General features: G+C 43.5%; 1 protein-coding gene across 1 annotated transcript; it reads right to left on the bottom strand.

Moving 5' to 3' along the window:
• Positions 1 to 64,923: 64,923 nt before the first annotated feature.
• Positions 64,924 to 143,242, bottom strand: LOC122946796 (leucine-rich repeat and fibronectin type III domain-containing protein 1-like protein). Its single transcript, XM_044306626.1, is given in 7 exon segments — positions 64,924 to 65,240; positions 67,667 to 67,737; positions 69,019 to 69,515; positions 104,758 to 105,074; positions 105,076 to 106,150; positions 142,144 to 142,475; positions 143,014 to 143,242. Coding segments are annotated over 5 exon segments (1,959 nt in total). The 5' UTR covers positions 142,155 to 142,475; positions 143,014 to 143,242; the 3' UTR covers positions 64,924 to 65,240; positions 67,667 to 67,678.
• Positions 143,243 to 144,179: the final 937 nt, after the last annotated feature.

The following is a 144,179-nucleotide window of genomic DNA, read 5'->3' as shown; positions in this document are numbered from 1 at the left end:
CTCACCTTTGTGATATGGAACCACTTTTAAAAGGTGGCATTAGCGAGATGGTTCTCTTTCCCTCTTTCCCTGGGAGACACCTCTTTGCATGATATTTCTCCATGGAGCATTGGCTCTCTGCATCTTCAAACGCAGAGAGCCACTACCCACCTAAGATGCATCCACTCAGCCAGCCAGAATCCTGCTCCGTACTGATGACGGGCAAGAACCCCGAAACAGCTGTGGATGGATATTTTACAGTGGAAATTCTTACAATGATGCTACCTAGGGCTAGGCAGTCATAGTAGGGTGCACCCTTTCTTGCCTTGGAGCACAACCTTATGTTGGGGCTCCTGCTTGATGGTAGTTGGGGTGTCCTTTTTGGAGATGTTGGTGCTGTGGCCGGTGAATAGTGCTGGAGTCAGTAACCGGCCAGTTGTGGAAAATAAATAAGTCTCTCTTTACTAAAGTGCAGAATGGGAGTTGTGGTATTTGCAATGGGATCAAACACAGTTCCAAACAATTCACAGTGCAAATCTTCCCCAATAGCAATGTTAGGATATGAGCAAAGATGGGGAATGTAGTACTCCTTTCCTCTATCTCTTCAAAGTCTCTCTCTCTCTCTCTGCAGAATCTAAGGCTGGCAATAAGGTTCTTGCAAACTTGTCTGTAATTCCCAGCTGACGGGTACCGAATTAATATATGGCTGACCAGGACTGCGTCTAAGTGTGAAGGGTGCATTAGAAATGTCCCTCTCACTGCATTAGTCTGCAGAAGTCTCTATCAGCCTTAAACAGTTAACACCTTACTGACTGACTCCAATGCTCTAGTGCAGTGGTGGGCAAACTTTTTTGTCAACTGAGCCAAATATCGCCAAAACCACGATTGAAATTTCTTTTGAGAGCCACATTTTTAAAACCTAAAATATATAGGAAGGAAGCGCATGCTGAGGTGAATGGGTCCATGATGCGGGCTGCACACGGCCGTGTGCAGCCCGCATCATGGACCCATTCACTTTAATGGGTCCAGGATCCGGGATATGAGTGCTACAGAGTGCTTCCGTGGTGCTTCTGGCTGTGCCTCCGCACCGCAAAAAAGTAGTGCATGAGCTGTTCAGCTTCTGTGGATGATGCACTGTTATGGGGGATCTGTGGATGGCGCTGTTATGTGGGGGATCTGTGGATGACGCTGTTATGTGGGGGATCTGTGGATGACGCTGTTATGTGAAGGATCTGTGGATGACGCTGTTATGTGGGGGATCTGTGGATGACGCTGTTATGTGAAGGATCTGTGGATGACGCTGTTATGTGGGGGATCTGTGGATGACGCTGTTATGTGGGGGATCTGTGGATGACGCTGTTATGTGAAGGATCTGTGGATGACGCTGTTATGTGAAGGATCTGTGGATGACGCTGTTATGTGAAGGATCTGTGGATGACGCTGTTATGTGAAGGATCTGTGGATGGCGCTGTTATGTGGGGGATCTGTGGAGGACGCTGTTATGGGGGATCTGTGCAGGACACTGTTGGGGGATCTGTGGAGGACACTGTTATGGGGGATCTGTGGAGGACACTGTTATGGGGGATCTGTGGAGGACACTGTTATGGGGGATCTGTGGAGGACACTGTTATGGGGGATCTGTGGAGGACACTGTTATGGGGGATCTGTGGATGGCACTGTTATAGGCAGGGGATGTGTGCTATGACACATAGGGCCATAAGGGGGGCCAGCATAAGACACACATATAGCATCTTATGCTGGTCCCCCTCATGGCCCTATGTGTCCCCTCATGTGTCCTAAACTGCGCACATAACTGGCTTTGTGTGTAAAGTATTTTGCTACTGTCTGAACTCTGAAACAAGATCTCTCCTATGGATAAAATGGCCAGCCTCTGTACTCACGTTCACTATGAATGCACTGCAGCGAGCGGGCCGGTGTTCTGCCACTTTTCTATATCCGGACAAAAGTCTATACCCGGAAGTGATGTAGCTGCACCGGAAGCCGCTCGCTGCAGTGCATTCATAGTGACAGTGAGTACAGAGGCTGGCCATATTATCAATAGGAGAGAGCTTGTTTCAGAGTTCAGACAGTAGTAAAAAAACTTCACACACAAAGCCAGTTATGTGCCCCTTTATATATAATTTTCGGGGTCCACAAAATCGCATTTATCGATTATTCGTCATTCGATTATTCGCAATTCGATTATTGCGCACCAAAGAGCCGCATAGAAGTGTCTAAAGAGCCACTTGTGGCTTGCGACCCGCACTTTGCCGACCACTGCTCTAGTGCGTTCTCTTTCTCAAGAATTCTACAGTAGAGATGGCTTTCTTGATGGAAATATTTCAGAGATGATGATTCCCAGGGTCTTAGGCCTAGTCTTATGAGAAGTTAGCACATGTAGCTCCGTTCCCTCCTGAGATTACACTAGAATGAGCTAGGCGCAGACCTAAGTCCATCTCCTAGCTTCCTACAAGGCAAAATCAGGATTGTTAACCCTGACTGATACATACAAGACTATACAGACACAACACAACACATCAAAACATTATATGGAATCAAATTAAACATTAAACATCAATAAACAACTTTACAAGTACCCTATTCTAGGGTAGTGCATCACAAAAAGCAGCCATGTTGCTATCTAGAGAGACCCCCTACACACATTACACTACACATTAGTTGGATGTTGTGCAAGAAATCCCACTTTTCTAATATGTATGAGTAGATATAAAGACCCTATATGCAAGGGGCGTACATAAGGGTTTCTTTGGCAGGGATTGGTGCAGAGAAGGGAATCTTTCCTCCAAGCCTAGCTGCCGCATCATATTTATTCCATACAAAACATAGATAGTGGAAAGAGGTTGGTCTAGATTGGCCATATATTGCCGTCTGGGCCACTTGTTGCCTGGGCCGAGGGTGCCTGTTACAGAACTGCTATCCTTGTCACCATAACACCGATTTCAATCTAAAGCACCACAAGGAGGAGAACACTGGATACAGATGTGTGCACCTCGCACTGAGCTTTAATAATTCATATGCAGTAAGCTGCCCCTAGTGGTCACTGCATGCAGCCAAAACTATATAATTTATCAAGCTAGATAAAACAGGCTTCCTATACAGATGGAATAAACACAGTGTATATGGAATCTTTTACTGTATAAAACCCCTTACAAAAAATATAGACACGTTCTCCATAGTAACCATTCAGATTATTTATTCATTATTCTAGCGTAATAGACTAGAGATGAGTGAACTTCTTGAAATGTGTTTTGTGTTCAATTCATCATTTTTTTTTTTACACATTTTTGCTCTTTCTCCTTCACTCCCCTTCTTCTAAGCTTTATATCACAATGACAGCAATAAAAAATAATGTCAGAGTGACACTGATCTTTATAGCTATGAGGAAACCCATTAATGACAAAGTTAACAATCAGCCTGCTTAAAAACACACTGCATTTGTCATGCTTTTTTGTGACTGAAAAAACAGTGGCTTGTTGGAACCAAGCATCCAAAAATGATGTATTAACGGTGGCAGATCCCTACCGTAGTTTATATACACACATTAATGTCATGAGAAACAGTGGCTCGTTCTGCTCAAGCATCCAAATATTATGGGGCAGAATGGTTAATGGGGGGCAGAATGCTTGCCCTTATTTATACACACACAAGTGTTTATTGTCAGAAGAAACAGTGGCTTGTTCTGAAGTTGAATAAGCCTGGAAATATTCTCAGTCTTATTTGTGAGCAGCAGCATTACAGTATGGATGTGGAAAGAGTAAGTTGTGTACGGGTAATAGTGGCAATAATAGTAGTACCAACAGTAGCAGCACATCATGGAACAGACAAGACAGTAGATGTGTATGTGGGTGTGTTGGGGTGGTAGTAGTGGTGGCTTTATAGGGGTAATAGTAGTGGAAATAGGGGTAATGGAAGTGGCAGTGGATTAACATTGGGAAGTGGCAGCTGCAGTGGTGGCTGCAGAAGCCATACAGTATGGAACATGATATGGTAGTACTCACAGACAGGGGTGTGAATTGATTAGTCCATACCCGGCCGGCAGTCACGGACTCACACTCACGGCACACCCACTCGAACCCTGAGGGAGGCGGCCCACCGGGCAAATGCCCGGTCTGCCCTATGGCCAGTCCGGCCCTGGGTAGTAGGCAGACAAGTGGCATTATGGGGCTGGAGATAAATAGTCAACATCAGCGATGGCAGATCTATTAATCTATCTCAAATGGAGGTTTCTGAAAATCCTCAAAGGTCTGTGCCTTGTTTATTTTAACAAAAGAGATTTTGGACACTAATGGAGGACAACTTTGTCCATTTTGGTGTCACAATGCCTCCTGAGGTGCTAAAAATGTTCTCTTTGTACTGAAACTGGAGGCTGAACAAGACAGTGCAGAGAGGGCATACAGTTCCGGTTACTGTTCCAATCTGCCCAGAAGTCCATGGGGTCAGGGGACAAAGTATGCACCAGAGAAAGGCCAAGTAGGATTGAAACTGGTTGTTAAGGTAGTAGGTCTCCATTTGCTGATTTGCCTCAGCCTGACACGGCACATGAAAAAACTGCTTCATCATGTTCACGAGACTGAAATGGCTGCTGCAACTTCTGTGGTAGTGGAGATGGTGCGAAGTGGGTGAATCAGCTTGGGGCAGAGAGGGGCCTCTTGGTCAGAAATGTGGGTGTCAGACGTTTGCTAACTGAAACCTGCAGCAAACTGTGGTGTTGTGTCACGGTGTACTCCCTCAGGCTGTCGCTCCCTGGAGTTTGGTTTCAGTGAAAGTGTAGTTTGAAGAATCTGTCCAGAAATAAAAGTATAACAGTCTCTGTTTACTTACTGCAAAATGTAACCTGTGGCACATACAGCTTTGGCTGGTTGGGTGGTAATAGGTTGGCACTACCAAGCACTTGTGGATATACCGTAGGTGTTTACTGTAGTATAGGCTTAAGGTTAGTCTGGCCTAGTGATGGGTTAGGTAGGTGGTGGTGTCTGAGCTGCTGTACCTTACCTTGTAGAAGTGTCTGTAAAGCTTTATTTCGCTGTTCACTCTGCTGTCTTGTCTCTCAAGTATTTTCCTGAGACAGTATTAAGTAGTTCTCACAGGAGAAGAATACCTGGTTCCTTAGTTTGCCTCTGGAGTTTTGGTCTCACAGGGGAATAAGATATGGTACCTGGGAGTGGGAGCTCTGACATGTGCTTCCATACTCCCCCACTTGGCAGGAAGTAGGACTAGCCCACTATTCATTACCATTCACTGCACAGTGGTATATACAATGGCAATAATGCATTTTTTGGCCATAAAATGTGTTTGCTGTGACTATATGGCATATCGAAGTAATACAACAGGTTCGCTAAAACAGTTTTTGCAGCTAAATTTGTTCACTAACACATGTATAGTAATATAGTGGCCATGGTAGCTAGATTTATGGCTTGTGTCTCTTCAACTGTTTTTGTCAGACACAGCCACAAAACATCCTATCACATCCCTAGGTGAGCACAAAATGTATTCACTTCCGTCTGAGCAGAAGGACCTGGGTAAATAATGCCATGTAATTGGCTGATCGGACTGTCTGTCCGCCTCTAAGCCAATCAGGGCAAGCCATTCCCCTTCTCCCTCCCAGGGTCATGTGATCATCCACCTTCACCCTTCTTGTTTTGTTTTTTTATATTAAAATGGCTCTGGGCGCCATTTTTACACTTTATGTCTGAAGCAAAACTTCCAATTCGTTTGGTTGACAAATTTGTGCGAAATTTGCAACTATTTTGTTTCTCTCTTCTCTATCATACACTTTTCTATCCATTCTTTTTTAGGTTTATGTGTTTCCTTTGGAAATGTTTTTCATGCAAACACAGTCCATATTTTTATTGCATATTTGAGTTTCAAATGTTGAAAAATTCCGAAGATTCGTGCCTGCAGTCTCCGTGTTAACATGACCAGGGCATTTCACATGTGGTCAGCTGGGCGTGAAGGACCTTACAAGAAGCCACTTGGAATATGACTTCTTCCCGGTTATTCATGTGGAAATGCTATTGTGGAAATGCTCTCTGTGTAGGAGAAGTGACAGATTCTAAAATATATTAAAGATTTATATAAAAATATCTCTAGGGACTGTTCACGATATTAGAAACATGCGCCAAAAGGAACTTTTTATAGTGGAGATTGAAAGACAGTGAAAAGTGCAGTCATGGGGGTTTGTGATTCGGCCTAAATACCCCTCACTATTACATTTTAATACGTACAATACTATGGTCATCCATCTGGGAAGTGACCTTTTGGGGACCTCCAGAAGCTACTGAGATATCTTGAGAGTGCTATTTCCAAATGCTAATATTTCCACCCAAGTATGAGTGGGCCCTGGCGTGTGCCTGGATGGTCATTCTTATATTTACAGCGGTTGTCTGGTTTAGGAAACCTGTTTTCGATTTACCAAAGGGTGGTCTTCATCCGATAGCAAGGGTGCATAGTGGCTACAAAGAGTTTCCTTGGCATAGATTACACATTCAAACTATTCATGTTAACAGGAACAGCGTAATGCTTCATTTCTCCTGTGGGGGACGCTGCAGGGGAATTGAGTACCTAGTGCTAAGTTCCACCATACATAACAGTGGATTTCTGCAGGGGGATACCCTGTGACCAGCTTGTAAATTGTCTAGAGTGGTGTATCAGACCCTGCAACAGCTATGGGGCCCAAAGAAACAGCTGAACTGCTTCCTCTTCACCCAACATAGATTTACTGCATTTTCCATCTGCCGCCACTAGGAGGAGCTGAGTGCAAAGAAATTATTTACAGCTTCCATTGAAGTCATTGAATTTAGTGGTAACTATAAATTCCTATGCGCTGAGCTCCACCTAGTTAATGTTTTTGTTTACAGTTTTTTTAATGAAACATTTCTTGAACTTAATAAAAATTGTAAATTCATTAGGAATCTGCGGTAGTGTTGAGCGAAGCGAGCTTTGGATGCTTAATCCAAAGTCGCTTCGTTTTAAAACTTCGGAATAATACTGTACGGAGATTCATCTCTGTATAGTATTAGAATGTATGGGCTCAGATGAGCCGAAGTTAGTTATTAACAATATGAGTTTTTGCTCGAAGCGACTTCAGATTAAGCATCTGAAGATCGCCTCGCTCAAATCTAATCTGGGGAGTTGTACTTTGCATTCAGAGTTGCCTAGGAGTGTTTGAAGTGTCTGTACTGGGAAACCAGGTGGGGCCAACATTACGATTAGCTATGGGGTCCTATGATATTTATGTACACCCCTGGCGACCCTTCTAAATCAAAGGCGGCAACTGTAGATAATGGAGGCAGTTCTGATTACCTGAATTTATAGCGATGCTCAAGTCAGTGCATTTAAATCCAATTTAGCCTCTATTTCTGAAAAGTTTCAGCTAGGATTAGAACTCACAACATTAGAGTCAAGGACTTTAGCCACTCAGCTATAAAGCTGAGTGATAAACTGTGCCAGAAAAATCTCATAGTAGTTTGTAATGTAGTAAGTATTCCTATACAGCAGAAGTATAATTTCATATTTCAGTGCAGGTTAACATGTAGCTGTATAGCTTAGTGGTTAAGGTTCTTGGCTCTAATGTAGAAGGTTGTGAGTTCAAATCCCAGCAGAAACTTTTCAGAAATAGAGGCTAAATGTAATTTTATATATATGTTTTTAGCCATAATATATTTACAGATATTTTTATATATTTAGAATATATAATATATTATAATATATGTAAATATATTATGGCTAAAAACATCAGTAGTAGTTTCCCACATGTAGAGCACCCGAGCATCGCAAAGTGTTCTTTGGTGCTCGATCAAAACAAATCCCTATGATGCTACTAGTTTGGGTCATTAGGCCAGGATTTATGGCTGCCATACAGACACTAAAATTCGACCAAAATACATTAGTGGCCAAATGTCCTTGCAGGGACTGTTCCTAATTTGCAGAGACAGTTCTGGCAAATTCTGGTTTTCCCAGTCTTTAAATGAGTGGGGCTTGCCATAGCCTCACCAATAAATGGGTGTTACTGGCCTGGTATCGTTTGGCACATTGATCAATTACAGTGTTGGTAAATATGCATTATGGATATTGGATTGAGTCCTACAGTAAGTCTCACAACTCCACAAGTACCGCATGTAGGTAATAAAAATGATAGGCATAATATTAAAAGAGTAGGTGTGGGGATCAAATGGGCAAATATTTTGTCTGTAGGTGGCTTAGACAATCGATCACTGGCGCCAAAAATCTATTAGAAATGGTTCCTAATGAATGGACACAGAGGTGACCAACACATGTGCGTTCTGCACTCCACTGAGGTGACAGCTTCACTATTACACTACTGGGTCCACTACTATGTGTTTTTTGCTCATGTCAGATAAAATCGAATATGTTCCTTTGAGGTGACATACAAAAAGTACACATCCCAAAGGCGCAATTAGGGATTTAAAGGGGTTTTCTGGTTTGTATCAACATCCTTTAAAATAACCATTAATGAAAATATTATTTGAAGTGCAATAAAGTAGGGAGTTGATGGCTTTGCATAGCAGCAACAGCGGCAAATGTCCACAAACGTCCAGACTTCAAAGCACCTTTGGTTCGGTTTGGTTCAGGGCAATACAATGTTATTTTGGGTTCTCTTAAAATCAGCATCTGATTGGGGGTGTTCCAACCTCCTAGCACCCCAGCTGATCAGCTGTTTGAAATAGCCAAGTACTGTCCATTGTGCATTGGCTGTTCACTTGAATGGGTCTGAGCTATGGCTTGGCCATGTAATCGATGAATGTGACATTGCTGCCCTAAAAAGAGGCCACAACTCTCATCGGCCTATTCAAACAGCTGATCGACGAGGGTGCTGGGAGTTGGACCACCACTGATCTTTTATTGATATCCTGAGAATAGGCCATCAACATTAGTGATGAGCGGCAGGGGCAATATTCGTCATAAATTAGAGAATTCGCCATTATTTTCTTGATTGCGGAAATCGACAATGTACAGTAATATGCGCATATTGCGCGCGCAATACAGGCGTGGGTCACTTTTGCTACATTTTTCAAGCTGCTAGAAGTTTCCTGAGACTGGAGAAAATGGTTGGCATAGCAGAATATTGCAATAGCTTTATATGCAGATAGAGTGCTTCAATATATTCGCGATTGCGCAAATCGGCAATTAATGATGCGCATATTTTGGCGCAATACGTGCAACTTCACATTTTAGAAGGTCTGACTACATATTACTGATTGGTGCACTAAGTATTGTTGTGAACTTGTGACATCACATCACTATGTCTGTAGCATGTATGTATAGACAGCTGAACCTATCACACTGCCTAACACCCTGCACTGGAACCTACCAGCTATACTATATCAGGATACCTAACACCCTGCACTGGAACCTACCAGCTACACTGTATCAGGATACATAACACCTTGCACTGGAACCTACCAGCTACACTATATCAGGATATAACCTACACTGACTATCTCCCCCTAACTATCTGTATTATATATATATATATATATGAGCTAACTAACTAACTATCTAATGCAGGCATCCTCAAACTGCGGCCCTCCAGCTGTTGTAAAACTACAACTCCCACAATGCCCTGCTGTAGGATGTTACCTGTAGGCTGTTCGGGCATGCTGGGAGTTGTAGTTTTGCAACAGCTGGAGGGCCGCAGTTTGAGGATGCCTGATCTAATGTAATTAAACAGTAAAGCACAGAGCACAGCAATGTCACTGCTCTCTCTCTCAGAACTGCAAAAAATTCTGAAAATGGTGCTTATATAGTAAGGGGTAGGCAACTTTCCTATTGGTTGCTAGGGATGTTGCTAAGCTCAGACAAAGACATTGCAGCCTTCTCATTGGCCCACAAGCAAGAAGCAGGGAGGGATCATGGGTTCAGATGAAAAAAAATCTAGAATGTTCGCAAATACGAATATATAGCACTGTATTCTAAATCTTCGTGAATTCTTGAAGTGACAATATTCGCAATTAAAATTCGTGATTTGAATATTCGCGCCCAACACTAATCAACATTAAACCCCTGGAAAAAACCCTTTAAACAAGTGCTACTTCTCGAATATTATAGCTGTGAAAAATAAAAAGATAATATGCAACAGAAATGGTCTTTAGGGACCCACCAATTTTCTCATTTGTTTGTCCATGAGGCCCACTAACTCCACCATGGTCGCAGTTCCCGAATTATCATACGAATGGCACAATTCTTCCGTAGCTTTAGAAAGCAATAACTTATTGCAATCTCATCAGTGTTTTATTTACAAGGACAAGGAGGCAAATGTCCATTGTTCTAACGCTTCTGATGTTTAGCGTCTGCTCCTGAAGTTGTACTGTCCTGCAGACTACGTTGCTGCTTCATCATTAAGTGATCTTCACCGACTTCTAATGGAACGTACTGCATTAATTCTGACTTACCGTTGTCATAAGATGGCAGTATCACAGCTGTTTCATAATCCTGTCCTTCCCTCTATCAACTGGCACAGCTTAGTCACTGTGGGCCTTGATCAAAGCCAACGTCCCCACGAGAAGAGAAAATCTAAATAAGCTGCTTGATTCCCACCAAAATAATTTAACAGGGAGCAGCAAAAAAACAAACAACAAAAGACTCAAATCTATTCATTTTTAAAGCAAAGCCGCCCAGAGCTATGAATAATTGAGCGACAGAAAAACTGTGTTTTACAGGTCATAGAGCCGAGAGCGCTGGAGGAACCTACAGATTAAACACTGCTCACTCACTATAGAGCAGCCATTCGGAGAAGACCAGACATGGTAGATCAATCAAGCATTGGAGACCAGTCTCATATACCAATAACTCATTGGAAATCAGTCACTCACCAGAGATCAGACCCATAGCAGAAGATGGTGCGGTGGAGATCAGCGACACCCTGGAGATCACTCTTCTCAAGCTCAAAATCAGTCATGAGTGATCACCATGATTAGAGTACGACCACACAGCGTGACCATGTCGTGTTTGCAATCCGGTTGTGCTGCAGTTAAGTGCAGCTGGCACTGTTTAGTTGGTCTGCATTGTTAATGGCCACATGGTATTAAAGGTGCAGAATGGCCATTACCAATGCAGATCGACCAAACAGTGCAGTCTCATCACTTTATGGCCGAGCATTACACGACCACAGCACGGCCGCGCCATGTGGGGATAGCCATACTGTTCTTCATTGTGCAACAGTTGGGCCTCTTTCACACAAGCAAGTTTTCCATCCGGGTGCAATGCGTGGAGTGAACGCAGAATCCTGAGCCCTTTACTTCATCTCTGCGTTCAGGAAAAAAATCGCAGTATGTTCTATTTTCTGCATTCCAGATGCAGTCCGGATGCAATGCGGTTTTCACTGATGGTCGCTAGGAGATGTAAATTGTTATTCATTTATTATTTTTCACGCCCGTGAAAAACGCATCAAAACTGATTGCACTTGTGCGGGAAAAACTGAAACATTAAATGCAATTGCGACAAAACTGACTGAATTTGCATGCAAAACCATCAGTGTTTTCCTAAACCAATCAGTATCGCTCATGCGAAGGATTCCTTAGGGTAGCCACACATTAGATCATTGTTGGTCAAAAGTGCATTCAGGCAACAGTCACACTATATGGAGAAAAGTATCAGGAAACTGCTTTTAAACTTTGCATTCGGTGTGTCACATTCAGTCCCATTGCCACAGGTGTATAAAATCCAGCCCCTTGTCATGCAGTTGCCTTTACAGATATTTGTAAAATAAAGGCTTGTTCTAAAGAGCTCATTGGATTCCAGCGTGGTCCTGTAGTAGGAAGCCATTGGAGTCGCAAGTCAGTTCATAAAATTTCTTCCCTCTTAGGGTACTGTCACACTTGCGTTTTTCTTTTCCGGCATAGAGTTCCGTCACAGGGGCTCTATACCGGAAAATAACTGATCAGCTTCATCCCCATGCATTCTGAATGGAGAGCAATCCGTTCAGGATGCATCAGGATGTCTTTAGTTCAGTCGTTTTGACTGATCAGGCAAAAGATAAAACCGTAGCATGCTACGGTTTTATCTCCGGCGAAAAAAACTGAAGACTTGCCGGAATGCCGGATCTGGCATTTTTCCCCATAGGAGTGTATTAGTGCCGGATCGGTCCTTCCGTTCTGCGCATGCGCAAACCGGTAAAAATTTAAAAAAAGATACAAGACGGATTGTCTGTCTGCATGACAAGTGGAGAGACGAATCCGTTCTTGCAATGCATTTGTGAGACGGATCCGCATCCGGATGTGTCGCACAAATGATTTCAGTCACATCCAAATCGGCGGATCCGGCAGGGCAGTTCCGACGACGGAACTGCCCGCCGGATCACACTGCCGCAAGTCTGAAAATAGCCTTAGACTAGTTTCACATCTGCAGCAGAGGCGGCAGCAGGCTGTTCTGGTAGGAAACAGTCTGCCAGAGTTCTCTGGATCCAACATTGCCAAATACTGCAGCCTGTCTGCTAGACCCATCATGGGGTCTGGCAGAGATCTGGCCGCTACCAGACAAATATGCCAAGAATAGGCCGGACAGAAACTGCTGCATACTGCGGTTTATATCCGACTGATTCCCACCATTCTCTCCCGGAACTGGCAGCCGTTTCACCGTGCTGATGTGAGACTAGCTTTAAATATTCCACATCACCTGTGAGTGGTATTGTTGCAAAGTGGAAAGAACCACAGAAATTCAACCCACGAAGTGGAGACCAAGGTTACAGAGTGGGGTCACTGAGTGCTGAGGAACATAAAAGTCACCAACACTCTGCTGACTCCAAACCTCCTCTGATAATATCAGCAAAAAAAACTCTGCTTCAACATGAGTGTCATGGCATGGGTTTTCATGGTCAAGCAGCCGTATGCAAGCCTTGCATTGCTAAGCATAATGTCAAGTGTCTTCTGTCTTCTGTTCCAGCATGACAGTGGCCCAATGCACGAAGCAAGCTTCATAAAGGCATAGTTGGGGGGCCTGGTGTAGAAGAACTTGACTGTCCACACAGAGCCCTGACTTCAATCCCATCTAAAACTTTTTAGATGAACTAGAATAAAGATCGCAAGCCGGGTCCTCTCATCCACCATCAGTCTCTGACCTCAAAAGTGGTCTTCTGGGTGAATGGGCAAAAGTTTGCACAGAAACACCCCCACAATCTTGTAAATAGCCTTCCCAGGCATTCCTTTCAGTCTCATAGAGGGGTCTCCCAAGTAAAGGGACCCTCCTCCTATAATATGTATCCATATGGGCAGGTGTAGTTGTCATAAGCAGGAGTGTACCTATAAGAGAGTGGGGTGGCAGTTGAACCAGTCCCTCTCCACCACAGACATTAGTATTATAAATGGCACTTAGTCGGTGGGTGGATACATTATGCATATTATTAGAGACAGATGAATTCCCCTCAAAGTCAGCAACCAGGCCACAGGGAGTTTGAGTGAGTGGCCAGATAGGTCTAGTAGTGCCATTGTACTCGTGGTTCTGAAGCTCCCCGAGGCAACGTGCAGTGATTGGAAGGACACACAGTTTTTTTCTTCAGGGCAAGCACTGTTTTCTGGGGTCCTCCTGTCTGATGACAGTTGAGGTGCCCTTGATGTTGAAGGTTTTACGGTGCAACGCAGAGTCATGACACCAAACCTTGCAGTGTAGAAGTGGTGCAGGAAGCAATGATGAGGCAGTGGTGCAGCAGAACAGCTCTTTGCAAACAGATCAGGACAGTTCTTATCTTGCTACTGACAAGCAATTGTTCACAAAATGCACCTTCTACAGATGTTACATGTCTCACAGCTTCACAGGTCGTTAATGGACCAAAGTGTCTCTTTAAAATAGTCTTCCTTACTCTGCACTTCGTATGCATAAGCATCCAGACAGGGCGGTTCTCCCTGATGGCAGGCTCCATTCTTTGAACAGGTTGCTGCACTTATATTGAACTTCCACCAACAACTACCATGAGAAGTGGAGATTCTCACAGTGGGCCAAACTGGGGTTTGGTATGCTCAAACACCGGAGAGAACTCCTGAACATGGATGCTGTAGAGTCAATAAGTCTTTAGTATACAGTGCTGCTCATATATATTCATACCCCTGGCAAATTCTGACTTAAAGTTACTTTTATTCAACCAGCAAGTAATTTTTTGACGGGAAATGACATAGGTGTCTCCCAAAAGATAATAAGACGATGCACAAGAGGCATTATTGTGGAAAAAAACATTTCTCAGCTTTTATTTACATTTGAGAAAAAAGTGTCCAGTCCAAAATTATTCATACCCTTCTCAATAATCAATAGAAAAGCCTTTATTGGCTATTACAGCAATCAAACGCTTCCTATGTCTCCAGCTTTTTGCATGTCTCCACAGGTATTTTTGCCCATTCATCTTTACCATCAGCTCCAAATCTTTCAGGTCGGAGGGTCTTCTTGCCATCACCCTGATCTTTAGCTCCCTCCACAGATTCTCAATTGGATTCAAGTCTGGACTCTGGCTGGGCCACTCCAAAGCGTTAATGTTGTTGTCTGCTAACCATTTCTTCACCACTTTTGCTGTGTGTTTTGGGTCATTGTCATGCTGAAATGTCCACTGGTGCCTAAGGCCCAGTTTCTCTGCAGACTGCCTGATGTTGTCGGTGAGAATCCTCATGTATTGCTCTTTTTTTAATGGTGCCATTTACTGTGATTAGGTTCCCTGGTCCATTGGCTGAAAAACACCCCCAAAGCATTAGGTTCCCACCACCATGTTTGACAGTGGGGATGGTGTTCTTTGGGTTGAAGGCTTCACCTTTTTTACGCTAAATGAAGGAAACATAATTGTGACCAAACAATTCAATTTTTGTTTCATCTGACCATAACACAGAAGACCAGAAGTCTTCTTCTTTGTCCAGATGAGCTTTTGCAAAGGCCAAGCGAGCTTTTGTTTGCCTTATCTGGAGAAGTGGAACCCAGTCCAGTGCGCAGTGTCCGTTGGATTGTCTGCCTTGAGACATTGCCACCAGCAGAGCCCAGATTCACCAGGATGGCCTTGGTGGTGATCCTTGGATTCTTTGTCACCTCTCTAACTATCCTTCTGGCAGCACAGGTGTCACTTTTGGCTTCTGACCACGTCCTCTGAGATTTTCCACAGTGCGGAAAATCTTGTATTTTTTGCTCAAAAGTAAATAAAAACTGAGAATTTTTTTTTCCCCCCCACAATAATGCCTCATGTACATCGTCTTATTATCTTTTGGGAGACACCTATGTCATTTCCAATAAAAAAAATTACTTGCTGGTTGAATAAAAGTAACTTTAAGTCAAAATTTGCCAAGGGTATGAATAATTATGGGCAGCACTGTATATATAAACACACATATATAATGGTCTAATGATTCATCATACTCATTATAGTTTAGAATCACCGGTTGTAGGAATATCAGTGCCTCCTGGTCTGGAAAATAGATTAAAAATTCATATAAACTAACTAGAGGCTAAAGGCAGCAGCTTAGTGAAGATATTTTACTTTATTACTGAAGATAACAGTAAATCCCTGCCACTCAAGGGAATGGACTACTTGGCCAAGATAGTGTCCCAGCACTTTCATATACAGTATACTGGAGAGGCTGGCGGACGAAAACAACTGCCAACGCAAGACAGGAGCTTATGTAGGATGGAAGTCTGTCCTCATTTAACCTGACAGCTTTCTCTAGGATCAGTATATTGATGACCTATCCTTAGGACAAGCCTTCGATATCAGACCAATGAGGGTCCGTATCTTGGCACAATCAACTGTGTGAAGGGGTTGCATCACTCATGTAAGCACTGTATCCTCTTCTTTGTTTACCATCGTAAGTATAGTGGTGACAGCATGCAGGAAGACAGACAGAGGTCAACATTGAAAAAGCCACATAAAGCACCCTTCAGACAGCTGATCGTCAGTGTGCCGAGATTTTATCTGTCCTGACGACAGAACATCTATACGCAGATCCCAGAAAACCCTATTAATTATAAAGAGCAGTCTATTAATTCATACATTTCAATCAGGTGCAATGAAGCCTATGGCATCGAGAAGGAAAAGGTCATTTATGAAGCTAAGAGGCTGAGACATGTATGCCATTTGCTGTTGTCACACTCGTTCTGCGCGGTCTCTCAGGTACACACTTGTTAGCACATTAACACGGTGTTGTCTCTGGGCACAAACATCTCTCCTTTCTATTACAGAAGCAGCTGAGTTGACCAGAGGTCACTAGAAATCGAAATTGCATGCCACAATATGTTTGGTGCTTTATTGTGTGTTCCCAAAATATTTGTCTCCAAGACTGAAAACCTCACCACCAGGCAAGCATGGGCAAATGATAGGGCTTTGGGGCACATAATAAGCAGAGTAATCTCTGCAAAATCCACTGTATATGTTCTCGTCAACCTGACCTGCTCCTAGTACTTGTACCATGTGGAAGAGAAGCCAATGTTCATGTTACTGACCTCGCCTGGTTCCAGCTATGTGTCCCATTGCTTGGATACTAGATGTTCCTTCCTCTGATGCTCTGTTTCCAGTCTTGCACTGTAGTAATGCTGGATAGGGCCATGGCCCTCCTGCCCTGGCCACGCAGTGGCGTTAAGTTACATGTAACTCATGCCCATTGGTCACTTCAGGCCTGCTTGCCTGTTTAAAGTTGGATCATCCTGTCACACAGTATATTTTCTTCAGATAATCACATTCCTTATTCTAGTGTAGGGGAAATTTCACACAAACCTGGGCAAATACTACTGAATCCCTTTTGTACAAGTGCCCACATAAACATGGAGCCAACCCTATCACCCTCCTGGAGCCAACCCCGTCTCCTCATATACCTCATTGAGACTAGTTCTTCTCTGTCTTCTCAGTACTTGTTGCTGATTCATCAGACATACCTACTTCACAAGGTGAATTCTATGGATGTCTACTGTGAGTACAGCAACCTGTTCAGAAAAGGAGCTGAGCTTTTGACTGCCATTAGGGTGAAAAGCCCTGTGAGTTTCATTGCATTGATTTACAAGAAGTATTACACCCAATGCCTGGATGCTTAAGTCAGAGTCAGCTAGAGAAGCGTTGAATAAGAAAGACTACTTTAAAGAGACACTTTGGTCTACCAACTACTCGAGCATCCGTGAGACCTGTAGTATCTGGGGAAAGTGCATTCTGGGTACCATCTGCCAGTCCATTGCATGCTAAAGAATTTTCCTGACCTGTTTGCATTTGAATTCTTCAGTAAAGAACTGGTCTGCTGCACATCTGCCTCAATATTGCTCCATGCAGTGCTACAAAACTGAAAAGTGTTGGTGTCACAATCCAGGACCCTGCCTTGCACCTCAAAACCTGCAATACCAAGAGCACACCAACCATCATCAGGCAGGAGAACCCCAGAACCAGAGTGTGCCTCAAAGGGAAGAAAGGTATGCCCTTCCATATTTCTGGACATCGGCTCAGGGAGCGTCAGGACCATTTGAGTACTACTACTCCCATCCACACTTATGCATTCCCCTGGGACTTGGTCACTAGACGATGATCGACTGAATGGTTCGTGCAACCACCCTTAATGTTATGGTGTTGTGACAGGGTTGGACTGGACTGCCCACCAGTAGAAATCTGATCTAAGCCATACAGGTTTATGTTGCTTTGAGTCATAAACTCTCCTGGACCCCAAGGACCCTTATGTACTGTATCGGGACTCCAATATTATATCACCCACCACTATCTGGTTGTTTATTAACAAGACCCTACTCATCAGTGCTATCGGCCTTCAGTTTTTCCTTTGCAGTAAAATATGATCTGGCTTACAATTCTCCTGAAAGGAAGAACCAGGATACATTTCAGCCATCCCATGGGTTTTCAAAGAATGTTCCTTCCTGCTTTTTATCCCCCTCATTTGATCCATAAAAGAAAATCAGTCTTGATACCAAAGCTATTGGGATTTCTGGATTACATAGTGGTGGCCAATTATAGCACTCTCTATCTGTAATGCTATATCTGGAGCAAATGTACAGTACGTATCATGAAGGTTGCAATTCTACTCTCGAGAATGGACAGATGTTTAACTCAACGGTGTTCAAGTCTCTTAGACATTAAGATCCTGGTAAGTCAGTATTTTATACATCAAAACATCAGGCTAGTCTTTCTTAAAGTAATGTTCTTAGATAAAAGACTGAATCCTTGGATGTAATTTCATCTCTAAAAAAGCCAAGAGGTCTCATGAGGTAGAAATATTCTCTGTAGTTAAACAGTCTTTGAGGTTGCACTGTGTTAGTCATACTGCTCTTGTGTTCCTATTCAATTACATGCGGTTTACCCCTCTAAGAACCAGGATAAGTGTATCCTTTATGGTACACATACAGATCCCTTATAAAATAAAATAAAAATGAAATGGTGATGAAACCATTTACCGTATATTTTGCCCTACAAGACATACCTGCCCATAAGACGCACCTAGAGGAGGGAAATCAGACCTCAGATCCAACCCCCAATGTTAATCAGACCTCAGCTCAGAGCCCCAATCAGACTCCCAATGTTAATCAGACCTCAGATCAGGCCCACAAGGTTAATTAGACCTCAGCTCAAACCCTTAATGTTAACGAGACCTCAGTTCAGACCCCCCCCAAAAAAACTCAGATCAGGTCCCCAGTGTTTTTCAGACCCCTAAACAGACCTCAGATCAGACCCCCAATCAGAGATCAGACCTCCAATGGTAATAATAACCCACAATCAAACCTCAGATAAGACCCCCAATGTTATTCAGACCTCAGATAAAAAAAAAAAACAACTCAATTCTCCTGTTCCGAGATCCAGCGCTCTTCCTGCCGTGCTGTGACCTGACATGGCACATTGTGAGGTCACAAAGCATGCCTACGTCTTCATGCTCCGAAGCGGAACTGACCATCTCTCATAATGGGTATGGACATTTTTTATATCATTATGTATTAGCTGGTGGCTAGGCATTTTATGGCCTTGCTTGGATTATGCTATTATAACTCCTTGCGAGACTTTGAATTATGTTATTCCAGCATATGATTATACTGTCTTTATGTTCCTGCCCATGTAAATTTAGCTGTTATGGCTGTTGCTCTCATACCCTAATGTGTATTTTTATTATTATTTAGTGATTTGAATTTGGGCATGCTTGCACCGGCACAGGCTAATTATACTACATATTCACCCGTAGGATACCAGCACCGTACATGTACGGCTCTGGTATCAGGGTCACAAATCCCAGTGCTGTAGGAGCTGTGCCCACCCGATCAGCTGCAGGGGTCCGGCAGTGACTGATAGCCGGACCCCTGCTGTATGCCCCAGCATCTGCTGCGGTCAGAACTGACTGCGGCACATGTGTTATCCTGCCGGGTGTGGGGTGGCCATCAGGTACCCGCGCTACTGTGACGGGGAACCGATAGCAGAGAAGGCAGCCCGATCGTGGCTGCCTTCTGTGTGAGTCTGTGAGATCCAGCCCCCTGGATCTCACAGGCAGGAAGGCTGTAAGTGTATTACAGTGTGTGTTACACTTACAGCCAATGCATCACCATACAGAAGTACTGTTCAAAGGCTGGAGGCCCACGGTCTGTAGCTCAGTAGTCCGGGTGGCTCCAACAGAGATTAAAACTGTAGGGGGACGAATGATCGCAGTAGTCATCACTCATCCCCCATACATCAACGATCATTTCAGCATGCAAATGCAGCTAACAAGTGGGCAATGATCAAAATAAAATTTCTCATTCTCGATCACTGCCTCGTTCAAAGCCCCCTAACTCAACTGTCCCTATTGGGAACACATAGGTGTTTGGCTGACAGCTATGTAACATGTATTACCACCACAGACTTCAAATTCTTAACAGATCTCATTACATTTGAGCTGGATCTGCCAATGGTCTGCAGATAAATATATCTGCTTGGAAAGCTTAAAGGGGTTGGCCCCACAGGATAGGTAATAGATGTGCCGTATTATTACTGGGGGTCCAAGCACCAATCACAAAAATGGGGATCCCTGAGTTCCCTTAGTGACTGGAGTGGTGGTGACTACCTATCCATTTATTATCATGGCAGTCCCATATACTGAACACATACTTTACACCTCACATTCGGGGTCTCCTATGGTAATGAAGCATACTGGCAAATAGGTAATATGGCTGATGCCATCCTTCCTTTCTTAGAGGGTCTGTCGGATTAGAGCGAAGGTCTGCATGAACCCCTCTATCTGTCTCCTACCTTCTCAAGTCTTTCCAAAGTAAATCCTAGTGAAGTAATTAGTTTCTTCATAACCCTGCAAATACCTCACATTTCATTCCATGCTCCCTGGAAGCCGTGTAAGAGATTACAATGGATTTAACCCCCTCGGGGACACTGCGGGTTTTATGTAGCAGGACAGCATGAGGCTGTGTAGGTGTGAAATGACAATTGGCCATTTATTAATGAGGCACAGGGGACTCCAGTAGAGACATGTTTGCAGTAATCCTTTCCGCCTCTGCACTGCCTGTGTCTTATTCAGGTCTCTCTCAATCTGGCGTGTATGCGGAGCTCAGGACAGCGTTTTGCAGATGGCACCTGATCCAACACTGATATTTTAATGCCGGATAATACAGTGCCCTTTGCATACGTAATAGCTGCGCGAGAACAAGCAATATCCAGAAGCTTCCAATTGTGTCTAAAGACGTATTATGGAGCCCTCGCTCAGGGATAGCAGAGTAAAGAAACAGCAGTAAACGTGAAATTCAAGAGGCTTTCCGTGTGTCACCCCATTTTTGCATAGAAAGTACCTCTAACGCACTGCAGTACACATACACATCATCAAAAGGATAATTGTTGTAATGGTATATTGCTAAGGGAAATGTTCTGACTTATTGAATTTGTATACCTAATAGCACTGTATGGACAGTTTAAGGATTAATACCTTGGCTAATCGTATTAGGTTGCCAGGAGATGGACCTGGGTCCCCCTTCCCGGTTAGTCAATGGGAAGAGAGAGCCTAGTTCTGCCTGAGAAAGAGTGAGCTCAGAGAACCTTCATCTCTGAGACGTCTACAGCCAAGGAAGCTGCTTTTTCATCAAAAGTGCTTCAGAGAGAAGAAGTTAGAAGGACCAGAATCTACAAGGCTGTGCATTGGAGTCAGTCAGCAAGGTATTGTGCAGGTTTATGGCAGAGAGGCCTTACTGCTGTTAGATGAAACTTTCCACATTTGGTGATGGTTTGGCCAGCTGTATCTTAAATCTGCACCCCTGAGTCTGGAAATTTGCAGAAATATTTACAAGGAACTTCACTGCATGCCTAATGTTTTGCAGAGAGAAAGATGGTGGAGAGACAGAGAGAAGGAGTACTACAACCTCCATCAACGCTTCTATTGGGGAAGGACTTGTTGTCAAATATTGATACCAACTGGCCTTGTTACTGACTCCACTATTCACCGGCAAAGGTACCTGCCCTTCTGCCTTGCACTCTGATCAACATCTAACACCATGGGCACCCCAACTATCACCAGTCAGGAGCCCCAACTCCAGGGAATCCCCGAGTGAAATAAGGTTGTGCCAACCTGTCTCTGCACGGCCCCAAGGAAGCGCCAGAAGGAAAGATTGCCCTTTTGATCTATGAGTATCAAAACCACCCTCCGTGCCATAACTATCACTTCCATTCTCCTCTTGCTTCTCCTGTGCCACTGCGTCCGAACCGATCACAACCCCTCACTCTCTGAAGTCCTTACATTCTCCATTTGACATCACAGTCTCCTTTCACCAAATCTTGTGCAGACACAAACTATCACCCGCACCACACTTTCACATACTATGGGCATTGGTTTCACAGTAGGTACTGTACATGCCCCACTGACCTGCGAGGAGGTGCAGGAGCACCAGAAGAAGAGGACCGCCATAAAAAAGCAGGACTGGAGCACATTATATATTGTAATGTGCAGGTGTGAACTGCTACAAGATGAGCATGGAATACTGGAAGAGGAGCCAAATGTATGGCATGCCCCGCTTATTAGGTGCATCTCACCCCAGCTCATATCTTACAAAGACTGGCATATGAAACTAGCGGGGGGTCTCTAGGCATAGCACAAAAATGTGCATTATCCTTCCCACGAGAGAGGGCTCATTAGATATAGATAGATTCCCATTCAGTTCAATACTTGCTGTATAGCTCCCCCTACTGGCAGCTACATGCAGCCAGAATTTCATCATGTAACCCTATTGCCTTGTATAGAGAAAGAGGCATTGTAAGCATCATGTCTGAATGAGCGCTAGTCAGTCTGAACACATTTTATGCCATTTTTACAGTAATATCTGATAAGGTATATTACATCTGTCAGCACTCCATAGGGTTTAGGGCCCTGGGATTTGCTATGGGACCCTATGCTTTCCATGTATACCCACAGAACATGGTATATGGCATGGTATATAGAGGTGTAGCTTTAATACAGCTTTACATCTGAGGTGATAATTCGATGTCCTCCTTGTGTCAGCCTGCCCTAGGATTGTCCTCTCTGTTAACATATATATAGAAATGGCTTTGCTCAGAAATGAATACAGATGTCATCTACTACTAACATCACTGTTCTTAGCCTCCAGCTTTTTTTCCTCTACACATGGAGAGATATTTCACCTTCTTAAACTAAATATCCTATTTTTATGGATCAGAACAAATTGTAATATCCCTATTCAAGGTCATATGTTGCCTGATTATGGACCTACAATCCTCATCATACAAGCTAGTGACCACATTCATCATATAACTGTAAATTAATCAGTGATGTACATACCTACTATATAGTGCGATATAGATCAATCCTCTGCTAGGGGGTCTAATATGATAAGGGGCAGCCCAACACTAAACAGCTCCTGCTCTGGTGCACAGTGTCTTCCTGCAGCCACCACTAGGAGGAGCTCCTCTGCAGACAGATGTAAACAGCTCCCAATGAGTTCAGTGGGTATCATATACACCAAGATCCAGAGAAGGATAAAGAATGAACAGCAGGTAGCACTATACCGATAGAGTTCATTGAATAATCTCAGTAGCTATAATACATGTTTAATTACATGTGCAATGAGCAGGACCGTGGTACGGTTAGGCGGACGCCAAAATATGCAGTGGGTCCGGATATGGATATAGAAGTCTATAGTTTTTGTTTGTGACGCCAATTGCAGAGTGCGCAGGGTACAGTCTCAGGGCCCTTTAAGGTGTTGCAACTCACGTACCAGGTTAGGAATGCCAGAGTGGTGTAATGTCTCTGTATAGTAGTAGGTATAGTGTCAACAGTGTCTCCTACCTTGGTACTCCTGGACTCCTGGCTCACTTGCAATAAATGAGTGTGTTGCTAGTAGGAGTAATTGAGGAACTTGGTAGCAATGAATGAGATCCAGACTTGGGATATAATTCAAACTTGTCTTTACTGAATGCAGCATTAATCCACACGAGATACAGCAATAGTCTTTGGTCCCAGCAGGTATTGGCAATGTATGGCAGGGATCAATATCTCTTCTGCTCCTATCATGTGCCTGGAGAATATGGCAGGAATCTATATCTTCTGCTCTGTCTATCTTCTGCTGTGTATGGGACTGACTAGCTGAGTATGCGGTGTATGGGACTGACTCCTGGTCTCTGGATGGTACTCACAGTTATGCTCACAGGGAATGGTTCGTCCTGGAGTTCTGGAGGTGGCTGCTTGCTTGTCAACCAGCTGAGGCTGAAGGCTCAGACTGTGGATGAAGATCTTTGGTCTCAACTGAGACAAGATCCTGGTTTGGGATCCCTAGAACTGGGAGCTCCTAACATGCGCAGCCTTCCCCTAGCAGGGGTGGCTGGCCCACTGACACTAACTTCCTTTCCTCCCCATGAGGCAGGATGTGGGAACATTCCACACCTCCTCAAAGAGGGGGGAGCTAAACTGGAATGTACTATTCCAGCCTAGATATGCTAAACTGAACTAAAGCCCTGCTAAACACATTGCTGCCACCTGCTGGTGTACATGGAAATTACAGCAAATACATGTAACAGGCTTAGAAAATGCACATTTGTGAGGAAGTGATGTTAAATTACACAGGATGACAACGCAGATACACTTAACAGGTTGTAGCGGGGTGAAAGAGTTTAGTAACATAACTCTGGGATGTTACACATGCAATTACAAAAGTGTTCAGACCCAGGTGCTGGTTTGAAAACTATAGAATATTTAAGTTTATGAAGGAATCAGGGTTGCATAGGGGTCGGTAGATGCCCTATTTATTTATTTTATGTGCTTATATAGTGCTGCTATATTCCGCAACGCTTTACAGACATTAGCATCAAGCTGTTCCCAACGCGGCTCACAATCTAAGGTCCCTATCAAAACATCTTTGGAGTGTGGGAGGAAACTCACGCAAACACAGGGAGAACATAAAAACTCCATGCAGATGGTGCTAACCACTGAGCCACCATGCTGCCCATGGGAGAAAATGTTTATGTGGATCCTTTCCCTGATGACGATGTCATTTCATGCTACTTCATCTGACCTGACTTTCCCCCATAGGGTACTTTCACACTAGCGTTATTCTTTTCCGGTATTGAGTTCCGTCCTAGGGGCTCAATACCGGAAAAAAACTGATCAGTTTTATCCTAATGCATTCTGAATGGAGAGCGGATCCGTCTACAAATGCTATCGGTTTTCACACGGATTTCCACATTCGGCAGGCAGTTCCGGCGACGGAACTGCCTTCTGGATCTTCACAACGCAAGTCTGAAAGTACCCATACACATACAAGCTCAGCTTGGCTGAACATGCACATGTTCTGAACAGGGAGTAAGAGAGTGGGGTGGTACGGTGGTACGGTGGTACGGTGGTTAGCACTTGTGTCTTGCAGCACTGAGGTCCTAGGTTTGAATCTGACCAAGGATGGCATCTGCATGGAGTTTGTATGTTCCCCTAGTGTTTGCTTGGGTTTGCTCCCACACTTTACTCCCTGCCCAAGACCTCAAGTGGCAGCTTATCTCCCCGAAGAAATTGTTAGGAAATCCTCCTTGGTAATGGAGGGGTGGAAATTCTCATATTCATAGGTAGCTTTCAGAAGCAAAATACACATCTCTGCTGGTGCTTCTTGATCTTGGTGTTACTTCTAAACTGAACAGTCTAAAAATATTTCTGGAGCCTGGTAGAATGGTATGGATTCTTAATAATCAATACTTCCCTACAGCGAGCCACAGACTCGTGTTCTGTTCTTCACATTCGTAAACTTTGAACAGTAAAACTTTGATATTTGGTTACTACCAGGTATAATCAAGTGGATTATTTTGAGCTCAGCAAGAGTCAGGTATCAGCAGTGTATGTACCATGGAGGCAGACCATCCGTCCACTATAGGGCCCAGGGGGGCCCGATGCTGAACTGCCACTCTTCTGTTCCTGACATAGACTGTGTGCATCAGGGAAAGCTCAGTGCAATGAGTTTATTTACGACGTCCATTGAAAGCAGTGCCAACTGTGCAAATTTCTATGCACTGAGCTCCCCCTAGTGGTGGCTGCAGGCAGAGAGTTTTATAATATACTGAGCAAGGGGAAGCAGGAGACTTGTCAATGTATTTATGAAAGTTGTCTGAGAAATGTTATAAACATGCTGAGCTCCTTATTACCTGTTCCATTTTTGCATCATGGAAGGCAGATAAAGACAAAGTGAGTGAGGCGGCGGCCAATTAAAAAAAAAATATATATTTTTATTTTTATTTTATTACAATTTTTTTCCGCCTTTCAAAAATATTGTAAATTCATCAGAAATCTAGGGAGTCATGCTTTACGTGCCACATTGCCCGGCGAGTCTTTTACGCACTTGAACTTGTAAAGCGAATAGGGGGTGTAGTTTGGGTGAAGATAGTAACAAAATAGTGACTTCAGCAGTTTCAAACCTCTGATCTTGTTGGTTCAGGAACAGGAAGGAGAATTATTATGTATCTATATGTGTAACTTATCGCAGCACTGCAAAATAACCATCCAACAGACGAATGAATACGGCTCTTTAGTGCCACCTATAGAAAGTAAAAAAGCTTCCGCCAAATACAAGGACATAGCTGCAATAGGCCCCTGTTCAAGATAGTACACGTCGGCGTAAAGTGGCCCTGTACTTTCAGTAAACTTTTGAAATGTCAAAGGAAAATATCATAAGTTTATATGTGTGGGGGCATCGCTCCCTGGGTTTGTTGCAGTGAAAAAGGTGATGATGAAAGGAACCAGGCAGAGACTGTAGAACAAAGAACTTTCTTTACTGAGTGCAAAAACATATAGCAGCACATTCATTAGAAGCTCGTACAAAGTGCAATTCTCTCTTCCCAGATAAGTGGTTATTGTGGCTGGCAATGTGGCAGAAAATAACACTCAGAAGTTTAGTAGCTGATGCTGTCTCTCTCTCGATTCCCTTCCCTGTGGCTTTACCCTGGCACCAGTGACTATAGGTGTCCACTGTATGATGCAGGCTTCCAGCTGTGCCTGTCCTGAACTGCGGTAATGGTGTCTTGACATGTTTCCCACCATCTTGCAGTGGAGTCTTGATCTCTTGATCATTCTGCTGACTCAAATAATTAGTAGTTTAACAATCTTCCTTGACCTAGGACCACGCAGTCATTCTGGGGCAAAGATGTCCACCTAGATGAACTGCCTCCATGGTCCTGGCCTGGAAGAGCGGGAGATGGATTGCATGCTCCCTCATTCCTCAGTTTTCTTTCTACTTTCCAAACTAATTAGCCTCCCCCTCCCTTGGCAGAAAGTAGGACCAGCCCACTCCTACGAAGAGGGGAGGAATGGAATAGTATGTTCCATTCCTGTTACCAAACACTGCCAACCATACCCCATCTGCTGGTATTGCATGAAAGGTGACATAACATGAATATTAGAAATATTACATTAAAAATCAATTGTAATACCCCCCAGTCCTGGGGTACTAGATATAGAGAAGTCTAAAAAAAATGCCTGAGGAAAAGCCACACACAGAGCATACTGCCCATAAAAAAGTCAAGATACTGTCTTAAAATATCACTGAAGATAAATGCAATGTTTGAAGGGCGTTTCTTAATTTATGTAACATATGTAACATCTGGTTTTGATGATTTTTGCTCCAAGAAAAAAAAAGAACACCACCCCAAAACTCTGTGTTTTTGAAAAGTGCAGCGGTATAGGGGGCTTAAAGAAAAATAGCATATACCAAAATACCGGTATAAGTTTTTCAACATATGCCACCCTATATGGCTATGCAGCGAGATATGTTAGGGAATACTCCCAATTCCCAACCTATCCCTCCACAGTATAACCCTAGCGTGATGTGAACAGAGCCTTATAGATAAATACATCGCTACTTCTTATGACAGAACCATTGCAATGTCTTATGGTAGAGAAGTTCATAGTCTTACTGGTAAAAATCCAATTTCCATTTTTGCCCTTCTCAGCCGTCATCCCTCTAGACACAGAAGTGTTCAGTCAATACTAATGATTTTCAGAGGCAGGCCTAAGTATTTGCAGTATCCAGCAATACTGCACTTTGGCTTCTCCTAACAGAAGTGTTTGTATCTTGTCTCCAATGGATTGTGGCAGAAGAAAATTCTGCCTCCTGATTCAGCACTTACAGTAGTTTGTACTTGCAAATTTGTTAATTTTACGGTCTTACGGTTTCTATAAGGAACGTGCACTCACACCAAAGGGGTTATGCACATGGCCATATTATGGCTGCGTTCAAGCACCAAGCTGTGCACCTACATAATACGTCTAGGAGGCCGAACTGTACCTCCATATGCCTCTGATCTGATTCAGAGACATTGTGGATGGTCTCATGAAAAAATATCAAAATGTATAAATCTGTATACAACTGTTTATACTACAGTATACAGTCGTGGCCAAAAGTTTTGAGAATTACATAAATATTGGAAATTGGAAAAGTTGCTGCTTAAGTTTTTATAATAGCAATTTGCATATACTCTAGAATGTTATGAAGAGTGATCAGATGAATTGCATAGTCCGAAAATTAACTTAATCCCAAAAAAAACCTTTCCACTGCATTTCATTGCTGTCATTAAAGGACCTGCTGAGATTATTTCAGTAATCGTCTTGTTAACTCAGGTGAGAATGTTGACGAGCACAAGGCTGGAGATCATTATGTCAGGCTGATTGGGTTAAAATGGCAGACTTGACCTGTTAAAAGGAGGGTGATGCTTGAAATCATTGTTCTTCCATTGTTAACCATGGTGACCTGCAAAGAAACGCGTGCAGCCATCATTGCGTTGCATAAAAATGGCTTCACAGGCAAGGATATTGTGGCTACTAAGATTGCACCTCAATCAACAATTTATAGGATCATCAAGAACTTCAAGGAAAGAGGTTCAATTCTTGTTAAGAAGGCTTCAGGGCGTCCAAGAAAGTCCAGCAAGCGCCAGGATTGTCTCCTAAAGAGGATTCAGCTGCGGGATCGGAGTGCCACCAGTGCAGAGCTTGCTCAGGAATGGCAGCAGGCAGGTGTGAGCGCATCTGCACGCACAGTGAGGCGAAGACTTTTGGAAGATGGCCTGGTGTCAAGAAGGGCAGCAAAGAAGCCACTTCTCTCCAAAAAAAACCCCATCAGGGACAGATTGATCTTCTGCAGAAAATATGGTGAATGGACTGCTGAGGACTGGGGCAAAGTCATATTCTCCGAAGCAGCTTGTCCGGAGAAGAAAAGGTGAGCTCTACCATCAGTCCTGAGTAAATCATCCTGAGACCATTCATGTGTGGGGTTGCTTCTCATCCAAGGGAGTGGGCTCAATCACAATGTTGCCCAAAAACACAGCCATGAATAAAGAATGGTACCAAAACACCCTCCAACAGCCACTTCTTCCAACAATCCAACAACAGTTTGGTGAAGAACAATGCATTTTCCAGCACGATGGAGCACCGTGCCATAAGGCAAAAATGATAACTAAGTGGCTCGGGGACCAAAACGTTGACATTTTGGGTCCATGGCCTGGAAACTCCCCAGATCTTAGTCCCATTGAGAACTTGTGGTCAATCCTCAAGAGGCGGGTGGACAAACAAAAACCCACTAATTCTGACAAACTCCAAGAAGTGATTATGAAAGAATGGGTTGCTATCAGTCAGGAATTGGCCCAGAAGTTGATTGAGAGCATGCCCAGTCGAATTGCAGAGGTCCTGAAAAAGAAGGGCCAACACTGCAAATACTGACTCTTTGCATAAATGTCATGTAATTGTCGATAAAAGCCTCTGAAACGTATGAAGTGCGTGTAATTATATTTCACTACATCAAAGAAACAACTGAAACAAAGATCTAAAAGCAGTTTAGCAGCAAACTTTGTGAAAACTAATATTTGTGTCATTCTCAAAACTTTTGGCCATGACTGTACGTTAGCAAATAATACTTCCACACAATGCCTAATCAATACTGAAATCGGGTGCTCAATGAATACCACTATACAATGCCTTATAATGCAGTAAAATAATACAGTACTACCATGTGGTGCCCACATAACACCATGATATACAGTATTTCTCTCACAATCGTGTCATTCAGTATGCAAATAAAACTGCTATTGTGTGCAATTAATACTGCTAGAGAATTGAATCGAAGCAAAGTGGAATCTCCTCGTGCTTAATGGTAACAAATCAATTTTCCGTAAAGTGGCAGTAAAAAGAAATTCATACTCACCTCATCGATTGGCGCACAAAGAGTCTGCCGTGCCCATCTTGATTGAAGATCCCGCATGACGTCATCACGCACCACGCGAGATTTCACGCTGCATCCTCAATCAAGATGGCCACATCTGACTCTTGGCAAGCAAATGGATAAAGTGAGTATTTTTTTTTTTTAGCAGATAACCCCTGACAGCCCTCAATGGTTGCGGCATCTGAGGGTTGGTTCAATGACGGGGGGCAGCACCATCGCCATTGTGTCCGCTACTCGCAAAGAAATGCGCTTTGTGACAAAGTAATTCGTAATTGTTCTCTGGTTGTCCTGAGTCCAAGATGAAGTCTCTGGTAGTCTAGGGCAGGGAAGGTCTGTATGTTCCACTCTAGAGGCCCAGTCCATGGGGGCACCCCAGGAAATTGGGGCTGATGCCCAGTTTTAAATTTTGTTAACCAGTTCTGAGAGGTAATATGGAAATCATGTCATGTTGCAGACAGAATGTAAGGAGGAGCCATAAATGAAACCCCTGAAGTCAATGGTAGTTTCAGGGCTGTAATGGTTTACATGTTTTACTTAAGGTTGTTCCTGGAGGCCCTCTAGGATGTGTGGATCCTGGACTATTGCCTAGTTTGGTACCCCTAAAACTAGCTCTGAGAGGTATATAGAAAGAAATCATTCCAAGTTGCATTCCATTACAGAGGCACTCCATGTCCCATCCCCGTGCTCGGTGTACATCGCTAATGGTACAAGTTTCCATAGAGGAAATCCTTGTCTTTGGTTGTCTAGGACAATGAAGGAGCCAATGGTAGCTTCAAGGCTGTGATGGTTTACATGCTTCAATCAAGGTTGCTCCCGGAGGTCCAGTCCTTGGAGACCCCCTAGGATATATGGATCCTGTACTATTGCCTAATTTGCTAGCCCTAAAACCAGCAGAGAGGTTTATTGAAATCATTCTAGGTAGCAGTCTAGTACAAAGCGATTTGGACTCTGTTTCCACCACCAAGTCTCGGTGTACATAGCTTTCCCTATGTGCATGAACCATAAGGTTGATATGGATGAAATCAAAGTTAAACTTCAGTCCTCTAGATCACTGCCATTTTGCTATATCATAAGATTGCACCCCTCCATATAAGACGTTGTAAATAAGGTCTTCTTCTAGGGCCTCCAATGGAGTCTGATTCCTCTGTAGAGAGTTCCTGGGCAGAGCACATGATGGATATTCCATACTGGGTCCATTAGCTTGACTGATCTATCATTAGTCACTTTGAGGAGCGACTGTTCATTTCATTATCAGCTCCACTGGAGGAGAATATGTTAGCAGATGTCTCTTTAGACCCAGAGTGTTGTATTTCATTATGTTAAAAGGTCGCCTCCTGTATCTGTGCTGATATACAGTCCCTGGAGGGATCCGGACGCAGCACTCCTCTTTGGGAGTTATCAGTCCGCTGGGAGGTTTTAATGCATTTTAACTGCTCATTTTAACCCACTTTATCTTCAGAACCGTCCTCGGCTCTGCAATTACTCCATATCTCAGCACACGTGAGCCGTTAATAACACGGACGCACACACAACTACCATTCCAATAGCAGGTGCGCACACCCTGTACTTTAGATGACCTGTCAAGCTGCGGCTTTGATTGTGATTACAACAGTAGTGAGGCTCTGTGTTCCTATAATTACACCATGTAGTAAAAGCTTTATATATAAAATAAATGTCCAAAAATTGGATGGATGCTGAAAAATTAAAGGTTAGCGGCTGAAGAATACAAGCACAGTTTCAATATTAGGCTCTGTTCACATCGTGCTATTGGCCTCTGCTAGGTGTATGCTCTGGGGAAAGCACCCAATAATGTGATGGTTTGGTCACCTATGGGGGTATAATATATGTTGTTGTACTGGATAGCAGTGTATGGGATGGTATAGTCTACTCCGCTATCCCATACCTTTTTTGCGGTATACTGATAGATACCAGCCAGACAAAAGCCAAATGGAGACTCTTTTGGCATTGTGTTACTCACCTGTCCCAATCCAGCACAGTGCACTGCCCTGCTCCGCTCCTCACTTTAGAGCCTCTGCCTCCTCTGCGCTTTGGGTTTCCATGGCATCCCGATTCATCCAGCATTGTCACACTGGCGGGCGGTGGTTTGGCCTCCCCACTTTTCATCGTTTGCTCGATTGTGAAGACTTTGCAACAATCTGCTACAATGGACTCGCTACTGCAAGTATGTTTCAACATTGCTTCATCATTGCACAGCACTACTGCAGCTCTTCTACTCCAAGTGTGTTTCAACTCTGCTTCATCACTTCACACCCACAACTCAGCATTTTACAGCACTATTATAGCTTAGCTACTCCAATTGTTTCAACCCTGCTTCATCACTGCACATTCACAGCTCAGCTTTGTACAGTGTTACTATAGCTCTGCTACTCCAATGGTGTTTTAACCGTGGAAGTCCACAGCTAAGCACTGGACTGTACGTATACAGCCCTGCTACTCCAAATGTGTTTCACCACTGTTTCATCTCTGCATGTCCACAGCTCAGCTTTGTTCAGCACTACTACATCTTTGCTACTCCAAGTCTGTTTAACTCTGCTTCATTGCTGCACAGCTATAGCTCCAGATCAGTAGCATCTCCAGATCAACTACCTCTCCACTGGCAGCTCAGGGAGCTTGTCTGTTCTCGGAGGGAGTGTCCTTTCTCTGGGGGTGTATCCTATTTGCTGCAGATCTCTCCCTGTAACTGTCCTAGCTACTAACAGAACTCAGGGATGGTGGCCGTCGAAGGTTGGGACTGAGCATGCATGTCCACCTGAGTGAGGTGGACAGAGAAATAAGAAAAAGAACAAACAGCAGGTGGCGCTATACAGATACATTTTATTGAATAACTCAGTGGCTGTACTACATTTTTAATAACATACAATTACAAAAGTATTCAGATCTAAGTGCTGGTTTGAAAAAAACGTAGAATTGTCTTCTAGCTTAGGGGTACGGGGGCGATAGGGCTATGTACCTCAAGACTACAACCTCTGAGTTGTACATAGCTATAATCAGCATCCATTGCAGTCTGTGGGGCCATACTGGTCTCCATATGCATCCAGTTTCATACAGATTTGCAGTGAAATTGCAGCACATTCCAACATATTACCATAGCGCCATTGCCACCATAACAGTCATGTCTTCGGAGAATGGAGTCATAGGACATGCTACACATGCAAATTGCAATGCAATGGAAATTTCTCTGTGGAGCCATCCCGGACTGACACCATGGCTTGAATTCTCACAAATCAGTTTGCTCCTACGGTTCCTCATTTATTGCATTTTACGGTTCAAGCCCGCCCAGGGACAAGTCCTCATCCTGAAGCTCATTATTCTATGGATCTCAGCTTGATTGATGCCTAAAAATCAAGACAGCCCTTGGATGGGTACTTCCAGATCAATGAGCTAGAGACGTAGATCTAATCCTGTACTACTTTATTACACCTTCTTCTATCATTTGTTTGCCATGTGTTGACTTAGTCCCTGAGCGTTTTAATTAGCTGCATTACTATAATTGAATCTGCCATATTCCAAGTGCTATTGAGTGACCCTTCATTTACATGGCTTCTAGGATGGAAGATCGTTGTCCTTGAAAATACACTTGTCTGACATCTTTAATCATAAAAGAAAGGAGGGGACTGTGTGCAATGGAAAATAGACTCTCGTCACCCCATCCACTTCTCCATTTTCCTGAGCATGGCCATCTTGGAGGTGAGCCGGAGATTAATGAGGCTGCTAGGAGGGAGGTGATTCGGAAATGGCAGAGAATGATGAAGTGCGGCACAGAGCTGATTGAAAACACAATTCCACATCAAAAAGTCTTATACTCCATATAGATGTGGACTAATAAAGGGTAAGGTATGTGAAAATGTCCCTTCCCAACCACATAGTCTCTATAGAATTTCTTCCCTATACAAATTACATTTCATTTAAAGCCACTGTCCGGACAGGAGCCCAAAAATGATATGTAAGTCAGGACCTACAGGGGATCATTTCCTGCTATTTATTTCCTAAGAGCTTTCTGCGTGGCTGCTCTTTAGTTCAGCTCTATAAAGGAAGAGATGTGATCCATGACTACAGTTGAGCTACAGTGCCCACAGGAAGCCTGAGGTAGTCTAAGACACGCCTCCTGTGTTTTCATTGGTTCAAGCTGCTGCCTCCTCAGATTGGCTACTGAGTATAAACACAGACCCGCCGGCTCACCATGAAGCCATTGCCAGGGAGAAAGAGATGGTTATACAATAATATATTAAGGAAAATGAGCCTTAGTGAGGAGGAGGCTGGAGGGTCACTTTAAAGACTATGAATACCTTTGACAACTTTTTTATGATTGCGCTTTACTCATTTTGAACTAAAAATAATTTTTCCACTTGGTCTTTTATAAAAAAATGTTTTTGAGATACAGTACAGACCAAAAGTTTGGACACACCTTCTCATTCAAAGAGTTTTCTTTATTTTCGTGACTATGAAAATTCTAGATTCACACTGAAGGCATTAAAACTATGAATTAACACATGTGGAATTATATACATAACAAAAAGTGTGAAACAACTGAAAATATTCTAGGTTCTTCAAAGTAGCCACCTTTTGCTTTGATTACTGCTTTACACGCTCTTGGCATTCTCTTGATGAGCTTCAAGAGGTAGTCACCTGAAATGGTTTTCACTTCACAGGTGTGCCCTGTCAGGTTTAATAAGTGGGATTTCTTGCCTTATAAATGGGGTTGGGACCATCAGTTGCGTTGTGGAGAAGTCAGGTGGATACACAGCTGATAGTCCTACTGAATAGACTGTTAGAATTTGTATTATGGCAAGAAAAAAGCAGCTAAGTAAAGAAAAACTAGTGGCTATCAATACTTTAAGAAATGAAGGTCAGTCAGTGCGAAAAATTGGGAAAACTTTGAAAGTGTCCCCAAGTGCAGTCACAAAAACCATCAAGCGCTACAAAGAAACTGGCTCACATGCGGACCGCTCCAGGAAAGGAAGACCAAGAGTCACCTCTGCTGCGGAGGATAAGTTCATCCGAGTCACCAGCCTCAGAAATCGCAGGTTAACAGCAGCTCAGATTAGAGACCCGGTCAATGCCACACAGAGTTCTAGCAGCAGACACATCTCTAGAACAACTGTTAAGAGGAGACTGTGTGAATCAGGCCTTCATGGTAGAATATCTGCTAGGAAACCACTGCTAAGGACAGGCAACAAGCAGAAGAGACTTGTTTGGGCTAAAGAACACAAGGAATGGACATTAGACCAGGGGAAATCTGTGCTTTGGTCTGATGAGTCCAAATTTGAGATCTTTGGTTCCAACCACCGTGTCTTTGTGCGACGCAGAAAAGGTGAACGGATGGACTCTACATGCCTGGTTCCCACCGTGAAGCATAGGAGGAGGTGTGATGGTGTGGGGGTGCTTTGCTGGTGACACTGTTGGGGATTTATTCAAAATTGAAGGCATACTGAACCAGCATGGCTACCACAGCATCTTGCAGCGGCATGCTATTCCATCTGGTTTGCGTTTAGTTGGACCATCATTTATTTTTCAACAGGACAATGACCCAAAACACACCTCCAGGCTGTGTAAGGGCTATTTGACCATGAAGGAGAGTGATGCGGTGCTGCGCCAGATGACCTGGCCTCCACAGTCACCGGACCTGAACCCAATCTAGATGGTTTGGGGTGAGCTGGACCGCAGAGTGAAGGCAAAAGGGCCAACAAGTGCTAAGCATCTCTGGGAACTCCTTCAAGACTGTTGGAAGACCATTTCAGGTGACTACCTCTTGAAGCTCATCAAGAGAATGCCAAGAGTGTGCAAAGCAGTAATCAAAGCAAAAGGTGTCTACTTTGAAGAACCTAGAATATGACATATTTTAAGTTGTTTCACACTTTTTTGTTATGTATATAATTCCACATGTGTTAATTCATAGTTTTGATGCCTTCAGTGTGAATCTACAATTTTCATAGTCATGAAAATAAAGAAAACTCTTTGAATGAGAAGGTGTGTCCAAACTTTTGGTCTGTACTGTACAAGGGTTTAAAAATCTGTCTATTCGCGTCTGAGTTCCGTCATCTGACTGCCCATGAGAAACCTTATCTCTGACCTCCTGACCTCATAAACACTCATTATAGCTAAACTCCTATCAAACTCATAAGAATATGGCTTAAATGAGAGTTTATGAAGTCAGGAGATCAGAGATAAGGCTTCACATGAGGAGTCAGTTGAGGGGACTGAGAAAAGATACTCTGCAAACAGAATGAATTTTTAAACCCTGTATCTCTAAAATGAGTAAACATTTTTAATAAAGACCAACTGAAAGAAATGAGTAAAATGCAATCATAAAAAATTGTCTCAATAGTGTCCAAAGCCTTTAAAGACTAGTCTAATGCAACTCCTTTGATACTGTACATATTGTGTCACTAATATTACATGTGTACATATATTACATGACTTATGCAGAGGTCCAGAAGCTGAGATTCTTTGAGATTGTGTGCCATAAGAACTCATAGTCACTAATGACTTTCTTTCTAAGATGAATGCAAAGTAATTCTCTGAAGGATCATGCATTTCATAATTAGCTATTGGTTGAGTTTCAAAGACCTTTGGATGCCTATACACCATTCAATTTTGCAACCAATCTTTGGGGTATAGTAAGAAACAGAGGTGAGGAAGAATACAGAAGTCACCATCAGGGACCACCACTAGCAAACTGTTAATCTGCTACTTACAGTATTTTCCTTCACCACTCCTGTTATTAGATCTAAGACTACCTCTAGGTGTTCACCAGAGACCCCCTTCAAGGCAGGTTGGATTTGGATGCTACCGTAGGTACCCAAGTTACATCTGTGGAGTCAGGCGGCAGAAGTCAGGTGCTAGCTCACGGTGGTACACCTATCAGCTGCCAAGGAGTAGCAGGAGAGAAGTACAAATCAGAATCTGAGCCAGGAAAGTCAGTGAAAGCCAAGTAGACAGTGGGTAAATCCAGAGATAAGCCAAAGTCAGTTCACAAGAGAGACAATTGAAGCCAAATCAGTAGACAAGGTGTTGACCCAGAGACAAGCCAAAGTTAGTTCACCAGGAGGTCTAAGCAGGAGTTGAATTTAGCACAAATTAAGTACCAGGAGCCAGGACATATATGAATCGCATGCACTGACTAGCAGCAAATTCCAGTCTTAACTCCCCTACCTAGCTCCATGATTGCACACCGAGCCAGGAACCTGACTGACTTGGCATTCAGGCTTACTGGTGGGTCAACCAGTCGTAGCTTGCCTGGTTGGCATGGTAACCCTCCTAAAACAGCCATGTACTGTATCGTGGGTGTGTAAGTTCCTGACAGGCATATAGAGTTTAAGTGAACATGACAGAAGCTATAGTTGACATATGTAACGCCCCAGAGTGGCACTACCACCTTTTGTGCCCCTCTACTATCTCCTACGGTTGATTCTGTGTCATCATGTGTATTTATTACCAGGTCCTGTATAATGTGCATATTCTTTTCCCTGTAATGTTATGTTAAAATGTAATGTGCCTGGTCTACCAGCAGATGGCGGCAATCTTGGCAGAGCTAGTTTCCCTAGAATGGGACCTTATTTCCATTCTAGCCCTCTCTAGAGAGGGAGAAGTTTTAGTTAGTGAAGAGCAGTTGAGTCTACCCCCTGTAAGGGAAAGGGTGTGCAGTAGGCCCTTGTCCCTCCTGGACGGGCCTTGCCAAAGCCAGTAGAGCACCATCAGCTCTGCTGGAACACAATAGAAAAGTAAAGAGCTTTCGAAGCCAGGAGGAAAGATTCCCTAAATAAAGATAAAAGACAAAGAGAAAGATAAAAGATCCAGATCAAGATAAAGACAGTCAGACTACAGAAAGTAAAGTTTATCACTCAGAAAGAAAAGGTTACTATTTAATCCAATCAGCACAGCAGAGCTAGGGAAAGTGACAGATTTAGCAGACCCGAATGTGTTTGCCTGCCAGAATTTAAGCCAAAGTGTGCTGGCGACCAAGATAAAGTTGGAAGATTGTTTCTCTGGTGAAAGTTTATACAAGTAAGGCCTCATGCACACGACAGTTTTTTTTCACGGCCCGCAAAAACGGGGTCCGTGGGTCCGTGATCCGTGACCGTTTTTTCGTCCGTGGGTCTTCCTTGATTTTTGGAGGATCCACGGACATGAAAAAAAAGTCGTTTTGGCGTCCGCCTGGCCGTGCGGAGCCAAACGGATCCGTCCTGAATTACAATGCAAGTCAATAGGGACGGATCCGTTTGAAGTTGACACAATATGGTGCCATTTCAAACGGATCCGTCCCCATTGACTTTCAATGTAAAGTCTGGAGTTCTTTTATACCATCGGATTGGAGTTTTCTCCAATCCGATGGTATATTTTAACTTGAAGCGTCCCCATCACCATGGGAACGCCTCTATGTTAGAATATACTGTCGGATATGAGCTACATCGTGAAAATCAGATCCGACAGTATATTCTAACACAGAGGCGTTCCCATGGTGATGGGGACGCTTCAGGTTAGAATATACTGAAAAACTGTGTACATGACTGCCCCCTGCTGCCTGGCAGGTGCTGCCAGGCAGCAGGGGGCAGACCCCCCCCCCCTGTTTTTAACTCATTGGTGGCCAGTGCGGCCGCCCCCCCTCCCTCCCCTGTAGTTAACTCATTGGTGGCCAGTGCGGCCGCCCCCCCCCCCCCTCCCTCCCCTGTGCGGCCGCCCCCCCCTCCCTCCCCTGTAGTAAACTCGTTGGTGTCCAGTGGGCCCCCCTCCCTCCCCTGTAGTTAACTCGTTGGTGGCCAGTGGGCCCCCCCTCCGTCCGCTATAGATAACTCATTGGTGTCCAGTGGGCCCCCCCTCCGTCCGCTATAGATAACTCATTGGTGTCCAGTGGGCCCCCCCTCCCTCCGCTGTAGATAACTCGTTGGTGGCCAGTGGGCCCTCTCCCCTCCCTCCCCCTCCTAATTAAAATCGCCCCCCTATCATTGGTGGCAGTGGTGAGTACCGATCGGAGTCCCAGTGTAATCGCTGGGGCTCCGATCGGTAACCATGGCAACCGGGACGCTACTGAGTTAAAAACAGGGGGGGGGGGGTCTGCCCCCTGCTGCCTGGCAGCACCTGCCAGGCAGCAGGGGGCAGTCATGTACACAGTTTTTCAGTATATTCTAACCTGAAGCGTCCCCATCACCATGGGAACGCCTCTGTGTTAGAATATACTGTCGGATCTGAGTTTTCGCGAAGTGAAAACTCAGCTCTGAAAAAGCTTTTATGCAGACGGATCTTCGGATCCGTCTGTATGAAAGCAACCTACGGATCACGGACACGGATGCCAATCTTGTGTGCATCCGTGTTCTTTCACGGACCCATTGACTTGAATGGGTCCGTGAACCGTTGTCCGTCAAAAAAATAGGACAGGTCATATTTTTTTGACAGACAGGATACACGGATCACGGCCTCGGCTGCAAAACGGTGCATTTTCCGATTTTTCCACGGACCCATTGAAAGTCAATGGGTCCGCGAAAAAAAACGGAAAACGGCACAACGGCCACGGATGCACACAACGGTCGTGTGCATGAGGCCTAAAGCTACTGTTCAACGTTAATACAAGTATGGACTCAATTAATTTCATTATCCCCTCCATCAAACCATCCCTTGCTCTGCAGCGGATGACCACACCTGGGGTTCCAGAATATCCAGGTAGGAGCACCGTGACAAGTGCACAGCCACAACACCTAAAGGGACATTATAAGCAACCCTTACACCACTCTGGCATTCCTACACCTGGTACCATTAATGCCACCTACTTAGGGGGATTCCATCCCTCGTTGCTGAAATGCAACTAGCGTCATGACAAAAACTCTAAAAACAACTTAAAGGGACCCCTAGTATGCGCGAGCCATCTCCCCACCCGCCGCACATACAGACGTGGACAAAATTGTTGGTACCCTTTGGTCAATGAAAGAAAAAGTCACAATGGTCACAGAAATAACTTTAATCTGACAAAAGTAATAATAAATTAAAATTCTATAAATGTTAACCAATGAAAGTCAGACATTGTTTTTCAACCATGCTTCAACAGAATTATGTAAAAAAATAAACTCATGAAACAGGCATGGACAAAAATGATGGTACCCCTAGAAAACACAGAACATAATGTGACCAAAGGGACATGTTAATTCAAGGTGTGTCCACTAATTAGCATCACAGGTGTCTACAACCTTGTAATCAGCCATTGGGCCTATATATTTGGCTCCAGGTAATCACTGTGTTGTTTGGTGATATGGTGTGTACCACACTCGACATGGACCAGAGGAAGCAAAGGAAAGAGCTGTCTCAAGAGATCAGAAAGAAAATTATAGACAAGCATGTTAAAGGTAAAGGCTATAAGACCATCTCCAAGCAACTAGATGTTCCTGTGAGTACAGTTGCACATATTATTCATAAGTTTAAGATCCATGGGACTGTAGCCAACCTCCCTGGACGTGGCCGCAGGAGGAAAATTGATGACAAATCTAAGAGACGGATAATCCGAATGGTAACAAAAGAGCCTAGAAAGACTTCTAAAGAGATTCAAGGTGAACTTCATGCTCAAGGAACATCAGTGTCAGATCGCACCATCCGTCGTTGTTTGAGCCAAAGTGGACTACATGGGAGACGACCAAGGAGGACACCATTGTTGAAAACGAATCATAAAAAAGCAAGACTGGAATATGCCAAACTACATGTTGACAAGCCACAAAGCTTCTGGGAGAATGTCCTGTGGACAGATGAGACAAAAATCGAAGTTTTTGCCAAGGCACATCAGCTGTATGTTCACAGACGAAAAAATGAAGCATATCAAGAAAAGAACACTGTCCCTACTGTGAAACATGGAGGAGGCTCTGTTATGTTCTGGGGCTGCTTTGCTGCGTCTGGCACAGGGTGTCTTGAATCTGTGCAGGGTACAATGAAATCTCAAGACTATCAAGGAATTCTAGAGAGAAATGTACTAGCCAGTGTCAGAAAGCTTGGTCTCAGTCGCAGGTCATGGGTCTTGCAACAGGACAATGACCCAAAACACACCGCTAAAAACACCCAAGAATGGCTAAGAGGAAAAAATTGGACTATTCTAAAGTGGCCTTCTATGAGCCCTGACCTCAATCCTATTGAGCATCTTTGGAAGGAGCTGAAACATGCAGTCTGGAAAAGGCACCCTTCAAACCGGACACAACTGGAGCAGTTTGCTCATGAGGAGTGGGCCAAAATACCTGCTGAGAGGTGCAGATGTCTCATTGACAGTTACAGGAAGCGTTTGATTGCAGTGATTGCCTCAAAAGGTTGCGCAACAAAATATTAAGTTAGGGGTACCATCATTTTTGTCCATGCCTGTTTCATGAGTTTATTTTTTTACATAATTCTGTTGAAGCATGGTTGAAAAACAATGTCTGACTTTCATTGGTTAACATTTATAGAATTTTAATTTATTATTACTTTTGTCAGATTAAAGTTATTTCTGTGACCATTGTGACTTTTTCTTTCATTGACCAAAGGGTACCAACAATTTTGTCCACGTCTGTATAATCCTCAACAGGACATATTGATTGTTAACTTCAGTCTGTCTCCGATGGAGATTGTAGCAAAATGATAGTTCTTTCATAGGGAATATTAAAAGAAGGTTATACAAAAATACAAATCAAAAAAAGAAATTGAAATGAACCGCCCAAAAAGAGCCAGCTCTATACCACTACAAAATACCTACAAAAGGACACCAGAGTCTTCAATAGCTCAAATATAATTTTTTTATTTATTTATTCAATGATTAAATGTGATATAACATGATTCTCAGAGATATAGAAACCACAAAAAAAAGAAAGAGAAAAGGGGCGGTTTCCCTTAGGGATGTTATGGCAGTATAATAGTAATTTATATTAATATAATAACAACAATATGATGGATATATAAAGCAAATGCTTTATATACATATTTTAAAAAAAATACGGATCAAAAGAAAAATTATGCAATTAATTTAGATCAATACTACATAAAACAAAAATATACATTACCCAAGGGTCAAGTGATGTGCAGAGTCTTGGGGCAGTCAGCTCTCAAGAGTTTTTCCGATAATCCAAATCTTTCTCCAGAGATCTCTCTTTCTTTCTTAGTTTTTTTTCTTTCCGTCTTCCTTTTTTTCCTTTTTGGTATCTGGTTTTTTAACCCAAAACGTATCAGATGAACACACCCTCCTAGCGTGTGCATTGATAAGGAATGTGCTGTCAAAATACTACCCAGAATGCACTTTTGCTATAGGTTTAATATTTACTGCTCATATCTAGTGATGAGCGGCAGGGGTCATATTCGAATTTGCTATATTTCGTGAATATTGTGTAGAATATTGTCAAATATTCGCAAATTCGAATATTCGTTATATTCTACGATTTTTTTATTCGAAAAATCGGCAAGGTAATGATTGTGTAATATGCAAATTTTCGTAATGCTAATTTTTTATTGCCAAATTTTTCAACTTACAACTATTAGACAAAGAAGATTATAGCACCATATTAGCTAAATTGCTCTATATTCTTTTTTTTTTTTATATTCGCTATATTGCTATATATTCTTGTTTTATAATATTACGAATATTAGAAAAAACAAAGTTATAGCAATATAGCGAATATTCGAAAAAAATCGAATATAGAGCAATTTAGCTAATATAATGCTATAATCTTCTTTGTCTAATAGTTGTACGTTGAAAAATTCACAATAAAAAATTCATTTTACGAAATTCGCAACCAACACTGCTCCTAAAGTCAAATATACTGCAGCCTTCTCATTAGCCCACAAGCTAGAAGCAGGCAGGGATCATGTGTACTGATTAAAAAAAAAAAAGAATATTCGAAATTACGAATATATATCACTAATTTTCAAAGTACCTATATTCGCGATAAAAATTCGAAATTCGAATAGTCGTGATCAACCCTACTCATATCTAGGTGGCACTCATCAAGCAACATACCATTAAGGGTTAACTCATACATGCCTGATATTTTCAATACTACACACCTGACATCTGGAGGCCTTGTCTCAGAGCCACATGAATGTATACTTTGAGGAACATCTAGACAATTCTAACACTGTGGAATTCATGTCCAGATAACAAATGCAATGAAGCCTCTAAATCTGCAGGTGCCGTGTATCTTCTAACTGTCTAAATATATAATAGATTGCTACAATAACACTAGCTCTTTGAAGGGCACAGTAATCTTCCCATGGACTTACTTCGGCCTACATGAAAATCCATACAAAATAGTGAATATAAATCAACATTGCTCTTAAAGGCAATGAATACCCATTATAATTAAAATAAGTAGATATAACTGTTTACACTTATGGAAAAGCACAACAAATAGAAGTTGGTTGTCAAAGATAACAGTTAGCCCGTCCTATATATCATAAGCACATAAATACTAAATACTAATAAAGTGCAAGTGCCGGGGCATTTTAATATAAAGGTCATATTAATAGAGCAAGAATAAACTCCTACATCAACAAACCAACATCAAGAAATGATGAAACACAAGTAACACAGTAATTACATACCCATCAGAGCGTAGTACCCTCAGAACCGCACACCCCAACGCACGTTTCGGCGAAGCCTTCCTCTGGGGGCGTGTTTCTCCTTGATCTTATATGAATATTATATCACAAATGCATGATTCAAGTGAACGAAGCGTAGCCGCGCCCAGGCCAGTTGATACTAGTCGTGACGTCACTGGGCCTGCAATAAACAGTCAGAAGGCCGCGGCGCAACTAGAGCGCTGCTGCCTTCTCAAACAGCTGATCGGCGGGGGTCCCGGGTGTCGGACCTCCGCAGATCAGATGCTGATGATCTATCCAGAGGACAGATCATCAGTTTAAACAAACTGCAGAACCCCTTTAAGGGACTGCAGTCTTTTCAAATTTCTAAGCTGATTGATTGGAAGATTATCATATGTCCTGTTTGTTGGCATCCTTGTGAATTCTTTCGTTACAGACTTCAGAAAAAGATCCACTGCCGGACATATGGATAAAAGGGGAAATTTCTCAGATAGTTTTCTAATCGCTGCAGGTTTCCTACCTGAATCATCTGTATGTTGTTCTTGTAATAACTCTTCTAAATCATTAGAGTTTCCCTCTCTGTAAGTGTATCAAGGCCTCCCTCTTCAATTGGTTTATCAAACCACTTTAAAAAAATGAGGGATCGTCCAAATAAATGAAGATCCTTTACTGCTTTAAATTGGTACTATTTAATTGGCACTAGCACTTTTTTACTTCTCTATGTATTGTGCACGTTTATTTTGCACCGTTGAGATGCCAGATATATGCATATTCCTTATACCATTTATCTTTGACACATAAAGATTACTTATGCTATACCAATGGGACGCTTGACACGCAGGGACCCTTGGCTTCCTGATGCATGCCTGTATCCTAGTTACCGGGTGACGCTTGCAGTCACGTGACTGGCCACCATATGACCCTGGAACACTTCCGGTGAGATGCAGGCGGCAGAAGGTCCAGGCGCGTCCCATGTCGTCATTACACATTGGTGGGCAATTTTCTTTATTTGGACCAACAACTCTCTGATTGGTGAGCTGTACATTTAATCACACACATTTTCAAGGAGAAACGCGCCCCCAGAGGAAGGCTTCGCCGAAACGTGCATTGGGGTGTGCGGTTCTCCTGAGGGTACTACGCTCTGATGGGTATGTGGTTACTGTGTTACTTGTTGTAACAGCTACTGCTATATGCTGCTGTTCCCCCTGCTTACCACCGTGGTCCTGGGCGCCGTGCTCAGAGGTGATCCTTCCGTCCTGGGCTCTGAAGCTGTACGTGCTGTGGTGCTGAGGATTCCGCTCCACAGGTTCCACTCAGCCCTAGCCACAGCATGCTTGCTGCTTCTTTCTCGTTACACTGCTCTAGGGGCGGCACGCCGCACTCCCTGGGCTGCATGGGTTGGGTGATGTGACCTCGCCTACCAACCCAGGCTCTCCTGCAGGTACTAAAGTGGCTCAGCTCCCTTCCCAGGTGCCTCAGTGTCAAGGTCCTTTTGTTTGCTAAGCTCCTGATACTCACGTGTGCTCCTGACTTATACCTTGTTCCTGGATTCTGCTACTAGTCAGTTCCTTGTCTGCTTGCCTTGACTCTCCTGTTGCCGAACCGGATTGCCTGACCTGTTCCTGTGCCACCTGCCCTGACCTTTTGCTTGTCTGACTACGCCTCTGCCTCATCCTTTGGTCCTGCGCTGTTGCTCCTGGTAATGACCCCACCTGCATGACTACGCTTGTACTTCTGGTACCTTCTGGTCCGCCTGGACCAGCTGCCTCGTGTGCCTACCCTCCTCAAGAGGTAGCGACCTGGTGTTCCCTTCGGCAAAGTCTATCCCCACCATCAGGGGTACTGTAAAGAATCGAGGGGTACACTTAGACAACGCCCTTAGAGGAGGTGGGACACGTGGCACAGTGGGTTCACACCCGCTGGTTCGTGACACTTGTGTTTCCTCATTTCTTGATGTTGGTTTGTTGATGTAGGAGTTTATTCTTGCTCTACTAATATGACTTTTATATGAAATGCCCCGGCACTTGCACTTTATTAGTATTTAGTATTTATGTGCTTATGATATATAGGACGGGCTAATTGTTATCTTTGACAACCAACTTCTATTGGTATTATTATAATAATAATATATATTACTATTATACTGCCATACTGCCCTTTTTTCTGTGGTTTCTATATCTCTGAGAATCATGTTATATCACATTTTATCATTAAATAAAGATTTTTTTTAAATATTTGAGCCATTAAAGACTCTAGTTCATTCGTAGTCATTAAAGATGCCCTGTCGGAATAAAAATTCTGGAGCATCTTTTCCTATGTCTGGACTGTGCTGTTCCTCTGTTATTCCTCATGAATATTTGTAAATAACTACTGGGTGTTAACATTTCCATTAGTCAGTTTATTCTGAATCTTCTAGGAGGACTAACAGAAAAACAACACAACACAAAGTTTTAAGAAAAGATGCTCCAGAATTGGTATATTAAAGGGAATTTTACAAAACTTGGCCTTTGCTTTACCACGCGACCGTCTTGTTGTCTAGCTCTACATTCACTATTGCTGTCCAGAAGGCCATATTCTAAGACATCACCTCATTAAATTACCATTTACTTCAGAGAACGAGCAAGTGAGTAACAGGCTGCGAATCACAAAGTCAACTTTGTGTCACCGGCCGACAAATGATGCCAAAACCTCACAACTCTCGGCATTGTAGACAACCATAAATCGCTACAAGAGGAGCATAAGCCCTGACTGCTTCCTTTATCTCCTCAGCTTATGTATGAGTCTTGCCTCCAACAGCTGCTATTGCTGGTATAATTAGAAACAAGGATGTATGTAGTTCTTGTCACCAAAGGATATTTACAAACAGAATCTCTGTGTAAACATCCCTCTTTGATGGATAGTTTGCAATAGTATGTTCAATTTTCTGCTAAGGGACATGGTTTTTCTTGCAGGCAAATGGTCCTTTAAATAATGTATCAAGATGAAATGAAGTTCTGAAGTGGTCAGCTGATTACTTTAAGTATGAAATGTTATCCTATTTACTAAAAGAATTTACCAAAATGTGTTTTCTGCTCATGTTAGGAGGTCAACGCGAACAGTCTGACTACCAGTCCAGAGCTTGCTCTCCTGTGATAGAAGGATTACATCATCTTCTATCAAATGCCTCCCATTTCCCCAAAAAGCATTGTTCCTCTGTATGACCCTCCATGCATAGATGTGGTTGTGCGTTCAATGTATGGACTCCTAGGAGAATCTAGGCCCTTGGTCTTCAAAAGCCATGCCCACCATCCCAAAAACATCTCACCCTAAACCTAACAATTACCATAACACACACAAGAGACTATACTGAACCCATTTTAAAAAATAGTCCCACGCCTATGATGCAAGATTTTCCCAAACACTAGCTATATGAACAGAGGAAGCCATCGCTATTATTACTCTGTTTAGGGGCTGTTATTTGGTCACTGGATGTCACTATTTTTGGAGCACTGTACTGTATATTAGTATTACTTAGACATTGTGTGGCACTGCTACCTAGACATTATACTTTGTGTTATTTTTGCAGAGCATGGTGGTGGCAGCACTACATTGCTCTGTTATTTGGCCAACTTATGGCAGTGACGCTGTAGTTAGGCACAATACTGCATGGCACTTATAATTAGGTATTATTGGGTATGGTCATTTATCTGTATGGCAGTACACCACATGTGGAGGTTACTACATAGGCAGCATTCAACATAAGCCTGGGCTCCAGGAAGCGGAGCATATCTAAATTTCCCTATTTTATTATTATAATGTCATTGTGCTTCCAAAATTTGCTGTACTGCTGAAAAGAATCGAGCTGCAATATAATAGTAGTTATGCATTTGCTCAGTAGCCGGGGCGAGCCATCAGACATGTGCTTTGCATTTTTTTACCGCCCTTCTATTTATAATTAATAGTCGAGCTAGAGAGGCACTAAACACCTTCTTAAACAGAACTGTAACTTTTTTTTGTTTAAGGCACTGAGGATAATCTGCAAATAAAGTGGTATTCCCAGCTCAGACATTGATGACATTGCTATTGCTAGGATACGCCATCAATGTCAGATAGGTCCAGGTCCCACCTATCTCCTGAATGGGCCCCCAATAGTGAAGGAGAATGCACAGCTCAAGTGTGGGCACCCTCCATTCACCGATATAGGCAGGGGCCGACTGGGAACTTAAAGTGGCCCTGGAAAAAATGCTTAAAGTGGCCCCGTTTTGTAGTTGGGTCCAAACTGATGGAAGGCAGGCCCAGCAATACCATATTGTGGCACCTTATACCACCCCATCACTAAATACTGCCAGCCGCACAAAATACATTCCCCAAAACTTCCACTCGCTGCCCGCGAGGAATGCCCAAGAGGCCCCCTGGGCATCGGCCCACCGGGAAATTTCCCTGTAAGGTCTATGGCCAATAAACCCCTGGCTATAGGAGTTCCGAAAATAGCTGAATTGGCTTGACTATTTCTGATGTCCCATAGCGGTGAATTGAGAGGTGGCTGAGCACAGGCGGTGCTCTCTCCGCTATGGTGGCCCAGCACGCTCACTCTGCCTTTTTAAAAACTCCCATAGCAGTGAAAGGAGGGTGACCACCATACACGGCATGCTCTCCTTCACTTTGGAGGCCCTGTTCTCAAGATTCCAGTGGGTCCCAGAGGTTGGGCATGCACCTATCTTACTTAGATGGCACATTCTATAGATATGCCATCGAAGTCTGAGACGGGCCTACCCCTTTAAGCAATTAAAGCTGTGCATTCAGGGTCATTGAATGGGGTATGAATCCTTCAAGCGATGGATTAGACGATGGAAAATCCATCTAGATTTCAGGACTAATATCTAGTTTCTTAGACCTTGAAATGGTTTTATAGAATTGTGCATGCCCACGGGTATCACTACCAGGAATTAGGCATAGCAGCTGGGGCCCAACTCACTCAGATGCAGTGTAAGATATGGTTACTGTGCACATTATCACTTGGTGTGACATCACTTTCCCATGGAGATCATTGTTGGAAAGCCTGAGACACATCCTCTCCTTTTTTTTCTTCCCCTTGACAACATTTCTTGATGTAGCAACCAGCAGGGGGAGCTTGATGCATACAGTTTATAGATTGAACAGTAAGCTCATGAGCTCCCTCCAGTGGTGACTACATATACTCGAAATTGTGTCATTAAGTTTTTTGTCTATGCAATCAATTTGGAGCTCTCAGAAAAACTAAGCTGCGACCTGTATAAAGATATATTGTGAAATTAATCAGCATGGACGTTTGGCCCAAAAACGGACTGAAATGATGGTAAAAAGTGGAACTGCACTATAGAGTCAGGTTAGGATTATGTAAATTGAATAGCTTTTTTTCATATTTTTATCAAATTAATTCATCTTGGGGGAGGCACTTGCTCTGCTTAAGGAGATCAGACTTAGTGGAAATGCTCCATGGGGAAACAACATGCAAAGGGGTATCTCCCAGGCCAAGAGAACAGTCTCACCAATGCTACATTCTGGAAGTGGCTCCTTATGAGTCAAAGTCCAACCTTGGGAAATGACAAGGGGAAAATAGTCAAGTCAAATATCCATCCGTAGACAGCTGTTTTGGTGTGCTTGACCCACATCAGTACAGAGGCTCTCATACCGCCCCTAAGATGCTTCTTTGGGCATCTCACTCAACCAGCCAGAATCCTACTCTGTACTGATAAGGGGCAGGTGCAGTATCCAAGACCTGGAGGTATCTGCAATTGTTTTCTATTATACAGTACAGACCAAAAGTTTGGACACACCTTCTCATTCAAAGAGTTTTCTTTATTTTCATGACTATGAAAATTGTAGATTCACACTGAAGGCATGAAAACTATGAATTAACACATGTGGAATTATATACATAACAAAAAAGTGTGAAACAACTGAAAATATGTAATATTCTAGGTTCTTCAAAGTAGCCACCTTTTGCTTTGATTACTGCTTTGCACACTCTTGGCATTCTCTTGATGAGCTTCAAGAGGTAGTCACCTGAAATGGTTTTCACGTCACAGGTGTGCCCTGTCAGGTTTAATAAGTGGGATTTCTTGCCTTATAAATGGGGTTGGGACCATCAGTTGCGTTGTGGAGAAGTCAGGTGGATACACAGCTGATAGTCCTACTGAATAGACTGTTAGAATTTGTATTATGGCAAGAAAAAAGCAGATAAGTAAAGAAAAACGAGTGGCCATCATTACTTTAAGACATGAAGGTCAGTCAGTCCGAAAAATTGGGAAAACTTTGAAAGTGTCCCCAAGTGCAGTCACAAAAACCATCAAGCGCTACAAAGAAACTGGCTCACATGCGGACCGCCCCAGGAAAGGAAGACCAAGAGTCATCTCTGCTGCGGAGGATAAGTTCATCTTAGTCACCAGCCTCAGAAATCGCAGGTTAACAGCAGCTCAGATTAGAGACCAGGTCAATGCCACGCAGAGTTCTAGCAGCAGACACATCTCTAGAACAACTGTTAAGAGGAGACTGTGTGAATCAGGCCTTCATGGTAGAATATCTGCTAGGAAACCACTGCTAAGGACAGGCAACAAGCAGAAGAGACTTGTTTGGGCTAAAGAACACAAGGAATGGACATTAGACCAGTGGAAATCTGTGCTTTGGTCTGATGAGTCCAAATTTGAGATCTTTGGTTCCAACCACCGTGTCTTTGTGCGACGCAGAAAAGGTGAACGGATGGACTCTACATGCCTGGTTCCCACCGTGAAGCATGGAGGAGGAGGTGTGATGGTGTGGGGGTGCTTTGCTGGTGACACTGTTGGGGATTTATTCAAAATTGAAGGCATACTGAACCAGCATGGCTACCACAACATCTTCCAGCGGCATGCTATTCCATCCGGTTTGCGTTTAGTTGGACCATCATTTATTTTTCAACAGGACAATGACCCCAAACACACCTCCAGGCTGTGTAAGGGCTATTTGACCATGAAGGAGAGTGATGGGGTGCTGCACCAGATGACCTGGCCTCCACAGTCACCGGACCTGAACCCAATTGAGATTGTTTGGGTTGAGCTGGACCGCAGAGTGAAGGCAAAAGGGCCAACAAGTGCTAAGCATCTCTGGGAACTCCTTCAAGACTGTTGGAAGACCATTTCAGGTGACTACCTCTTGAAGCTCATCAAGAGAATGCAAGAGTGTGCAAAGCAGTAATCAAAGCAAAAGGTGGCTACTTTGAAGAACCTAGAATATGACATATTTTCAGTTGTTTCATACTTTTTTGTTATGTATATAATTCCACATGTGTTAATTCATAGTTTTGATGCCTTCAGTGTGAATCTACAATTTTCATAGTCATGAAAATAAAGAAAACTCTTTGAATGAGAAGGTGTGTCCAAACTTTTGGTCTGTACTGTATATGTTATGTTTTTGCCATGTTATGCCCTGTACACTAGCAGAAGAGGTATGGTTGGCACTTGGCAGGGACAGGGATAGACTTGGTAGGAGTGGGATGGTCCTAGTTCCTAACAGGAGGGGGACTTCAAGGCCAGGTAGAGTGGAAGAAGGAAGCACATGCTAGAGCTCCTTCTCCAAGGGACCCTATCAAGTTCTTCTGTGAGAACACTACTCCAGAGAGATTCATAGAATCAAGACTACTTCAATCTTAGAAGCGTGTTTATTCAGCAGAGAGACCAGCAATCTCAGCTTTACAGACCCTGCTGCAGGTAAAGGGAATACAGATCAAACACCCATCACCTAAATAACATCTCATCACATCCACTACCACTCCCATCCGCTGCACAAGCACTCCAAAACAGTTGCCTATGGATGGATATTTTTTTTCCTTATCATCTCCCAAAGCTTGTTAAAAAGTCAGACTTTGACTGATAGGGAACGAGTTCCAGAAGGTGGTGCTAGCTAGATGGTTCTCTTCGTTTGGGAGATAGATATTTGCATATCTAACAAATTTGATATTGATTAAAATGATTGTGTAATTTTTTTTATTTTTTTACTTTTTGGGGGGGTTAAGACTCTCTAATCAGTTTTATTGTCTTGTCGATGTCACCGTGTCTGAACTCTATAAAGTGATAATGTGCCTGATAGAGAGGAGAATAAAGAACTAAACATCAGTAGCACTGCCGGGATCTGCACTCTTATAATTTAATAAAGAGGCTCCCCAGGATAACATGGGAGATGAGGAGTTCTAATTGGAGACCGTGTCACCACTTAGTGAATCTTCTCCATTATCTTGTCAAACACTAATGTGGAGGCCGATGTCTATATAATTATACCCTCCGAGTGAAAACTGAAGCTCTGTGCGTTGTGATCATGCTCCAATAAATAATGTACAATAGAGCAGTGTGTACTTTGTCAACACCATGGGATAAAGCTTCTCGACTTCAGTAGGAACAGGAGACATTGTGTAAGACAGTTAAGTGGTATTGTACAACCTTGCCATTTTGGTACATATACCGTACACTCACCAACCATCTATAATGATATGACCCTTGAAAATGTATAATTAGCATTGGTTTAGAAATACCTTTACCCATTGTTTTGGAAGGTAATCTAGAACATGGTAGATAAAAGAAGACTAACATGACATAGGCTTTTGCTGCTACAGCCTGACATTGTGCTTATGGCCAAAGCAGCTTTAGATCCTATTCTAGAAATACATTTGAAAACACAGTAAAGTCCTTCTAAAATCACACCAAACAGACCAGAAATTCTGATAATGCAGCAAAAGACTAAGGGATGATCCATTGGGAGTTCCATCTGAACAGCAGCATATGCTATGTCTGCATTTGTAAGAATGTTCTTTCTAGAAGGCATTTCCAAATACCCTTTTTACACAGTCCACCAATCCTGAACATTTATTATTCTTCTCCATTAGTCTAAAATTAAACAGGTTTTCCAGTTTAAAAACCAGTTTTCCTATGATGGGGGAGTCCACTGCTTAGGATCCTCATCTCTTGACCAAAGAGTGACAAAGAGCGCCTCTCATTCTCGAGGACCTGTCCTGTCTTGTCATGCATTACACAGACAGCCTATTGATTGAATGGGTGCTGTGTAATTCTTAATTTCCCCTCTGGAGGCACTGCAGGCAAATTAACTTGCTATCAGGTCTCCCCACAGATTGCGCTGATCACTGGGGATCCTAGGAGCTGATCATCTTATTGTCAAGAGATCCTTCTATCAAAAAGTGGAGAACCTTTTTGAAGGACTTCTACTGTATAATAAAATTAGCATTATTCTGTTGCTAGCATTATAGTGGGAAGTTAAAAGGCTTTTCCAGGTTTTTTTTAACTGATGACCTATACTCTTATTACCTGACTGCTTGGGTCTGACACCTGGGACCCCCGCCGATCAGCTGTTTGAGCAGGCACCAGCAATCCTGTGAGCGCCGCTGCCTTCTTGCAGCTCACCAAACTCAGTGCTGTCCATTGTATAGCGGCTGTACCTGGTATCGCACTCAGTTCCATTCACTTGAATGGTGCTGAACTGCTTTTAGGCCATGGGACCGATGAACTTGGCCTAGGAGAAGCTGTGAGCTTGCAGTAGCGCTGCTGCCTTCTCAAACAGCTGATTGGCGAGGGTCCTGTTGTCAGACCCCCACTGATCAGATACCAAGGACTTATGTTCATTAAATTGAGGTTCACAAAGTCAACTTCGGTCCAATTTTCAGGAAGTAAGTGCTTCTCCACGAAGCCAAATTTCCTTGTGCTTTGTGGTAACGAATCGATTTTCCCTGAAACGGCAGTAAAAATAAAAGAAATAATACTTACCATCGCTAATTGCAGCATCTGAGATCAATATTAAGGCCTTTCAGGGGTTGATAAAAAAATATATGAAATTATACTTATCTCCATTTGAGCGCAAAGAGGCCACCATCTTGCTTGAAGATCCTACGTATAATGATTGTGACGTATGATTTTGATTTCTGATGTCACCACGCCGGCTGACGTGATGACATCAACATGCGCCACATGGCCGCGGCGGCCTCTTCGTGCTAAAATGGATGAGATAAGTATGATAAAAATATTTTTTTTTTACCGCTGAAAGGTCATAATATTGATGTCAGATGCCATATTCAGCGAAGATTGTGGCATCTGAGGGGTTTAATGATGGGAGGGGCGACAATCGCCGTTCCCTGTCATTGCACCCACTATTTACAAAGAAATGCTTTGTGACAATTTTTTTTGTAAATTTCGGCAAAGCAGCCAAATCTAATTTTTTAGAACTTCGCTGATCTCTACTGATGACCAATCCAGAGGATAGGTCATCAGTTATAATATCTTGGAAAAACCCTTTAAGAAACCCACAAAGTTAAAAAATGACACCAAAAGACAAGTGACAGACCTGTTCCCAGAATCTGATCTATGACATCTGTGGGTTGAACCATGGGATTCTGGTCCACCAACAACGACCACATCATTTAAAAGACAGGACTGGTTTTTTTTTTCCTACACCAGGTCCTGTTTTTGGAGTAAGACAAGCAGACATGCCATTCCCTCGTCCACTGCATCGTCATTTTTATGTCTTCCCAGTTCAAGTCTACCTTTTAGTCCTGGTTAACACCTGACCGAATAGCTGCTAATTTGCAGTGGCAGATTTTTGTTGTACAGTACCAGCAAAGTGGATGAGAATTTCTGAAATCTCATCCACGAGTTGGAAAAGGTGCGTCATTGCGAATCTGCAATATGTCAATTCATATTGCGGATCTCTCCTGTGGATTTCCCCCATATGGAGAGGGTGTGATCCGCTGGCTTTGCAGTGGCAAAAACCTCATGTAATACACGCTGTAACATTGCGTTTTTTGCTGCGGATACGCAGCAGAAAACGCTGCGTATCTTTCCACTAGATTTTCACTTGAGTCTACAATCTATAACTATCTCCTGTTCCACTCGGCAGGTAAAGCAAAGCCTACAATTACAGTACTGTCCACATTGGGAAGCAGGTCCATCAGAGTAAGTTTAGGGCTACACGGTGACAGCTGTCTCCACCATGATCACATAGAAATGAATGGGGTCACAGCGAAAGTCGCATGTCTGCCACCTCAGAATCGTAAAAAAAAAATCCTAACAGGTATACGGTACTTTTTTGAGGATCATCTCTATATTATATTTGGGTGTTTACAGCTATTAGGCTAAACTTGTTGTTGTTTGAGGTCCCAGTGAAAAGACTGGAGCACTGTGATCAATGGAAAAGTACTTTCTGTGTCAGGAAATCATCAGTAAATGCATTACAGAGAATTGACCTCTTGTGTGTTACTCTGTCTTCAGACTCGGGACTCATTATAACGCGGCGCAAAAACAATTACGGACTAAAACGATTAACAACCAGATAGACAGCAGCAGATAACTAAATATTGGTTGGGAAATTGGCAACTGATAGATGATGATGGGCAATCGGTTACTGTGAAGGGGCTGTTTATTGAAAGAAACCACTTCCCATGTTACTATAGGGATGTAATAGAGGGGGGGTTCCTACTTGGGGTCGAATATGGGGCCCCTGAGAGTGAAGTATGTAAGGTTTCCCTGTTCTGGACCACCAATCTTTACCATGAACCCTTTCACAGCCGTAGCTTACCGGAGACTTTACCATTTACCAATAACCACCTCACAATTTCTTTTTTACATTGTATGGCGGTATTACATATGTAGACTCTTCCTGGCATCTTTATTTGAGAATTTAATGGAAGCATTGTCTGTAAAATATGTGCAGCCAGTGTTAAAGGGGTAATATATAGTACAATTATTTGGAACTGTGTGAAGGTATTATTATGTAGGGACCTGTATGAAAGAATTATATGGCACTGTATGGCAGTATTCATTTATAAATAAAATAGGTAAAAAAGGACATAAATATCTATGGTGTTAGAAGCTTCTCATCATGTTCGGCACATAATTGTCACGGCGCGGTGTGGGAGGATAACTCCACACTGACCACAAGAGGGAAGGGAAAAGGCACTAAGCCTGGAAACTAGGGAAAGGGGAAAAGGTCGCCACCTAGTGAATCCCTAACCCGAGCCCTGACTACTATAAGTATGAACAGACCTTGATGGTAGAAATGTTCATACACTGGAACATAGGGCCCCATCTGACCCTAAAGGGCCCTGTAAATAGTGTCAGGACAAGAGATGACCTGTTCTTTCATAGCTGAAGGAACAGGAGACTCCCTCAGTCCTAATACCAAAAGGTAGGGGAAAACGACAAACAAGAAATAGGGAAAAGACACTTAACTCCAAAATATGCAGACGAACAGGAACTCAGAAGAGAACCAGACACCAGCTCTATAAACAGGCATGTCAGCAGAGGTATATAAACATAAATACCTACAACAACCTCCTAATCCTCAAACAACACCCATACATCATAGACCATAAATTACACCACAAAAACTGATCAATGGGACTAATATCATAAAATATATAGAAATCTTTATAAATACATAATATTGATCGGACATTAGAAGGAAAGACGACACAATGGCAATTAGATACAGAAAAACACAGGGGGCACGTTACCAGATAATGTCCATCAGAATCATTATTATAACATCACTGTGGCTGTAAGAATACACTGTCCTATAAGGGAATATCTCTCAATACGGCCTACTATGATATTAATGGGCGGTGCAACAGACCAACAATATAAAAGGCTGCCAAGATTATACATAAATAATACGCAGGTGTGCCTTAAAAAAGCAGGAATAAACACAAGTTAGATAATTAATAGCACCTAGATATATACTAGGTATTTTGATTAATAATGATTTCTATATATTTTATGATATCAGGAGATGTGACAGCTCCTCTTTAACTACCTGTGCAGCCATGAAACCTGTAACATCTGTGGAAAGTGCATTTTGTAAAAAAAAAAAAGCTAGTCCATGCATTATGAGAACAGTCCTGATCTGTTTGCATTTGAATTTTTTTGTAAAGAGCTGTTCTACTGCCTCATCATTGCTTCCTGCACTACTATTATACTGCAAAGTGCTGGCGTCAACACAACCACAACCTTGCCTTGTACTGTACCTCAAAACTACCAAGACCAAGGAATCCTCTACCGTCATCAGGCCGGAGGACCTCAGAACCGGAGTGTGCCCTTCCTATCACTGCACGCCAGCCCAGGGACTTCCAGAACCGTGAGTACAAGTGCTACTAAATCTATCCGGTCACCCCCACACACGCCCCTGCGGCCTGGGCGCTGCATATTGTACAAGTACCCTGGAATCCTAGACCATGTGCTGTAATTAAGATATATAACAAAACACATGAAACAATCTATATCCCGTTCTGATTAAATTATTTTAATCCAAAAATAAAAAGGCTCCTCATTTCACAAAGCAGCTTACGACAGCTGGAATACGTACGTTTTGAACATTGAAACGTTCCAGTGTTCTTATCCATAACCTTTAAATATCAATGAACATTCGGCCTCGCTATCTCTACTGTGCACTTCACTTTTCTGAAACGATTCTAACTGAATTAATATTAGTTGTCTGAGACCAATGTAATTAAACTGGCATTCATCCGCTGCTGGAGGTTTATCTCAAAAAACACAATCATGTGAGTGCGGAGGCTGAGGTTCAGATATCTATGATGTCTATTTTTGCAGCAGAGAGGTGACTGCATTGATCTTCCATTATCCTGAATGGGAGAGATGAAAAGAAAAAATAAAAGTTAATAATAGTGCATGTGCAACCATTTCTCCGGTGCAAACAAGGGGTATGGGAGAGCAGGATTAAAGGGGATGGCCAGGATTAGAAAAACATGGCGCCTTTCTTGAAAAAACAGCACCCCCCTTGTCATAGGTTGTGTCTGGTTTTGCATCTCAGCTCTACAGAAGGGAATGAGGTTGAGCTGCAGTACCACACAAAACCTGTTGACAAGAATAGTGCTGTTTATGCAAGCAAGTAGCCATGTGTTTCTAATCCTGTACCACCCCTTTAATGTGCAGGTCATTATATTGAGTCTCTCAGGCCTCCATCATGTAGTAGGTTGACCATCCGTCTTGCCAAAGAGGAGCTGATCCACTGTTATTATTGAAGGAAGTGAAATGCAAGTTGAAATGTGAGTGTGGACTCACTGTGCCAACTAGAAGGTTTGTTGTTGGGTTAAACCCTAATGGCATTATTCCGGCACTCGCCTGGTATTCAACTTTTAACCTCTGTGCAGGGATCTGGAATTTACTGCAGGGAAGCGACCAGACCACTACTTCCTGAGATAGTTCCAGTGTAGTTGGCAGCTGACCCAATGGAGTTGGGGACTCTGGTGCAAGCATCTGAAGCTCAGGGTTCAGAAAACACAACAAAAGTGCTGGAAAAATGCAGGGGTAGTCTGAACAGTCACCAAGACTAGAATGCTGTTTTTATAGAGATTGAGGCAGTGCATAGTTAATGTAGACACAGGAAAGACTTGCAGGCGGAGTAGTGATGAGGCAAACATGAGTTGGGCAGGCTGGGGACTAGATGAGCACAGACAGGGTAGACAGACTGGGTTTACTTAAACACGAACTGAACTTGGACTTGAAAGTGCAGGGGTATACAGGGAGCACACAGCCAGGAGATAATGCAGGTAAATCGCAAAAGCACTAGTCTACCAAACGCCTTTGCTGGTCACCAGAGAACCTAACGCTCAGGCATCCTCCTGAGGGAGAAAATACCTTAAATATCCAGGCTAGAGGCCTTTTAAGAGGCCAGAGGTGAATGCACACCGTAAGGAAGCATGAGCATGTAGGCAGCAGCATGAAGAGGACGTCAACAACCAGGACAATGGATGACATGATAAGTGGCATGGTATCCACACCCACAGGGAGCATCGGTGGGGGGGGCGCAGGCACAGACTGCAGTCCTAACACAAGTCTTCATTTCCCCATCGCTGTAGATAGTAAAATCTCATCCTAATTTGTCAAATCAGTCCAGCTTTGCCCATTTAAGGAACACCAGGGTCAGAGTGGCCTAACGAGCCTACCATCTGGTTATACAGAAGACGTGTATCTTTCAGTTTGGGGCTCATGCACATGAAGGTACAGTATGCTATATGGAACCATAGGGGTGCATAAACCTTCCACTATACCTCTGTCTGCCACCAATTGCATATGGTTCAATGGAGTCTGTAGATCAATGCACATAGCCCCCATACTAAGCAGCCAAATGGGCTCCTTGCCAGTGAGAATGAGAATCTGTTGGACCTGTTGTGGCTGGGGCTCAGTATCATGTAACGTATGAGCCCATCAGAGGATCCGTCTGTCATCTGGTGGGAAGGTCTGAACAGCCGCTAAAAGAAATCCCTAAAAAGGAAAAGTAATGGCAACTTCTCTCGCTGCCACAAAATGGCAAGCAAAGCGAATATGTATGCACATCATGCTGCACAATTTGCACCGACGCACGTCGCTGATCGTGCTGTATTATTTGCAATTCCACCCGAATTACTCATTGTCAGCAGCAGTAGGTTTATAATAAGATTACATGTCTTCCTTTTGTATTCGCTCACTGACTTTCTGATAACCATCCCAGATTCCCGATCATAGCCCTTTCAGGAAAACAAGATGCGCTTGTGTAATTAGGTCTTGCCTTCAGTAAAATACAATATGGATCAATACGCCGTTTTCTTGTTTATTATTCATCTATTGAAGCTATTTGAGAATAGGAAAAAAAGGAACGCGCAGCACTTTCAATTTCTATGACAAAGCCTTTTTATCTACTGGAAAATCCCCTTCCGATATATTCTCTAGACAGTGAAAGGACCAAAAATACAAATTTAAAGCCTTATTCATGCTAATTTCAAATTTTGGTTTTGATTCGATTAGATGTTAGGTGGTTAAAGGATTGTTCTCTACACCTTGTATCGTCATCTATTTTTTTAGGTTCTGAATACTGCTCTTAACTTCTTACTTATATTCTGACTACTTTCAGTCACCACTAGGTGGAGCTCACTGCACACTAAGCTTCTCTGCTCCCTCTAGTGGTGGATGCAGGTAGAGTATGTGTCAGCTACATTTAAAACCAGAGAGTTATCTGGTTAATTTTTTTTATTTCATTTCAATTTATCTTTATTTTCTCATAATTCAGTTTTTTGTTTTTTTATTCTGTTTTCTGGACATGATTACAGGAGCAGCCATCTTGCCTGAGCTTTGATCAACAGCATTCGGAGATATCCTTGACAGCAGCCACATGGATCACAGGAACTATAGAAAACCTCGGCCAGAAAATTATTCATTGACTTCAAAGAGGGAGTGTTGTGGGTATGCTCTGTGACCTGTGCAGTGGCTATTGTGCAGGGAAGGGAACAAGATAAGCTGTAACCATCACCAAAGATATATATATAGGTCATTATTTGTCATGGTTATCCTGCTTGTGATGATAATGACATTACTTCTGAGAGGTGACCTCTACAATAGATTATGTGTCATTCTAATATTAGGCTCAGTGGGCAGGATGGAAACTGCAGCTATAGATAATATACATAGTGGCATGCAAACTAAAATTAAAATTAAAAGAAATCATAAAAATGTTTAAAATTAAAAAAGGAATTAAACCATAATTAATTTTCTAACTCCAGGGTAGATTTATTGAACTCCCTAAGATTGTCTTCTGGTGTCCCCAAAAAATTTGTGTAAGCCACAGTCATGCAAATAATATAAGTTTGGGGTGATTTGTGCTGCGCTCGCCAATTTTCTAAAAAAAGTGGGCTGTGTGGGCCCAAGACGGCCTGGCACATTTATTATAATTTAAGCCAGAAAACTATGATTAAATTATATCATAAATGTAAACCAGCTCCTAGCTGGAGGATTTCAGTTCTGGAGCATGGATGGTCCAAGATGCTCCAAAACACCTCTTAATAATTGTAGTGCATCTGATGCCAGAGGACTACGGATTAAGACCAGCATATAAAACACCAGTAATAAATGTTCTCATTGCCTTTAAAGGGTATCTGTCATTTTTTTATTTATTTGCTAGTTTATTAGAGCTAGGCATGTATACCTGAGTTAGTCTGTCAATGATTGTCAAAAGATCTGTAATAACCTTATAATAACAGCTGTCAGTAATGTCCCCTGTCCCTTTCCACTGCTCCCTTAAAAGACCGTTACTAGGGATTGTCTGTCTTCCTTTTAGTATAAACAGAAGACGGAGGGGCGGTCCTTCACACTGCATGCCTGCATTAGGCTTCAAAATGAGGAGGCGTGTCTCTCAGTAATCCAAGCTGATTGGCTGGCAAGGAGCTGCTGGCTACAACAAGTGTGTATGGGAAGTGAGGGAAAGCAGTTTTGGCCTCAGAGAACTGGCAGAGGAGCCATCTTGGGAAGGTCCCCATATTGTAAATGTTTAAACAACTGTAACTAAGGGAAAAACTCAAGGAAAAGATTGCTTTATGCATAATGCTGCTGCAGCAGTAACATATGCTAAAATTGTTTTTTTTTTTTTATGAAAACATGATGGTTACACTTTAAGACCTCAAAAGTTCCTTTTCCAGACATGTAGAGGAGAATGATCCTTTGGAACCATCTAATAACCAGGTCAAGCTCTGTAGATGTCCTGTAGATTTCCCACTCCTCTGTAGTTCTCCATCAACCCTATAGACACTGAATATGGAATGTGTGAGGAAAAAAACTCGTGGCATGAAATGAGTATTTCTTCAACGAGATAAATAGCTTGACTTGTATAAATAGAAAATGTTTTCCCCCAAAAAATAAATTAGTTTGCTTATTTTGAGTCTCGTATCTCTTCTCTTTTCCCTTTCTGTTCTGGCAGCTGCGATTAGTCTGTGTCAGTGGTGGTGGTGGTGGGGGGAGAAATAGCTTGTGAGAAACTGAATTCAACTCTGTCCCTCCAAAAGACAAATGACATCAAGGGAAGTTGATTATCAGCGTTGAGCTTGGTCATCATTAAAAGTACAGAAGTTCAATGCCTTCTTTTGACTGAACTATTAATCCTAAAAGTGAAGCTGACTGCTAGACAGACTGTCACTTTTTACAGTCAATTAGCTACCTAAGTTGGCATTTAGTTTAGTGTCTGTTTTTCTGCTTATTTTGCTGTTACACAAACGTACCTAAAAAGTGGAACTTTGTGTCTTCCATCGGTCAGGCGATGGCTAAATTGAGGTGCGCAGTCTAAGGGATCCTCGAGTTCTTCAACAGGGACCACTTAAATGAAGTTTGGACTTCACCATTCAGATCGCCAGGTCACAGTTCTTAGAGTAATAACCTGCTGGAAGCGGGACATAGCCGTGACAATGGAACCAGAGAGTAGTAAATGGGGCCATGGATCAAAACCAAAAGATAAGTTGGGTGTGACAAAGCAAACAAAGGTAGAGTCAGAGTGTAAGCAAGGCAAAAGGTAAAATCCCACAGCAGGTTTAGAACACTATCTAAACTACCATAGTTGTTTTTGATTTGGCTCATATTGTTACTGTAAGTACTGTATTTATGGTGGCCAAATGGTAGATCTGATATATTGACCAGAAGACCTTGATGTTAGGCCACAAGCAGGTTATTAGCTTCCTCAAAGATGTGGGAAAACTACCTCCTTGTGGGTTCATGCTTAAGACTAATTTTGATTAAATATCATTACAAGTGGTGTGCCATAGATTTTTCCTATATATTAATTTTGATTAAAGGCTCATTGGTAGTGCTTAAAGGGAACCTGTCATCAACTTTAAGCTGACCTCACTGAGGACAGCATAAAGTAGTGACAGAAATGCTGATTTCATCTGTGTGTCACTCATGAGCTAAAGGCAAGTGGTTGCCGAGAACCAGCATCATAATCATTACAGCCCATGCCTTGAAAATAGTCAAATCTACCTGAGAAGAGTCCTGGTTATTCACAATCTCCTGCTCTCCGCCATCTGCTGATGATTGGCAGTTCTCTCCTAGAGAGGAAGGGAGAAAACTAGGTAGAAGCCTATCAGTCATCAGCAGGTGGGCAGGAGAGCAGGAATCCATAAATAACCAGGACTTTTCTCAGGTAGATTTGACTCTTCTCAAGGCCTGTGCTGTATCGATTATAAAGCTGGTTCTCGGCAACCACTTAATATTAGTTCATGAGTGACACACTGATGAAATCAGCATTTCTGTCACTACTTTATGCTGTCCTCAGTGAGGTCAGCATAAAGTTGATGACAGGTTCCCTTTAAGGGAATTTGTGATCTTCGTCCATTCCTTTTAGCAGGAATGGGTCTCACACTTTTAGACAGCGAATATTCACTCTAGCCATGAGCATCACTATCAGGAATAGCAGGTAGATCCAATATGGGGTCCACCTTCAATCAAGGTGAAGTACAATATGAGGCGTGTGAATGATGGAGGGTAAGGGTTTAAGAGGCTGTGAAAAACTGAACACTTGGAGACTTAGGGAAGAAATGCATAAGACAGAAAAGAGGTAAAATTACTTGTTATGCCCTGAGTGGGGAGAGAAATTGTCAGTATGAAGAAATTATTTTGTCACCACCTAAAATCCCTCATTGAGGCATCTGAGAAGGGCATATACAACCACACCACATGAGACATGAATTTGTCCTTGGTTCTCTGGTAGATCACCTGTTTTCTCAAAAGTAGATCACATTGTGAAAATGTTTTCCCAGTCCTGTTCTAGATTCATGATAGCCATGATCACCGAAAGACCCATCAGGACCATCAAAGGAGTCTTGTCGTTCCTTCACCTTTTTGGAAAGTAAGTGGACAATGACGTAAAAATCATGATGAGTTCAAATGCTGTCAGTGGAGAAACCGAGACATGCCCTCTAGATATGGCAGCAACTAAGATTCTTGCCCCTCTAACTGATATTGCATAATATTTTGTGAGTCTTTCATACCCTTAAGCTGTGGTTGATCGCCTTACTGTTCATAATCTAATGTCATTTTTGGCCAAAGGCCCTTATTTGATTAGACTTCTGTTGTTTGGCGACATGCTACATCTGGCCCTTGGCAAGAACTGAACTAATGCCCAAGGCGAGGATTGAATCTAACAGTCAAAATAAGAGGGACATTTTGTGATTTTAGTCAACACGATGAAAATTGACATTTCCAAGGACAAATCTATAAAACCTGGAGCCTTCCCTGGAGATTATGGGCCACAGGGGAATAGGCAGGCATGCAAAAGATAATCATAAAACATCAAAATACATTATGCTCCTGTTTAGGCATGATCTTGACATTTCATCCAGGACTGTAGGACATGATGAAGCCCGCGGAGATCTTATATTGGAGATAACTCATTTACCTTTCTTATCCAGACCCACAATTTATAGAACTGCATGGGTCATCGATGAAATATTTTGAAATATCAAACAAGTCTACAAAAAGTGAGATACAGTGTGTTATGGCTATAGGCAGAAAAGAGTTGTTTTATAAACACTTTTTTCATATTAGGCCATAATTCAGAAGTCATCACAGCCTTTGGGACTATAACGTTCCTTCTGATACCACCGATTTCATATCAAATCATGATTCATCATATGCTTTATAATGGAGACATTTTCTTCTAAAAGTATTGCTTCTAGAGAAGTATATCTTTGAGATAAAATGCTATATGGGGGCACCACAGGGACTTCATAGAACCTGGTTCTATTTGTAGCCACAACATACCATATGGCTGGAACTTGAAATTTTTGAACCTTCTAGACCAGGCATGTCCAAATTGCGGCCCTCCAGCTGTTGCAAAACTACAACTCCCAGCATGCTCTAATAGCTGTAAGCTATCCAGGCATGCTGGGAGCTGTAGTTTTGCAACAGCTGGAGGGCTGCACTTTGGACATGCCTGTTCTAGACTTATGTTAGGAGATGCAATATTGTGTTGGAGCTGGTAATAGCAATAGAACAATGCAGATCATGTCCACTTGAAGAATATTTCCAACCAAAAGATCAGAAATGTCAATATATTAGTAAATTGTAAGTTAGAGCAGTAGCCAAAGTTTGCCATTTAAATTCATATTACTTACAGAGATACTGGCTTCTTTTTTATTCAATTGCTGGGGCCATTTTTACAACAGTGAAAACAGGAAGTGCAGCCATATTGGAATTGATGACAGGCAGTGCAGCCGTATTGGCTATCATTTTTGTGCTACCTTCTCAGAAACCGAGGACCATATCTCCTTACATCAATTAGCTGTATAATCAGAATCTGCTAATTCGTGTCACTACCAATGCGGTTCCTGTTTAGACTTCAAAATGGAAAAAAATGTCCGCCATAACTGAATGGAAAAATTGTGATATCTCTGTAAGCAAAATAGACATCCTTACCAAACTTTGGCTTCGGCTCTAACTCCTGATTTATTCATACATAGAAAAATTTACATTTTGGGTAGAAATTCGCTTTAAGATACCCCTACAAGAAGGCAACACTAAATGGACTAGTGTGAAATCAGATCCTACATTTTGTGAGGACCTGCAATCAACCCTAGAGCAAAGTATCTACATGGAGCCTTAATTCGTTGGTCATGTGCAACTTTTTATCCATGCCTTTCGAATTCCCAGCACGGTTTGAAATCCCATTGATGCCTTTCAACTTTGCAACAAAGTAGGCACCATTGTAGAAAATTCCAACACACTGTATCACGATTTTACTACTCCCACCATGTGTCCTCTGACTATTCCACCTATTTATTTCATAGCAAAGGCTATTATACGAGATTACGGTGTTGGTGGGTTGCCAGACAAAGCTTAGTTCATACCATTTCATATGACCTACTTGTGGGTGTACAGAAATCCGCAGCCCCAGCCTCCTCGGAAGAAATTTTATTACAAAATATCTGGGTGGTTTACAAAAGTATTATATAAAAAAAATAGAAAAACATTTTCAGGTCTGATGGGAAATAGAAATGGAATTGAGACCATCATTGTCCAAGGTGGTTTAAAGAAGATACTGTTCGGGTGGAGGGGGTGGGGGTGATCGTGTTTGTGAGAATAATGTGGAAAGGGGATCAGAAACTTTATCCAGCTCATTTCCATGGCAACAAGTCTGTAACAGCAATCTGACTGCAAACGAGAGGGTCAGGAAACAGCAGCGTTATAACATCTCTCTCGATGAATCAGCTTTTAACCATCTGATATCTTTGTCGTAGACTTCCGGCATTCCGCATGTAGTCATCTTTCTTCATCCTTATGATAGCAAACACAAACAAACACTAAATAAATCATCAAAGCGATAAATAATGCATTGTATGCTCATCCAGAGAGGAAGGGAAGCCCATCCATTGGTCTGGAGATCAAACTGCTTTTGCATTCTTCAAATAGTAATTTATGCAATGATTGTGAGATTGGATTCTCTAGTAGATTAGTTAAAGAGGTTGTTCACCCCTGGGGACCTTTTCTGGAGTACTACACCAACGCCCCTCTCCACCCCCACACAAGCGAGGCCAGACCCAGGGTGGGAGTCATGCTTACCTGATCATTGACGCTGGGTTCCTGCTCCATTGTTCCCCCTTGGTGTCCACAGGTCTTGGTTCTCCTCACATCAAAATACAGTTGGTAACAGGTCACCCACGCATCATGTGACCCAAGATGTAGAAAAGGTCCCCAAGGATGAACATCCCCTTTAAGCAAATTATCGAATGTGTATGGGGTATCCCCGCTTACTAAGTATCCCCACTTACTAACCGTTTCCTAATAACTGCGGTATTTTGTGACGTTATAGAAGCGGTCATGTGCGCTGACCGTTTCAAAATCTGCGTCCACCAGACTACTGCTTTCCCCACTCCCCCATACATGAGCAACAAGAAGACATTACTGTATGGTGGCCACAAGACATTGTTATACTTAGGGGGGGGGGGGGGGGCTTGTGGCTGCCCCATACAGTTCAATGTCTCATTGTGGCTGCTCATATACAGTATAATGTCTCCTGGTGGCTGCCCCCATACACTATAATGTCTCCTTGTGGCTGCCCCCATACAGTATAATGTCGCCTTGTGCCCCCATACACTGTAATGTCTCCTTGTGGCTGCCCCACACAGTATAATGTCACCTTGTGGCTGCCCCATACAGTATAATGTCGCCTTGTGCCCCCATACACTGTAATGTCTCCTTGTGGCTGCCCCCATACAATATAATGTCACCTTGTGCCCCCATACAGTATAACGTCTCCTTGTGGCTGCCCCCATACAGTATAATGTCACCTTGTGGCTGCCCCATACAGCATAACGTCTCCTTGTGCCCCCATACACTATATTTTCTCCTTGTGGCTGCCCCATACACTATAATATCTCCTTGTGGCTGCCCCATACAGTATAAGTTCGCCTTGTGCACCCATACACTATAATATATCCATGTGGCTTCCCCATACAGTATAACGTCACCTTGTGGCTGCCCCCATTCAGTATAATGTCTCCTTGTGCCCCCATTCAGTATAATGTCTCCTTGTGCCCACATACAGTATAATGTCTCCTTGTGGCCCCAAGTGTTTTTTTCTTTTAAATGGGTATTTATCACGATATATATAGTTATCATAATACATTTCTTAATATCGTTTTCATGGGAATGTTTTTTATATCGCCCAACCCTATGTAGAGAAGGATCGAACTGTTGGATTTTGATATGAACACTGGTTCTCAGGAGAGGGATACCCCTGGAGGTGGCTTATTCCTTTCTACCCATTCAGAATACATGTGTGATTGAGCTGAGCATTCAGATGCATGGAAGGGTCTGGAGAAATATTTGCTGCCTAAGGAGGGAACCTATCCCCAGGATTTTGCATGACCAATCTGAACACCAATCTGTTACTCATTATAGAAACAGGTTTAAGTGATACTCTTTTTAATTTCTTTTAGTTTGATAAATGCATATCTTGCTGGTCACATATGAACATGGGACCAACACAGATGTCTTCAGCTGCCAAGTGCACATGTAACAGGTCAGCCGGTGTCATAGGTACAAAACTGCTGACAGATGCTCTTTAATATACAGTTTTTTTGTTATTCCCTTTTACACAGCTTCATGGACAAACATATCTATGTATTCATTAATATTGGAAAGATCTGTTGAAAGGATGGACGGTGCCAAATCAGAATTGCATGAGCCACTGCTCTATAACTTAGAATTTCACCAAAGTAAAGGTATGTAAGTGTTAAAGGCGTTGTCTCACTTCACAAATGACACTTATCATGTATACAATGTTAATACAAGACACTTACTAATGTATTGTGATTGTCCATATTGCCTCCTTTCCTGGCTTGATTCATTTTTCCATCATATTATACACTGCTCGTTCCCTGCAGCGGTGGTTGTGCTTGCACACTATAAGAAAAGGCACCAGACTCTCTGGTGGTTGGGACCATGGAAGTGCGTGTAGCCAGACACTTTTTCCTGTATTGTGCAAGCACGACCATCTTCTGGATAGGTCATCAATATGTCATCTATGGGGGTCTGTACACCCGGGACCCCCCGCTGATCAGCTGTTTGAAAAGTCAATGGCGCTTGCAGTAGCTCTGCAGCCTTCCCGCAGCTTTGCCTAGGCCATGTGACGTCACGTTCATCGGTCACATGACCTAGGAAAGACCATAATGTCTTTGCCAGATGCTGGTTCTTCATACCTGTAAGCTCCATCAGATGTTGACATCTGTCCACTCACAAGATAATCTCTTCTCCCCAGAATTTTTACAACCTGTCAAAGAATGTCAAATTAGTGCGACGTCTTCCATATGGTGCAGTATGTGAGTGTCAGCCATGATTGGAATAAGCTGCTAAAATGCTGACAAGATCCGTAACTGAGCTCCTATCAAACAGATCAGGATTTATTATAAGATTATTTTTCTTTAACAAAAAGGGCAACATAATGTAGAATACTTCAAAAATAAAAAGTGTCGGTTACGATAATATAGTGGGGTATGTTTACTGAGTTTGGAGAGTGTTCACACATGGCAAATTCCACACTGCAAATCTGCAGCAATTTACACAAGTTCACAGCGGACATGACACAGATTTGCTTAAGGTAAAAGCATACTGCAGACATTTTCAGTGTGGAAACTGAGCTGCCGGGCAGATTTTTGTATGATGTGAGGGAATTAGGAGCTATGGATCAGAAAAACAGAAGCCTGACTCCAACATATTAGTAAATTAAAGGGATTATCCCATGAAAAATTTTACAAATTTAAATCTGACACAACTATATATTTCTATCAAAGCTAGAACCAGCCCTTGTACCTCACATGGATCCAGAGATCTCCCCATTCATTGCTCTGCTAGATTTATCTCAAGCTGACAGCTCAAGGGGGAGTGTCTTTTCTGCTGCAGCTCAGGGGGCGTGTCCATTCTGCTGCAGCTCTCTCCCTATCACAGCTCAAAAGCTGTTTGAAGGATGGAACTGAGCATGTGCGACCATCTCAGTGAGGTGGAGAGAGAAATAAGAATAGGAAACAGCAAGTGGCGCTATACAGATATATTTTATTGAATATTGGTTATACTAAATTTTTAATTACATGCAATTACAAAAGTATTCAGATCCAGGTGCTGGTTTTACAACTGCAGATTTTTTTTTTCATGGGAAAATCCTTTAATTAGGTCAGAATTCTGAACCTGTTTAGACTAAACTAAATGAAATGATATACAGATTTTACCCCTTACTGCCCTAGACCACCACAATTCCCCTTCACCACCCTAAACCACAAGGGATATTAGATATTACTTACCTGCTGACTGTGCACTCTGGCTTATCATTAACCTCTGAAACATCCCTATACCACTACAGATTGTAGATTCCAACGCCTAAACCACCCTGGGCCACAAGGAATAATACTAGAGAAATGGTCACTAAGCCTTAGACCACCACCTCATGTAAAAACTATGTACTGCACTAAATGTGGAAAGTTGTCCAAGTGACAATTCTTTTATCTCAACGAATGTTTCTTTTTTGTCCTTGACTACACTTGTATGGTTCATGGCTTACCTTGTTTGGGCACAGAACTTTTTGGTTCACATGCATCTTGTGCTGGTTTTGTGCTTGGTGACAACTCTTCTTCTCTAGTAAAATCGGCATTTAGTGGCAGCTCCTCTGGAGCCCCAGTGATCTTGACACAGGAGTGAGCACAGGCCGTACCTTGTTGTCCATTTGTCTGGGAATACACATTACTGACCCTGGCTTTCCCGACTTCCTCCTGGCCACTGTACACTTTATATCGGATCATTAGGATAATGATAAAAACCAGGACCGAAGCCACAATGATTCCACCAATGATGATGATCATGGTGCCTCCGAGAAACTGGGTGTGGAGAGGTTGACACTGTCCATTCTCCTCTTTAGTGTTGAATTGAGCACATCCTACAACTCGGGTGGCAGTGAGCGAGGTCATCCCATCGTCATAGACAGCCAGGACACAGAGGTCATACTCCCGTCCAGGAGCCAAGTCATTGATCAAGAAGCTGCGATTGTTTGGAGGTATCATCCTGTATGAAAAATATAAATGATCATTGCGAAAGTTCAGATAAAGAGGTCTGTAGGACTGTACAGGGACAGATAAAGGGACTGTATGGACTGACATTAATAGGAAGGAAATGATACGGTAATATTTAGAATTGATTTGGTTTTATTGACCCATCTTCCAATTGAGTAGAACAGTGTTTCTCAACCTTTTCAAGCCTAGTAAGTAACTATTAAGGACAAGATGTTCCAACCATGTACCCCCAAGGAAGCAATGGAGCTTCCATCAAATTTGACAAACATAAGGATGCAGAGTTCTTCTTCCCACCAAAAATGTATGACCAAATTTATAAAGCTATACCTCATGATAGATCCCCCTTTATACAGACCCTAAGCCAGACCACTCCTATATGCAAGGTCAACACCAGCCTTAATACAAACCCCATTCTAGCTCCCCCCCAGTATACAGACTCGAAACGTGACCTCACTCTACACATACTGCAGACCAGACCATCCTATATACAGATCTCATACCCCCTTTATATATACAGGCTTTCCTTGTATGTATGGATCTATATATATATATATAAATACAGACCTCAGACCAGTCCCCTCCTCCACCAACCCCAGACTACTGTCACTAAAAATAAGAGACCTCAAATGAGACCCACCAAAAATGTATTTATTGGGCAGGCCTGTATATTAGGAGGACTATGATGATGATGCTGGCGGCAGTGATGGCAGGACATGCACAGCAGAGGAAGCATTAGAACAGGCACAGCACGAGAGGTATTGAGAAGATCGTACTTCCAGTGCTGGGTGGTCTTTAAGAGCAGATGTACGTAAATTATAAGCACATTGGCTCGTACAACGTTGGTCTAGCAACAAGCAACATTGGACACTAGAGGAGACTTAGATTTGTGTTCTTAACCTTTGGCATATATAGTACTTTGACTCTGCAGCACATACCCCCTGAACATGTACTGCACCTTGAGAACCACTGGAGTAGAAGTTCTACCATTATTTATGGAAGCGGTTGCCTTATTTCTATGTCTCTTGTCTTGTTTCTTTACCTGCTGACTATACAGAAGTCTTTCGTGAAACTTTTGCAGGTTATTAATTATTTATAGCACTGCTTATTATTTTATTAACATGGATTTATTTGTCGGATTGGTTACTTCTTCTCCTTGAGGAGGTTCTCTGATTTACTGGCATTTTCGTTGTCTTTGTGTGATTTATGCAATGTTCTTTCCCATCTTCGCTGTGATTATGAATCTCACGTTTCTGTTTTGCTGAGTTTTATGGGTTTTATGCTGTTGGGTAAGATTGTTTGTCGTTAATATTAACCAATTTTTCAATTTGCCTTGTTTGCAGTAATGTGAAATAGGAATGCATAACATTACTTTTGGTGCGGCGAATCAATGTGCATTATCACTATAATCTTGACGTACTAGGTCCATGGGCTCAAATCGGGCCCCAGTTAACATTTTGATCTCCCTGTCTGTGCCCTGTCTTTCTGAGTATGCCCGTTAATTGGCTACCTGATAAGATGGCCATACAGTACATGATTAAGACATAGTAATTAGGTTGTCCCTGACTATGTACATTGGGGAAGTATGCAAAGGCACATGGCCGGCATGGGTCAACAGAGCTTTTGTCAGTAGAGCATGTGATAAATGCTCTTAAAATGCATTTTACTTAAGCAAATCAACCATATCATGGCTGCAGTGGTTAGTAAGGGGTTCAAGTCCTGTAAGGCACAAGGGGCCAGATCATTCTCTGTCCAATCTTGGGCAGTAATGGCATGGCGGATCCAGTAGGCACTGCTGTCATGTCCATCAACAAATTAGCATTTTTACCCCTATAGGGTCCATTCAACAAGAGTACGACCACATGGAGTGATTGTGTGCCGTTAAGTACGACATGGCCATACGAGCCACAGTGGGCTTTAATTAAACTAAAGAAAGTCTCACTGTTCAGTTGGTCTATATTGTTAACGACCATGCTGTATTGAAGGTGCCGCGTGGCCATGAACAATATAGATACAGGTCAACAATGTCGATATCGCCCCAAGACCGCACTGAGTGGTGGTACCCTCATGATTAACTGGTTTAAGACTAAGACTTATGTCAATCACCTTCTAAATAGACCATAAAGTTAACATTTTTCTCGAAACTTAGAGGGTTTGTTTTATCGGAGTGATCCCTGGGCAATCAGCTAAGTCTCAATCCTGGTACCCCCCACAAGCAGTTTATTTTGCCTGCTTGGTGGTCGCTGCAATGTAGTGTTAGCTCTACATATGTTTTTATGTTCCATCATAGCAGCTGAAAAATAAAATAAATGGAGTGCCGAAACTGTTATATAACAGGCACCAACAGTGCCCGATGGATGTAATGGGGTTCATTGGTTTTTGCCATGGTATTGGCCATTTTGACAGGAAAAATAGCACTGCATGCTGCTTCCCACAAAAGTGTGAACAGAGTCTTACATGGCAGCCAAAGATGAACGGCTGTCCTTGCAATACAAGCAACTCTTAAGTCTTACACTCCTGCAGAGAGCCTCTTGGTTGTGGCTCATCGAATGGGGTCCTGTCACACTGGTGGTCCATTCCAACCACTGCGCTGGTCCTCCATGTTGTCACAGGCACCACGCTGCTTACATCCACTCCCCGGCTCTGTCCTGCACTCCTGCCAGCAGTGCTTCTGGCCGCCAGCATCCTTTTTAAGATCTGCAGGCTGCTTATTTATCATAGGCCTCCTGGACTATTCTATTGTCCCGTACAATGTCAGGGAAGAAGGGAATGCCACCAGGCCTCAAAGCAGGGATAAGGGAGCAGGTCACCTCCTATAGCGTCCCTAATCCTCGTCCCTAACTCCTCACCACATGAGCAGACCTGAATAGTAGGACGGCTCATACCCAGGAAACCTAGAGCCCTACTAACCTGGTAGTAAGGTAAGAGCCAGAGACGACCTGTTCTTATAAGACACGGAAGAGCAGTAGTCTCTGCAGGCCTAACAGCAAGGAGAGGAGAAGACAGCAAGCAGAGGACAAACCCAACAGGTAAGTGTCCTGTGGCAGAAAAACAACAGACCACAGGACCCCAACATCACTTAACTGCCTACAACAACTAAAAGGAACAAGTCGTCCGCACCACAACCACTGGGTCCTGTGAAAAGCACTGATGCCCAAACACACAAATCTGGACTCAGTACCAACACCAAACACAGGAGCAGTAGTAACTGCCTGGACCACCATGCAGCAAGATGCATGGCGGACCCAGACAGCGCTTCTTAACTACTTGTAGCTCCCCCTCCGGGGAACCCCAGGGACCCCCTTCCGGAGGTACAGACAAACAGGGCAAATGTCAAACAACCATGCTGGACTACAAACACCAAATAGACCAGACATGGAACACCAAATTACAAACAACAAACACCCTGTACATCACACACCATACTCAGAACAGTAAGTGAGGATAGGTAAAGAAATAGAAACAAAGGGAAGACAAGGGGATGACATCGCAGATGACATCGATGTCAAACTAGGATGGCCCTCAGAAAGCATCCAAGAAAGGATCAAGCTCCTACAAAGGCAGACATAACAATGATCCCAGTCTCACAGCAACAGTATATGAAGAGATCTGAGACCACACCCAGCTCCATCTTGCTCATACCTTAACCCCATGCAAACCAGAAAGGAAGGGCAACGGCCTTAAAAAGAAAGCACATACCCATGCAATACAACATAACATTACCACCGGCAACCAGCATGCATGGCAAAAGTGTCACGGCAAACTACCTCCAAGCCGTGATATCTATAGGGCGCAAGAGCACTTGTCCTTGGCTTCTTAAAAGGCCAGCACGCAGTCAAATGTGTCCCCAACCAATGGCTGGTTATCCTTTGGTATATAAGGCAGCATCCCCAGGGGCGGATTGGCCATAGACCTTACAGGGAAATTTTGCCATAGGACAATGCCCAGGAGGCCATCTGAGCCAAGTATTGCCTGACCACTTTGGTTTAGCTGCCAACAACACCAGGACTACTCTAGGAGGTAACATCCTGGTTGGTTCCGTGCAGAGAAGTCCACATGCCTGCACAGGGGTTAAAGGGTGAATACCAGTGGATCGCCAAGGCAATGCCCTTAGGTTTAGTCCAAAGTCAAACTGGTTAGTTGGCACAGGGGGTCCACATCCACTCTCTGTTACAAGTCCCAAGTGCAGAACATCCATCATGATGTCCATATGTCCCAATAGGGCATTTGACCAGGGCTTGTCATTATGAGACAAACCCTTTAAACATAATCTTTACTGCTGACCCCACCAACACCATGATCCTCCAAACCACTGAACAAATAAAAATATCTCCAGTACCTAAAAGTAGTTTTAAATGTGAATGACAATGCTGGATCTCCATCACAACCTAGAGCAGTGTCATACCAGAAGAAATTATTCTGAAGGTCCTCCACCATGACCATGTCCACTTTTAATACCATAATAATTGTAGTTATCTTTATACACATGACGAAGTATCATCAATAATGTCTAGCATATGATTTGTGAATCCTCCCAGAAGGAATTAACCCTAGTGACAAGTGACTGGCTCCAAGGTCACCTCTAAATGGAGTTGTCTTCTACTAAACCTTGGAAGGCCCATTAATGTGTCAGATATTCCTCTCCTACCATGGTCTTTGGCATGCAGCCCTGTCTGTCTGTTTTCATCTTTCTCATAATCATCAGTCCTCCATTACTCCTCCTAAACTCAAGACTGTGATGATGCCCCATAAAGCTGTAAACAAATTAGCTCTTTGTAAATCAGGAGAGCTTTGATATAAATAAAAAGCCATTACCAGAGAAAAGATTCCATTTTATAGTCGGCTTCAGGATCTGAATCAATTAAAAGTAAATAATCAACACGATAATGAGGAAAATTTCTACCCTAGGCAAAGAGTTTTGTAATTAAGCCCCTACCCCAATCTAATGTTATATTTTAGGCCATAAAACAGCTACTAAAAATTAAAGGCAGTGTACAGACAGTCATATTTCACTATTTTTCCAAGTAATCTTAAAAAGGGTTGTCAATGTCAAGGATAGAAAACTGGCTTCAAAGATTGTATCTCTCTCTGGAGGACTCAGCCTGTCCATGAATTACAGCCCATTGCAATGCTTGATTTGCCCTGTGGGGGTGCTATAGCAAAATTGAACACTTGCCACAAGGTTCTCCTGCTGAGCTCTGAGGTTCCAGCAGCAGTACATGCAGTAATCACCTACTTTTCGTACATAAAAATGGATTGACCAAAGCAGAAAACACTGGCACCCTTTATTCTCAGGAAGATCCAAGGATAATAATATAGGCAAGACTAACATGGCTGATTCAGTCTTTTCCTTAGCACAGTGCGGGCACTTGGAACTGATAATGTACATCGAAATATCAACTAGAAAATCAGCCCTGCCGACAAAAAATAAATAAGCATGGCCAATTTTCCATGTCCTCTTCTGTAATATACAGTCGAAATGCAATATGCTTTGCAGCCCTTTACATAAAGGGGGCAGCGTATTTATGAACATGGTCATAAGGAGAAGAAATCAAAATATAAGCATACCTGAGCTGGAATGTCCATTTTTGTTCTTTGGCTCCAAAATGTATTTTGTTTCCTAATTGTATTTGTTCTACATTTATTTCCCACGAATTAGTCACTGTGCATTATAATCTGGAATATCAATCCATTCCTTAAAGGGGTTGTCCAGGATTTTTTTTTTATTCCCCTCTTCCCTAACCCTAGCTCGACCTGGGAAGAGAGTAGTGTCGGACTGAAGTCCCTTGGGCCCACCAGAGGAAATGATTCTGAGGGCCCATCCCTTGCGCTCCTGTAATTTGCCCACTGGCTCCTGGTATTGCCCATACGGCACAGGTAGGTTTAGCGTAGGTCCCGAGCTACTTGAGAAGCCTTGGCGCGGTGTTTGGGTTCAGACATGTCCTCCACGGTAGGATATGTTGGCTAATCTCTTAATTTTACATCAGTATGAGGGTTTAGTAAGACCGCAGAGTGTACCTGTCGTTGCATAAGTTATTGTTATTTTGTTTGATTGTTTATCACATCCACACATTTGCCCCCCCCCCCCCCCCCAGGCATAGATGCACCACTGCATATGGGGTTGAGCACTTCCTACTTTTCATCACCACACCAATTTGTAGTTTACATACAGAATTGTTTTGAGGCGTAAAAACTCTAAGGCCTCTTTCACACTTGCGTTGTCCGGATCCGGCGTGTACTCCACTTGCCGGAATTACACGCCGGATCCGGAAAAACGCAAGTGTACTGAAGGCATTTGAAGACCGGATCCGTCTTCAAAATGCGTTCAGTGTTACTATGGCAGCCAGGACGCTATTAAAGTCCTGGTTGCCATAGTAGTAGTGGGGAGCGGGGGAGCAGTATACTTACAGTCCGTGCGGCTCCCGGGGCGCTCCAGAATGACGTCAGAGCGCCCCATGCGCATGGATGACATGCCATCCGATCACGTGATCCATGCGCTTGGGGCACCCTGACGTCACTCTGTAGCGCCCCGGGAGCCGCACGGACGGTAAGTATGCTGCTCCCCGCTCCCCACTACACTTTACCATGGCTGCCAGGACTTTAGCATCCCAGCAGCCATGGTAACCATTCAGAAAAAGCTAAACGTCGGATCCGGCAATGCGCCGAAACGACGTTTAGCTTAAGGCCGGATCCGGATCAATGCCTTTCAATGGGCATTAATTCCGGATCCGGCCTTGAGGCAAGTGTTCAGGATTTTTGGCCGGAGCAAAAAGCGCAGCATGCTGCGGTATTTTCTCCGTACAAAAAACGTTCCGGTCCGGAACTGAAGACATCCTGATGCATCCTGAACGGATTTCTCTCCATTCAGAATGCATTAGGATAAAACTGATCAGGATTCTTCCGGCATAGAGCCCCGACGACGGAACTCTATGCCGGAAGAAAAGAAAAACGCATGTGTGAAAGAGCCCTTAGTCTGAATGTGCATTTATTTCCATCTACAGGCAACATTCTGGTACACATGTGAGGCCTGGGCTATATCAGCCAGTCTTGGGTGGGGCTCAGAGCTCTTCCCTCCTCCCATTGTAAGAATGGCTGCATGCTGGAGGTAACTGGGAGTTTTCTGTGAGTCAGACCTTGCGCTCCTGTAATTTTCCCATTGGCTCCTGGTATTGCCCATATGACACAGATAGGTTTAGCGTTAGGTCCCGAGCTACTTGAGAAACCTTGGCACAGTGTTCGGGCTCAGACATGTCCTCCACAGTAGGATATGTTGGCTAATCGCTCAATTTTACATCAGTATGAGGGTTTAGTAAGACCGCAGAGTGCACCTGTCTTTGTATAAGTTATTGGCCCATCCTCTGGGCCCTATTTTATTAGGGGTCCATTACTGCCAGAGCTTGGGCATACCAGAGGATATTCTGGTACTCTGATGGGCCAGTTCAACCCTGAAAGAGAGCTACAGTATACATACCTGTTCCCAGCCTTTCAGGCTCCATGGCTCCCAGGCTGTTTTCACTGGACCTCCATTCCCTGCCTGTAATTTTCCTTACAGTCATGTGCACCACTGCAGCCAATGACTGGCCCCAATGTTGAGATGTCCCCAAGAAGCACGTAACCCCGCTTGGGGACACGTTACCACAGAGGCCAATAATTGCCTGCAGAAGGCCACGTGACCTCATCCAGGAGAAGGTTTACAGGCAGGGACTGGAAGTCGAGAGAAGACAGCCTGGGAAACAAGGAACCCAAATGGAGTATTGCTGTCTTCACAGGGCCCACTGGAGGGATGGCGGGACGTTTAATTAAAAAAAAATCCTAGACAACCCCTTTAAATAAAGTAACACTGTTACACTGCATTATTCCTAGTCTGAGGGAGTGGTGCATGACTTTGATATTTTGGGCTCTTTGTCATGTTCCACCTCCTCAGGCCCTGTGCTAAGTGTAGCACGTTATATCAGTTCTACCTGGAGTATTCCTTTATCCTTTTACCAAATTAGACGTGCTTCCACTTAATTTGGGCCTCATTACTCTGAGGGAGTCTATTTGCCTACTTGGGGTAAAATATATCTATAAGAAAGTTAGAAATTTACAAAAAGTAGGCCATTATCTTTTTTTTACTCTGTAATCAGACTAGACCCTTTAAGAAGGGGCTATACTGGACATTGCTCTCGGATAGCTAATATTGATTGGTCACCTATGGAGCATCTTCCATCACTAAACCCAAAAAGGCACGGAAGAAAAGTTATTACAGTCTATGGTTGCAAGCAGCAAACTGAAGTAACTGGAAGATTCACAAAAGCATGCTTGATGAAGACCCCTGCATGGGTCGAAACGTTGCATCTTTTCATATGCGTTAATAAACACTATGCTTGGTCTGCATGGATGCCTTCAAGCCAAATTTTAATTTTGGAATCTTCTGGTCTAAATTTGTGATTTTTCCCCCCACAAATTTAGACCAAAAGATTCCAAAATTAAAATTCTTCCAGTTACTTCAGTTTGCTGCTTGCAACCATAGACTGTAATAACTTTTCTTCAGTGCCTTTTTGGGGTAAGTGATGGAAGATGCTCCATAGGTGACCAATCAATATTAGCTATCCGAGAGCAATGTCCAGTATAGCCCCTTCTTAAAGGGTCTAAATTTGTGGGGGGAAAAATCACAAATTTAGACCAGAAGATTCCAAAATAAAAATTTGGCTTGAAGACATCCATGCAGACCAAGCATAGTGTTTATTAACGCATATGAAAAGATGCAACGTTTCGACCCATGCAGGGGTCTTCATCAAGCATGCTTTTGTGAATCTTCCAGTTACTTCAGTTTGCTGCTTGCAACCATAGACTGTAATAACTTTTCTTCAGTGCCTTTTTGGGGTAAGTGATGGAAGATGCTCCATAGGTGACCAATCAATATTAGCTATCCGAGAGCAATGTCCAGTATAGCCCCTTCTTAAAGGGTCTAAATTTGTGGGGGGAAAAATCACAAATTTAGACCAGAAGATTCCAAAATAAAAATTTGGCTTGAAGGCATCCATGCAGACCAAGCATAGTGTTTATTAACGCATATGAAAAGATGCAACGTTTCGACCCATGCAGGGGTCTTCATCAAGCATGCTTGATGAAGACTCCTATTCATGAAGCACATGCTCCAAATTTATTCAACGTTTCAAACCTGCCTCATCAGCTTTAAGAAAGTATCAAGAAAAAGGGGCGTGAAGGAGTCGTAAAATGCGCCAAATCATGAAACACAAGTGTCTTGCGACACCATTGATGAATGTAACTCGCTGCATTTTTACATCTCATCAATTCATGTGTTGCTCAGTTGATTCCATTCCTGCTGGGCTCGCTGTATGATAGCGTATTAAGAAATCGACCTTTAAGAAATGACGTATGAAACTTCGAGGAAGATTATATTTCGAGGGGCGTAAGTATTAATATCCTATTTATAACTGAGTTTGTTTATAAAGGCTAAGATGGTGTGAACGATTTCCGAGAAGGGGATTATAATTTCCTATCATACATATTAAGAAGCTATCCGTTCTAATTTATTACAGTAATTAACTCCCTGCCTCCACAAGTAATGAAAATGCAGGGTCCCACCGTTCAGTGACCTTCGGTTCTCAAGTCTCTTGCCACACCAATAATGCACCTGGACTAAAAATGTTTGAATAATATCTAGCGGAATCATTCTTTTTAGAGGAAATATGAATATATAAAATGAATACTGGCTGAATTATGCATCTTCTCCATCTTCCAAGAACCTGTAGGGACCCTGACGGCAGGTTCTTTGTAAATGTTCAGACACCTCCTCAGTTCTCAGACAATGTACTAAATAGAAGACAAGAGGAAGGGGATGCAGCTGCAGCTTCTCCGAGACATTGTTTATACAATAGTAAATCATACAAATTTCTAATATACTGACATTTAATAAGCAGAAGTGTTAGCTGACATACATGTGCTGGGTCAGCGCACAGGACACATTCATGTCATAAGTAAATAGGACTAGTGATGAAATCATGATTTTTATTGTTATTATTACAGTAACTACATCACTGTGTGTACTTACATGGCTGCCTGTCTGTAGGTGATTTGTAAAATGGCTACATGTCTTTAGGTGATTTTACATTAATTAATTTTAGTGTAAAAAGATCTGCTTTTACACAGACACTGCGATGCTGTTGCAGGTAGTATTACTGTATATACTGTACATGATACCTGATACCTGCCAGTTAACTGAAAGCCTGTTCACATGATACTTGTGAGGATTACTTAAAGGGACTCTGTCACCAGTTTCTAACCCCCTCTTTTAAAAATATTGTTCTGTCCATGGAGCCCTTGTGATTACTAAGGTGTTGTTATAAGCTAAATCTGCTGGCTCGTTTTGATAAAAAAACGTTTTATCTAACCTGTCAGTCATGTAGTTAAGGTGCCCAGGGCGTTTCTCATGGTCTGAAGATGCCGCCCGCCGCCGCCGCCGTTGGTGCCCAGCTCCTCCTCCGCTCTCGTCAGCGCCGCCTGAAAATCAAGAAATACGCCTCCGGCTCTCCCTCACTCCCCCCTCCTTCTTTACTAAGATCCCGCGCGTGCGCACAGGCCTGTGCCTGATGCGCCCGTGCAGACTTTTCGGTTCAGCCTCATTGAGCGAAGTGCGCATGCGCGAGCACTTCGCTCAACCTCCCGATAACGCGAACACTGCCGCACGCGCGGGATCTTAGAAAAGAAGGAGGGGGGAGTGAGGGAGAGCCGGAGGCGTATTTCTTGATTTTCAGGCGGCGCTGACGAGAGCGGAGGAGGAGCTGGGCACCAACGGCGGCAGGCTGCGGGCGGCATCTTCAGGCCATGAGAAACGCCCTGGGCACCTTATCCTCATGACTGACAGGTTAGATAAAACGTTTTTTTATCAAAACTAGCCTACAGATTTAGCTTATAACAACACCTTAGTAATTACAAGGGCTCCATGGACAGAACAATATTTTTAAAAGTGGGGGTTAGAAACTGGTGACAGAGTCCCTTTAATGGTGTATGACTGACGCCATGTTTAGTCCTATCCAGTTGTCCTGTGGATGCATTTTACAGGACTAAAATGGGCCAGACCATTTTTTATATTCTCAAAATAAATTTAATGATTAAAACTGGCATACCTCTTTAAAGGGGTTGTCTCACTACAGCAAATGGCATTTAGAGAAAGTTAATACAAGGCACTTACTAATGTATCGCGATTGTCCATATTGCCTTCTTTGCTAGCTTAATTAATTTTTCCATCACATTATCCACAGGGTTGCTCCTAGCCTTTCTGCTGCCTGAGACGAAAACTGAAATGGCGCCCCTCCTTCCCCAATTTCTTAACCAAGCCCCTTCCCTTCATAGCCCTTTCGGCTGCCCCTCCCTTGCCCCTGCCTGGTGCTGCCTGAGGGATCGCCTCATCTGTCCTCATTGGTTATGCACCCCTGATTATACACTGCTCGTTTCCAGGGGTTCCGACCACCATGCTATCCAGCAGCAGTGGCTGTGATTGCACACTATAGGAAAAAGCCCTGGCCTCTGGTGGCTTAAACTGTGAGAGTGCACTTCTATTCCATCCCCCTTGTATCTGTGCTGCAGCTGTTGCCGTGGTCCCTGGAGGCCAGCAGTATATAATGCGATGGGAAAATGAATAAAGCCAGCAAAGGAGGCAATATGGACAATCACAATACATTAGTAAGTGCCTTGTATTGACTTGTCTACATTATAAATGCCATTTGTTGAAGTGACACGGCCCATTTAAGCATTGATCTGCAGCTTCCCCCCTCTCTACACCTTACGGGGAGTTTTCCTTTGCCCCTTTGTGTCAGGGTATTGATACCATAACGCATGAGGCTTGCCAAGACTGTACTCCTTATCAGCTCCCATGCCACAGCCGTGCCCACCGCCTACTCTCCTCAGTGACGCTACCAGAGACCCAGGACAAATGGCCAAACAGCAGGATGGGGAGACCCTCAAGACAAACAAGTAAATGAATAGGGACAACAAAGGACCACAAGTGTATGAGGAAAGCACACATAGACAACAAAATGGAAAAATTCTGCTTGGTCATCATCAAAAGTGGCCAACAAGACTCATACAGAGCTGGAGCCACCACTGGAGCCACCATTGAGTCATTACTTCTCATGCCCAGGTTGGTGGACGAGCTTACAATCCATCTCCAGTTTAACTATACAGCAAGATGTCAGGCTCCTAAGTGCATGGCCACACGGTCAGGTTTCTGCATACAGTTTTGGAAGCCAAAACCAGGAGTGAATTCCGAAAAGAGGAGAAGTCATATCTGTCTTGTATATTGTCTCTCCTTTTATGATCCACTTGTGATTTTGGCTTCCAATACTGCGTACAGAAACCTGACCGTGTGGCCGTACCCTAGAACATCCTGGACAGTTCTAGGCTGCTGCACATGGCCAACCCTTCCTGATCATTTCTATGTACTGATCTTCTGGTGGCCCTGGCTGGGACCTATTGCATATTCCTTTCCTGTGAGCACAACTGTCAAGTCTATGTTCAGACTACCTCTTTACATTGAGCACATGAGTCCAGTCATGTGGTACTAATATTCTGCAGAAAAACGAATGTCCTGATTGGCCCACCAGCCTGAGTAAAGATTCGGTTTTGCAAGGAACACTATGCTCCCTCCAACTTACTGAGATCAGGCACAACATTAGCAGGGGGAAACATCAGATATTACACTTGAAAGAAAATCACTTGTGTAATCCCTTTGCAGGGAACCATCTGTTCCAAAATAACCTCAAATGGCTTAAAATAATTTGATACTTTTTTTTTTTTTTTGTGGAAAAGAACATTTCTTGCATTTCCCAACCTAGTTTAAGGGACTGTTTAACATTAGGGACAACTGACAAGAGTGGCGCTGTTTCGGTTTAGTGGCAACCTTTGCAGGACATGAGCTGAACTTATCTTAAGCCCCAAACAAGGAAGGGTCACCTTTAGGGTACGGTCACATCAGACGGAAACGCTGTAGATTTTCTGTAACGTAATTGCGAGTGGAAAATCCATAGCGTTTACAGGAGCTGCAAAGTGGTTTACGTGCTTTGTAAAAAATTCATGTGGACTTCACAGCGGAATTGACCTGTGGTGCAGAATTTAAATCCACAGAATATAAATTTAGGCCTCATGCACACGACTGTTGTGTGTTTTGCGGTCCGCAAAACACGGAAGGCGAAATTTGCGGAACGGCGCGGACAGCCATTGATATAACTGCCTATTCTTGTCCGCAAAACTGACAAGAATAGGACAGGTTGCAACGGATGCGGACAGCACACGGAGTGCTGTCCGCATCTTATGTGGCCCCATTGAAGTGAATGGGTCAGTATCCAAGACGCAAAAACTGCGGCTAGGATGTGGACCAAAACAATGGTCATGTTGGAGTTGCTGCGCTACCAAATTTTTGATTCGGTTTCGATACCATAAAAAAGTATTGCGATACTCGACACCATTCGATACCACGTGAAAAAATAAACCAAAAAAGCCACGTGCATTCCGCATTTTTAAAAATGGCGAATCGCGCAGTTTTTATTTATTTTTTCTGTTCCGGCGTACACCGCATAGATTATTTTTATATTTTAATAGTTTGGACTTTTCTGACGCGGCGATATGTGATATGTTTATCTATTGTTTATACATTTTATATGTGAAATTGGGAAAGGGGGTGATTTATACTTAATATTTTGGTGTTTTTTTTTTACTTTTGTTATTTTTACACTTTTTATTTAATAACTATTTTCCCCCTTAGGGCCTAGAACCTGGGATTGTTTTTCATCCCTTGTCCTATTCACCCTGATAGAGCTCTATCAGGGTGAATAGGACTTCACACTGTCCCTGCTGCTCTGTGCATAGTGCACACAGCATCAGGGATGTTATCATGGCAGCCAGGGCTTCTGTAGCGTCCTGGCTGCCATGGTAACCGATGAGAGCCCCAGGATTACACAGCTGGGGCTCTGATCAGAAGCTGCCACTGCCACCAATGAGGGGGAGGGGAGAGGACCCTGTGGCCACTGCCACCAATGATTTTGGGGGGTGGGGGGAGGGGGCGCACTGTGCCACCAATGATTTTAATGGGGTCGGGGGTTGAGGGGGGGCGCACTGCGCCACCAATAATAATTACCCCTTATTACAGGAGGCGGGTACTGGCAGATCAGCGGCAGTTAACCCCTTAGGTGCCGCACCTGAGGGGTTAACTGCCACTTATCGCAGCTCCCTGTCAGGGGCAGGGTGCCGGCAATGCGATTCTGCTGCCGGCACCTGCCTCCTGTATTATGTGTTAAAGTCTGGACCCATATAAAGTAGTCTTTAAGTATTAGTGATGAGCGGGAGGTGCCATATTCGATTTCGGCGAAATTTGAAAATATTCACGTGAATATTCGTCTCATATTCGTCGAAATCGAATATTCGTCATTATTCTAGTTATCGCGATTAATATGCGATTTAAATAATCGCGTATTGCGATTTTAAATTAAGGTAATTTTCCTATTGGTTTGATATCTAGAATTAGCGAAGATGACGAATATGACGAATGTATTCGTCATATTCCTCAAAACGAAGATAACGAAGTATTCTCCATCTTTGTTTTAGCTCCATATTCGTCAACTTCGCTAATTCTAACAATCAAATAGGAAAGTTGACTATAGAGACAGCTAAGTAGAGACAGCTGTGTTTAATTCGCTATGCGATTATATTACTTTGCTTTTTTTTAAATAAATAGATTATAATAATTATCAAGTACTATAATTATTTTATTTATTTAAAAAAAAAGCAAAGTAATATAATCGCATAGCGAATTAAACACAGCTGTCTCTATACTTAGCTGTCTCTATAGTCAACTTTCCTATTTGATTGTTAGAATTAGCGAAGTTGACGAATATGGAGCTAAAACAAAGATGGAGAATACTTTGTTATCTTCGTTTTGAGGAATATGACAAATACATTCGTCATATTCGTCAAGTGTCATCTTCGCTAATTCTACCAAGCCAACCATAGTAAACCAGCTCTAAGTTGAAATCGCAATTCGATTAATCCAAATTATATTAATCGAATTGCGATTTCAACTTAATTCTCACATCCGACAGTTCATTCTAGTATGGAGGCGTTCCATGAGCACGGAGTGGCAACGGGCACTGACTGGAGCCTGACTGGAGCAGCCAGGAAGCCAGGAATCCTCAGGACAGGTAAGAACTACTTTTGGGAAGTGGAAAAGAAAAAAATATAACAATAAAAAAATATATATATATCCGAAATAGCTAATTTATAGTGCTATATTCGAAATAGTCGCGAATTAGCGAAGTGCCGATATTCGATAAAAAAATTTGCTATTCGAATATTCGCGCTCAACACTATTAAGTATTACAAAGAAAAAATATGGGGGATTCAGCCCGCACAACCCCTAGCAGGTGCAGATTGCTATGGCGAAATACAGATACAAACGCAAAAACACAAAATGCAATCGCACTCTGCAACCAGCACTCTGCCCTGCCTCTATGCTGGATGTTGAATACGGCATTGGTGTACATTTTGGCCAAAGCGTAATAAGCCACTCATCACGTCAAGGTCGCCTCCATGAGTGGTCCCTAACACTAGTTCCTACCTGTTATGGGCCATGACAGCCACATAAAGTCCAGGGAGCGCAGGTACAGCATGCACGCCAAGCACACTCTGCTTTTAACCCCGTCCGGTGCCATTACAGCTTTCATCGGATCCAGGGATGCAAGTACCAACATGCATGCTGAGCCCACCATATACTTCTCCTGGAGCCTAGCCTAATGGCTACTGGTAGGTGCTATGTAAGCAGACTGAGTCTGCTTATATAGCACCTACCAGTAGCCATTAGGCTCCAGGAGAAGTATATAGTGGGCTCAGCATGAATGTTGATACTTGCATCCCTGGATCCGATAAAAGCTGTTATGGCACCGGACGGGGGTAAAAGCAGAGTGTGCTTGGCGTGCATGCTGTACCTGCGCTCCCTGGACTTTGTGTGGCTGTCATGGCCCATAACAGGTAGGAACTAGTGTTAGGGACCACTCATGGAGGCGACCTTGACGTGATGAGTGGCTTATTACGCTTTGGCCAAAATGTACACCAATGCCGTATTCAACATCCAGCATAAAGGCAGGGCAGAGTGCTGGTTGCAGAGTGCGATTGCATTTTGTGTTTTTGCGTTTGTAACTATTAAGTATTAGGCTACACAGAGCAGCGCCCAGAGATGTCCCTGCACTTACATTCCTGGGTGCCGCTCCGTTCGCCCGCTGTGCCCCATTACTGTCTCCTCTCCTGCTCCATATGCCAATTACTATCGGAGCAATGGGGAGGAGACATCAGCTTCTCTAGTGGGCGTTCCTTCTCCCTGGCTGTAGCGCTGTCCAATCACAGCCCAGGGAGAAGGAACGCCCACTAGAGAAGCTGATGTCTCCTCCCCATTGCTCCGATAGTAATTGGCATATGGAGCAGGAGAGGAGACAGTAATGGGGCACAGCGGGCGAACGGAGCGGCGCCCAGGAATGTAAGTGCAGGGACATCTCTGGGCGCTGCTCTGTGTAGGAAAAGTCCTATCATTGGTGGCGCAGTGCGCCCGTCCCTCTCTCCGTTCATTGGTGGCAGCGGCAGAACAGGGGGGAGGGAGAGACTGCTTCCTGTGCCTTCTCCCCTGTGCTGCTGATGGAACATGAGCGCGCTTACAGCAGCGCTCTCATGTTCAGAGATACTAGACTGGAAATCCCGGTATCGTATCGATACCGGGACAAAATTATCGATTGGGTATCGAAATTTCGATACCCACAACAACCCTAGGTCATGTGCATGAGGCCTTAACTGAATTACAGGATCGCGCTTGAGTACGCGCGATAGGCAGGATCGCGCTGCTACTGAGGCCGACGGCGCATGCGCCGCCTGTACAAGCGCGGTCCCGGCGACTGAGCCGGGTGTCAATTAGAGTGCATAGAGGCGGGGTTAGGGCGTTACAGGGGAGTTACAGCCTGAAGTGAGGGAAGGGCTACCCCCTTGACTTCTATCGTGACTTGTGGAGCTGGAGAAGATTACTTTATAAGGCGATTTTTTCATGCATATACATGGCAGAAAAGCGGGACAAGACTGTATGATAACACAATGAGGATGATCTATAAGGTACTTTTGATAGTTTATTAAGTAAAATGCAGGTGAAAGGTTCGCTTTAAGGACCAGGCCATTTTTTGCAAATCTGACCAGTGTCACTTTATAACTCTGTGATGCTTTTACCTATCATACTGATTCCGAGATTGTTTTTTCGTGACATATTCTACTTTATGTTAGTCTTAAATTTCGGCGATACTTACCTCATTTCTTCGTTAAAAATTCTAAAATTTCATGAAAACTTTGAAACTCTCTGCTTGTAAGAAAAATGGACATGCCAAATAAATTATATATTGATTCGCATATTCAATATGTCTACTTTATGTTGTTATTTTTCGAAGAAGTTAGAGGGCTTCAAAGTTGAGCAGCAATTTTCCAATTCTTCATTAAAATTTCAAAATCAGATTTTTTTCAGGGACCAGTTCAGTTTTGAAGTGAATTTGAGGGTCTTTATGTTAGAAATCCCCCATAAATGACCCCATTATGAAAACTTCACCTCTCAAAGTATTCAACATGACATTCAGAAAGTTAGTTAACCCTTTAGGTGTTTCACAGGAATAGCTGCAAAGTGGAGGAGAAAATTCAAAATCCCCTTTTTTTACACTAACATGTTCTTGTAACCCCTTTTATTTCATTTTTACAAGTGTTAAAAGGAGAAAAAGCGCCATAAAATTTGTAGCGTGATCTGCGGGTGAACTACACGGCTTAGAAGAGTAGCGCCATTGGGATTTTGGACAGAGAATTTTGCTGAAATGTTTTTGGGGGGGCATGTCACATTTAGGAAGCACCCAAGGTGCCAGAACAGCAAGAAACCCCCACATGAAACACCATTTAGGAAACTAGACCCCTCAAGGTACATAACAAGGGGTCTAGTTTCCTAAATGGTGTGCCACGTGGGGGTTTCTTGCTGTTATGGCACCATGGGGGCTTCCTAAATGTGACATTCCCCCCCAAAAAATTGGAAGACTGTGGACAAATAAATAAAAATGGGGAAGGGGATTATAAATGTAGTACTCCATGGAAGTGTGGTACTCCCTGAAGCAACCAATAATGCAGAGGCCCGAATGATCGGGAACGTGTAACACTGAGTGGTGGTGTCCTTCCGTATCTCCCTCCTGTTACACACTCTGCACTTTTTTTGGGATCGTCCCTTCTTTCCAGTTCCCGAGGTACTCCGGCCTGCTCTTTCCAGGTCAGAAAAGATCAGGGCCTTGAGGACTGCCTCATAGAACTGGAGGAATTTCCCTGTGTTGCCAGCGCTCCGGGACAGCACAAAAGAGTTGTACAAGGCAACCTGTACCAAGTAGACCGCAACTTTTTTGTACCATGCCCGGGTTTTGCGCATGGCGTTATATGGCTTGAGGACTTGATCAGAGAGATCAACTCCTCCCATATACCGATTGTAGTCCACAATACAATCAGGCTTTAGGACCGGTGCCACTGTACCTCACACAGGGACAGGGGTGATGCCGTTACCGTGAATTGTGGACAGTACAATCTCTTTTGTCCTTATATCTGACCAGCAACAGGATTCCACTGGTAAGGGCACAGGTCTCACCCCTGGGGATAGGTACCTGGAGGGGGTGGGTAGGGAGGCCTCGTTGACGTTTCCACACGGTCCCACAAGCGGACGTGGATCTGGCGGCAAGGGACTGAAACAAGGGGATACTAGTATAAAAGTTATCCACGTACAAGTGGTAACCATTATCTAGCAGTGGGTGCATAATGTCCCACACAAGTTTCCTGCTAACACCCAGATTGGGGGCATATTCTGGGACGTTTAATACTGGGAATCTCGCCCCTCGTACACACAAAACTTGTAAGTGTACCCTGAGGTACTCTCACAAAGTTTGTACAGCTTCACGCCATACCTCACCCGCTTAGTGGGAATGTACTGGCGGAAACTGAGTCTCCCCTTGAAAGCAATGAGAGACTCGTCAATCCGCGACCTCCCTTCCAGGTACATAGGCCTCCAAAAATTTGGCCCCGAAGTGATCGATGACCGGCCCGATTTTGTACAGACGGTCATAGGCAGGATCACCTCGGGGGGGACATGCTGCATTATCTGCATAATGCAGGCATTTCCGAATGGCCTCAAAACGGCAACGTGTCATGGCCATACAGTAAAGTGGGGTCTGGTAGACGACGCCCCCACTCCAGTAATGCCTGACACTGGGCTTTTTGACTAGGCCCATGTGCAGCACGAGACCCCAAAACATCCTCATCTCGGCTGCACTGACCGGAGTCCAGCCACCGGACCTAGCCAAAAAGGAGCCCGGGTGTTGAGCAATGAACTGTTGGGCGAACAAGTTTGTTTGCTCCACCATCACAAAGATTCACAAAGTGGTCACAAAAAAAAAAAATCTAAAAAAGTCATATTCAGTAAAGCCCACTGTGCGAATCTGGATTCCTGGTTGGCCAACAAAATCAGGAATCACAGGCTCAAAATCCTCTGGGGTGCACCAGATGAGTTCTCCGGTAGGGGGCTCAGGTGCACTTGTCTGGGTGGCCGGAAAACTAGTACGAGCCCCAGGGCTGCTCATACTAGTGTGGGCCACAGGGTCCCTGGCATGGGGGGCTCCTGGATCCACACCAGCCTTGGGGGCTCATCATCATCACTAGATGATGAAGAGAACAAGGATGACAACAGGAAAGTGGGGTCCTCCTCGTCCTCACTGCGGCTCTCGGAGTCGGAGAGCAGCTGGGCGTATGCCTCCTCGGCCGAGAACATCCAGCGGGCCATCTTCTAATGCTAAAAGGAAGTGTGTGTGTGTAAAACTTTATTTAGTGTGTGTGTGTATGTGGGGGGACGATGTGTTTTTACGTATACCCTGCGGTGGGGTGGGCGATGCGCTAAACAGTGGCCAGACGCTCTTTAACGGCTAAGAGTGAAGGCCACAGTCAGCGCACCTACAAAAAAAAAAAATGTGTGTGTGGGGGGGGCACAGGCTGCAGTGTATCCTAGACACCCTCAGATCCGGGTGCTGCACACAAAAAAAACTACTTATTTTTTTCACTCTCCCTGCCTAACCTAAAGCTCTCCCTAAATGTTTATGTGCCAGATGGTACTTTATAGTGGCTCAGGGGCCACGGATGGTGGCGGATCGCGTGAAAGGCAGAGAGACTGACACGGGGCTCCTCTCTCCTCGCTCACACAGAAGTCTGTGGGCGGGGAGAGTGGTGCTCCATCCACCCGTCCGTCCAGCCAATCACAGGTGATCCTGAGAGGTGTCATCACCGTCACCTCACAGGATCTACGGAGGGTGATTGGTGGTGTATATGACACCACCGATCACCCTCCTATTCCGAGTCATCGGGTCACCGGAGACCCAGAAATGCTGCAAACTGCAGGTCTGATTTGACCTGCGGTTTGCAGCGATCGCCGATACGGGGGGTTACAGGACCGCCCTCAGCACTGTCACAGGGTGCCTGCTGAATGATTTCAGCAAGCACCCCGTTCCGATCACCGCACGCTGCGCGGCGGTGAACGGAAATACACAGGGCGTACATGTACGCCCTGTGTCCTTAAGGACTCGGACATCAGGGAGTACCTGTACGCCCTGTGTCCGTAAGAGGTTAAATGGGTTATCCTGTGATTAATGTAAAAGCTAGAACCAGCTCTGTGTAGCTCACATGGAACCAGAGCTTTACCTCTAACTGTCAGAGCTTCTAACAGTAGATCCGGCTAGTGGCAGTTGAAAGATGGATCTGAGCATGTGCGACCACCTCAGCGATGTTACTGAGGAGGACAGAAAAATAAGGAAAAGGAAAAACTGCCAATGGCGACATACAGATACATTTTATTGACTGTGGCTATACTAAATTCTTAATTACATTCAATTCCAGAAGTATTCAGATCCAGGTGCTGGTTTCAAAACTGTAGAATATATTTTGTGGTACACCCAATAATAGTCTGAAGGTATAACACTAGGATACTCCATATAATGGTTTGTCTATTGAGTAAAAAAATTCAAATCAATCCCAGAAGTCGGACCCCCAACGACCAGAAAGTAGTCTCGCGTCCTAGTGAAACTGATATCAACATAGTTAAAGGGGTTTTCTGAGATTTTCATGTTGCTCACGGAGAGATCATCAAAATGGGATTGGCGGGAGTCCTACTCCAATCAGCTGTACGATGTCACAAACATCGGTCACGTGGCCTATGTGCAGCTCAGTCCCATTCAAGTAAATAGGGCTGAGCTGCGATACCAATCAAAGCTGCTATCAAATGGACGGTGCTGTGCTTGGTAAGCAGTGAGAAGGCCACAAGGGAGGTTCCTCAAACAGTTGATCGGTGGGGAACTGGGAGTCGGACCCCCCACCAATCTCAAAATGATGATCCATACTGAGGATAAGCCATCAATATGAAAATCCTTGAAAACCGCTTTAACGATGTGATCAAAACAGGATGCATATACATTTGAATGTTAGGGCTCTTTCACACTGCGTTCTTGTCTTCTGGCATAGAGTTCCGTCGTCGGGGCTCTATGCCGGAAGAATACTGATCAGGATTATCCTAATGCATTCTGAATGGACAGTCCGTCCTTCAGGATGCATCAGGATGTCTTCCGTTCCGGTACGGAACGTTTTTTGGCCACAGCAAATAGCGCAGCATGCTGCGCTTTTTGCTCCGGCCAAAAATCCGGAACACTTGCCGCAAGGCCGGATCCGGAATGAATGCCCATTGAAAGGCATTCATCCGGATCCGGCCTTAAGCTAAACGTCGTTTCGGCGCATTGCCGGATGCGACGTTTAGCTTTTTCTCAATGGTTACCATGGCTGCCGGGACGCTAAAGTCCTGGCAGCCATGGTAAAGTGTAGTGGGGAGCGGGGGAGCAGCATACTTACCATCCGTGCGGCTCCCGGGGTGCTCCAGAGTGACGTCAGGGCGCCCCAAGCGCATGGATCACGTGATCGCATGGATCACATGATCCATGCGCATGGGGCGCTCTGACGTCATTCTGGAGCGCCCCGGGAGCCGCACGGACTGTAAGTATACCGCTCCCCCACTCCCCGCTCCTACTATGGCAACCAGGACTTTAATAGCGTCCTGGGTGCCATAGTAACACTGAAAGCATTTTGAAGACGGATCCGTCTTCAAATGCTTTCAGTACACTTGCGTTATTCCGGATCCGGCGTGTAAATCCGGCAAGTGGAGTACACGCCGGATCCGGACAACGCAAGTGTGAAAGAGGCCTTAGGTAGGTCCACAAAATCATCTCCTTTGGAGAACCTAAGGTAACCCAGTCCATCACCGCAGATATGTCATACTCTCTGCATTCAGGAGGTGTTTTTTTTTTTCTTTCTATTTCAAATTACATTTTCAGAGAACCACACTTCCCAGAATGAAAATCAGTAGTGCCAGCTCTACTGGGATTTATAAGGTCAGCGGTCAGAGGAAGCAGCAGAATGAAGATTATGACATGATGTACAGTCACTCAAGGTCAGCATAAGATAAGTAAAGGCAGATGCAGACGCTTGCACAGTATTAGTTTACACGTAAGTATACTTGTAACATTTTACACTTTATAGGAGTTGAATCATAAAAGACATTTCTGTAACAGCGCTAGGATATGCCACCAACGTCCAAACGGTTGGGGCCTAAAAGCTGCGAGAATTCGACAATTGCTGGAATTAAGTGGAAGCGACACCATGAAAAGTGCCATAAATGTTGGATCCACCCAGGTTTGATAGCCAGATAATAACAGCCATGCAACCACTTGTGAAAAGCAGAGTGGAGCCGACCAGATACAAAGTGAAATGCTTTCCTAGCCGTGGTGCCACTTTTTGGGAGCCTTCTTGGAATAGGACCTATAAGTAGAGGGAGACATATTGGATCCAAAGGTGTTCAAGGTATATAAACATGCAAACAAGTAAGGGCGCGTTCACATCAGTGGTATCAATTCCGTTATTGCTTTCCGTTATAACGGAATTCGTAAGACAGGAATTCAAAACGGAAAAGAATGTCCTGTCGACAGGACTTTCTTTTCCGTCCTGCATAACGAAAACCAGACGGATCTGGTATACTTGCCCATAGTTGTCTATTATGAAAGATCAACAGAATGCCTCTAAAAGGTTTCCATCTTGAATTCATTCTTACAAAATGCCATTATTTTCCGTTATAATAACCATGTTATAACAGAAAGCAATAACGGAATTCATAACACTGATGTGAACCTGCCCTAAGCCATACTTACCAACTCTGCCAAAACATTTTGGAGGCTCCCGGAAAAAGGGAAACCTCCCTGAAGAGTTGCCACATCTTTGAGTAGCCACAGAAACCAGCCTTGGATGTTTGTGGCTCTGGGATGCAGCATCATCTTACTCAGGACTGTTGGCCAAATGCACATTAGGAGGGTAGTGCTGCATCACAAAAGGGGGCAGATCCCACACAAAATGGTCATACTCTGCGAAACGGGGTGTGTTCATGCATGGTGGGGACTTTGCCACACTTACAGTCCTCCTGAAAGACAATCTCAAAAAGTTGGTGAGTGTGAAGCGAGCATCAGGCATTGTAAGATGAACCTTGATTCTAAGGGATAAGCTAATGTGGGTAACCTAGTTTCAGAATCAAGTTCCACCTGAGATCTGCTGGTCCTGAATGGAAAGCTTGCAGGCCTGCAGCAGACATCTGGTATTTTTAGGGGAATCGTACAGTGGCTTCTTTCACACTGTCAGAATAGTTGGTTTTTTTTTAGCCATATTATTTCCCTCTTCAGCTGCACAGCTAGATGCATTTCTCTCACAAGCAGAGGGCGTATCCCTTCTGTGAAATCTGCCAGCCCTGTACTGCTGTGAGGTCCTTTCCCTTACTTCCCACTATGTTTGTTTTCAGCACTGGAGTTCAAAGAACAGATAAGGAGGGGGAGATCACACTTACAGACACCCAGGAAACTCCTATAATCTTCAAAAGCTGTGTAGAAGAAGTTCTTCTATCAGGCTCAGAATCTCAGCTAGTTCTTGCACACACCCATTTTCAGTGAGCTGTCTTCTCAGTCTCTGGTCTGACAACAGTCAGTAGACTGCAAGTTAGGTGGAAGTAAGACCCCTAGTGGCCATCACTTTACAGTTTTTTCAGGTGAATGCAAGCAGATTTTTAAATGTAGTGATTTAGAAATTTGCTATTTACACCATTCTCTATTAAATTAAATTGAGTGAAAGTACAGTGACTCTTTAACCATCGGTTAATCTCTTTGGGGACTCAGGTTCTTTTGCTAAGAACATACATTATATTTTTTTACATAGACTTTTTTTGTTTTTTACGCTACAAAATATTCCTTCTACCCTGCGATCCAGTTAATAGGATCTATTAAAAGAGTTTATTCTAAGCAATAGCGTAAATCATAGTCATCATGCTGTACGCGTGATCAGCTATGACAAGCAATAGGGCAAAAACCCTTCAGGGACACATGAACCAAGGTTCAACTCATTACCGCTTCGCCTCCCATAAAGCAACAGAAAAACATTGAGACATTAGAAATTCATAGAAATGGGATTAGACTGGCTCAAGGAACGGTGAAGGAGAACAGAGCAGAAGAAACTGGACAGACTACAGGGAACACAAACAGAAGTGAAGGCCAAAGACGGAAGATTACCAGCAGAAGGCAGCCGAAGCAGAAGAAACAGAACTGATAGCATAAGGATATGAAAAGAAGTTAGTGGACCAAGTCAAGAAAAACCCGATGAAGACAGTAGACTGAAGCCATAGACAAGTGCTGGATGGCAAGCTGAGCATAAAGCCTGAGGAGCTAATACACATGGCTTACCACAGTCAATCTGCAGGTCCTGGGAGAATGTTTCTATAGAGATCACTTGCAGAAGCATAAAGTAAGATTAATTTTTGCTGGGGATTATTATTTCATATTACAGTGAACCATGAATGTAAAGTGTAAAACCAGACACTTAATGCAGGACTATTCAGCAGAGAGCAATCTAAAAAAAAGTCCCAGACTTGATTCTTGAAGATCAAGAAGTCTATATAGCATATGTATTATGTGGTCTTGGCATTTATAAAACCATTAACTTAATTGTCCGGGCGATTACTTACAAAAAATTGGCTCAGCATTGTGTAAAATAATATGTCATACTTACCAAGCCCCTTAGTTTTCTGTTCTGATGCTTCCCGATCCTCCATTGGTCTCTTTTTTCTGTTTCCTCTTGCCACACAGGAAATGACCAGCCAGTCACATGCCGCAGCGGTGGTCATTTCCTGTGGGAGAACCATGACATAGGCAAAGGTGCGAAGGTGCCTAGCCTTTCTGCTGCCTGAGGCGAAAACTGAAAGGGCGCCCCTCCTTCGCCAATGCCAATTTCTTAACCTAACCCCTTCCCTTCAGCCCACGGCCCTTTGGCTGCCCCTCTCCTGCCCCTATCTGGTGCTGCCTGAGGCAATTGCCTCACATGGCCTCATTGGTTGTGCACCCCTGGACACAGGAGCAGGGGGGATCGGCACTATGGTTATGACTTGTTTTATTATTTTAAACTAGAGCCTTCTTTAATTAATCAGTCAGACAAATCCTTCAGGGATTGCTTAAAATATTTGTAATAGTCAGCACAGCAGTATCCTTAACCCTACTCCTCAGGACAGCTCACCAGGACCTTTTAAGATCCATGGGTAAAACCCACACCATTCTAAGGGAAAAATAAAACAAAATGCTGCCACATAAATGCCATGTTAATACCAAATAATAGAGCCATAAGCCTCCTATATAAGCCGGCCATACACGCTAGATGAAGGTCAGCCAAAGTTGCTATTTTCAGTGGGACGAGCCCTATATGGGGGCCTCCCAACTATCCTGATGGCAGGGGACAGAAGGATCTCTAAGTTGGCTTCCAACACACCCAATCCTTTGGTTTTCAGGCAGGTGAGATGAGCCACTGTCTTCCAGTTGCTTATTCCCAATTGAGAATATACGCATGCTGAGCCAAGCAGAGCATTCATGGGGAGAAAGGGGGTCGAGAGAGATAATTGTTGGCTGACCAAGTATTCAACAAAAGTATATGACTAGCCTTCCTTAGTTACACATGTTGTTGACCTCCTCTGGCTGATAGGACTGGTGCACATGGAACTGATGTGCATGGACCCATAGGCTCTACAATAATATTTACACAAACTGTAAGAAATGCATTCACCTTGTGAAAGTAAGTAATTATATTGAGCACAGCGACTGATCTACAAATCTCTAAGTAATTAACCAAACAAATCCTCTCTGGGGGTGAACTGACGGAACTCAATCCTGGCCAAGACGAGAAGGATCTACGGAGCATCACTAGCAGAAACAGAACAAACTGTCTTGGCACAATACGATGACATGAATAAACAACACATGTACAATGGAAAATAGAGATCAAGGAAGAGATACCATCTATTGGCTATTAGAAATCTGCCCTTAGCTGAAGCGTTGTTACAACCACCGTTTATGGTGACCACTGTCGTGTGCGCATGGTCATCGGCTGCCTGTGTGTGAATTAGGGCCATTGTTCATTGTAATAAACTCTATTGCAGTACTGCAAAAGTTAATCTCTGGCTCTGTGTGTGCAGCTGCCTGACTAAGGAGCTAAGGCTAGTTTCACACTAGCGTTCGTCGGTCCGCTCGTGAGCTCCGTTTGAAGGAGCTCACGAGCGGACCCGAACGCCTCCGTCCAGCCCTGATGCAGTCTGAATGGAGCGGATCCGCTCAGACTGCATCAGTCTGGCGGCGTTCAGCCTCCGCTCCGCTCGCCTCCGCACGGACAGGCGGACAGCTGAACGCTGCTTGCAGCGTTCAGCTGTCCGCCTGGCCGTGCGGAGGCGTGCGGATCCGTCCAGACTTACAATGTAAGTCAATGGGAACGGATCCGCTTGAAGAGGTCACCATATGGCTCAATCTTCAAGCGGATCTGTCCCCCATTGACTTTACATTGAAAGTCTGGACGGATCCGCTCAGGCATCTTGCGCACTTAGAAAAATTTTTAAGTTATTAATGCAGACGGATCCGTACTGAACGGAGCCTCCGTCTGCATTAATATGATCGGATCCGTTCAGAACGGATCCGATCAAGCGCTAGTGTGAAAGTAGCCTAATCTGCCCTTCCGATATATGATGTACTGTGATTCCATCTCCTTCCTTCGCCTGAGCTTTAGGTTCCTAGTTGTCTATTTAACCAGTAAAGGTGTGCTATTCTGTCTGTCTGCCGTGTACCGAACTTCTAATACTCTGCTGCCTGTTCTCACCATGGGTTAGTTTATCTCATATGCATAAACTCTGCCTTCTCTGACCTGTTTTCCATTCACTAGTGTTGCCTGATCCTTTGGTGCTTTCTACTGGTGTCTCTGCCCCCATGGGTCAGCTGCTAACTATACCAGGACTACTCCAGAAGGAAGTTGCCTGGTTGGTTCCCTGCAGCAAAGTCCACATCCCTGTATAGAAGTTAAAGGGTGAATACCAGGGAACTGTCAGGACAACGCCCATAGTTTTATCCCAAAGCCAAACCTATTAGCACAGTGGGTTATTCCCATCTTAAACATACTTAGTATATAAACAGACTGTACTATAGAAACCATCTATCAGACCCTCACCTATTGCAAAGGGATCATGTGCTGTCCCCAAAGAACTCAATCGGGAGGTGATTACACTTTGCCACAGAGCTCTCCATGATATCCTATGGTAGTTAAAGAACAAGTCAAGCACAGTCTGCTAAATAAAGAATTAAAAATATACACATTTTCCATTTCAGTCTTCAACAATGTGGGTGATGGGGGAGGGTGGACATATTGGTGGCACATTCAATTGCACAGGAACCCTAAGGTACCTGTGAGCCACCTACCACCAGGAGAGGTTCCTACTATGTATGGGCCTGTTTAAGAAGTCCATACAGAAAATACGCAAACTCACCGAACTCCCTCAAACTCATAAATTATTCATAGGTTTTCTCTGTGAGTGGACAAGGGAAACAGGACTCATAGATAATATCTATGAGTACGTGGAAAAAGCAGGACTCACAATATTTCTCTATGAGTGAGTGGGGGAGCAGAACTCACAGGCTTTCTGTTTGAGTGGGTAAGGAAGCAGGATTTACAGGCTTTTTCTATGAGTGGGCGAGGGAAGCAGGACTCACAGGCTTTATTTATGAAGGGGCAGAGGAACCAGGATTCACGGGCTTTCTCTGACTAGGCAGGGGAAGCAAGACCCACAGGTTTCTGTGTTAGTAGGAGGAAGAAGCAGGATTCACAGGTTTCTCTATGAGTAGATAGGGAAGCAGGACTCACAGGCTTTTTCTATGAGTAGGTGGAAAAGCAGGACTCACAGGCTTTCTTTATAAATGAGTAGAGGAAGCAGGACTCACAGGCTTTCTTTATAAATGAGTAGAGGAAGCAGGACTCATAGGCTTTCTCTATTAGTGGGAAGGGGAAGAAGGACTCATAGGTTTTCTCTATTAGTAGGAAGGGGAAGAAGGACTCATAGGCTTTCTCAAGGAGTAGGCGGGGGAAGTAGGCTTTACCTTATGAGTCCTGGCAGCAATTAAACAGTTTTTTACAAGAAAATACAGTATAAAATCCTTGAAAACTATATATATCCAGGCTGAATTTCTCCCTCTCTATCATATGCTGCCGTCACACAGGAGACTTGACAGGTCTGCTATAAACATTTAGGAGGTTATTTATAAAGTCCAGCGTTTTAGACGCCGATCTTAATAAGCCCCTGCGCTGGCAGTGGATCCGCCTAGGTTATGTAGAGGCGCCGGCCTCTACATAATTTCGGCATATCCAGCGCCGGTCTAAATGTCAGCCAGCTTCCTTGCTGTCTTACATTTAGACCGTATTTCTAATCGTAAATGACCCCCATAGTACTAGGCAGTGTTCTTATTATTGCTTCTGCCGAGGAAGAGACACAAGAAAAAATGCTCAGATTTTGGCTGCATTATGTATACACCTTTCAAAATTCCACTTACTACAGTATAACATACGGCTGCTGTTACCAAAAACTGTTGTGTCAGCCAAAATGGCGAGAGAAAAAAATAAATAAAACATGCACGTGAGCTTACTCTGTGCAGTCTGCTGCGTAGGTCTACAGCTTCACCTTAGAGCAGATCAGTCGCCTGGATGCGGTGTCTTTAAAAAGAGCTGAATATTACCGATACAGGTCTCCTCTCCGAGCGGCAGAGAAGAAGCCATTGTATTCTTTGATTGTCAGCATTAGTCAAATGGTGCGCTGTTTTTTGTGCCGTTTTGGCTACTAGGAGAACAGGACCTGGATCTGTGACGTACTGCTCTTACATACAGGCAGCATATTCAGCCGCCAGATGTGCTTTCAACCAAATTCTTCCATAACTGTGCAGGCAACTGGCAGGGACTACACAGCAATCATTCTGTTTTCTCTGAGCTTCACAATAAGAATCCATAAAGGCCAAGAGATTTCATGGAAACGGCAGATAAGACAAGAGCAGACAAACAAAGTCCTGCCGCCATTCCTCGGTTACTCTTGTGCCTGACCCCCTCAACAACAGTTCAATATCGAGGTTATTTGTGTACAGCTGCGGAGAATCGGACAGGAGATTGCTTAAACCCGTTAGTGACCAGCCTGCTTTTGGACTTCTTGACCAAGCAATTTTATTTTTCCTTTTTTCATTGTCACCTTCCAAGAGCTATCATTTTTTTATTTATTTTTCCCTCGATGTAGCGTATAAAGGGGTTATTTTTTGCAAGACAAGTTGTAGTTTTTAACAGCACCATTATGGTGTGCACTGGGGTTTTACATTCTAAATTTAGTAGCGCTCATTTTTTGGGCAAAAATAATAATAACATTTTATTATCTGGCTCAGTACAATTACAGCGATACCAAATACATTTTACTACTCTTGGACAATCAAAACATTTTCTTTTAAAAAGAAAATGTTTTTGCGTCTCTGCTTTGCAAGATCCCTAACTTTTTTTATTTTTCATTCTACAGAGCTGCATGAACTGATTCTTGTAGGACAACTTGTCGTTTTCATTGACACGATTTTGGGTACCTCATTTTTGATTGATTGTTTTTTTGGTGGCGAATAAAAAAAATACACAAATTCTGGCTATTTTTTTTTTTTTTTTTTTTTTTTACAACAATCGCTGTACTGTATAATTACAAGATACATTTTGTAGTGTGGGTTGTTGCGGACACAATGATACCAAATATGTGGAAGGGATTTTATATTTGCAAGAATTTGGGACAAATACTGCAGCAGTCGATGTCTTCAATGCAATTCCTAATTTATTCACCAAGAATGCAACATTTTGACTACAATGAGTCTTTTTCAAGCAGAGTGACCCAAATCCTTGATTATCAGAGGCCTGCTGAGATAAGGCCTAACACTGCTGGCACCGCCACTTCGTGGACTGTCCAATTTGAACCTAATGGTAGTAGAGTTTTTTTTTTTTTTCATAAAAATTAATTTCAATAGAAAAAAGTATATTTTCGAACTTGGAGAAAAAACAAAACAAAACTTAATTTACCTATTTTTTTTAACCCTACTCATAATAATACTATTCCCACGAGGCCACTTTAACAGGCAATATTTTGATCACTTCTATAATACTACTTATGTAGTACAGTGTATTATACTGTCAGTGCTATACCAACAGGCACCATCAGGGTGCACCAGAGAGGTGCAGCTTGATATGCCTTCATTGAGCCCCAGGCAGCCATGTGACGATGTTGGCATCTCACGATCTCATTCGCAGGGTGCCCCCTCCCTCTAAACCATTTAGATTCTGCGGTTGGGTATTGACCATGGCATCTAAGGGGTTAAATGGCAATGATCAATGTTTTTACTGATCTCAGGCGTAGCAGGGGGTGCAGAGGTAGCAGTTGCACTTAGGCTTTAGTGCTGTGGGCAATGTCTGGTATTGCAACTCAGCCTCATTCAGTTAAATAGGCCTAGTTGCAATACCGGATACTGCACATGCAATAAAGCATCAAAGCATTATAAGAACATGAGTCAGCTTTAAAGGGGTATTCTGGTTACAATAAGTTACCCCTATGCACAGGATAAGCGATAACTGTCAGATTGGTGGGGATATGACAATTGGCGCCTCCAATGATCATTTGAATGTGGCACTGACTGAGCATGTGTACTGTCACATCATCCTAACTCTAGGGAACTTCCCATTCTCGAGACCCCCATTTTTGCTAATGGTGGCGTTCCCAGCAGTCGGACCTCCACCAGTTGAACAATTATTCCCTATGCAGGGATTACTGTTTAAAGGGGTTAAAAACATGGCTGCTTTCTTCCCAAAACAGCACTACCCCTTTCCACATTCTGTGTGCGGTATTGCAGCTCTGCCCCATGGACCCCAATGGAGCCTAGCTGCAATACCAGACACAGCCCATGGACAGGGGTGTTGCTGTTTTTGGAAAAAAAAGCAGTCGTGTTTTTCTAAACCTGGACAACCCCTTTAAGTACTCAAAACGATAATATAATAAAGATGCTGAGTGATTGTTTCCGATCAGTTTAGAGGCACAGACATAACGACTATCATTAATATTGCTGTTTATAGATCTATTATGTCTGTGGACTCTTGTAGTATTGAGCCTTCAGAATAATAGTTCAATGATGTGAATTCCAATATTCAGATGCTGGGAAAAAACATGCATAGCTGCTGCATAACTGATATGGGCCAAGCGAGGTTAGGACCGTAAAAGTCCATCTGTTATCAAACCACTGCCAAAAAAAGGTCAAGTCAATGTAGTGCGGCTGTGCAGCTGGTGGAGACGTGACCAGGGCTGGCTGATGTTAGTACTGAGTATAAGACTTTACTTATTATCATTATGTCATTTTTGGGTCCAAAAATCTGCTCCGATTGATTCGTTAATGTATGTTTATAGTTCTTGGAGCTTCATTTTTCAAATACAGAGCTCCGAATCCCTGTGTAGACATTGATTTAAGGGTAGGGCTACACTGCGATCTTGGGCACAACAGCTGTCACACGACCGAGGTTCGCAGTGTAGCAGAGCCGTCATAGACATGAATGGGGTCGTAAAAACAATGATCCCAGAATTTCAAAAAATCTGGTAAAAACAGTAAACTTGTGAGTTGAGCTGCAATCCCATTTATTTCTATGGCAGCGCCGCTGCACTCTGATCCTTGGTCGAGCGACAGCTGTCGCACCCAAGATTGCCGTGTAGACCTACCCTAAAGCAAAACATTCTACGTACCTGCGGACGCCACTAGGGGGAGCTTACTGTATATGTAACGCCCTAGAGTGGCATTACCACTTCTGCACCCTGTTACTGTCTTTATTGGTTAACCTCATGTCATCTTGTGCATTTATTCTAAGTCCTTCACAATGTGCATTCCTATTTCTATGCAACTGTTGTGTTCAAATGTAATGAGCCTGGTTCACCAGCAGGTGGCAGCAAATACAGCAGAGTTACAGTTAGGTAGAATGGAGCTTTCTGTGGAGGAGTGGGCAAGTCCCACTTCCTGCAGGAAGGGTGTGGACCAGTTTCTAGAGCAAGAAGGAGGGTGTGCTGGACACGTCTCTGCTGGATGTGCCAAGGCCAAGCCAAGTCAGCTACAGCACCTTCAGCTCTGCTGGATGTGGAGGCCACATCTTAGAGCCTCAGGAGCCAACAGGAGAGTTCCCTGGCATAACTTAAAGGGACTCTGTCACCAGTTTCTAACCCCCACTTTTAAAACTATTGTTCTGTCCATGGAGCCCTTGTGATTACTAAGGTGTTGTTATAAGCTAAATCTGCTGGCTCGTTTTGATAAAAAAAACTTTTATCTAACCTGTCAGTCATGTAGATAAGGTGCCCAGGGCGTTTCTCATGGTCTGAAGATGCCGCCCGCCGCAGTTGGTGCCCAGCTCCTCCTCTGCTCTGGTCAGCGCCGCCTGAATATCAAGAAATACGCCTCCGGCTCTCCCTCACTCCCCCCTCCTTCTTTTCTAAGATCCCGCGCGTGCGCACAGGCCTGTGCCTGATGCGCCCGTGCGGACTTTTCGATTCAGCCTCATTGAGCGAAGTGCGCATGCGCACTTCGCTCAACCTCCCGATAACGCAAACACTGCCGCACGCGCGGGATCTTAGAAGAGAAGGAGGGGGGAGTGAGGGAGAGCCGGAGGCGTATTTCTTTATATTTCAGGCGGCGCTGACCAGAGCAGAGGAGGAGCTGGGCACCAACGGCGGCGGCGGCGGGCGGCATCTTCAGACCATGAGAAACGCCCTGGGCCCCTTATCTACATGACTGACAGGTTAGATAAAAGTTTTTTTTATCAAAACGAGCCAGCAGATTTAGCTTATAACAACACCTTAGTAATCACAAGGGCTCCATGGACAGAACAATAGTTTTAAAAGTGGGGGTTAGAAACTGGTGACAGAGTCCCTTTAAGATACAACCTACCAAGAGAGAAGTTGCAGCATAAAGAAGAAGCTAAGGTATACAGCAAGCCTGTCAGTACAGCAGAGCCAGAGAGCAACAGATGTAGCAGAACTGAGTTTGCCTGCCAGAGTTTTAATGCCAAGGCCTGCTGGGACCAAGACAAAGCCTGAAACTGTTTGGAGAAATGTTTACCAAAGTAAAGCTGCTATTCAACTTCATCACAAGGTCTGGACTCAATTATTTCTTGAAATACCTCAACTATTCCCCCCTACTTGTCTGCTTCGGAGCCAACGCCTGGGGTTCAGCCGTATCCATGTAGGAGCACCGTGACACTCTCATACAACATAAAGGGGTGACACCACCACCAATTATAAAAGGGGCCCTGGCTGTTGCCGCTGTGTTGCATATACTGCATGATCATTCCGTTGAAAGTGTAACAGTATGCTGCTAATTCTTGGGGTGTCTGCAAGTAGCTTGCAGGTTTTACTTTCAACAGCATCTGTGACTAGGATCAATCTTGTCAACCCTAGTAAGGTTGATCCAATTGGGTAAGATGACATCTCAGTTATGTTCCTCAGTTGCGTCATACCTGATAAAAATAACTTTTTTAAATATGTAAACTAGAGGCAGACCCAAACCTCCTGGTGCAGCAGAGCTCTTCTGCTCTGCACTTAGAGCCACTCATCCCTACCCCTTGATTGACAGGACCAGACATCTTGCCTCGCCATGTAATGTCATGCCCATGCTGTAGTCTATACTATTCTTGCATTTGCAGTATATCTGCCTCTGCTTCCCCACTACTGTACATGTGCTGATCATGTCAACCTTCACACGGACAAAACCAAGAGTCACCTCCTTCCAGGTGGAGGATCCACGCAGCATGCACAGTAGTCATCTACCTTGCTGTGATAGCAGAGGCAGATTCACTGCACATACACCAATAACGTAGCATACACGCAGGGGCGGCAATAGACCTTACAGGGAAATTTCCCGGTGGGCCGATGCCCAGGGGGCGGCCTGAGCCCCCCTCACAGCCAGTCAGTGGAAGTTTTTGGGGATGTATTTTGTGTTCCTGGCAGTATTTTGTGATGTACTGTGGTATTTGGCTCTGTTGGGGTGGTATAATGTGCCACAATATGGTATTGCTGGCCCTGCCTTCCATCAATTTGGCACCCAACTATAAAACAGGGCCACTTTTCGTATTTTTTCCAGGACCACTTTAAGTTCCCAAGTCCGCCCCTGCCTACACGAGATTACAGGGTCAGGCAAGAAGGCCAACCCTGTTAATCAAGTGGTTGGGTGACTGACTGCATGAAAGCAGAGGAGCCTTGGCCTCGGACTGGCCCCTCGGTGCACCAAAGACCTACAGTAGTTTTATTTTGTTAATGCAAAATTCTTTTTCTCAAAAGGATCGCAATGTAGGAACATAAATTAGGTATTGTTTCCTCTGCAGGATCCACCTTACCAAGCATTATGCCTGGTTTTATAGTGCTGATCCTGCTGACAGATGCTCTTTAAATCTAGGCAGTGGATATGGAACATTGTCTGGAATAAAATAAAGCTCTACCACTAGAAAGATATATTCAGAAATGAACATGCACTAGCATTTTGCACACACAGTAAATGTCTTCTTGCCAAGTTATCAAATCCATCTTTCTTTGTACGTTCAAGATTTGAACCACCCCCACCTCATCACTACTTTTATGCTTTAATTTTGCAGGTGCAAGCAACAATACATATCTCAGCCAGCTTTGTCTTTCTGACACCCACCTGTAAATGAGACTGTCATCTGTGGAACTGTTGTACTGAATCTGGTACATCCGAATCCCAGGAATATTCCTATCTAGAAACCACTGTATAAGAGCAGAGTTGTGGCTCAGTTCAGCAGTTATCACTTTCCGTTCTGGGTGGTTCATAGAGTCATTGCTGGAGGCTCCAGGCTTAGCTGGTGTGAGAATGTCTGAAGGCCCTTTATCAGGCCTGTGCCCCCTTTGACTGGCATTGGCCGGATGAGGTAGGGGGCTCACTGACAGCTCTACGGATGCGGTGGCATCCCCTGCAGTGTTGGAAGCAATGCAAGTGAACAGGGCCACTGTCTCTGACTGTGGTGATGCTGATTTCCAAAGTCCCATTTTCATAGGAGACACTTCGAGAGGAATTTGAGACAACCTTACCCTCTGGTGATACCCAATGAATGGAAGGCTCAGGGTCACCAATCGCTTTGCACTTGAGAACGACTTCCTCTCCCTCCATGACCATTATGTGTGGTGAGTGATGTGTGATAACCGGTGGGTCACACATGAACTCTTCCTCTGCTATACTCCAGAAGTACTTCCCTAGAAGATTAGAAGGTGATGCACACGTTTCCAGGTCATCTTCTCTAGTGAATCGTCTGAGCCACAGGAGCTCACAATTACAGTGCAAAGGATTTCCTCCAAATCCCAACACAAGGGAAGACAAGGGTGATCCTTTGGACTTTGCGTAGACCGGAATGCGTAGGAATAAAGGATCTGGAGGAATAGTCTTCAGTTTATTCGAAGTCATGTCCAGTCTGGCCAGTTTGTGAAGATTTGTGAAAACACCACTGGGCACAAAGTCAATGAGGTTGTGATCAAGACTCAGTGAATTTACGTTGGTCAGTTTTGAAATGGCTTGCCAAGGAATGTTTGCCAGATTGTTGTAGGAAAGGTCCAGGTCTTCCAATGTGCCTAAAAAATCCTGAAAAGATCCTGGAGTGATTTCACTGAGCTGGTTGTTGCTGAGAATAAGATGTCTCAGGTTCTGCAGTCCCCTAAGATGCTCGTACCCCATGGAAAGGATGCGGTTGCTGTCCAGGTGTAAAGCCCGTAGACCACGTAGATCGGCAAAGGTGTAAGGCGTGATTTGGCTGATGGTGTTTCTTGATAGCGTAAGGTGGAGCAGACGGGTCATGTTGGTGAAATCCTTTCTTCTAATCACCGTGATGAAGTTGTCGGTGAGTCTCAGCTCCACCGTCCTCCTATCGATGACTGATGGTACGAACAGTAGTCCGGTTTTAGCGCATAGGATTGCCAAGGACTGAGCAAGGTTCTGGCACACACATCTTTTGGGACAGAGCTGAGCACTTTTTACACCCAAAGTGAGTGTTAAAATCCAAAGGATAATGCCCTTCATGATTTTGGAGCTATGAAGAAAGAGATATAAAGTGTTAGTATAGCTGTAGGTGCAATCAATTCATAAAAAGACATTCTTAAAATCCAAGGAGTTCTCCTCATGATACATTATATATGAAGGTGCTATGCCACAAAGTGTGATCACTGTGATGCCCAGGGGTGCCATCTTCCTAGCAGAGAGGTGGGCGCATATATGGCAGCTGGTTACTTTCCAGATGGCAGATATGGGAACATGGGAGATATGAGAACAGCCAAGCCCCCCTCTCTTCAATGCATTATTGGAAAACCCATTTGATTTTACGAGATCAAACAATGTAAAGGCACTTGACCGGACATATTTCCATTTTTTCCAGTATCTGCATCTTGGAAAGCCAGAACATTTTTTTTCCTGTTTGCTTATGTATCATTTTTTCCCCTTTTTTTAGGTGACACATAGGGCTTTATTTTATGTAATTTTTATTTATTTTTTTATTTTTCTGTACCCTAGAAAGGGGGGTTTTTCACACCTTTTTCATTTTTTTTTGGTACCACAAAGTGCAACTAAAATATATTTTTAGATGATGTACCCTTTCCATAATAGTCATTTAGATATATGTGATGTGTAGTTTATGGTCACCGGGCGCAGGGCTAGAAGCTGTGTGGTGGTGTTTTTTAAAATTTATTATTTTATTTATTATTTTTTTTATTTTGTCTTTATTTTTTCGTTTATTTTACATTTCTGTCAAGACCATCGGGCGTAATTTAGACATTAGTGGGGTCAATTACTGTCTAGAAATAAGCCTATATTAGGCATATTTCTGCCTCAGATTGGGGTGCAAAGGTTATTTGTGCCGCAATCTGCGACTTTTCCCTGCTTACACCAGGTCTAAAAAGTGAGCCCTGTTTTAGGCGTAGAAAATGGTCTAAATCTAAGCCCACTTTACATTTAGACTGGCGCCGGATACGCCAAAGTTATGTAGAGGCTGGTGCCTCTTCATAACTTCGGCGGATCCACCGTCTAAAACGTCGGACTTAATAAATGACCCCCTACATATTGTACAAGGCTGCTCCCCCTCACAGCAGAGCTGATCTGGCTCTGCAAAGACCCAGCAGCTTGTGCAGTTACCTGGCCCGCAGCAATCACATAATCACCTGGATCGGAGCAGTTAGCCGCAGCATTGCTGCTTCCTGATCTGTATCCACCACACTCATTGAGTGTCATGGAGAAGGCTGGGAAGGTTAAAAAAAAAACAAAAAAACTCTTGTAGAGCCCGGCAGTCACTAATAACAGGCTCCCTGCTCCTGCAGCTGCAAGATTAGCGTGCATCTGCTAATTGCTGCAAGGAATATCGTTGCTGACTTAAGCCTCATGCAGCCGTCCGTGGAACACGGTCCGTGAGATACTGGACTGGTCCGTGAGATACTATACTGGTCATAGCAACCGTGCGTTCCTGCAATGCCAGTCCGGTATCTCACGGACCGTGTTTCACGGACGTCTGCATGAGGCTTTAGCCATGGTTTGCCCGGAAGTTTAAAGTCTATGGGCGTTCCATAAACTCTTTAAGGAAATGTGTCATCAGAAAATGACCTATTGTTTAAATCATGTTTTTATGAACAGCATATTTTTAAACAATGTTATTAATTTTCCATGTTAATATTTATATTTAAACACAAACCATCAAATCCTGCAGTTTTCGCACTGGCCACTAAGCCTAATAATAGGCGCCACTTCTTGGTCTGTACAGATCACTTTACTAGAGTTATCTGCTTATCTGCAATTCTAATCCTGCCTGTAATGATATCTCCTCTGTGTAGAGACAAGACAGGATCCACCATTCACAATAGGTGATAGTCAGAGCTTATCTATTCTTCCCTGTACAATGACGTCTGCACAGGGCACTGAGCAGGCCTAGAAAACTCTCCATAGAAGTCAATGAGGTCCCCTCCTGACCATGGTGTCTATGGCCCACGTAGCTGCTGAAAGAACTTTTCTTAATGCTTTCTAAGTCCTGTTAAAATCACAGCTCAGGCAAGATGGCCGCCCCCATAATCATGTTCAGGAAATAGAATTAAAAAAATCTGCAATCAGAAAAAAAAAAGATTACAAAAAAGGATATTTGCTGCTACCTGGTGTTATAACATTTTTGATGACACGTTTCCTTAAAAGCAGGCATGCTCAACCTGCGGCCCTGCAGATGTTGTACAACTACAACTCCCACCATGCCCTGCTGTAGGCTGATAGCTGTAGACTGTCCTGGCATGCTGGGAGTTGTAGTTTTGCAACAGTTGGAGGGCCGCAGGTCAAGCATCCCTGCTTTAAAGAGTACCAGTTACCACTCCTTACATATCAGTTATAGTAAATACATTCTCCTAATTCTGATGCTATTCCTCTGTTATTCCTCCTAAATAATTACCTTTCCACTTGTCAAAGGGGTGTGTCGTATCCCTACAAATCCCTGGCCTTGCTAGCACTCATTGGACAGACTGTAGGACTTTATAGGGACCCCCCCCAACTGGTAACACCCAACTGTCAATTTACCGTTACATTTAGTGGAGGAATTATAGAGAGATGCCACAAACTTGTAAGAAAAGATTTGTCGGCATTGCTATTTCATGAAGAATACCAATATTTACTGTGACAGACATGTCAGGAGTGGTGACAGCCTGACAGGTCCTATTCCCATAAAATCTGAATATCAGGTTTTTTTTTTGTCATTTTCAACCATTTCTTAGATATATCTGTATCTGGGAACGCAGGTGTCTCAGCTGTCATCAGTGTTGTCATCTAGCTTTCTTAAGAAATGCACTGAAAACACGATTTTAGTAAACTTATTAATATGGCTTCAAGAAGACATTCTGACCACCACATATCTTCTGACCACACCGTGCTCCAGTCCATAATATGGCCACAGATGGAGGAGCACATCACCAGGCACTTCACTCTACATCCCACAATGTATATAAAAAAAAATTCATCCAGATCACCCTTAGGCTACTTTCACACTAGCGTTTTTTACGGATCCGTCATGGATCTGCAAAAACGCTTCCGTTACAATAATACAACCGCATGCATCCGTCATGAACAGGGTCCGGTTGTAATTATGTCGTCTATAGCCGGTGACGGATCCGTCATGAAGCACCATTAAAAGTCAATGGGGACCGGGATTCCGTTTTCTATATGTGGTCAGAGAAAACAGATCGTTAGGCTACTTTCACACTAGCGTTTTTTACGGATCCGTCATGGATCTGCAAAAACGCTTCCGTTACAATAATACAACCGCATGCATCCGTCATGAACGGGTCCGGTTGTATTATGTCTTCTATAGCCGTGACGGATCCGTCATGAACACCATTAAAAGTCAATGGGGGACGGATCCGTTTTCTATTGTGTCAGAGAAAACAGATCTGTCCCCATTCACTTACATTGTGTACCAGGACGGACCCGTCTTGCTCCACACCACATCACGGACAGAAAAATGCTGCTTATTCTGTCCGCGATGGGAGAGCAACCAAACAGAACGGAATGCATTTTAGTGCATTCTGTTTTGTTCAGTTCAGTTATGTCCCCATTGACAATGAATGTGGACAAAACTAAAGCGTTTTCTTCTGCTATGTAGCTATTGGGATCCTATGACGGATCTTAATAGTGGAATTGAAAATGCTAGGTGTGAAAGTAGCCTTACTTGTGCTTCCAGCATCTGTTCTGCACGGACCACACTTGTAAACCTGAAAAACCAAAGAAGAAAATAGTCCAGCATCTCAGAATCCATAAATAGGGGATTTATTCAAGAAAATCCATACATAATAAGTGGTTGCAAAAGATCCAAACAATGGCTAAGCGTTTCAGACAACTTCCTGTCATGACTAAGGAGGAGGACAGAAGTTGTACAAAACGTGTAGGCATTGTTTGTATCTTTTTGCAACCACTTATTATGTGTGGGTTTTCTTGAATAAAGCCCTGATATATTGATTCTGAGACGCTGGACTCTTTACAACCATTGTAACATTGTCTGTTCTAGATTTCCAACACCCATGACCAGCTGTCACGAGGGTGTCACAACCTATCGCTGACCCTGTTGTGCCTGGGGTCAGAAGGTCGCAGCGGGTGGCTACACCCTCGGTTGCTCAAGAGTTCGCTCTATGACCTAGCGGTGGGAATGGATTTATAACACCCCAGAGTGGCATTACCACCTCCTTTTGTACCCCCACTATCTTGTTTGGTTAGCAAGTGTCATCTTGTATATATTTACTGTCATTTCCTGCAAAGTGTATATTTATATTTCCTTATAAACTACTGTTTTACATGTAATGTGCCTGGTTCACCAGCAGGTAGCAGCAACATTGGCAGTGTGTTAGTTTCTCTGACGTGGAATCTTCTAGTTCCCTTCCAGCCCTCTCTAGAGAGGGAGGGGTTAATTATTTAGTTAGAAGTCAGTCTAGCCTACCCCCTCCTGAGGAAAGGTTGTGTGTTGGCTAGCAGAGCACTGTCTGCTCTGCTAGACCAACAGGCCCTGCCTGTGAAGTTCTACATGGTTGATTGATTGCCTCAACCCCTAAGCTAAGAGAGCTTGATGCCAGGAAGAAAGATTTCTAAGATTGAAGTGAGAGGCACACTACAGACAGCTAAGCTAAGTACCAGCAGAAGAGGAAAAGTTCCTATTTTAATCCAGCTAACATAGCAGAGCTGAGAGAGCTACAAATATAGCAGAGCTGAGATTGTTGCAGAAGTGTTTTCCTGCCAGAGCTCAGCCAATACCTGCTGATGACCAAGATAAAGTCTGGAAACCATTTGGATTACCGTTTATGCCAAGTAAAGCTGTGTTCAACATTACTACAAGTCTGGACTCCGTTTATTCTACTCCTTTATCACCCAAGTTATTCACCCCCTTTTGCACTTGCTTTCAGACTACACCACATCTGGGATCCAAGGATATCCATGTAGGAGCACCATGACACGTGCATACAACATCTACAGAGACATTGTAGGCCACTCTACACCACTCTGGCAATCCTACACCTGGGTATCACCAACACCATCTACTAAAGCGGACTCTATGTCTTTGTTGCTTAACTGCAACTGGCGTCACGTTTACTTGCTCTATAAGAGAGACATATTTCGTAGAAACCTCCTAAGGGGAAAGGGATCCCCCAGATGCGGGCAGTGGGCCGCTGCAGATTCCGGTCCAGGTTTTACTGCTTAGGTTTGCGATTCTTTTTGTCCCATTTAGGAATCTGTATCTTTTCCTTTCAGCTGTTCTCTGTCAGCCGCTCCCAGCTACTATATATTTTCCCCTTTCTGCTTCCCTTGTTGCCAGATATAGACCTTCCTTCCAGATCTTCTATTCTGACCCCTGGTGGACAACTGTTGCTGTGGAGCTGTTGTATCTCTGGTTCTCTCCTCTTTGTTGTCTCCCTTCAGGGATTGTTTGTGCTGTTTGTCCTTTTCCTGTTGTTACCCTAGGTGTCAGTGGTGAGGACTAGTGCTTCCACTGCCCTACTCACTGCCTAGGGCTTATTTCAGGGTAAGCCAGGGATGAGGCACATGATCGCTGTACGGGTTAGCAGCCTGTCTAGGGACGTCAGGGCTAGTGTTGATCGCAAATATTCTACTCCCAAATTTTTGTTGCGATTATTGGCTAGGTGAGCTAGGGGTCACCATTTCCTCTCCCTAGTGGTAGGGTTCTCCCCTTTCCTCCCCTCAGCGCTGCACATCGGTTACCTGCCAAATCAGATGTGATACAGGCATAGGCACATTGTGTTGCAATGGAGGATGTGTCTGTGTCTTGTGTCTGGTCATAGTAGGCTCCTCCATCTGTAGCTATAGTATTGATAGGAGTGGTAAGACTTTAATAAGAAGAGGACATGGGTTTTCCAGGTGTGAAATGGCACAAAACGTCTGATAAAGTCATATCATTTCAATCCATTTCTAACAAATTAAAACAAATTCAATTTGCGTATGAATAAATTTAACCCGAATAGAAGGTGCTAAAATTTGCCTGAAAATTGCTATATGACACTCTTTTTTTTATAATTCTCTCTCTCTCTTTTAGGCTCTTTAACACAATCATAGCATTATTATTGTGAGAGCCTGTCAGTGTTATACATACATTGTAGTATCAGAAAAAGCAGTGCCTTGTTCTGAACAAGCAGTCTAAAAATTATCCATTTTTCGGAAGCAGCAGCAGTACAGTATTGAAACTGATTGACAAGGCAGGAGATGTGCAGCAGAGGTAGTAGTAGTAGCAGTGGTAGTAGCCACAACAGCAGCAGTATAGAATGGAACCTGGCAGACAAGGCAGGAGATGTGCAGCTGTGTAGGGGTAGTAGTAGTGGCAGTTAGTAATGGCTGCCACAGCAGCAGTATATAATGAAATCTGGCAGGCAAGGCAGGAGATGTGTAGCTGTGTAAGGGTAGTAGCAGTGGCAATAGTAGCTGCAGTAGCAGCCGTATAGAATGGAACCTGGCAGACAAGGACAAGGCTACCTCTATACAGTGGTAGTATTAGTGGCTAGGTTTTTAGGGGGGAAAAAAGGAAAAATTGCACACTGTCCAGTGCGGCTATAATGCTTAAAGTGAATCCGTCACCAGTGACCTTCCTATTCAACTGTTTGCATAGACATATAGCTGTGGTTCACTTGATTAAAGTGTTGTTTTTTTTGTTGATCAGGGGCTCTGTTCCCGAGTTCTGGCACTTTTTCTTGAGAGCATCACCATTGTTCTTGTTGGCCCCCAGTTCCACTCCTTTCTGTGGTCAGCCCCTCAGTTGCTGCATTGCCAGTGCCTGGTCTTTTTAATCAAAGCAGCAATGGAAGGGCTGCCCACAGAAATGTGTGGAGATTGGGTGCAACAAGAGCAATGGTGATGCCTTCGTTGCACTAAAGGCCTAATTTGCATATTAAGAAAAAATATCATAACTCAGGAACAGAGCCTCGGATCATCAAAAGAAAAATTGTGTTTTAAGCAGGTGAGCCACATCTATGTATCTATGCTGCATAGGGAGGATAGGGAGGTTGCTGGTGATAGATTCCTTTTAAAATGTCAGAATTAAATAGGTGAGTGTGTATATATATATATATATATATATATACAGTACAGGCCAAACGTTTGGACACACCTTCTCATTCAAAGAGTTTTCTTTATTTTCATGACTATGAAAATTGTAGATTCACACTGAAGGCATCAAAACTATGAATTAACACATGTGGAATTATATACATAACAAAAAAGTGTGAAACAACTGAAAATATGTCATATTCTAGGTTCTTCAAAGTAGCCACCTTTTGCTTTGATTACTGCTTTGCACACTCTTGGCATTCTCTTGATGAGCTTCAAGAGGTAGTCACCTGAAATGGTTTTCACTTCACAGGTGTGCCCTGTCAGGTTTAATAAGTGGGATTTCTTGCCTTATAAATGGGGTTGGGACCATCAGTTGCGTTGTGGAGAAGTCAGGTGGATACACAGCTGATAGCCCTACTGAATAGACTGTTAGAATTTGTATTATGGCAAGAAAAAAGCAGCTAAGTAAAGAAAAACGAGTGGCCATCATTACTTTAAGAAATGAAGGTCAGTCAGTCCGAAAAATTGGGAAAACTTTGAAAGTGTCCCCAAGTGCAGTCACAAAAACCAACAAGCGCTACAAAGAAACTGGCTCACATGCGGACCGCCCCAGGAAAGGAAGACTAAGAGTCACCTCTGCTGCGGAGGATAAGTTCATCCGAGTCATCCAGCCTCAGAAATCGCAGGTTAACAGCAGCTCAGATTAGAGACCAGGTCAATGCCACACAGAGTTCTAGCAGCAGACACATCTCTAGAACAACTGTTAAGAGGAGACTGTGTGAATCAGGCCTCCATGGTAGAATATCTGCTAGGAAACCACTGCTAAGGACAGGACAACAAGCAGAAGAGACTTGTTTGGGCTAAAGAACACAAGGAATGGACATTAGACCAGTGGAAATCTGTGCTTTGGTCTGATGAGTCCAAATTTGAGATCTTTGGTTCCAACCACCGTGTCTTTGTGCGACGCAGAAAAGGTGAACGGATGGACTCTACATGCTTGGTTACCACCGTGAAGCATGGAGGAGGAGGTGTGATGGTGTGGGGGTGCTTTGCTAGTGACACTGTAGGGTATTTATTCAAAATTGAAGGCATACTGAACCAGCATGGCTACCACAGCATTTTGCAGCGGCATGCTATTCCATCCGGTTTGCGTTTAGTTGGAGCATTATTTATTTTTCAACAGGACAATGACCCCAAACACACCTCCAGGCTGTGTAAGGGCTATTTGACCATGAAGGAGAGTGATGGGGTGCTGTGCCAGATGACCTGGCCTCCACAGTCACCAACCCAGAACCCAATCGAGATGGTTTGGGGTGAGCTGGACCGCAGAGTGAAGGCAAAAGGGCCAACAAGTGCTAAGCATCTCTGGGAACTCCTTCAAGACTGTTGGAAGACCATTTCAGGTGACTACCTCTTCAATGCTCATCAAGAGAATTCCAAGAGTGTGCAAAGTAATCAAAGCAAAAGGTGGCTACTTTGAAGAACCTAGAATATGACATATTTTTAGTTGTTTCACACTTTTTTGTTATGTATATAACTCCACATGTGTTAATTCATAGTTTTGATGCCTTCAGTGTGAATCTACAATTTTCATAGTCATGAAATAAAGAAAACTCTTTGAATGAGAAGGTGTGTCCAAACTTTTGGTCTGTACTGTATATATATATAATGTATTCACATTTTATGTTGTGGCTAGAATAAAAAATAAAAATAATTTCCCAGATCAATCTGCGCTCAATACCCCATATAATGAGAAAGTGAAAGCAGTATTTTAGACATTTTTGCATTAAAATTTCACATGGGCCTTAGTATTTTTAGACCCTTTGCTATGACACTTGACACTTAGTGCTGGGGCTATTCTTCCCAGCAAACTTGAGATGTTTCTACACCTTGACTGGAGTTCACCTGGGGTAAATTCAGTTGATTAGACATGATTTGGAAAGACACAGTCCTGTCGTTATGAGGTTTCACGGCTAAAAATGCATATCAGAGCAAAAAACAAGCCATAAGGAGGAAAGAACTGCTTATAGACAGCAGAGGCAGGATTGTGTGAAGGCACAGATCCGGAGAAGGAGACAAAAAACATTTCTGCTGCACTTAAAGCAGAAATTCTTAAATGGAAGAAGTTTGGAACAAACAGGACTCTTCCCAAAGCTGGTTACCTAGTAAACTTGGTAGGAGAGGTGACCAAGAACCCAATGGTCTCTCTGGGTGAGCTCCAAGGATCCTGTGTGCAGATGGGAGAAACTTCCATAAGGTCGACCATCACTGCAGCCTCCACCAATCTGGGCTGTATCGCAGGGTGGCCAGAGAGAAGCCTCTGCTCAGTAAGAGACACATAAAAGACCACCCAAAGTAAGCAAAAAATGCCCCTAAAGGACTCTCAGACTGTGAGAAACAAGATTCTCTGGTCTGATGAAACTAAGATTGAACTTTGGCCTTGATTCTAAGCGTCATATCTGGAAGAAACCTGATGCAGCTCATCACCTGCCCAATACCTTCCCTAAAGTGAAGTATGGTGGTGGTGGTAGCATCATGTTGGGGGGTGTTTTACAGCGGCTGGGACAGGGAAACTGGTCAGGGTCGAGGGAAGTGGAATGGAGCAAAGTACAGAGATATTCTTAATGAAAACCTGTGAGCAGCTCAAGCCCTGTAACACACACAATAAACTAACTTACCATTTTCTATTCCTAGTGCTAAAACCTTTTTATCAAGTAGGGTAATTCAATCTTCTACCTAACTAAATATATCACCCCAATCCTTACACTGTCCCTGTAAGGCTACTTTCACACTCGGGTTTTGTGCGGATCCGTCATGAACGGATCTGTTCAGATAATACATTCTTCTGCATCCGTTCAGATTGGATCCGTTTATATTAACTTTAACATAGCCAAGGCGGATCCGTCTTGAACACCATTGAAAGTCAATGGGGGGGCGGATCCGTTTCTATTGTGCCAGATTGTGTCAGTGAAAATTGATCCTTCCCGTTAACTTACACTGTGTGTCAGGACGGATCCGTTTGGCTCAGTTTCATCAGGCGGACAGCAAAACGCTGCAAGCGGCGCTTTGGTGTCTGTCTCCAAAGAGGAATAGAGACTGAACTGATGCATTCTGAGCGGATCCTTATCTATTCAAAACGCACCCCACCGAAAAATTTTCAATAGTCACCATTAGAGTAACAAAAGAGTCCTTTATTGAAAACACAATAATTACACATAGACGATCGTAAAATAGTACTAAAATTAGCAGCGGATAGATTAATACAGGAGAAGATAAATAGGAGGGAGCCACAGAGCCGGAGCGCCAAAGGTGGTAAAGATGGAAATACGGTAGATAAGCCTGACACAGAAATCACTAGAACGGCACTAGAGAAAATCAAAAGGTAAATCCCAATATCAAAAAGTAATCACACCGAATATATAGCGATAAAGGTCATAGCGATATCCCCGGAAGAACCCCAGTGTGGCGAAACGGCGTTGGGAGGAGGTGGCCACAGAGTTGGTGCGCTGCTTGATGGTTCATATGGATTGCTATTTATATCGCTATGACCTTTATCGCTATATATTCGGTGTGATTACTTTTTGATATTGGGATTTACCTTTTGATTTTCTCTAGTGTCGTTCTAGTGATTTCTGTGTCAGGCTTATCTACCGCATTTCCATCTTTACCACCTTTGGCGCTCCGGCTCTGTGGCTCCCTCCTATTTATCTTCTCCTGTATTGATCTATCTGCTGCTAATTTAAGTACTATTTTACAATCGTCTATGTGTAATTATTGTGCTTTTTTGTTACTCTAATGGTGATTATTGACAATTTTTTGGTGGGGTGTGGGCAACAAGCTTTTTTTGCCTCACTCTAGATTGTTGTGAATTCTCAATAAAATATATTTTGGTGTCCATTCAGAATGCAAACTGATCCGTTTTGGACCGCTTGTGAGAGCCCTGAACGGACCCAGAAACTGCCAGTGTGAAAGTAGCCTTAGGCGCACTTGCATGTCTAATTGCTGTGTCTTTGACAGACGCATCCTATCACATCAGTGGCTTTACTCAGATTGCATTGGGTCCTTACATAGTGCCTAAAGGACAAGTCAATAAAGGCCCTACGATTAGCTGTGAGGCTGACTGCACGGCATTATGGGCAAGCCCGTTCACCTGGGTCTCAATCAACATCATGTGATCCTCTGTCTTCATTTTCCCCACCCTGTTTCCCTCACGAGTGTCCTTAATTTGATGTGTAAAATGACGGACTGGAAACACGGATCACGGACGCAGATGACAAACGGTGCATTATCCGAGTTTTCAACGGAAACATTGAAAGTCAATAGGTCCGCAGAAAATCACGGAAAACGGAACAACGGACACGGAACACAACAACGGTCGTGTGCATGAGGCCTAAGGCCGAGTTCACACGAACGTGTGTGATCCGAGGCCGTATTGCGGCCTGCAAATTGCGGGCCGCAATACACGGCCACAGTTCCGTGTGCATTCCGCATCACGGATGCGGACCCATTCACTTCAATGTGTCCGCAAAACCGGAATTGTGGAACGGCCGCACGGAACGGGACCCCTCAGAAGCACTACGGAGTGCTTCCGTGGGGTTGAGTCCCGTACTTCCGTTCCGCAAAAAGATAGAACATGTCCTATCTTTTTGCGGAATGGGCGGATCGCGGACCCATTAAAGTGAATGGGTCCGCGATCCGATGCGGCTGACCTACGGCCGGCGATTGTGCATTGCGGGCCGCAGCACGGTCACGGGTCACACACGTTCGTGTGAACTCGGCCTAAGGAAACCATTTTAAAGACAACCTCCAGGCAAAATTGATATACTACATTATATATGGTGCAGGGCCTGAGGGGTGGTGCATGACACCGAGATCCAATAACATAATAGTCTGTGGCATGCTACACTTTCTCCATCCAATTACAGTAGGCTTATCTGAGGAGACCTCCAAAATGGTGGGAATGAAGCCTTCAATGATATGACCCAGATCTAGTGCATCAATGAAGGAGTGCCATGGGGTACGGATGGGTCTTGGTAATGGCTGCCAAACTACTCCACAAAAGGAATGTGGGACGTATGGCTAAGCGACTACTCTGAAACCACGAGGCTCATCATGCATACAGGGTCAGAGAGGTATTGTAAATAAAAATTTAAGAATATCCAGGCTTTACCCAACTGTTTTAAGGTACTTTCACACTAGCGTTGTTTGAATCAGTAAGGCAGTTCCGTTGCCGGATGCAAACAGGATGCAAACTGATAACCTTTTTTTCCGGATCTGTTAGACAGATCCGGTGAAATACCAGATCCGTCTCATCCGGAATAACGGATCCGGTATTTAATTTTTTTTCAAAGATCAAAAGCGAAACCCGCTCCTCCTATATCCCAGCGCATGCGCAGACCGGAGAACCAGATCCGACGATGCAGCAATTTCCGGAACACTTGGTACCGGATCTGGCATTAATACATCTCTATGGAAATGAATGCCCGGCAAGTGCGGTATTGTTCCAGGATTTTGTCCAGAAAAAAATACAGTAGTAAGCTGCGGTATTTTGTCCAGTCAAATACCGAACAAAGGACGGATCGGAAGACCTCCTGATGCATACTGAACGGATTGCTTTCCATTCAGAATGCATTAGGACAAAACTGATGCGTTTTTTTTCCCGATATTGAGACCCTTTACCGGATTTCAATACCGGAAAAGAATAACGCTAGTGTGAAAGTACCCTTAAATACATCACCAGGTTATCCTTGTCCTTCATGATTTGGGGGTCTTGGATGCAAAACGATGTTAAGTGAAATTCCCATAGATGTTCTACAAAACCCTTGTAAATCCTTTTTCAATATGAGATAGATGTTCCCTGGTTTAGTCCTTCAAGGTTGTAGACGATAACACAACAGCATTGAGTGGAGGATTGTGGGAAAAACACTCGGGAATGGTGTTAGGAGATAATTGCAAGAAGGTGGCACTGTGCTCTGTGACCTAATCTGACATAATTAGACTTCTTGTTGAATACATTAGCTGTTCTATTACAATTCCATTCACACTATGGTTATTGGGGGTGGACTAGCGAGGGTGCAATTTTAGGCACAATCCAACTAGAAATATTAGGTTATCTAGTAGCAGTGGTTTCCAACCTGGTCTTCTTCCAGCTGCTGCAAAACTACAACATCTAGGATCTCCTGGCGGCCTGAGTGGTTTCCGGTTGGAGACAGCTGGGTTAGATTGATGATCATTTTAAGCAACTAAGAAAATTGTTTGTACCAATAGACATGATCCGGTCTTCATCCAATTTCCATTACCTGGAGTTTTCTGGCATTGTTTTGGTGTGAACACATCTAAAGAATGACTGTGTACACCACACTCGCCCATTTTATTTCTTGAAAGTGGACTTAGGCCAACAATGATTTGCACCACACTTATGACACAAAATAATGTTTTTTTATTAAGGCTACTTTCACACTTGCGGCAGAGTGATCCAGCAAGAAGTTCCATCGCCGGAACTGCCTGCCGGATCAGTCAAGACGTATGCCAACTGATGGCATTTGTAAGACGGAACAGGATCCTGATCCGTCTTACAAATGCATTGAAATGTCTGATCCGTCTTTCCGGTGTCATCCGGAAAAACGGATCTGGCATTAATTTTTTCAAATTTTTTTTTAGTCTGCGCATGCGCAGACCGGAAGGACAGATCCGGCATTGCGGTATTTTGATCCGGCACTAATACATTCCTATGGGGGGAAAAATGCCAGTTGTCATTTTTTTTTTTGCATGCTGCGGTATTATCTCCGTCCTGAACAGTCAAAAAGACTGAACTGAAGACATCCTGATTAGTGATGAGCGAACTTCTGTTTTAAGTTCGGCGTCTAAAGTTCGGCTTCCGGTTAGCGGAGAATCCCGATCTGGGGTCGGATATGGATTCCGACTTCCGTTGTGGACCGTGGTAGCGGAATCAATAATCGGCCATTATTGATTCCGCTACCACGGACCACAACGGAAGTCGGAATCCATATCCGGATCCAGATCGGGATTCTCCGCTAATCCAAACCCGAACTTTAGACGCCGAACTTAAAACAGAAGTTCGCTCATCTCTAATCCTGATGCATCCTGAACGGGTTGCTCTCCATTCAGAATGCATGGGGATAAACTGATCAGTTATTTTCCGGTATAGAGCCCCTAGGACGGAACTCTATGCCGGAAAAGAAAAACGCTAGTGTGAAAGTACCCTAAGTCAACTAAGAGTTGACTTGAAGGAGTGGGCCACCTTGGGGCTATTTTGGCAAATCCACCACCTCCTGGGCAGACCTGAAAAAGGAAGCATATTTACCTGCTCACCAGCCTCTACTGCTTTGTTCGGGTCCGCCGCTGTCAACATCCAATTTCACACCGCTGCAGCCAATTGCTAGAGGTAGAGGCTGTGGTCAGTGATTGGCTGAAGCAATGTCATGTTTACAGAGGGGGACCCAAGTGAGGCAGCTGAGGCTGGGAGCAAATGACCAACCCCTTTAAAAAGTGTCTGCCACGCAGCATGTGCCACTGTGATAAATTTTGCGCATCTTGTGACATCCTGGTTTTATATTAGACAGCTTTAGTAAATTCGGGCCGTTTTTTCAGTTGATGATTGCCCAAAATTCCAATATAGCTGTTATCAACCTTTTTGACAGGCATAGTTTGCATCCATATTAGCCAAAAAGGTTGAAATCAACCATTTTGGTCAACTTTCAGCTTATGGGTATGACCGACTTTTTGCGACATGTGACACCAGTACATATATAACAGGAGCCTGTACTGTGACACACTGAGCTGGACAACCTTCTCCACCGATTAAGACAGGGATCTACTGCTGGACTCTGGATTACACTGGTGGAGCTTTTAGGTCAGCTACTTAAGTCAATCGTATGCCATATTTGAAGGTGGTCTTCACGTATGGTGATATTCATTGGATATATATTACGGGCAGTGGATGTGTAACCATTGTGTCGACCAACAAATTTGGCTTTGAACTAATCCTAAAGGCATTATTCTGGCATGCCCCTGGTATTCACCCTTTAACCCCTATACAGGGATCTAGACTTCGTTGCAGGGGAACCACCATGCCACTGCCTCCTGGAGTAGTCTCTGTGTGATTGACAGCTGACTGACAGGGGTCAGAGACACCGGATGCAGGTCACCAAGGGATCAGGCAAAATTGTAGTCATTGGTACGCTGAGAATAGGGGTGGCGGAGTGTGTGCAATACGGGAATTGGCCTGAGGTCAAGGCAGGCAGCATAGGGTCAATACAGAGGTCAGGCACAGGTCAGTTCAGACAGTGGTACAAGAAAGAGGCAGAAGGTGGGTACATGGGCAGACAACAAGATAGAGCACACTTTTCCTGGAATTTAGTAATCTATTGCTCAGGCAACTTCATAATCGAGAAGGTGCCTTAAAGGGCATCTGTCAGCAGATTTTTACCTATGACACTGGCTGACCTGATACATGTGTGTTTGGCAACTGAAGGCATCTGTGTTGGTCCCATGTTCATATGTGCCTACATTGCTTAGAAAAATGAGGTTTTAATATATGCAAATGAGCCTCTAAGAGCAACGGGCGTGTTGTCATTATACCTAGAGGCTCTGCTCTCTCTGCAACTGCTGTGCCTTCTCTATTTTGATTGACAGGACCAGACAGTGAAAATGTCATCATACCTGGCCATGTCAATCAAAGTGGAGAGGGAGCGGCAGGCATGGTGCTCGCACGCTGGTCCTTTAAGAGCAAAAGAGAGTGTGTGTGTGTGCAGAGGAGGAGAGGTGGCATGCAGGCCGCAGCTTACATACAGGGAAAGAGAAGCCCAGTCAGCCAGGAGCTGGTGATTTGTCATTAAACTACCATACCCCGCATGTCCTGTAAATCACAGGCTGTGGTACATAGAAGTTGCAGCTCTGCAACAGTTAAAGAGGCATAGTTTGGAGATTACTACGGTAGGGAGTCGCGGACTAGAAGGTCCAGTGAGTTTGATCTTGTCTGAGCTTCTAAACAATTTCTTTGATGGTTCTTCAATCATAATCAGCCTCCAAGTTGAACTTTAAAAGAGTCTTTGGGAAAATTGGGCCACCCACGAGGCCTTTCGGTACAAGGATAAGAACCTCTTTCTAAAACGTTCTTGACTTTTATGTGTGAACACAGGCTGCTGTAATTTGTATGCCAGGGATGCTTTTTTAGCTCCTGTCCCGTGGCTTGAGTGCTTCCCAGGCCCCATGACACTCGCTTTAATTTGTGCCTATACAGACAGCAGCAGATTCCTACTGTTGGCTGAATTGGATGAAGCAAGCATTTTCCTTTCCATTCTGAGCTACATCCTCTGTCTCCTAGACTTCCTCCGAGCACATCCCGCCCTTGGGGTGGGTTCTCCTTTCCTCAAATGGTGACTATTGTTTTGATGAATTGACAAGTAAGATATCATTAATGTATCTCAGACAGGCAGTGATGGAGCAGCGGTACATCGGGAAGGCTGAGCCTTTGTCATCTTCCTCTACAATTAAACCGCCGCAGACATAAAGCAACGTCTTCATTTCCTCATCTCTGTGCGAAAAACGTTGCAACGACGTTGTGGCCATTAAATAAATATACATCGCTCGGTATTAACACCAATTGCAATTTATTTTTAATTTTTTTTTCTTGTTTGGCTAACCTTATAAAGTCAATGTGCCATACCCTAATACTGCCAGTTAGAACAAGCCGTTAATGAGAGGCTAACAAGCAAATTATCTGTGGGCGAAATACATGATTCAATATGAAGGGTTTATAGTAATGGTTCAATTTCCTCTGCCCGGAGCCAGCTAATGGCTGGGAGAGGGAGGGAGAGATGAGCGGAGATAGAGGCAAGACAGGGATGAGGGCGGAGGGAGACAGTGACAGAGGATCACGAAAAGACGGGAGATGTGCAGGGAAGAGATAGACCCGGGGAAGGAGAGGCTTTTATACAAGTAAGGAATAAGAAGGTTAATGATTCTTGGATAATTAAGTAATTCAAAGATTGGAACGCAAAGAAAATTATCGAGGACATATCACAAGGCTTAATACGCACTCTCATTTTTCTCATCAAATGTCAATTCCTAAATCGGTAAGGCTATGCTCACACGTAGAGGTAGAGGTGCGGTTACAAGCCACATCAGGATGCACACGTTTTTTGCTGAATTGTTTGATGAAGCTGCGATTTTTATAGGTGAAAGATATTAAATGATATGTGATTCATCTGTAAAAACTGCAGCCCCATCAAAGCCATATTTTTTCCCCTGTGTGGCAGTGTTAACTGTACCAAAAAAAGCTACGTGTGAATACACTCTAAGGTCGGGTTCACACATAAGCGCACCCGATAAGCGCTGTTACAAGCGTGCTTATCGGGCGTTTACATACGTGCCGAGGAGACAAGCAAACGCCCATTGTCGCGCTTTCCCGCTAGGTCTATGTGCGGGAACGCGCGACAATGCACCCCAAAGAAGCTCCTGTACTTCTTGGGGCGTCAGGCGTTTTACAGCGCGATCGTACGCGCTGTAAAACGCTCGAGTGAGAACCATGCCGATAGGGAAGCATTGGTTTTTGCTTGTTGAGCGCTTTACAGCGCGTAGGAACGTGCTGTAAAACGCTCAGGTGTGAACCCAGCCTAAAGGCTAGTTCACATGGCGGATTTTGACAAAATTCTCTGCTTGTTCCGCAGCATAAACCGCCACAGTTTCTTATTCTTCCAGTTTCAATGCCGCAGATCCACTTGTGGTTTATCGGCTATTGAATGGAGCTCCATCCAAGGCCCATCCTGTGCCAAGGAAGAACAAGTCCTTTTTGGTGTGGTTATAAACTGTGGCCCCATGAAGGGCAGAACGGCGTCCGATTGAAACCAATGGGAGGCAGATTTAGCGCTTTTGCTGGCAGCTTTTTGACACGGCATCCACGCCTAAATTCCACTGACGAAAAACCCTGTGTGAATGGGGATTAACAGAAGGATGGTGACTTAGGGCTTATGCACATGGCCGTGATTGGCCCATGGACCATGTGTCACCTGTGGCTCCCTTGACCTCCCTTGTCATAGGAATTTTTGATACATAATATTATGGAAGGCACTCTATTCTCTGGTGTGGCATGAATACATAGACTGATTTCATCAGTATAAGATATATTTTAAATATTAAAAAAAAAATAATTAATTAAAAAACAATTGAAACCACAATTCCAATCACAATATATCCCTTAATATGTCATGATTCGTATGCACATTATTAAAACATGATTCTGACACCAGCAATTCATAAATGTTGTACCTTATCTCATCTCAAAGTCAAATACCATGTACATATTTATAAATGGAAAAAGGAAAAAATAAAAATGTAAATAAAAAATTGTAAATAAAAATTTCCAAAACCATATAATAAATATAGAGATGAGGGAATTTTTCAAAAATTCAATTCGCCGGTTCTCCGAACAGAGAGGATCCATTGTGCATATGAATTTTCCTTCCTTCTGACAGATCAGAAGAAGGGTCAAATAAATGATGATGTCAGCCTGGCTGAAAGGCAAAATAGTGTCCCAGTCATGAAGTGGGGAGGGTGGGAACAGCATGAGAAGTCCACAGAGTGGCCCTATGACATAGTGCTGAGGTGGAAGCAGCATAAGGAGACCACAGAGTGGCACAATGACAGTGTGGAGGTGGCAGCAGCAGCATCAGGATGCCACAGAGTGGCACAATGACAGTGTGGAGGTGGCAGCAGCATCATCAGAAGGAGGCAGCAGAGTGGCGCAATGACAGTGTGGAGGTGGAGGCAGCATAAGGAGGCCACAGAGTAGCAAGGTGACATAGTGTGGAGGTGGCAGCAGCATGAGGAGGCCACAGAGTGGCAAGGTGACATAGTGTGGAGGTGGCAGCAGCATGAGGAGACCACAGAGTGGCACAATGACAGAGCCTGGAGGTGGCCGCAGCATGAGCATACCACAGAGTGGCCCAATGACAGAGTCTGGAGGTGGCAGCAGCATCAGGAGGCTGCAGAGTGGCACAATCACAGAGTGTGGAGGTGGCAGCAGCATGAGGAGACCACAGAGTGGCACAATGACAGAGTGTATTGGTGGCAGCAGCATTAGGAGACCACAGAGTGGCATAATGACAGAGTATGGAGGTGGCAGCAGCATAAGGAGGCCACAGAATGGCAAAATGACAGAGTCTGGAGATGGCGGCAGAATCAGGAGGCCACAGAGTGGCAAGGTGACATACTGTGGAGGTAAGTGGAAATACCAGTACCCGCTGAAGATGGTGGGTGAAAAAAGGAGCATTTGGCATCAGATGTGTGGCATGAGGCGGGTGACAGCATCAGAATAGTAGCTGAGGCAGGTAGCCAGAAGAAACCGGTCTTTTTTGTCAAAGTGTTGGTGGGGCACCATGGATGATCTAGTCTAATGCATCAGGAATTGGTGCGTGGAAATCCTGGCTGATCCACGCCTGATTCATCTTAATGCAGTGCCCCACTATGTGCTATATGTGGGCTCTTTAAACTCTTGCTAAATGTCATATCAAATGTATTGTTGTATCCTGCTGTAATTCCCTTTAACAGGCTGGCAGTGTCATGTACCTTTATTCGCCCCTAGGTGGTGCTGGCACCATTTATATACATATATATATATAGCTGGGGGGTGTAAAGTCAGTGTGTGTGTTGAGGATGAGAATGAACAGAGGAGGAAGTCCAAAGCAGTCCACAATGTAGCTGCTATTTTAGCCCTTGGCTCTGGCCAGGCTAAGGGAGAATAGAGAACACTATTACAGCAGCACTAGCACAGACCAGTGAGTGTACATCTGGATATAGAGAAAGTCTAGTGGAGGTTACAGCTAAATTACTCAATGGACTTCACAAGCACCAGTGACCAGGAGGAATCTAAAAGTACCTGGACACAGCGGGATGATTAATGTGCAAAATTATCACATGCCTCTATGGACATTGTGAATTAGAGTAAATGAAGGCATCCTTACAAATAATGGAGCAGAGGAGAGGAAGTGGAAGCATCTCCCTTGAAGCCCCTCCTTCATTACCAGTGTGTGATAGCCAGAGAGGTAACAAAATGGCGCATCCTCGTCAGCCAAACTGGGGCGGCATGTGTTGGGGTGATGTAATACCCGAGATGCAGGCAGCACCCGAAGAGATACGCATCTCTCAAGTGCAGCGGCCCCTGAAAGGTAAAGAGGTGGCATTCCCCGTGCCGGCTGACATGGCGGAGGCAGCCGTAGTCACCACTCTGCCGCCCAGGAAGCATGGCTCTTTTGAAGGACTAACTCCCATGGTCCCCAGAGAGATTACGGCCCATGAGGGAAATAGGTGGCAATATCGGAAAGCTATTGAGGACTGGGCAGTCGGGGTATGGGATCAACCCCAACCCAGGGACCCACTATTAAGAGGAGGACCGGGAGTGTGGTGTGGTTCTCGGTTGAGAAGGGGTCTGGCTTCATCCAAGATGACAAGACCGGGCAGGAGCTGTATGTTAACATGCGCTATGTGAAGCGCCGTTACCTTCCTCAGGCCTGCCACAGCCTATATAAGGAGGACACAGTAGAATAAACCCCCATGGAGTCCCTTCAGGGTCCATTTTCTGTAGCGTTAATCTGCCTCGAGAAACCTCTGGTCCCGTTGTCAGCACCTGGAGGTATGGCCAGATGACCCAGCTGCAATAAAAAAATTGCGCTGTCTGCAAGAGTCGGCAGACTGTGTGCTCCGCTTACGAGAACGACCTCAGCCAGAACCAGAGCCGGAGAGATGGGAGGAACAGCCAGACCACCGACCTCCCTTCCTGTTGCCTATGTAAGACCCCAGAAGGTCTTTGCTATGGCCCTGTCTCCCAGCCAGAAGTTCGGGCTGAACCTTCCCAGCTTCCTTCGGAGCGAGAAACATGTACCACCGTAAGCAACACGTGGCTTCAGCTTCATCTGATGTGTATGCCTACGGAGTCCTTTTGTTATGGCTTTGCACAGGGAGCAAGAATGTTATACACAATTCTGATGGAAGTCTTGATCTTAAGAAACTGGACTTGGACTCCAAAGTAGAGGCTTTCCTGTCATGTCTTGTGTGCTGTGGAGATCGAATGCAGATGGCGCAGATAAAAACACATGAATGTTTTCAACTTACTGAAGCTGCTTGATTTAATTGTGCATAGATGGTAAAGGCAAAGTCTGCTGGTGTGTTGTCATCAGCGACTTCATTATTTTTACTGCTGGACCCATGACAACGTCATTCGGTCCATACCGCAAAAGAAGGTCTACAAACACCCATCAATTTTCCCGGAGAAAACATGAATGAAATAAAAAAAGTTCACCAATGAATGCATAATGGAATTCGGTTCATACAGAAGAAAGTCTACATTCACCCATACATATTCCGAAAAAAAGCCAGTGTCACAAAGAATTTCTCCACTAAGTACTTCAGTCCATACCGCAAAAGGAGGTATACATTCACCCATACATTTTCCAAAAAAGAGCCAGTGTCACAGAAAGAATTTCAATACTAAGCACTTCAGTCCATACCGCAAAAGGAGTTGTACAATCACCCATCAATTTTCCAGACGAAAACATGGTTGAAATAAAAAAATTTCACCAATGAAAGGATAATGGAATTCAGTTCATACAGAAGAAAGTCTATCACCCATCAATTTTCCCCAAAAAAAGCCTGTTTCACATAAAAAAAATTCACCACTATGTAATTCGGTCCATCCCGCGAAAAGCGCTTCACCACATACAGTACAGACCAAAAGTTTGGACACACCTTCTCAATTAAAGAGTTTTCTTTATTTTCATGACTATGAAAATTGTAGATTCACACTGAAGGCATCAAAACTATGAAATAACACATTTGGAATTATATACATAACAAAAAAGTGTGAAACAACTGAAAATATGTCATATTCTAGGTTCTTCAAAGTAGCCACCTTTTGCTTTGATTACTGCTTTGCACACTCTTGGCATTCTCTTGATGTGCTTCAAGAGGTAGTCACTTGAAATGGTCTTCCAACACTTGTTGGCCCTTTTGCCTTCACTCACCCCAAACCATCTCGATTGGGTTCAGGTCCGGTGACTGTGGAGGCCAGGTCATCTGGCGCAGCACCCCATCACTCTCCTTCATGGTCAAATAGCCCTTACACAGCCTGGAGGTGTGTTTGGGGTCATTGTCCTGTTGAAAAATAAATGATGGTCCAACTAAACGCAAACCGGATGGAATAGCATGCCGCTGCAAGATGCTGTGGTAGCCATGCTGGTTCAGTATGCCTTCAATTTTGAATAAATCCCCAACAGTGTCACCAGCAAAGCACCCCCACACCATCACACCTCCTCCTCTATGCTTCACGGTGGGAACCAGGCATGTAGAGTCCATCCGTTCACCTTTTCTGCGTCGCACAAAGACACGGTGGTTGAAAGCAAAGATCTTGAATTTGGACTCATCAGACCAAAGCACAGATTTCCACTGGTCTAATGTCCATTCCTTGTGTTCTTTAGCCCAAACAAGTCTCTTCTGCTTGTTGCCTGTCCTTAGCAGTGGTTTCTTAGCAGATATTCTACCATGAAGGCCTGATTCACACAGTCTCCTCTTAACAGTTGTTCTAGAGATGTGTCTGCTGCTAGAACTCTGTGTGGCATTGACCTGGTCTCTAATCTGAGCTGCTGTTAACCTGCGATTTCTGAGGCTGGTGACTCGGATGAACTTATCCTCCGCAGCAGAGGTGACTCTTGGTCGTCCTTTCCTGGGGCGGTCCGCATGTGAGACAGTTTCTTTGTAGCGCTTGATGGTTTTTGTGACTGCACTTTGGGACTCTTTCAAAGTTTTCCCAATTTTTCGGACTGACTGACCTTCATTTCTTAAAGTAATGATGGCCACTCGTTTTTCTTTACTTAGCTGCTTTTTTCTTGCCATAATACAAATTCTAACAGTCTATCAGCTGTGTATCCACCTGACTTCTCCACAATGCAACTGATGGTCCCAACCCCATTTATAAGGCAATAAATCCCACTTATTAAACCTGACAGGGCACACCTGTGAAGAGAAAACCATTTCGGTTGACTACCTCTTGAAGCTCATCAAGAGAATGCCAAGAGTGTGCAAAGCAGTAATCAAAGCAAAAGGTGGCTATTTTGAAGAACCTAGAATATGACATATTTTCAGTTGTTTCACAGTTTTTTGTTATGTATATAATTCCACATGTGTTAATTCATAGTTTTGATGCCTTCAGTGTGAATTTACAATTTTCATAGTCATGAAAATAAAGAAAACTCTTTGAATGAGAAGGTGTGTCCAAACTTTTGGTCTGTACTGTATAACTGCACCGCTGAACGGCAATTAGGCCCTAATTATTTTATATTTATACACAAAAGGCTTTTCAACAGATAAGTGCAACATTAAAAGGCATATACAGTTGCAAGAAAAAGTATGTGAACCCTTTGGAATGATATGGATTTCTGCACAAATTGGTCATAAAATGTGATCTGATCTTCATCTATGTCACAACAATAGACAATCACAGTCTGCTTAAACTAATAACACACAAGGAATTAAATGTTACCATGCTTTTATTGAACACACCATGTAAACATTCACAGTGCAGGTGGAAAAAGTATGTGAACCCCTAGATTAATGACATATCCAAGAGCTAATTGGAGTAAGGTGTCAGCCAACTGGATTCCAATCAATGAGATGAGATTGGAGGTGTTGGTTACAGCTGCCCTATAAAAAAAAAACACACCAGTTCTGGGTTTGCTTTTCACAAGAAGCATTGCCTGATGTGAATGATGCCTCGCACAAAAGAGCTCTCAGAAGACCTCCAATTAAGAATTGTTGACTTGCATAAAGCTGGAAAGGGTTATAAAAGTATCTCCAAAATCCTTGCTGTTCATCAGTCCACGGTAGGACAAATTGTCTATAAATGAAGAAAGTTCAGCACTGCTGCTACTCTCCCTCGGAGTGGCCGTCCTGTATAGATGACTGCAAGAGCACAGCATAGACTGCTCAATGAGGTGAAGAAGAATCCTAGAGTGTCAGCTAAAAACTTACAAAAGTCTCTGGCATATGCTAACATCCCTGTTAGAGAATCTACGATACGTAAAACACTAAACAAGAATGGATTTCATGGGAGGATACCACAGAGGAAGCCACTGCTGTCCCAAAAAAACATTGCTGCACGTTTACAGTTTGCACAAGAGCACCTGGATGTTCCACAGCAGTACTGGCAAAATATTCTGTGGACAGATGAAACCAAAGTTGAGTTGTTTGGAAGAAACACACAACACTATGTGTGGAGAAAAAGAGGCACAGCACACCAACCTCAAAACCTCATCCCAACTGTGAAGTATGGTGGTGGGGGCATCATGGTTTGGGGCTGCTTTGCTGCGTCAGGGCCTGGACGGATGGATTGCTATCATCGAAGGAAAAATGAATTCCCAAGCTTATCAAGACATTTTGCAGGAGAACTTAAGGCCATCTGTCCACCAGCTGAAGCTCAACAGAAGATGGGTGTTGCAACAGAACAACGACCCAAAGCATAGAAGTAAATCAACAACAGAATGGCTTAAACAGAAGAAAATACGCCTTCTGGAGTGGCCCAGTCAGAGTCGTGACCTCAACCCGATTGAGATGCTGTGGCATGACCTCAAGAAAGCGATTCACACCAGACATCCCAAGAATATTGCTGAACTGAAACAGGAATGGTCAAGAATTACTCCTGACCGTTGTGCACGTCTGATCTGCAACTACAGGAAACGTTTGGTTGAAGTTATTGCTGCCAAAGGAGGTTCAACCAGTTATTAAATCCAAGGGTTCACATACTTTTTCCACCTGCACTGTGAATGTTTACATGGTGTGTTCAATAAAAACATGGTAACATGTAATTCTTTGTGTGTTATTAGTTTAAGCAGACTGTGATTGTCTATTGTTGTGACTTAGATGAAGATCAGATCACATTTTATGACCAATTTGTGCAGAAATCCATATCATTCCAAAGGGTTCACATACTTTTTCTTGCAACTGTATATTTGTATTTCGCCAGTAATACAAGGCAAACTGGGCTGTAAAATATCTCACTGCACCGCTGAATGGCAATTATAGTTAGGCCCAAGTTTTTTTCTATTTTTACACAAAAGGCTTTTCTACAGATTAGTGCAACAATGAAAGTCGTAAATATTTGTACTTCGCCAGTAAAACACGGCAAACTGGGCTGTAAAATATCTCACTGCACCGCTGAACGGCAATTAGGCCCAAGTTTATTTCTATTTTTACACAAAAGGCTTTTCAACAGATAAGTGCAACAATGAAGGGTGTATATATTTGTATATTGCCAGTAATACACGGCAAACTGGGCTGCTAAAATATCTCACTGCACCGCTGAACGGCAATTCGGCCAAAATGTTTTTCTATTTTTACACAAAAGGCTTTTCAACAGATAATTACAATCATAAACGGCAAATATATTTGTATTTCGCGGGTAATACATAGCAAAGTGGGCTGTAAAATATCTCACTGCACCGCTGAATGGCAATTAGGTCCAAATATTTTTCTATTTTTACACAAAAGGCTTTTCAATAGATAAGTACAACTATGAACAGCGAATATATTTGTATTTCGCCAGTAATACACAGCAAACTGGGCTGTAAAATATCTCACTGCACCGCTGAACGGCAATTAGGTCCAAATTTTGTTCTATTTTTACACAAAAGGATTTTCAACAGATAAGTGCAACAATGAAAGCCGAATATATTTGTATTTCGCCAGTAATACACGGCAAACAGGGCTGTAAAATATGTCACCGCACCGCTAGGCGGCAAAGATATTTTTTCTTTTTCCAGTAATACACAACAAAAAGGGCTGTAATTTTCGCACTTCACCACACAACAGCTAATAAGTCCTTTTTTAACCACTAATACAAGACAAAAAATGCTTTAGAACATAAAACTGCACTGCACAAGTGAAGGAAAACCTAGGGCTGGGCCCACAGATACAGAGGGTACACGATGCCAGACAGACACAAACAACGGATTGTTCCCAGCAGTTACGTTTACTGAACAAACTTAATGAACAATTAGCTGAGCATATATAAAACAGATTGAAAACAGAGCATAAGTACACAGTAAAGATAATGCTGCCTAACACTAAGCCAGCTATTGAGAAATATCCCCCATAAAGTCCATAAAGCAGCGTAGCTGCGCCTGAATGTTCATGAGCGATCTTCTCGTTGGGTTGCACACTAAGTATTGCGTAATACTATTTGTAATCCAAAGGAAAGTGGAGTATGTCTCTTGTAGCTTTCTGGTATATCCAAAATGTCACTGGTAACGTGTGGTGCGATGTGACGCGGCAAAACTGCACTTACATTTCTTGGCAGTCTCTTGGTGCTTTTTACTGATCCACTGGTCCACTACAGAACTTTACCGTACAGCCACTTGTTTCCCGGATCCGTGGCGGTGAATATTCCCTAGCTGCCGTTGCCAGGCCCACTGTGAGCCGTAAATCCTCTTCCAGGCTCCATAGAGGTTCTCTCCTCAAGTCCTCAGCATTCACCAGGCAGACTGTCTGGTCACTTCCTGCTCTAACCTGGAACTCCTCCCCTACCCAGGGAGACTGTGATGCAGCAAGTGATATTCTAAGTGCAGCCTCAAACCTGTATTTACAGTTCACTATCACCCTTCTGAGGGTCCTAATAAGCCCTTAAATTAGCATTATTTAAACTTTGAAAGATAAAAATGAATATAACTTTTTTTTACTAAACAGCTTCAATGTGACTATATCTTATCCTTTGTCGCCATCTACTGACTAAGCAAATTATAGCAGGCAAATACTAATTATATTCAACAGCATTAATGAACATTGCTCCACACCCTTACACAAGGGGAAATAAAACGTAGAAATATTTCCTTGTAATAAACCCTATTAATGCCTGTATCAAACAGCACTTGCACCCTAATAAGAACGGTTTGCTGGAATTACAGAGCAGTATAATGGCAATTTGTATCGCCAGTCAGTGCAGCAAGGTGTAATAGGAATGTTCCTCCTGTCACCTCCCCGACTGAACCCTATTCAACAAAAATGCAGTGGAATGATTCCTCCCTATCCTTTCCCTACACCTTGAATAATCTTTATTTTTCTATCACTGTCCCTAGCGCCTGCAGACACGTCTCTCCCTGCACTAAGTACGCTGGTGAATGGCAGAATCTAAGATGGCTGCCGTATTTATACAGCTATGATGTCACAGGGCTGGCTGGCTGCTGATTGGCTGCATGCATGTCAGTATGGGTGATCCCACCTTCCCAGACTTCCTTTCTCCATGTCCTCACACGCGCAGCAGTCATTTTAGGAAAAATGCAGTTCGTTACTACGAATTCGGTGCTAAGCAAATTTTTCTAAATAGTCTAAAGATTAATAACTTCCTCTTAAATGGTTATAACTGCGTAGTAATATATCAAGTCCCATCCTTTTGGTGTATTGAATTGATGACTTGCTATAAAAACGTCCACCTTATGGAGGATTACAGCAACTTATCAAGTTCCATATTAGTGAATTGAATGGTATTATGTTAGTTGCTAACCTTTAGATAAATTGTAGGTAAAGGTCTTCTACAAGGAGTTATACAGTTCCAGGGTGTATCAACGCATAACTGATAATGACCAGTTTCAAAGTAGAAATAGAAATATTAGTATTGCGGTTATAGGATATGAGTGTCAGTTAATATTGCTAAATAATATATTTGTACATTACCACTCCATATTTTTGTGCCAGTTTAAAGTAGCCTCCAGTATTGCCCTTGCTCTTACTGATGTGGGCTTGCTGTGTTCTGGCCGCTGGATTGCTCGAACGCTACTCTCCCCGGCGTCCCGCGTGACGTCCCACGTGGTTGGGGGCAGTGTCCTCAGTCAGCCTCTATCTCCTTCTTGAACGAGCGGTCTGCTCTGTTGTATATTCCACTGATTGTAGATCAGGCATACTTCTAGGCTATATGTCGCATAGATGAATGGATGCAAGAGAAGTGGTAATTGTTGAAAACCGCAGATAACCACACAAGTATTATGGTATTATGGAAAGGGCTTCCTTCTTGTAGACAGTTTCTTAAGTCTAACCCATTATGTTTTCCTTGAAAAAGTCAAGAAAGCCATTGAATCGCATGAGAAGGCTTTGCAAGAACTGATAATTTCAAGAGAAGATTCTAAATGAAAGTCATCCTTCTTCTTAGGTGGAAATACCCTTACAGCCTATTATCCTATTGAGACATGCATATTAAACACACATATCCATATTCTGGATGTAATCTTTGGTCTGGTGATTCCATGAGGCCTGCTGGTCACCCCTGTGTTGCTATTCCGAGGGAGTTCTTCTGGTAAAGGTCCCTGAAGAGAAGCTATTTTAACACACTCGTTTGGCCAATTAAAGTTTATAGACATGTTGAAGAATGAGTTTGAACCTATATGCTCAGCATAAAGCAAAAGCCTGATGTGAACTGGTCTGTTGTGTTGCACCGAATGGCGGCCAGATTTTACATCTGCAATACTGATAATTACACATAGGTACAATACACCATCGGAAGGAGGCCGAAACAACAAATGGTTTAGAAATAAAAAGAGAACAGACATCTAGGAGACCAGAAATGTAACCGCCTTGTATCCTCCTCATTACTAATTTATATGGATTGCTCACTTCAAATGTAAAATAACAAGTTCTATTGACCATTAAAAACATGAAGATCCAAGCTGTAGTCGATTGCATTACTCCTGTGAAGCCAAAAACTCATGCCACCACGCTACAGGAACTTGAGATAGCCTTGGAAGGACTCCCAAAAGAGAGGAAGTTGCGACAGTCTACACTTGGAAGTTGTCCTTCCTCTAAAATGCAATTGCCCTTATAGGAAAAGAGATAATTGTTTTAGAAGAGGAGAAAAAAAAGTGAGAAGAGCAGGAGACATGAAACATAAATCATTTTGTAAGGAAGGTATCAAGAGATGACTCAGAAGTGGTTCAGGATGGAATATAGGTGGAAATAAATTGACAGAATGAGGAAGAGGAGCAGACTTGATGTCGTAATGAGACGGCTTTGTGGGCCATGCATCACAGAAATATTGGAAGGCCTCGTATGTATCTGGAACAGTATCTCCTGAAATGAAATTGGAGAATGAATGGGTAGAAGTGAACCGTATTATATTTATCTTCTGTACGGAACACATTGTACTTGATCTCTACTGTAGATAGTGGTGCTGTGTTATACCCTGTCAAGCACCGCAATGTATTTAGCAACAGGGGAAAAAAAGATGTCTCCTTCCCAGGGGCAAAGATAAACTGAGAAACAGGTGGGGGATGTTAGGTTTCTTCCAGTCTTTTTGGATCTGTGCTGAGAGCTCTGATAGAAACTGAATGATTTTCAGTTTTCTTGGTGCCACTTGTAATAATGATCAGGGATTATGTTCCAGCCTATAATTAGATTTGAAGGTTAACCCCATACATCAGCTTTTATATAATCCCATAATTTAGGATTCTCAATGTCAACTGCAAATATCAAGAGTATCATTTATAAGCATATATACTGACATACTAATTTCTATGCAGATGTTGTGGAAATTCTGGATTTTCATCCTGGACCTGTGCATATACCGTAATAGAATTAGATGGTGCCATGAGCATAGATGACAACCAGTGTCAACCATCCATAGTGTACTCTTTAAGTGGCTATACATCAGAAATTTCGGCAGAAATTATCAAGGTTATGAGTGCCATAGTGGTAGACCATGTGGTTGTATAGGGTCCCTGGAGATATGGGAGTTGGTGCATCAGTTATTTTAATGGGGGGGGGTAGAAATTTTGTAGCGATCCCATCATCGGAATGTGTACAACATAAGAAAACAAAGGTGGAGAATCCACCTAAGGATCAAGGAAACAAGACTGGGGCAAAACAGGATGTAACTCCTTCTGTCGATGGTGGTTAGGGTGTGATGATATCAACTAGTACCAGATGGAACAACATTTTAATATCTGCTATTAAGTACAAATATGGCTATTAAGCACCAGCATGAAACAAATGATTTCATAAAACAATTTTACATATCTTATTGCATTCCCATTTTGCCTGTCTGGTTGCTTGCATACTTTCTCGGATGATAAGATGCAACAATATGCATTGATGAAATAACAATATATACAAGCAAAGACCATAGAAGTGGCCATGATGAGAAACTACCATTAGGACGAGCTCTCGCTCCTTACAAATGCACTAACAATTATAAAAAAAATTGCCCCCACCAAATGGTCTCCTAAGTGCTTATGATTGGTTTGGAAATATGTCACCCTGAATGCCCCTTTTCCTTATACACCTTCATGCAACTTTGACTTGGAAAGCGACATGTACATGCAAGTGTAATTGTACCTAATAGCTTTAAAATCACATCCTATGTACAGTGGTGCTTAAAATGTCAACTATTTGGAATTTCACACAAGTCCTAAAAGCAGTTAAAGATATGAGTCACACATATTAGACTTGGTAATTTACTTAAAGGGAACCTGTCACCGGGATTTGGGGTATAGAGCTGAGGACATGGCTGCTAGATGGCCGCTACCACATCCGCAATACCCAGTCCCCATAGCTCTGTGTGCTTTTATTGTGTAAAAAAACAACGATTTGATACATATGCAAATTACCCTGAGATGTGTCCTGTACATGAGATGAGTCGGGGACAGGACTCTTCTCGGGTTCATTTGCATATTCTATCAAATCGTTTTTTTTTACACAATAAAAGCACACAGAGCTATGGGGACCGGGTATTGCGGATGTTCTAGCGGCCATCTAGCAACCCATATCCTCAGCTCTATACACAAAATCCCAGTGACAGGTTCCCTTTAATGGGAAAAATGATCCACTATCACATGTATGTGAGTGGCAGAAGTATGTGAACCTTTAGGATTAGGAGATAATTTGAAGGTGAAATTAGAGCCAGGTGTTTTCAGTCAATGGGATGACAATCAGGTATGAGTCGGTGACCTGTTTTATTTAAAGAAAAGGGATCTATCAAAGTCTGACCTTCACATCACATGTTTGTGGAAGTGTATCATGGCAAAAACAAAGGAGATTACTCAGGACCTCAGAAGAAGAGTTGCTGATGCTCATCAGGCTGAAAAAGGTTAAAAAAAAATCTCCAAATAGCTTGGAGTCCACCAACCCACAGTCAGACATATTGTACACAAATGGAGAAAAATTAAGACCTATATTACCCTCACCAGGAGTGGTTGACCAAAAAACATCATGCCAAGAGCATGGTGTGTAAAAGTCTGCAAGGACAAAAAGGAACCCAAGGTAACCTCTAAGCAACTAAAGGCTTTTCTAACATTAGCTAAGTTAATATCCATGAGTCCATCATCAAGAAGTCACTGAACAACAATGGTGTGCATGGCAGTATTGCAAAGAGAAAGTTGCTGCTCTCCAAACAGAACATTGCTGTCCATCTGCAGTTTACTAAAGATCACCTGGACAAGCCAGAAAGCTACTGGGACAATGTTTTTTGGACAGATTATGTGTTTTGAGAAATGTTATGTTTGGAGAACGGAAAGCACTGTATTCCAGTGTAAAAATGTCATCCCATCTGTGAAACACAGTAGTGGTAGTATTATGGTTTGGGTCGGTTTTGCTGCATCTGGGCCAGGACAGCTTGCCATCATAGATAGAACAATGAATTCTAAATTATACCAGCAAATTCTAAATGAAAACGTAAGGACATCTGTCCGTGAGCTGAATCTCAAGAGAATGTGGGTGAAAACCATGACCCTAAGCGCACAAGTCGTTCTACCAAAGAATGGTTGAAGAATAATAAAGTGAAAGTTTTGGAATGGCCTAGTCACAGTCCTGACCTTAATCCAATAGAAAAGTTGTGGAAGGATCTGAAGCAAGCAGTTCATGGGAGAAGACCCACCAACGTAACAGAGTTGAAGCTGTTTTGTATGGAAGAATGGGCTAAAATTCCTCCAAGCAAATGTGCAGGACTTATCAGCAATTACCAAAAATGTTTAGTTGCAGTTATTGCTGCACAAGGAGATCACACCAGATACTGAAAGAAAAGGTTCACATACTTTTGCCACTTACAGACAAGTGATATTGGGTCACTTTTGTCGTGGCAGCACTCCACACCCGCTGTCATCCAGCTATCCATGGCAGGCACGAGCACTGCATCATCCACTCTCCTGATGGAATGTCTCTGTCAGCCCTCCTCTGGTAGGGTCAGTTATTGGAGCTTCCCGTTGTAGGCTGCAGCCTGCGCCGGATACTAGGCCTCTTTCACTGTCCCATACAGCACACACACCTTACAGCTGTTAAAGGGCCAGCACACACGTTCTGCATTTTTACCAGACTATGCCTGAACATCGGTGCTTGAGCAATAGGTTTCCTAATTCGCTAGTTACCAGTGAAAGTGTGCCAGGCCAATTATGACCATCTGCCTGTGTTACTGAATCTAACTCTCTACTGGCTGTCTTGACCCTAACCTGTCTCTCGTATTGATCCAGTGCCACTTGCTCTTACCTACGACTAGTCCCTAGGATATGCACAAACTCTGCCTGCCCTGACCTTGGCCTGTTACCTGACTACGAATATTGACTGATCCCTCGGTGCTTTGCACCATTGTCTCTGACCTCTGTGTGTCAGCTGCCAACTACACAGGGATTATCCCAAGAGGTAGCGGCCTGGTGGCTCCCCTGCAGCAAAGACCAGATCCCTGTATAAGTGCTAAAGGGTGAAAACCAGGGAATCATCAGGATAACACCCTTAAGGATAGCCTAAAGCCAAAGTTAGTTGGCGCATTGTTTCCAAACTCACTGCCCATTGCAATTTTCCTCATTGAAAATAACCAAATCTAATATTTTTGACTCATTTGTTTGATTTAGATATCTTACCTATTTTGGGGACTTGTGTGAAAATCCAATGTACTTTTAGATCAAATTTATAAGAAATATAGAAAAGTATGTAGGGTTCACAAGCTTCCAAGCACCACTGTAGGTCCAAATCTAGAGGAAGATTGTACCTCTCCTCTACCTATATTTTTTATATTTTAGGCCTGTAAAATACACCAACAATTACAGGATTCAAATAGTCAACGACCAAACTAAAGCAAAATCAATCTTTTTGTCTTCCAATGAATTCCCTTTCAAAATCGTATTAATTATTCAGCTGAATTAACATTCAATTTGATCAAAGCTGCTTTACCGAAGCAAAAATAATTGTCAATCCCATTACTTCCATGAACAGCAATGGGTTGCTGAGTATATGATTGAATTCAGTCCTTACAGGATCATATATTTAGCTCTGGTAGCTTCTCATTCTCAGAATAAGGCTTCAGTGAGACATCAGCAAGCAATTACCACACATGCGAGCTGTATAAGTCTTGTACTGGAACTGAGCACACATTATACACACACAATCACCCACAATGACCCGATCTTTCAATACAATAGGGCCCACTCAAGGACTTGGGTTATACATTTATGAAAATCTGCTGCTCCACGTCAATGGAAGCATCTAATCTCATTGGAGCTGCAAAATGTAGACATTCAAAGAATTGTTTATTTACTGTTTGGCAGAGAATGAAATATTGTCCTATAGTAGAAGGATGATTGACATGTTGTATTAGTATTACTATATCACCTGCATGAAGGAGACAACCACTTTGTGGTGGCAATCAATGTGACTTTGGGAATGGACAGTAAATGTAAGTCCTCTGCTTCTAACACATGGCCGGTTAGATAAGTGATTGATCCATAGGATGACAGAGGGGATCATAAGAAGTGGAGAAGATTGAGAAGCAACTTCATATGGGAAGGTTTTAGAATTCATTGCTTTGATCTAATTTTATGGCAGCTTAATGTGGAGTTTCGTAAGATCAATCTGAAAGCAGTTCCCAAGAGCTATTTACATCATAGTCACAAGCGGAGGAGAAGCTCTTGAGGCCACAATGCAATTCTCTAAAAGGACCTCTATGTGGCAAAGGTGCAGCAGGTACTGGATATGAACGCAACTGTTGCACCCCCTAGGGTGGCCTGCACAGAAGATAGGTGGCCCCATGCTAATATCAAAATGGGTCCCAAATATGGTGCTGGGATTTGAGACCCACGACAAAAGGGACTGGTGTTCACTTTCCCCACACCTATTCCATGAACCAATTTTTTATCCTCAGTTTCTACGGAGAAGGATGTCCTGCATGCGGTATCATCACCCAGAAGCAAGCAAAGTAGAACCAACAGGGGCCCCACAGCAACTGCATTCTCTGCCTCTATGTCTGATCCCATCTCCTGAGTCCAATTAAGATTTTCCATAAATAAATAAAAAAAATCACATTGTCTACCAAAGAGGTGGTCACCCACACCCCCACCTGCCATGGACCTAGGGCACTGGAAGGTAATGACTAGTCAATGTTTACACCTTTCTCTAATCTACTAGCATCAACAGGAACTCAACTGATGGTTTCCAGTTGGATACTCAACGGAAACTGTTGGATACTCCCCCAATCAGATCTATCTTTTTGTGGGGAATAACAATATGACAGGTTTTTGCTATATATGGTGCTATTTTACATGATACCTTTAATTTTCGCCACTTATGATGCTGTTTCAGTTTTCTTAGGTGGTTAGGGCCCCATTTTATTTTGCTATGGGGCCCTAGGAAGTATAGGTACTTCCCTGGTTTGCTGTATGGAAGGAAAATCCCTTAAAGCTGATTTATATAAATAAACACATAAATAATAAAATAATAAAAAACAAATAAATAAATGAATGAATGAATGAATAAATAAACAAACAAACGTGACGGTAAGTAGATGTAGCAGTGCCGAAACAGTAGTGTGCATGGTTATAACAAGCTAGGCTCTGCTACACCTGCACCATTGCAGCAAGAATTTTCTGAATATCCTATCTTTGCATATTGGCATGAATTACATTTGAATGGAGGAAGCCTGCCCAGAAGAGAGGATGTTTAACGCAAGATTCTCCATGGAACGGCGCTGCTAATGGGCAGATGATTATGGACAGCAGTGGATATAGGTGCTCGTTACAAGACCCTGAGATATTACTACATTACACTATGTCTGGCAGGATGAGACCAGAGTTTTGCACACTATGACCAGTGCTCCATCCATATTGTAGAATATTCAATCATCTACATGCTAATTGTACTTGTAAACAAGGGAAATCAATGATTCCGTATTTTATCTGGTTGGCAGGTAAGCACTGGAGACTTCTGACAGAAGCATCTCTTTAGGGTTACTGATTACGGTCATGTTTCGATTAGAATTGATCTTTTATACAGGCGCCATCACCATCCATTATAACACAAGAAATCAGGGCTACCTACTGTATCCAAATACATAGATCATAAGGAGGTGTAATAACTGCCATCATCTTATCATAGAGCAATATTGTTTCAGAAGTAGGCAACCTAGAGCTAGGCGTAAGCCGTGGAACTACAAGTGCCAGCATGTCTTATACTGTCAAGTTGGGGCTTGTAGTTCCACAACTGGAAATGAAAACAAATCTTCTCCCGCTGCAATCTAGAATCTGCTAATAACTGATGATCTATCTGGCCAGGAGATGAGCCTGAGGGAATTGGTGCGATCCGGAGGTCAAGCTTTCTGGGTAAAGAAAGAACATATTGGTTTTCCAAAAATATTCCAAAAACACACAGGTGCCGTGCAGACAATGCTAGTAATAAATGCCTTGCAACAAATTGATGTAGACAGATCATCAGCAGCTCTATCACTATCGCCTATGTATTTCATATCATTATATGTCAACATGGTAACATCTACTGCAAAAGACCTGAAGCTCTTGAAATGAGCAGAGGACATCCAGTAGGGTAGGTAATGGCGCTGCGAGGGTTAATTATCACCTGTCTTAGAATTATAGAACTTAATTAGGTTATTCTACTGAAGCGATTTGCAATAATACAAGGGACTAGAAACAAATAGGTTTTCCTTACCTGATTTGCATTATTAGATGATCACATTTTGGTTACCACTGGATTTCTGGCGTTTCCCCAGGAGGAGAGAAGTTAGGAAGAGCAGTGTCAACTCATGGCCTCAGGAGGAGATCCAGTTGTCTCATCATTAGAACCTCTTTGGATGCCAGTGTAGTTGGGTCCACACTTTATCTAATCCTGCAGAATTGCACCAAAACCCCTTTATATGTTGTAAGGTCATTTGGGATAAAGGTAGAAAGAACTCCTCTGGACCTTTGAAGATTCATCCTGGCTTATAGACTTGGGGTGGCAATGGTTAAGACGTCAGCTTCTTCAGAACAAGAAGGTGTGTGCTGTGGATGAGAAGAATTGAGACTATGAGCCTGGTTGTGAAATTTGTTCCAAGGTCCTCCTAATTTTTTTTCTGGGAGTACAGGTGGTCAGGAGTGAAAAATTTGTCCTCAAAAGAAGGGGTCATTGGCTAGAAGTGGTCTCCAGGAAAGCTGTGAATGGCATGAGCTTGGTCCTTTCCGCAAGTGAGTCATGGTGTATCACTGGGTTTGGAAAAAAAAAAAAGAGGTGGATCTGGAGGAGAAAGTAGCTAAGGGTTATTCTTCTTGATCTTTGGGAGTAGTGCTGTAAGGTCAAGAATAGCACATAACACAAGGGGGCGTAAGGGAGGAGGTAACAATGTGAGAAGTATGTGAGTGAAAGAGGTCTGGAGGCTTATGGGGTCCTGTTAGAAACAGGCAAGCTACATGACATGGACCCAGAAGACCACTGCACAGTTAAAGCTCCTGGGCTTGGTCTATCTTTTCACCACTAGATCATAATCACACAATGACTATTTTGGTCACCACACAATCCAAAAAAGAAGAACCCAGCCGGTACCTCTGAAGTCAGCTGTCTTTAGGGGGGAGAGCAGCAGACAATGTATTCCAGATGCAGAGACCTCAGTCACGACTCCAGATCACAAATGCTGTTCTCCAGATTCTACGAAGAAACTCATAAAAAGATTGGGGCTCCTAAATGCCCCCCTCTCTTGGATTTTGCTGGATTCACACTCCAGAGATGATGTGTTAAGCCGTCAGGTCTCTGCAGCAGCAGCTCAGTGGTCCTCCTCTCAGCCTGTCTCTGGCACACTGAATGTGGGGGAGTAGGATCTGCTTCATACATATGTAAGAGAGCAGGCGCACTCCCACCATCTGACTTAAAGCTGCAAGTCACTGACAGCACTCTCTCCAAAGACTGCAAAGCAAGGAACCTTGTACATCATCACAGTGGTCCAGGACACCATCATATCCCACCCTGCTAAATCTCAAGGCATGGTGCAAGGACCCAGGGAAGGACTGATTGCTATTAGATCTCATTAGACCTACCTACTGCAAAGCTCATGTTAAACCATTCTTGCAAATCCTGCTGCTTCTGCTGCTGCTTAAAAAGCAATGGGCAGGTACCTAGAAGGTATATAGCAGAACTGCTGTGCAAGGATCCATAGCCTAGATTTCTACATTGTCTGCTGTTTTCTTGATTCACTGACAGTTCAGCAATGCAGAGCCTGGATACATCAGCCAACCCCCCCGCCACCCACCCTGTCCCATCCAGTCCTCCTGTGCTCATTAATTGCAAACCAATATATATTCAAGAAAAATCAATCCCTTCCAAAAAGAACCAGTGAAATGAAAGCTTTGCTAAAATTACCCCCTCCTCCCTCTTCCTCTCTCACTCCTTCCCAGTAGACCCCCCCAAACCTCTAGAACATTGTGTTGGCTGGCAATGAAAGGTTTATTTGGTATTTCAGTCTCCACATAGTTTCTGCCCATAGATGTCTGCAGAACACTTTGATCCTTGTCTCAATCAGTTAGAGGAGCATTAGCAGTGCCAATGAGTTGTCCCCCAGCAGCCCTGACCTGTGCGCACATCTACACAGCCATTACACATTCCTCCCACTCATGCACTGCAGACTGGCAGCTCTCCCCTGGGAACCTCTGGCCCAGATAAGCAAACTTTTATGGCTTTAGTGACAAACAGCTTTAACCCATTGAGAGCTGGACAGA

The sequence above is a fragment of the Bufo gargarizans genome, chromosome 9, assembly GCF_014858855.1.
Source record: "Bufo gargarizans isolate SCDJY-AF-19 chromosome 9, ASM1485885v1, whole genome shotgun sequence".
NCBI lineage: Eukaryota > Metazoa > Chordata > Amphibia > Anura > Bufonidae > Bufo > Bufo gargarizans.
Note: the sequence above shows the minus strand (reverse complement) of the source record. Positions and strands in the feature narration are given on the sequence as shown.